At 45.0% G+C, this 142941-nt stretch overlaps 2 protein-coding genes and 1 long non-coding RNA gene across 12 annotated transcripts; 2 read left to right on the top strand and 1 right to left on the bottom strand.

Moving 5' to 3' along the window:
* Nucleotides 1–83063: 83063 nt before the first annotated feature.
* On the bottom strand, nucleotides 83064–87736 carry LOC135420167 (uncharacterized). Its single transcript, XR_010433405.1, has 2 exons — nucleotides 83559–87736; nucleotides 83064–83249 (listed from the first exon to the last, which is right to left on the bottom strand). It is a non-coding gene; the product is annotated as an uncharacterized LOC135420167 (long non-coding RNA).
* A 172-nt stretch (nucleotides 87737–87908) lies between these two features.
* KBTBD8 (kelch repeat and BTB domain containing 8) lies at nucleotides 87909–97419 on the top strand. Its single transcript, XM_064667246.1, has 4 exons — nucleotides 87909–88014; nucleotides 90044–90254; nucleotides 90865–91979; nucleotides 93744–97419. Exons 1-4 carry the CDS (start codon nucleotides 87999–88001, stop codon nucleotides 94205–94207), a joined length of 1806 nt encoding a protein of 601 aa, XP_064523316.1. The 5' UTR covers nucleotides 87909–87998; the 3' UTR covers nucleotides 94208–97419.
* A 5762-nt stretch (nucleotides 97420–103181) lies between these two features.
* Nucleotides 103182–141718, top strand: LOC135420165 (monocarboxylate transporter 2-like). 10 transcript variants are annotated; one of them, XM_064667240.1, is made up of 7 exons: nucleotides 103182–103327; nucleotides 105502–105576; nucleotides 106313–106466; nucleotides 106701–106958; nucleotides 130657–130800; nucleotides 136084–136938; nucleotides 139700–141718. In XM_064667240.1, exons 4-7 carry the CDS (start codon nucleotides 106742–106744, stop codon nucleotides 139990–139992), a joined length of 1509 nt encoding a protein of 502 aa, XP_064523310.1. In that variant the 5' UTR covers nucleotides 103182–103327; nucleotides 105502–105576; nucleotides 106313–106466; nucleotides 106701–106741; the 3' UTR covers nucleotides 139993–141718. The 10 variants fall into 10 exon arrangements, with proteins under 10 accessions (XP_064523310.1, XP_064523309.1, XP_064523308.1 ...); XM_064667239.1 differs by having other exon boundaries at nucleotides 106285–106466; XM_064667238.1 differs by having other exon boundaries at nucleotides 106254–106466.
* Nucleotides 141719–142941: the final 1223 nt, after the last annotated feature.

The following is a 142941-nucleotide window of genomic DNA, read 5'->3' as shown; positions in this document are numbered from 1 at the left end:
GACCAGGCCCAGCTGTGCTGACTCAGAGGTGGAGCTGTGTGCTCGTAGCCCTGGCGCAGGACCTGAGGGTACCTGAGGGATACCCGAGCTCACTGGCTCCCTGCTAGCACAGGCATCAGCTCTGTGCTCTGCTCTGTGGGTGGCAGGTACGACTGAACAACCTGCCAAGCAGCAGCACCTCCTCTGACCAACCCAATGTGGCAGCAAACCCAAATTCGTGCTGGGCTCCAGGGAAAGTGTCTTGTCTTAACACAACCTGGACAATATTTTGTTGAGGTTGCTGGGCTTGTTCCTCATATCATCTGTGACCCTGCTGAGTTGTCTAGTGATTAAATGAGGGATGATTTACCTCATGTGTTTCTATTTATTTTCTTGCCTTCTCACATTGTTTCTCCTGGCCCTTCTTTGCCCCCCGTGGTCCTCCCTCATTCTCTGTCCCTCTTTCTCATGCACCCTTCCCCATGTGGAGTGGAAAAGAAGGAAAGAGATGCCTCCTTTTTAGGAACAGGTTTGACACCTTTTTGTTCACCTTAAAAAACCAAGAATATTGGAGGGAAAATATTCTTTTTGCAATTCTCTAAGTCTATAGGAAAAAATAAAAGGAAAAATAAGACCATAATCTGGAGAGTGAGTATCATGTCATCTGCCTGCACAGTCTCATGACTCTCCGAACACACATGTTCAAACAATGCCAGTGGAAAATACCAAGTTGGACAACAGGAGAAGAGACATTGTCTCCACTTTCCACCTTTCCTCTTGTCCCAGCAGAGCCACACCTGTGCAGGTGGGAGGGTGAATTCACAGACCTGAGTTGTCCTTGTGTAACATCTCTTTTCCCACAGGGGATTATGTACTGAGATGTGACTGTGATCTGCTTGGCAACAACAGGAGTTAATATTGGCAGGGTATAATTTTTTTTTTTGGAGCATCCTTGAAGCTCACCCCAAATTCCTGGGCCAGCCAACCCCATCTGTTAACAGAGAGGGATTATTTGTCCTTCTTTACTGTGAGTTTATCTTGGTGGAGGAAGATTTGCACAGAGGAAGAAGGACACTCTGTACAATACCATGGGGAATATTCTTGGGCAACTTATTGGCTGGTATGGAGCAGCAAGTGATAGAACATGTCTTGCAGTTACTTATCTCACTTTTGGGGGAGGTTGAGGCCTCCTGTGTTCTCATGTGATCTTATTTATCACTGATATTAAGTTCTTTTCAATCAAAGATACTTTGCCTGAAGTTTTGTGAAGACTCTTCCAAGTCGTTGAGCAACAATTTGTTCTCGGAATAAACCAATTTGCAGCTGGGGCCTGAAATGCTTTGAAGAAGATGAGTTTATACTTGCAGGCATTCTGCTTTGTGCTTATCTTGATTTGGCCTTGCAGGTCTTAGTCCAGATTTATAGCTGAGTGCAGTCTTCAGCTTTAGGATGGAGAGGGGAAGCACTGTGCTTCCCAACAACATGTGAATGGGTGAGCTCTTCTCCAAAATCCTTCTCCTGTGAATAAAATAGAGCTCCTGGACTTATGTAATGCATAGGACAGTGCATGCTCATTTATGGCCTTTCCATACTGCAGGATATCGGTGGAAGCTGCTATGAATTATTAATCTTTGTGCTTCAGTTCTGCAAAATGAGAAAGTCTGAGGTTACAACCTCTGTTGGACAAGGTTGGAAACTTTGGACAAGAAACCCGTAGAAGTTCTGTGAGGTTTTTATTCATTTTAGTTCATCTATCACAGAAGCCCTGCTATACTTATATTTATGTTGTTTGTCTTTCAGGCCAACTATATAGACTTCCTTTTTTTTAGTCTGTATGCTGCAGGTTGGGATTTGCTTTTCCTGGCTGTCTCCCCTTCAGCTCCCTTATTAATACCCTTGCTTTAGCTTTTTTGCTCTGGAATTCCCTTGAGTTGAGTCCATTTTTTGAACTTTAAAACTAAGAACTGGGAGATCTCTGCTCGTTTGCTTGAAGCTCAAATCAAATACAGCAACCCTTCTCCACAAGTTCATCATTGTTACAGAAATACTGTAAATCATTCTTGTGAGTTTTGAGTTTGCTAATGAAGAAAGCAAGACAATGTACGCTGCTAAATGAGTGTACTCATGTTAAAAGGCTCTTGATGGGAATCTGGGGCAGTGAAGTCACATAGCCCTAGTCTGGGTGCGGTCAAAATTGTGAACAGACATCGGGTTTAGATAAAACAGAGTTCCAGCATTAGTGTGCTTTTACTGAAAGTTAGTAGCATGGATGTTGACCTTATGTTTGGCAAAAGTAGACTACCCAAAACAGGGATGCAAGGCAGATGGGGAATGCGATTTAATTAAAAAAGAAAATATTATGATATTCTGAGAACAAAGTGGTAAAATCTTCTGGCTGTGCAGGAATTTCTTTTGAGAAATGGAAGGCACTGAAAGGCTGGGCCGGGAGAGGAGGGGATCTGAAATGTCCTTCTGCAGTAGGGAGGAAGAAGGACAATCCCGGGGTATCTGGCTGACAGCAGGGTTATCACTTTCCCTCTGGAGCAGGGATGGCTGGAGAGCTTCCAAGCACATTTTTCCATAGGAGGGTGCCAGCTTTGCTGGAGCCCGGGTGCTTCTCAGAAGAGGGTTTGATCCCAGAGCGATAGCGGCGGTGGCTCCCTGCCCGCCGGGGCTGGCGGCTGCTGGCACCCCCGGCCCCCCTGTGCTGCCCACCTGAGCCTGCCCCAGGGCTCCCCCTGAGCCCTCGGGTGCTGTGCCAGGAGCCCTGCACCGAGTAAACCTTCAAGGCACCAGGTGATGCAATGGGGAGGTGGGAGCCGAGCTCAGTAAACAAGAAAGGCCTTCACCCATCTGCGTTCCCATAAGACTGGATTTCCCTCCATCCCTCAGGGATGTTTAGTGAAGACTCAGAGCCTGGGATTGTTGCCTCCCAGATCCTCTGCTCTTGGTGAGGAGTGAAGCCCTTTGAAGTGCTGCTGCAGGAAGGCAGGTTTTCGGGACCAGGGAAGCCCCATGGGAGGGAGGACAGCTGTGGAGTCCTCTCCCGGTGGGAACGACGTGACCCCGGATTCCTGCAGGGTGGGATAGGGCAACAGAAACCTCAGCCTGTTCCCCTGAGGTCTTGCAACCACGCTCTGCTCGCTGCCATACGTCCGCTCCTGCAGGCCTTCACCCTGTCCAGGGATGAGCCTGCAGCTGCTCCCCGGCCCCACACGAGCAGGGGGGCCATGGAACGGGTCTGTGTGGGGCAGCTGCAGCCCACGCCAGGCAAATAAACAAACAGGGGCTTTCCTGAGGGAGAGATTGCAGCTGCGGGGTCTCTCTCCGCTGTGGATCCTCGCTACCCACGATTGATGCCTCTCTGGGGACTCGAGCGGCTTGCTGAGTGGGCAGGAGTTCTGGAAACCAGGCAATTTAAGGGCTTTTGTGTGGATTTAAGAGCCTCCAGATAGACACCTGCTTCTGAAAATATACGCCAAGGGCACCAGTGGGTGAAGGACGTGGGAAAGTATCTGTGAGGTTGAGTAGGTTTGAGGCTGCTGGGGCAGGGTGGGGTCCCTGAGTCACAGGGAGCCAAGGAGGGGACAGTCCTGGATGCAGGCACAAGGGTGACCTCCTTGCTCAGCAGAGAGGTTCTCTGGTGGGTGATGGAGAGACCCACCTTTCCATGGGGCTGCTCAGGTAGAGCCACCAGCCCTGCTCATATCATCAGCCTCCAGGTAGCAGGGTGGCTTTGTCATAGGCTCAGCCTTTCAGGGAAAGATCCCCTAACCTCTGGAGACCTGGTAATCACCATCCACCTCCTGAATGACCTCTGAGAGCTGCAGAGAAGGCAGTACAGCCTACAGCCCTGATCCTCCAATCCATCATCCAGTCCTCTCCCTGTGCAAAACCTGCAAGCTGCCTGCCTACCCTGGCTCTGGGGGTCTGTGGGGACCACGGGAAGCAGGTCTGGCTGCAGCTTCCAGGCCTTCATTTGTAAATAAGCACCTAGCTGCTATGGTAATGCTTATTTAATTTAGGCTAAGTATTTCTACAGCTGTTCTGGGGGAATCATGCTGCTTTGTGCTGCATGTTAATTCTTGGCTGCTCACAGCTGCAGAAGTATTGGCCAGGCAGAATCCTCAGGACAGGTTCTGCTGCCTGGTACAGCACAGCCATGTGGGCTGTCCCTGCTTTGGGCTTCATGGAAATTCTGGCTGCTCACACAAAACAGCGACCAGCCCTGATCTGTGCTAGCAAACAGGTCCTAAGTTATAGGTGACCTAAGGCATTTTATAAGAAAAAGGATGCTGATCCACTTCTCACATATAGCTGTCTTTTCCTGCCCTCTGCTCAGTCACACCATATCAGAAAGCACACTGGGTGTTCCTGCCTTGATTATACAGCATTAAATCTCCCCTTGCTTCTTATCTGGGCTTTGAGTGACTAGGGTGGGTCACAGTGCAAAAGCCAAGGGGACAGACACTGAGCACAAGGCAGAAGCACCTCTGAGCCCAGGGGTTACAGGCTGTTGGTGGAGGCAGGTGGGTAGCAGGGAACTGCTGGGAGTAGTCCTTGCCTTGGAGCAACCATCACAGCTACTCCAAAGATGGGTGTGGCAGCCCTGCACAGTCCACCTTGTGCTCTCCATCTCTCCAGTTCCTCTTCCTTAGATGTTCGGGGACAATCCACAAAGACCCCATAGATTCCCTTGCCCCTTTCTGCAGTGCACTAGTCATATTAGTCCCTGCACAGCTGAAACCTCTCCTAGCCTTGGGATCGATAAGACTCCAAGGCTGAAATGCTGCCAAACCATCCTGCTGCAGCAGGTGGGCCCTGCTGGCGGGGAGGAGCTGCAACGAGTGCTCACAGCTCCCAGCGCTGGCTCCTCTGGTGCTGCGAGCAGCTGGGAAGCTGCTGCTGTTGGCCAAGTGTGATAAAAGTCTCCCTCCAGCCTCCCCTGGGTTGGGGTGAATTGGAAAGCCCAGCTTAGCTTGAACTGGGGATGCAGGCGCTCTCTGCAAAAAGCAGGTTTTAGGGTGTGATGGGCTGAAGTCAATTTTTTGTTGAGGATTTCAGGGCAGGCTTTGGGGGGCAGCAAGGTGTGTGGTGGTGCATCCCCCCCATCCCACCCCACCTCATCCCACCCCACCTCATCTTCCCCCCCCCCCCCCCCCCACAGGCCACACTATTTTTTGAGTGACTTCAAAACACTCATCTCACAATGGGGTGATCTGCAGCAGGCAGCCTGGCCATGGGCTCAAGCTTGCCATGGACCCAGTGTCATGGCAGGGGGCAAAAAACTTTGTGCCAGGTGAGACGACACTGGGTCCAAGTGAGCTATGGGCTCCAGGTCATGCTGGGTCCAACAATGCTGCGGATCCAGCAGGTCCATGGCATGGTTGGACACACCATCATCTGGGGTCCATGGCGTGCTTGGACCCAGCATCATCTTGGGGGATGTATAGTTTGGTCCTCAAGCTTTGTACCCCCTGAGATGATGCTGGGTCTGTGTCATGCTAAAATAAGCCCCACTCTGACAGGAGCCTTTGCGTGAGCTGCCATGCAATGTGTTTATACCCCACGTTTGTCTCTGACTTTTAAACACAGCAGCGAGGAGTAAACGCAGCAAGCCCGACCCAGGCTTTGTTATGACATTTTGTTGCAGGCAGGAGGCAAGCTTCGGCTCCAATAACAAACACCCAGTGTTATGACACTTTTACCTTTCCAACTATTTATGTAAGCACAAATATTTTATTTTAAGGTTTGAGACACACCGTTAACATAAAGCAGTCTCATTCCTTTCAATACAGCCTGGTTTTCACTCTGGGAGCTGTTGTTTAATGAAAAGGTTAATTGTGTTTTATGGGGCTGTATCGCCTGCCTACCAGTTTCTGGCTTGGAAGGAGGTGAGGTGCGGCTCCTGGTGCTCTTGCCAAGTCATGGGCCATGAATACAGGCAGTTCCTAGGAAGAAAACAAAAAGCACGACAAGAAGTGGCTCAGAAACCAAGGGGTTTTGTGGCACAAATCCATTCAGATGCTACAGAATTAATTTCATGCGAAATGATTTCCAATGAGGCTACCCCATGATAACACCCAGTGCAGTGGAAGATGAGAAGGGAGTTTCATGGAATATGGACTGTTTTCCACTGAGCAGTAAACACGCTCAGCCTTTCCCTTCCATAGCTGCACCATGTTAAAGAAATCCTACGAGTATTTTCCCCTCCTGAGATTGAATTAATTAACTTGAAATTTCTTAACAGCCCATAATGAGTGGGGAGAGCAGGAGGAACTGAAAGTTTAATCTTGACTTGTCAGCAAATTCCTCCTCCAGCAGCCGAAGGAGCAACAGCCATGCACTTGCATAATGCCCTGGTGTGGCCGCCGGACTGTTTTGATTAAATGGATTCTGGGGGTTTAGGAAAACTACAAATTTTATAGCTCTGGTGTTCTCTGAAAAAGTGATGTAAAACATCATAAAGCTGCCAAACCACCACTGCGGTGCAGGGATCCATGCTGGCCCCCTCTGCAGCAGGGACTGTCAGCCCCAGAAAATGCTGTTAGGAAAATAATTGAGATGGAATTGGTGGAAGGGCGTGGGGGGTGGTTTGTGCCTTGCAAACTTTTGTTCCCTCTTTCTGAACATTTAATGCCTTTCGATCCGTGCCACTTAGAAGCCACATCTGAATTTGGCCTGGTGTTTGGATTAGACACAGTGATCCAAGTGTTTCTCTGCAGCAGCATCACTCACAACATCAGTAATGCCATCATACCTGAACTTCCCTTCTTCCATTTCAAGAGGTTTAACACCAGTCCTGTACTGTGGTACTTATTCTTTCTGCCTTCAGACTGCATTGAAGATGGATCCAGGGGAAAGCTACTATCTAAGCAGTGTGGTGTCAGGGCAAATCTTTGAAAGAAGGTTCTATTGACCCAAAATCTCATGTGGGGGGTCATCCTCTGCTCCATATTCAAACTGTGCTGCCTCCTGGTTGCCCCAAGCAGTTGTACCCAGCCCCAGATGCCCCTGAGGGGTGGACTTCTGCCTAGATCAGGGTGGCAGATGCATGCTATGATCCTCAGGTCACTCTGTGTCTCCTCACACCTAATTCAGTTGGCAGACCTTGCTTTGTTTGTTTGCTCAGGAGTGGGAAGATGAGCTGGTGCCCTGCAGTAGCAACAGGCTGGAATATATAATCATGATAGTGTCTGGCTGTAGGTTTTTGTCATCTCCCCTGGTTGCAAAACCTCACAGGGTTTGGGCTGCATGGAGGTGCTGGGAATGGTGTTCCTTCCACCATGAGGGGTGGTCCGTCTCCGAGCTTTTAGGGAATGCTCCCTCTTTTGGCAACTTCTGATATATTTTCCTGTGGATTGCAGAGATGAAATGCAGTTCAGTGTTCCTTAGGGATGTGAAAAACTTAATTCCTTGTTCTTTTATTTTATTCCTTCTCCTTTTCATTGGATTGAAGCATTGGGGCAAATTATTTAGTGGTAGCAGGTCATCTGGCATGGACCAGGGGTATGTTTTCTTCAGCTGGAAGCACAGCCATGGTCCCAAGCATGCCCTTGGACCCAGCATCATTTCAGGTCCATGGCACACTTGGACCCAGCCCTGAGATGGTGCTGGGTCCAAGCATGTTGCAGATCCAGCATCATCTCAGGTGGGGACAGGATTTGTGTGAAGCGAAAATTGTGCTCTGAATGAACCTGGTGGAAAAAATTTAGAATCAAAATACTGTTAAATTCCTCTAATGTATAAATGTAAGTTCTCTAAATTTGAAGGTTTAATTGATATTTTTTCTTCAAATAATGGACTAATATTGAGTAATTTAAGCCATTTTACAGCAAAGGCAATCGAGTAATTGCTAATGGCTTTCAGCTGAATGTATTTAAAGTCAGGTCACAAATCTGAGCTGATTTAAAGACCAAGGGTCATTATTTTCTCTTGAAAAATAATTAGATAACAATGGTAATTAGTAGGTGGGATTCAAAGGAAAGTTGGGATCTCAGTATAAGGCTTGGAAGAGCAAGAAGATAAGAACTGACTTGATGAAGAAAAATTGTGACCAACTATCCTGTGAAGTGATCAAGGGGAGCAAAAAAGGAAAACAGAAATCTTGATATTAGAAGCTTGAATTATGTTAATGTGCTTTAGACAAGGACAATGGAAGGATTTTTTTTTAGCCTGGTATCACAATATGGAGATCAGGCTGGTGCAAGGTTTTCTGGCTTCACCTTCCATCCATTCACAGTTTGGAAAATGATGTGGGTGTGAGATGGTGGGTGCTTTGGCTGGAAGATCCTGTGGGGACATTGTGACACGCAGAGCAGTGCAGACTGGCAGGGAAGCACTAGGGCTGGTGACAAGGGTGACGGTTGAAAATAACTCCAAGCTCAGGAGAAATACATGCCCCCGAATATTTGTGTGGGTGTTATCAGAGCAAATAAACCTCATGCTTTTTGAAAGAACAATTTATTGATACTTCAGACAAGCTGGGACTCCTGCCCCAAGTTGCTGTAGGGGCAAGTCATTGTTGTATGTGTTTGTTTTCCTACTGCTGGCTCAGGAATTTGTTGGCTTTGGGAGCTGGCAGGTGTCTGTCCTCACGTTGCTGCACGACCGCACGTGTGTCACTGAAGCAGCATTAAACTGTGTCACTGAGCACTGCCACGTCTGCTGCCTGTCCTTGCCCCTGCCATGGGGCTCATCCTGCTGCTGGGGAAGGCATTAAAGCTTTGCAGCAGGTAGATCCATGCACATAATCTCTAAAACTGCTCTACATAATAATTCCAAGATGCAACATGTGTCCAGTCTGGGGCCTGAGGGATAATTCAGGATATTCATACCCGTCTCAGTTGCAGTTGTCTCCTAAAGCCAATGAGGGCTTCAGTTTCAGTGACATCTCAAAATAATGACCTCAATGTCCCAGTGATGAGGCTGCATGAAGCTGTGCCTTTTGCTGTCCTCAGGACCGGTCTAGCTCTGGTAGTTCCGGAGTCATGGAAGAAGGAATAGAGGAATTCCTTGTCAGCTTTCTTCAAATTATAGAAAGTGGATTCTTCTGCCTCCTCCTTTTTTGTTTCTTTTTAAGGTAACTTATTCTGGCTCTTCAGAAGAGAACTTATTTCTTGCCTCAGTGTTTGCTCAGCTTCTCTGAACCCTTCCTTGCCTTGTGTCCTCCAGGATGAACTGTCCTGTAGTGGAGTGCCACACCCCTGCTTGTGTTCCTATCACTCTCCATGATGGAATTTCACTGCAGTGTGTTGTTCACCATTCAACTGAGCTCTCCCCTGTCCTCTCTGCTCTCACACTGTCAGTTGCTCTCTGCCCCGTGCCGGGATGTGAGCACCTTCCAGCGTGTACAGCTGCCTCTGTCAGCACTGAACCTTGATTGCTATTGCTCTGTTTGCTTAAGGTGATAGTCCTGCCTCTGGAGTATGGCTGTTTGGGAGATTTTACACATCCCAGCCTGCCTTCTGCTGTAGTTTATCTCTTTTCTTCTGCCAGCCACCACGTGTGGCATGTGGAGGTATGATCTGTTAACACAAACCCGCACTGAGCTTTGTCAGCATCACCCAGGAGGTGCTGTGGGTAGTTTTGCTGTGGCTCCCAGGCCCATGGTTTCTTTCTGGCAGTTCAGTAGTGCTCACTAAGCATCCTTGCAGCCCTTCATTGCAGTTCTCGTGGGCTTTCTTCAAGCTTTATGGCTCCTGGCAGTAGATCCTTCCTCACTGGATCCCATCTGTTCAGCATCCCCAGCTGAGGCAACCTTCCTTAAGGTCTTGTTCCTTGCCGATTCCCTTTTGGATGCTCCTGTTCTCCATCAGACTTTGGCAGTCTTCATCCTGATGTCATTGGAGCAGCTCATCATCTAAGTCATGGCTACTCTTCATTTTCTTTCCCTTGCTCTGTCACTTGCTCCCCAGGATTCTCAAGGCATGAGATAAGGAGAAACTAAAGAGCAAACAAAGCTGCCAGTGGACTTTTAACATCCCTTTGTCTGGGGAAAGGCCCTGGGTCTTGCTCTTTGCTGTTTTCTTTGCTGTCACCCAACATTCCACCGCACTCTAACATGGGAACAGTTCAGCAGCATAAATAGCAAACAGGTTCATGTGCCTAAGCACTTCCAGATGCCTGAGCAGGTAATGCTTTGAAATGTCTTTTAAATGAGTGCTGAGTTTTGACCTGCAGGATAAATGCTGGCTGGCATGACACAAATAATACCAATCTTGAAAATTATCCCAAATTATCCCCACCAGTCGTAATGGTGGTAACAGCTCAGAGACCTGCCCCTCTGAGGGGTGATTTCCTGCCAGGATACTGTAGAGCCCTGCAATGACTGTCACCGACTTGTACCTTAAATAACCATGTCTTTGCTAATTGTCCCTGCTTCCTCAGGAGGTCTAAACACAAAACTAATTTTTAATTTATTATCTGTTCATACACCCACGCTCAGCCATGTCCAGTTTCTGTCCTCTCACGCTGGTCCTAAGGAGCCGAGTGCTGCATGTTCAGTATTGTTCACGCAGAGCCTTTTCCTTTGGTTCACTTTCCTCATGCAGGGATTTTGCAGCTGGTCTCTGCAGGATCCTTTTCCCCTTCTTCTCCCTCTCATTACACCACCCCCTTTTGAGGAGGATGGTGCTTCTCTTACTGCAAGAGCAGCACTATCAAAGGACTAATATATCCAGATGCTTACGTATCTCCATTATGACTGTAGGCTCCTGCTGTCCCAACAGCTTAGATGGCCCCAGTACATTTAGGAAAATAATTAGGACAGGTTGTGTTTTGTGTCCTTTTAGGAAGAAAAGTCTGTAACTGCTCACACTTGAATATAGGCTGTAAATCAGAGCAGATCAAACTGATACTGGTGTGAAAATATTCCTTTTGCCTATGAAATGGGGGAGAGGAGGTGGAGGTAAAAACCTGAATCCCACTCCTGAATCCTTCTGGAGGACTTTTCATGCTTAGAAATCTTGGCATCAAACCCCCTGACTTCTTCAAATCCAATGAGCTCATGAGAGATGATTTCTATAGAAATTCTCATTATCTACAGGCTCAAAATATTCCCCTCTGTGTTTATTTTTTTTTTCTGAGAATGAGTATTTCATGTTCCACAGGAGAGAAATTAATAGGCAAAGATCCTGAGGTCTGTGTGTGTGGGATAAACCAGTGAGCTGGACCATACTCTGCAGTATTGCACAGCACAATCAAATTGTATTTCTAGTAACTGTTTACAAATGCTTGTTCCTTGGAAACTCTGCTATATGTGGGCAAGGAATTAAACTACTGGTTGAAAATTATTATAGGGGGATCGTTTTACTTTGTGCTGAGTGATAACAAACATCCAACAGAATTTTAGAGCCCTTCCTTTCTCTGGCTGTTAACATTGAAAATGTAATACTAAAATAAAATATTAAATGAATTATTCTCCCTTTACTGCATTTTGTCTGCTCCCACTTTCTCCTCCAATAGCTGTAGGAGACCTTTCCTAATCTTTCCAATTAACTCGGTATTTCCTGCAAGGCTGACACTGAAGAGGGTAAGAAAGGAGTGTAAAGCGAGGAAAGACATCTGTCAACTATTGGAAATACTTTCCGTGTTAGAAACTGAAGGGAGCCCACACTGAAGCCAGATGATCCGAGGAGAAGAACAATTGCAGCGTTGGCTTGAAAAGAATGTGGGTGATTTGTTATAGCTGTCCTCGCAGTAGGCACCTGGTTGTCATGTTCATATGAGAATACCTTGGAGATATGCTAAACACATATCCTGTTCCCATCAGGAGTGCTGAAGGGCCAGAACAGGCAAGGTTTGACTTGCATTTTCTGAAAGACATAAATTATCATTTGTTCCTAAATCTCCATCTTTTCAAATCCTCCTCATTCCTCTCTGCTGTCCCCTGACTAATTCAAAGCAAGCTGTGAAGAGTTTGTGTGTTGGGTAGGCAGCTTAAAGTGTGTTTTACCAACTATGGAGACTCCTGACTGGCCCTTTTTGGGGGTGAGGCTGTGCAGAAGGGTTGTAGTGGTCTGGTTTTGACTATGAGTTCTGTATAATAGGTCAGTAGAGACCCATTTTGGTAATGCCGCAGTAAAAATATGAAACATTTTCTGGGGAGGAGAGACCCAGCATTTCAGCTGATCTGACACATAAACTTTTGGATTGTTGTTTGCTTGCTTTGCTTTTTGATTTATTCTGAAGTCTGAAAATGGCTCCAGTGTAGCCTGAAAATGAGCTGGAAAAACAGTTCAGCTTTGTGAGCCAGGACACGTTCTAACAGGAGAAAAGGACTGCAGACTTCCAGGGCTCTCTCACTTCTCTTCTCCTTGCCCAACCCAAAGTAAATTAATTCTAGATGAACAGAGAAGAACCAGCTTCATCCTTGTAAAAGAAAAAGCGATTTCATTGTGATAGTTTCTACACCACTTGGTGTCCTCCTCCCTTCCCTCGCCTGATCAAAGCTCAGCTTGTCAGCAGTCCCTCCCCATCCCCATCTGCAAAAAGAGACCTATGAAATAGTCAACTCAAGATGTGGCCACAGTAGTTTGACATTATACTCTTGTATTCTCCTGCACTTCATCTCCCTCATTGTGCCAGGCTCCAGAAAACCAGAAGAAAGTTCTGTGAACAGCTGGGTTAGTTTTAAGGGCAGAGAATATCTCAAGATCAACAACTGGAAGTTTACATTTCATGAATCATGGAATTTACCAGTCACCCTGGCAGTGGGCCCAATAACTCTTTTTCCAAAATGGCCTGCCAGTGGAGACGTCAAGGGATGGAGACTGCGTTAGCAGCTCCTTTGTTATCTTTGTGCTTAGTCATGATGACTGAATTTGAGGATGTTCATTTCTAAAACAAGTTCACACCAGTCCTTCCTCCCTGAATGTAAGCAGTGGATGTTACTGTGGAACGAGAAAAGGAGAACTCTGGAGGTCAGTGCTGCAGGTTTAGGTCCAACAGAGCAGCTTGTGTTCTGGATCTCATAGAAAAAGAACCGCCTTGCCTGAGGGTGCCCAGCAGCACCTCAAAGGCATCTGGCTTGAGAGTATGAACAGATCTGGAGTTATCCCTGAAAGCACCACCACATCTCTGTACGTGTGTCCTCCCCTGCTGGCTTTAACACAGAGGGACCTATTCCAAATAGAAACCCTCTATGATAACTGTTCAACATGTTCTCCTTCCAAGGGTCAAGCTTGTCATCTTCTGGGCATTTTCCTTCTTGAGTTGTGTCTCTCTGTCTGGCACTTAATAGGGATGGACCCAGCCAACGGCAGGAACTGATGTAGGGCTTATGTCAACGCACTGTGGGTGACATTGAGTAGGAAACCTGCTCCAGCCCATGCCTGGGTAAGTCTCTATGTCCATCACGAGCAATAGGCCCATCCAACAGCATCATTCATCTTACAAGTGTTTCACCTCTTCCTGTGAATGTTGTCTTTCTTCAGCCTGTTGACCACAGTTGGTTGTGCTGACCTGTACTGTTTGGTGAGACTTCCTGGCCATCACCACTTCCAGCCCCTGCCTCCATCCTTGGGATTTAAACTCCTCCCTCCCTGCCTCGCACGTCTCCCGAGTCTGGCCTCATGACATATGTTCTATTTGCAGAAAATGTTTGTCAAGACCAGGTGGTTGAAAGTAAAAATGCCAACAGATCTGCCTTTTGTAACCGTGCAAGCAGCTTGTTGAAATTAGTCACAGGCTGAGCTGCAGTACATCTGTGCTGTCAGCCATCCAGAGAGCCATCGACACCGCCCGCCCCGACGGGAGCTCTGCTCCAGCGCCGATCCGCGGGGCTGCGCGAGCGCACGCTGAACTCATTCCCAGAGCCTTTTCCCCACTCCTCCAGTTCGCAAACCTTTGCCCAAATTTAGCCACGAGCCTCCTTCTAAATGCATAAACACTCGTGTGTCCTGAGTTTCAGACACCCATAGACAGAGCAACCCGAAACAAAACCTGGGAAATCTCGACAATGGCATTTGCTTTAGAAGAATTTGTACTTGGCTGTTCGGAGAACTTTATTTGTTTTTCACTTAATTGAGCAAGGACTGTGACTTCCAAGGCCTTCTGGGGTGTGAGGTACCTTCCTGTTATTGGAGGATTTATTAAATTTGTACCCACCTCCCATGTTCTGCTTGAAAATCTGAAAAGCAAAATTTCTCTCTGTCTCTTTGCTATTGTACAGCTGGAAAGCACCAAATCAGCTGGTAATTAATAGCTATTCCCAGTGTTGAGCAAGAGTCATCTGTTCCCACTTTCTGTGTGGCACCCAGCACCAAGAACCTTTGGGAACAGCACCACAGTGATCTCAGCACGTGGTGCTGAGATGGCAGCGCCGTGCCTCAAACCCTCCTCTTCCCCACCGGGGGCTGCCTTTGATGCACGTCCAGAAATACGGCTTGAATTGGCTTCTTCGGATCCATCCTGCTTAACTGCTCTGTCAACATGCCCCACTGTACAAATGCATGAGCAGTTTGCATGTCTGTCCTGGAGCCAAGGCTCTCATATTTCTGCGTGTCCTACCTCTGATGACTCTTCCCGACGTGCTTTAGCCGATGCCTGTGCTCATCCTGTCCCACATCCCTGCTCCCACCTCTGGGCACGTGGCCCCAGCCTGCTCAGCTTGAGAATTGCTGCTCCTTCCCCTGAACACAGAAACATGAGAGGTTTATTCTCCCACCCTTATAACAGGGATTCTCATGAGTTTGACCGAGTTTTCTTGCACCAGCAACAGACCTCGCAGTCCATGCTGGCTGGGGAAGGGGAGAACGTGTCTCTGGCTTTGCCTGTTTCTGAGCACATTTGGTGCTGACTTCTAAGCATTTTGCACACAATTCCCTGCCTGTGTGAAAGCCCGACATTGTGCTGGGAGGCCACGAACACAGGACCTTTGTGCTCAGGGTATTATGCTTTTCCCGCGCACATGCTCTCTGCTCACACACGCCGTCTGGCCAGCCCTCGGAGCTGGGTCTCTTGCATACCACGCTTTCCTATGGAATTTGGATTCAAATGTGAAAATTCTCCGCCACACAATAAAAGTGGCATTTCCATGCCCTTTAGCACATCAGTCTTTTCTTGTGAATAGAGTCCTGAGTTCTTTGGCTTTTGCCGTATGGAACAATTGATCCCTTCAGTTCACTTGCCAACAGTAATCGGTTTCTTCTAGCCATAAATTTTAGCCATTCTTTTTTTATTTTTTCCCTTTTTTGGGGGGCATGGAGGGGAATAAAGTAATAAAAAGAGACAGCCATAAAGTAGGCAGCTGTTGCTAGTCAGATCTTAGTCTGGGAAAGAAGCAGAGCAAATATTACCTGCTACTGTTTGCTGATGTTTAGCCATCAGGACAGCTTGCTCTATGATGGGTCCCACTGCCAAGGTTCTCGCTTCCTCTGTAATGATTGGCCATATAGGGTCTTGCTGTATTTAGACTACAGGAGTAACCAGTTTGAAGCACCCTGGGGACTTTAGTAATTGTAGGAGGAAGTCAGGTAATAGAATCTAAGTGGGCAAAGCAGCAGTGAGGCAATTTTTTTTAGGATGGAAATTTTGGATTCATCACTTACCTATCTGGTGTCATTATTTGTTTGCCTGTTCTCTGCCTTGCATCAACAGGCTGCTTGCACATTTTACCAAGGCTTTCCTTTTCTGTTCCTTGCAGTATCTGCTCAGGGCTCCTTGCTCTGGTTTTCAGAGTGAGCAGCTGTTTTCATGCTGGGTGGCACTGGAGAGGCTCTCCAGAGCACCACGGCATCCTAATGCCAACCCCTGCAAAATCCCCCTCTCCTCTCCTGTCCTGGGGACCACATGTGTGTTTTGCTTTCCTTCTGTCTGCAGCTGAGGCAAAAAGGGATGGGAAATGCCAAGGAAAACAGTTCCCCCCTCTCCTCCAACATGAGTGCCACAGAGCTTGCTTTATAGGTTAAACCTAGAGTGTGCCTTGAGAATGGGTTTATTTGAAATACTTTTGTCCTGGAGGCAGATTTTTTATCCATATGGCCTAGTACAGTAAGAGTTGTTTCACACTTCTCTGGTGGTTTACAGTAAACTGGGAGCACCTGCCTCTGCTGTGCTTGGGAAGGGCTGAGTAGCTTTGAAATTGCTGATAAAACTATTCTGAGGGAACTTGATCTTACTCAGTTTCCTTCCTGTGCCTGCTCTCTGCTCCATGCTGCTGGTATCAGAGGAGGAGGGTGGGGGCCTCTGTCGTGAGCAGCTTAGTAGAGGAAACACATCACATTTAGGGTCCAATCCCTTGGAATTACAAAAGAAAACCTCCCGCAGCTCTGGGAGGGAGGAATATCCTACTTGAGACCAACCTGCGCCTCCACAGCTGCTGCTGCTGCTCCAGTGACAACCAGGAGGCAATAAATGGATATATGATGGGGCCTGGGCGCGCTGGGTGACTTGCAGAGAACCAGAAAACCCTCCAGCAGAAAGAGCTGCTCCTTCCACTGCAGTTGAGGATCTGCAGACATTTGCTTTCTCCCCAGCAGGACTCTGATTCCTACGAAGTTCTTCCAAAACTGATGTCATCGGAGCAGAGACCTGCCAGATTTTCTGACCTCTTTGACGTGCTCCCAATATGCACATTCCCTGGGGACTCTGTGAGATGACGTGTGCCATGGCTGAAGGCCGTGGGGCTGCTGGCCCTCGAGCAGGGTGCTTGGTTCACAGGCTGCCCTGGGAGAGCCAGCCCTAAAATCCACACTCCAGCTCCCCCCTTTAGCCTGGCTAAATCCCTCCCACTGAAACCACTTTATTTCTCAAATAACCCTCTACAACTACATTTTGATTCTGTAGAGAGCTTAGGTTCCTTCCCCACCATCTCCACTGAGTATTGGAAAAAAATATATGTATTTTAAACCCCCTAGATTTGGCAGAATCAGCTCTTTCCAGTGCTGTCCCTGCCCGCCGGGTTTGTACATCCTGTGCCAACATCCAACTGCAGTACAGCCACAATATCACCTTGTTTCCATCTGTTCAGTATGAGGCATTTTTTTTAAATCTTGGATAAACCAGGACCACCAAGGAAGTCTGTACTTGTGAATATGTCATTAGATGCTTTCTCTTGAGGAGGTATCCATTTCAGTGCCCTGTGTAACCATGGGTCTTATCTTCCACTTTAAGTACTGCACTGGTGTTTGTATCAATGTTGGATGTCCCCCTGGCATCACCAGCCACGCTTAAGAAAGGTAGATGGTTCTTGAATACAAGCAGCTGGCTCAGCCAGCATGAGGGGTGAGTCTGAAAAGCATTACCTGAGGCCAAACACATTTCTGAGGCACTGGGGTTGCAAAAAAACATTGGTTTTTTGTATGGACATTTCATTCACAAAAGCAGAATTTGAGACCCTGTTTCACAATCCTGTTCCAGATCTTGACAGGTTGGAGCCTCCTTGACTGAGCAATTGCTTTCCACCTTCAGCTGCACAAAGTTTGGAGCATGGCCTTGAATCAAGATGAGCTTTTTTTGTCCATACCAGGCATTTGCCTGTGTGTGAGGCTTCTGACCATGTTTGTGCAGTGTCTGTTTTGGGAAGAGACCTGCTCAGATGGATCACCAAAATGCTGCTGACACCCTGAGAAGATTAACAAACTCAGGGAAAGGCCAGAAATAATATATACTACTCACATTCTTGTCATGACCAGTTAAAAAAAATAAATACACACAACTGTCAGTCCACCACAACTGAACACAGTTGTATTATCTGCTCCACTTTCTGATTTATTTGTTGGAGTACAGCAATGCACTTATGTTCTGTACAGCTCAGAGTTGCTCTTTCATGGGCAGCAGAAATGCTTACGCATTCCAGTAGTTAAATGATGCAATATCCAGGTGGATATTTAATGGCCCATGACAAATCTGGAATGACACAGCAGACACCATAAATATCTTCACTCGAACAGATAGAACAAAACCTTTCTTATGAAAGCTGTTCCAAATATTTTCCACGTGCTGGCCGTATTTTTAAAATACCTTTTAAGAACAGCCCAGGGAATCGTCCCTGTCCTCCCTGCAGCCTGGTCCTTTCTGAGCTTTTCAGGATGTGGAGCCCATGGTACTGCAAGAAATGGAAGAAATCTCTTTCCCATCAAACAGATACTTCTTGGCATTTCTTTAACACTCATGAAAAAACTTGCAGAAGTTCATTCAGGTGAATGTGCCCAATTTGTTCAGTGAAACTCCTCAAGCTTATGAGCATTTATGGGTTTTTTTGCATAATCCTAGAGGTTTCTTAAGCATGTGCTTCTGCCTATGGGTAGGTGCTGTCTTGGTTAGGGCAAAGTGTTGCAGGATGTCAAGGCTGGCAGTCACTCCTGGTGCTGCCGTGGGCACTCTTGTGTCACCAAAGTCCATCAGCAAGGAAATGTTGTCCTGCAGGTGCAAGACAGACACGAACAGTGCCCACACTGGTGTGCCTGAGCATCTTCTCTGAGCCTTGTCACCATAAGGATACGTATGAGATGCTGAAAGGGGGCTGGTGAATCTTTGAAGTGAAGGACACAGTTTTAAAATTAGGTTTTGAAAGGTCTGGAGCTCTTGTGAACTGAGGCTGAACTTGCTGAATCTTTTCTACTAAAACTTTTTAAAAACCCTCACGCTTCATTTTGCCATCCTTCACATTTGAGTGTATTCTAGACCAGACTTAAAAAGCAATTTCAAAAAGAGAAAAGTTTTTTTTTAGAAATAAGCCTGCGTAACCCTAAAGTGATGCAGACTGTTTTATTTTGAATGAGGAAAACCCATGTTATGTGTTGAAGACTTTATCTGAAATTTTTCAAAGGGTAAGGAGGAGACGTGTGTGCTTTCCTGAAACATTCCTTTAGGTTTAAGATTAATAGGTATTTTTATGTTATTTTTATTTAGTCACTCATTGACTTAAAAACTCTTGATTTTCTTGGCTCCCTCACTAAAACAGCATCGTGGCATCCTCAGTTTGACACTTGGCTTATGGAGATGTTATCTCCAAGTGTGTGTACCCCCCTCCCCCAGCACTGGCACAGACAGACAATGGTTGGGTTGTTGTCAAGCACATCTGAAAATTTGGGTCTTAAAGAGGAAAAAAAAAGAGGGTGAAAGGCAGAGGAGGGTGAGGGTTTGGAGTGGTCAGATCCTGCTGGCCACAGCTGCCAGGGTAGAGCTGTAATGGTTCCAGGGACCCTGCTAAAGGGATGGAGACTGGTCAGTCCCTGGAATACACCTTGAGCACTGAGCTCCAGAGAAACAGGAAGGTTTTAGGAAAGTTTTGGCATTGCTTTACATAGGATTTGATCCCTTGTGGAGTGCGTGGCAGGGCCCATATGGAACTATTCCCAAACAGGCTATAAAGATCCAGAAGAATGTATCTATTGCTACTGTCCTTGTTTATGGGCGCTTTTTTTTGTATGCTTCTTTCCAAAACATTTAGAAAGCAGTAGGATTTCATTACTGATACATGTGTGCCTCAGAGGCAGCTACTGAGCCCAGTGAAAACATCGTTGTCTCTTGGAGAGTGAGATAAAAAGGTATTAACTAACCCCTTAGGTTTAACATGCTGGTACAAGGTACCTTGGAGCCATTTTTCAAGACAGGCAAGCCTAAAGTGCAGCACTCTCAGCTTAAGGGGCTATACACAAATACAGCCCGTGCACACCTCCCCTCCTAGAAATGCTCTTTATTCGTTTAAATACATCCTTTATTCATAAACACTGAGGAACTTGTCAATTTGTCACGGTCTCTATATGCCCTTCTCCTCCCTGCAGTTAAATCCTTGTTATAGGGTAACAAAACTGATCTTTATCTGTTCTTAACCACTTACCCTTTCTGCTATTTTGCAGTTGCTTTTACTGATACTCGTGTTTATTTCTGTTTAATCTCCAGTGTCAAAGCACTAGAAATCTCTCTTGGCCTTAAGTTATGGGACACTTGTCTCTACCACAAATTAATAAATGATGTAATCACAGCTGCATCTTGCACTAGCTGGAGAATACCTCCACAGTGCTCTCCAGACATGACCACGTTGCATTTGCCCTGCAAAAACCCGTGTGCTCAGGCCAAGCATCGAAGAGAGATGCACATGTGGACATGTGCAATTGCTCCATCCAGCCAGGGTCTAGTGACTGCTCCAAGGAGGACATGCCCTGGGTTCCCAGTGGGGTGCTGGGTCTGTCCCAGGAGCGGGTCTGTCCAATGGCAGATCTCCATTTGGAGCGATGGGGAAAATGTCCTGGCCACTGCTCAGCCTCCCCAGCATCGATGTTTTCCTTCTCATGGCTTTGAACTTGCAAACTCCTCTCTCCTCCAGCAAACTTTAATGTTTCACTCTATTGTATGGAAATGTTTGTGTTGCTCTGTGAAACGCTGAGGATTCTTTTTATTTTTGTAAACGTAGACAAAACAACCCTGTTTTCCATGAGCTCATTCTACGAAACACGAGACATATTTCAAGTGTTTTCTCCCCAAGATCTAGACTGAAGCAGATGCTCACTTGGAAAATTTAAGCCTGGATAGTTGAATTTTGGCAACAGCAACTGAAAAAAGTATCTTGTCAGTGAAAGCATCTGACAGCCGTAACCATTGAAAAGTGTTACATAAAATAAACGCAGGGAAATCATCTAGTTTGCAGGGCAGGGTGTGCAGATGAATGAATGGGGAAGGATATCTTCAGGCATGTGGTTTTCTCCTTGCTTTTGGACTGTGTACAATCTCCCCCTGGCCAGTGGGGCTGGGGACCACTGGGACGGCCCAGCTGCAACCAAGCCATGCTCTTGTTATTCAGGGAAGCATTAGCAGAGATCACAGTGACTCACAGCCCCGGCCTTGGCTTGGCCAGCATCCTGTGTGCTCCATCTCTGCTGTGGTGAGCAGCCACTCGCTCCTCCTCATCCTCCTTAAAAACGTCATTTCCCGCAAAACCATCCAAGCGAGCAGATGTGGGGTTGTCCCTGTGCAGGGTCTGCAGCAAGGGCAGGCTGGGCACTGGCAGAGGGTGACCCCAGCCAGGGGAGCCCCTCTGGAGTGAGGTTTGATACCAACCTGCCCTCTTTAAGCACAACTAGGAGAGATGCTCAGACGTCCCTGACCCCTCTGGACCAGCACAAAGGCATAAAGGAGAGTGGCTTGACCTAATTTAAGAGATTTTTTTTGCATTCCCGAAATTCACTGATGACTTCCTTTGCTCATCTTTCTGTTTTCCTTCTCTCCCTTTTCCCCATCACTAACAGCATGGCCTCTTCCTGGGGCATGTCTGCCTGGCTGGGAAGACATGAATTTCCATTACTAATGTCCATCGTGTGTTTGTCAAGTCCAGTACACAATTTCCCTTTGTATTCCCAAAGTGTTAAATTGCATTTATTATACAGGACACTAAGGGAAAATTGGCTAAGCAGTTGATGGATAATTGTGTTTCTTATATTTTCCCATTTTTTCTCCTGTAGAAAAGACTTGTTTGGTGAAAAGACCTCTGCATTTTTATCCAGTTTTCCCCCCACTGTGATGGAGCTGTGCTCTCATTACTCATTCAGTTTTTATCTTTTATGGCAATGAATTTAGGGGGTTTTTGGCCATGAACTCATTTGTTCTCTCTTTGCCCTGATTAGCTCACATTTGCTTTTCCTTCTCTTGCTTCAAGAACATCTTTTCCTACAAAAAACTTCATGCGTTTATCTTTGAGGCATTTATTTGTAAACCACCACCAGGCCTTTGAACTTAATCCAAAGGAAAAATCCCCAATATCTCCAGGAGCTGTTTGCAGTCTGAACACAAAATGGGATCCTGTGTGTGGCGGGTGTCTGTATGTAGGTTAGAACTGTTCTCCTGGATCAGACCAAAGCTTAGCCCTTCCTCGTGTTTGGGAACATGGAGCAGATGCTGAGAGAAAAAAGCCTAAGGACAAGGCAAGAATGTCCTGATACCACCCTTGGCATTGTTTTGATTGATGGCTGTCGATGGCTTGGGGACTTCCCACGCTGGAGGTTGTGTTGCCTGTTGGTATTTAATGTCCGTGTCTCTAATCCCAGTTAAACACTGTGTTTAGTAACATTTGTCTGTGTGGTGGCTCACAAAGCCTTCTGTAAGTGGCTTTTTTATTTTCGTTAGCAAAATACTTTTGGGTTCCATAAAACGTTTTCCTTAAAAAAACAAACAGAATAAATCCTGGTAATCTATCATATTTAGCACTGTAAAAATCACAGCCATTCCCAAGCCAACCCCATTGTCTTGGGCTCTGCTCAGACTCTCTGACAGCTTCCCTGTGCAATGGGAACTTCCTGGGGTGCAGGGAATTTTGGGGAAACCATGCATGTCTCAAGACTGTGAATTCTCCATGCAGGAGTGAGTCTACGTGTGCAAAAAATCCCCAGGGTGGAGTGACTTCAACAGCACTTGGCTGGAGTTTTTCCAAGAAAACTGATTTTTCCAGAAGCTCTTCATATGCCCCGAATTGAAAGTGCTGCCATTATTTGCAACATTTCGGGTGTTCCTTGGGTGACCATGCTGCTCATCGTGCTGTCCAGGGACTGATTTGCTCAAGGGCTTGTCTGTATCACCAAACACAGACATCACCAAACAGACCATCATTGCACCCTGATGCTCACAACTTCTCTTTGTGCTGTAGAGAGGGGGATGGTGTCTGGCCCTCTGCACCTCCTGGTGTCTCCTGCATGGAGATATTCTTAGAGGGAAACAAAACCCATTTCTGGTGCATGCACACCCCAGGTTTCTCTTTCTAGCACCTCTTCACCCTAAGAATTTTTTTCCAGACTGGGATTCATTCTCCCTTGATGTATCAGCTTGTATTCCTCTCCCAAGCAAAATCATGGAACCATTTAGGTTTGAAAAGACCTCTAAGATCTTTGAGTTCAACCACTAACCTAATGCTGCCTTCTGGTTTTGAATCTTTCCCCTGTATTTTCTTTCTCCCTTAAAGCAGTTTCATTTCCAGGGTGATTTTTCTGGAGTGGCTCATCTGCTGTTTTCATTTCTCTACTAATAACATTGAGTAAACCTGACCTTTGGCACAGACAAAATCTCTGTGCACCTCTTCTAAGTTTCCCCGTGGTTATGCACACTTGGCACCACATTTCCCACGATTGCAGGTCTCCCTATCAGTGACTGGCTGGGATTGTCCCATTTCTGGAAGCCTGGCCCTAGCCTCAAAGGCTGTCCATGGATGTCTGGGAATCAGGGTACGAGTGGGAGGCAACTCTACTCATCTGTCTGAGCCTGATGGGATTTGAAACTGCTCTGATGTCCTCTGCATCCGTCTGTCCATCCACAGCTGGGAGGTGGGCTCTGCCAGGGGCTCAAATGAAGCGCAGAGCCAGAAAAACTCTGCTCTGAGCACTTGGGCAAGAGCCTGTCTTAGGAATTTGCCTGGGTGCCTTGGCAGTGGTGGTTGTTTTCCAACCCAAAGCAAGCCATCAGGGCAACAGATGATGTTTACTTCATGTGACATAATACTCAAGTCAAATATTATTTAGTAGCGCTTTCTTTCATGTCCTGACAACTCTTAAAGTGCCTCTGTATGACAAAAAGCTGTCGAACAACTTTTTGCAGTTTTGCCTTGTTTTGTGTGCAGAGTGAATATTTGTCTTTTCTTTGGCCAAGTCAGACTGATCCCAGCAGAGCTACATCAGGTCAGACTGAAGCCATTTGCCTTCAGTTTTAGTAGCACAAGTTTATCATGTCCCTCAAAGGAGATTGGAAAAAACTCCAGTGGGTTTTGGACTGGATTTAAGGTCAGCTAGAGCACGTGGTGAAGCAGGAGAGATTAATGAAGTGTCAGCAGTGGATGACAGGGAAAAAAAATCTCAAATTATGACCCAAAGAAAAGCGTCAGTGCTTTCCAGCTTTCAGGTCCTGCTCAGGGTCCTGCTCCCACCAACATCCTTCACTGGGCACCGCTGCCCTCATGCCTGGTCAGGACTATGCAGATACCTGGTGCAGATGAGCACTACTGACCCCTTGTACCTGGGAAGGGTCACTGACTCCTTTGGTGTGTCCAGTGTTGAGCCAGCTGATGACCAGTGAGGGTTCTGGAGTCTGCCTGGGCCTCTCCTCTCTTCACTTCATCCTTGAGCAGAGGGGAGTCTGCCTGGTGGGTTGCTGCCAGCTATTTTATTTCTGTGAAATAGTATGATAAAGGTTCTGTGTGTGAGCCCCAGCAGGCTCCAAGCCAGAGCTGTGGCAATTATAACCCAGTAGCATCCTTGGGACCAACCCCAAACTGTGTCCTCACATCCATGTCAGAGAAGATTGAGGTGGTGGTGGGCAGACACAGCACCACCTCCTTACAGCACTGCCTGGTTTATTAACCTCTGGAAAGCCAAACTTTCACAAGGAATTGACACATTTTGAGGACATGACCTGGCATCTTGCAATATCAGAAATTGACTGAATTTATAGAGCCTTTCCTGCTAAAGCTTTGTGGATCCAATAACCCAAATGCCCTGGCAGTGTGGTAGTCATGATGTAATGGATGTACTATTTAATTTTTATAGTGTGCTTAGACATATTTTACTGACATGTTCACTGCAGCAAGCAAACACTGTCTGTCTTGATGAAGGTGTTTCTTTGGAGATGGTATTTCAGGTGACTGAAACTACCAGAGGGAAGTGTGTCTGTACTTCACCCACAACAGTGTTCCCCTTTCAGTCAACAAGACTCCCATGAACAAGGTAGAAATATACAAAGATTTTGTTAAAATTTTTGCTCATCAGTGAAAATATTACTAATATCATGCCTTCTAGCAGCACCCAGGGGATTTGGCTGAGCTCAGCTTCTCTGCCCTGTGCCAGGTGCCCTCCAAATCAATGTGAGAAAGGCAGTGCCCCACTTGCTGTTTGGTTTTTAGCAGAGGAGTCAGTGGATCTGAAATTATTTGGAGAGATTGGTGTTTGCCCTATATTTTGGGTCTGCAGGGGTAGAGCACATCAAGGATGACTGGAGGGCACATTTTGGATTGAGTGTTGTGTTTAGGATGTTTACAGGCTGTGCTGAGCGCTGGAAAGCAAAATTGTGTTGGTCCTAATTTAGCAGTGAAGGGTTGATAATAATGGCCAGTCTTCGCAAGCGAAGATTTGGGAAGGGTCATAAACCCTTCGAGCCTGCGCAGTGGATTTTTTAGGTGAGACACAGCGTGCGCTGAACTGAGCCCACCCTTTAATCCTGAGGTTCATCTGCCGGGGCCGAGCAAAGCTTGGACAGTGGCAGTGAGGTCCCCAGGACGTAGCTGGATTGCCATACAAGGCTGACGAGCTCCAGCTGCCCGGGGGGCCGGGAATTGAACCCGGGTCGCAGCGGTGCGAGTCCTGCACTCTAACCACTAGACCACCAGAGGCCCCAACTGAAGGGTTGATAACTCCTGTGTGAAGAGCAAGCTTTTGCCCTTCCCCACAACTGGCTGCAATGCTGCTGGGAGAAGTCCAAAGTGCTGGTGATGGCTGAATGCCACAAAAATGTCATGAATACTCATAGAGATTTTTACATGAATTTGTCTGAGTTGTGATCACACCCTTTGTATCCACTTTTCACTGATACTCAGTCCATCAGGTTTTACTGGCAGCCACATGCAAGTATTGAAGCCAGGATGTCATTGTCATGAGTATTTGTAGAAATTGGACTTTACATTCCCATGCAGGAAAAAGAAAAGGGAGAAAAAAACCAAACAAACAAAATAATCAGGAAATATTCAGGACATTGTTTAATAACAGCTGGCAGGGAAATTGGGTTCTTGGAGTTGAACTTGACTTTGTGACGGGCTTGGATGCTGGAGTGCCAAGTACAAAAAGAGCAATAGCCATCAAGACCAAGTAATACTTAGTTCAGTCTTTGCAAAGCAGCATCTCTGTGCTGGTTAGAGTGGGTTGCTCTGTGTTTTAATTGCACACATAAAACTTTCCTCTGGATGCCCAAAGAACAACCCTCTGTGCAAATTCTCAGAATTAAACACATCCAGGAGGGTTACATGTGTGCAAGCATTAAATCAGTTTTAAAGTTGCAGAGAACTCTCTGTGTGCTCTGGAGTCCCATCAAGTCCTCTCTGTTTTCTTCGGTGGTGACTGTGTGTGGTAGTCCAGGAAAATAAACTCCAGTCCATTAAAGTACCCTTTGCTAAAAGTATTGGGCTGATAGAACTTACTTTATCACAATAAAGTCGCACTTACAGCGGATACAGATCTGAAGTCACTAATGCTGATGTGTTTGGAAGCAAGATGTTTGGTCTGGTTTGTACGTTTTATTGTTTTAAGATGACTGATGTTGCAAAGGTCTTTATCATGCTGTCAGCAATAAATGGGGGAAGGACACACCACATCCAGAACCATGGAGCTGGTAGCTCATCCCGTGTCTCCTGACTTGCAGCTGTGCTCCTCCTCTGCCTGGCCACCCTGCCTTCTCCAAAATGCTGGACTGTCGTCAAACGTGCAGCCACGTCTCAGCTCAGCTCAGCGAGCCAAAAGCCCTCAGGAAGGAGAGGGGTGTCTATCAGCAACTCTGGTGGGCTCTGCTTTGAGAGCTTCAAACCTCGTGGGATTTTCAAACAGAGTATTTTCAAGCCCAGACAGTATCCCAGGCTCCACTCGGGGCTTCTGCAGATGCGTTGTAGCCGAATTGACTCAGCATTCAGATTGGAGACAGACGGCAGGGTTTAATCCAGAAAAGATGGAGACAGTTGTTAAAAAAGGACTGTTTATAAAGCTCCCCACTGCTCTAATGTCAGGAGGGGCATTTTAAGAAGAGGATGGTTGGGTATCTCTCGCTGCTCCTCCCTCCCACCATTCACAAAGGGTGCAGATCACACACAGCAGGACCCGGTGCCTGGTGTGCCTGTTCCCTGGAGCCCGGTTTGCAGGGCCGGCCCCGCTCCCCTGGCACACAGACCCCAATGTCCAATCGGCAGCAAGGGGCATCTCTCACTTTACTTGCTCCCTGCCTGCTTTTATAGGGTAGCATTTTTCTGCCACTTTGGCAGCAAGACAAGCTTTGTCTGAACAGGCAGGAGGCAGTCTTTTTTGGCAGCTCCCCGTCTCCTTCCTTGTTTCCCCTGGTGCTTTGGCTCTTTCTCCCCTCTCTGTTTATTCCCTCAGGAGCCCAGACACCAGCAGAGCTGTTGAGACTCCGGCAAGGGTGCAGCAGTCACAAACATGCAATTACATTTCACTCAGCAGAGAGAGAAACAGAGCAGATCCTGCGTGCAGGGAGCTGCCCTGGGGACGGGGACATTGGTGCAGATGCAGAGTCAGACCCATGCTGACACTGTTTGACCCACATCTCAGGTCGCTTTAGATGCTACCAGCAAGGGAGAGCACCATGTCAGCCACTCTCAAAGCCAGCCAGGACAGGCCAGGCTGGTGGGATGAAGTTCAGTGACAAACTGCAGTCATCTTCCCCTTGGAAAACTGCATGGGAGCAAGTCTGCTCTGCAAGGGAGCATTTGTAAAGTGCCTTAATCCCCTTGTTGCCTCTCAGTGCCTTTCAGGAATTCAGATTTTAGGTGCTCAAAGGAGAACATGGGGTCTGGATACTCACAGACTTGGCTAATTCAAGCAAGAGCTTTGAATCCTCTCCCAGAATAAATGGAAACTGAAGTGTAGTGGTGTATGCCTCTTCCCTGTCCTAGCAGGAGATGAGGATGTTTGCTTCTCCACTACTCACCTGCAGCTCTTGAGACAGCTCTTTGGCTGACACAAGATGCCCCAGGAGCAAGAGCTGTTTGTTGGCTTATTCCAGCCCAAGAGCTGCCTGTCCCACCTTCTTCTGGAGCTTTTGATATATTTACTTTTCTCCTTAACTGTGAAGGGAGATGCTCCTGGGCTGAACCCTGGCTTTGGAAACCTTCTCCTACAAGCCTGGGATGAACAATGACAACTAAAACGGTTCCATTTTCCAAAAGGAGCTTTTTTGGCTTTGAAAGAGATTTTGTGATCTTTTTTGTGATGGCAGGAGACTGGATTCAGAGGTCTTTTCCAGTTTTCTGTCCTTAAATCCAAAGTTTGTAACTTAAGCATTAGTTTTACCTAGGGAGCCTGGTGTCCTGTGTTAAAAAGGAGCCCAAAGTTAGTACTGACCAAGTCTTCTTACTTAGCATCACCTGTTGGGGGAATGGGGCCAATGTGACTGTCTGATTATCCCTGTCAAGAGCTCCTGTCAGTGGTGTTGACGTGATAAGGCCGCAGCAGAGGGCTGTGAGGCTCTTGGTGACCTCCCCAGCAGGACAGATCTGAAACTAAAGCCTCCCTGCCAGGTGTGCAGGAGCCAACACCCAGCCCTGGTGACTCTGCCATCCATGGATTCCTCACAGGGATGACATTGAACCTTGCCTTTATCCGCTGCATCTGTTGGGTTGCCTGGCACAGGGAGGACCTCTGTGCTCCTCCACAGGGAGCATTTGCTAGGGGGCTGACTCGACTTGGATGTCCAACCCCACATCTGGCAGGATGAGTGATGGCAGGGAGGGCCCAGCTCCCCTTCCATGTGCCCTTCCCGAGTGAGGCAGAGAATGCACAGAGAGACTTTCAGCACAGCCCAGCTCCCCGTGGGATGGCCAGCAGGGAGTTTGTCCTCCCCACAAACCACCTACGAGTGTTTCCTACACGAGTCTGGGCTGGAGCCTCGGCGCTTTGAAGGGCAGGACCACACAGAAAGTCCAGCCACCCCACGAGGGACGCTGCTAATTGTCTGTGTCTGCCCGGGTGTCTGGCTACTGCTTGGCAGGAGCCACCCCTGCACACTGAGCAAGGTGGGCTCAAACACACAGCCCAGGCATCTGCAGGACCCGGCAAGGGCAAGCGGGCTGTGCACGGCGACTCGTGCTGTAAATTCCTCTATAAATAGCTCAGGAATTACCTTTCCATTTCTCTCAGGAAGATGTGCTTAACTAAACAGAGAGCAGCACCGAGGGGTTGCTTTGTTTGTTGACACAGTTGGTCTCCATGCAGTCCGAGGGCTCTGCCAGGTTGGAAACCCCAGCAATATTTTGGTGACATGGAGTTACTAAGCTACTGTCAGACCTTGCTGGGAAAGCGAGCAGAACACCTCCCTGGGAGCAGCACACTTTGCTTAACTTGCTGCTCAGCATTTCTAGCCCCTTTTTACATTTTATGGCAACGTTGTACAAGGTTATTAGCTTCAGAGGCTGCTGGAATCGGGGTGCTCTTCCTTTTCCACCTGGAGGTGCTGAGCGGATAACATTCCTCCCGGGCAGAATGTGGGACTGGGAGCTGGAGGAGCCTTTTCTTTAGGAAACCCATCCCCAGCCCAATCCAGCTCCCCAGCCCAGCTGTGGTCATCCCACTGGGGGGGCTTTGCATGAGGCAGGAGAGCTGGGCTTGGCTGAGGGATGTTTTGTTTGTTCTCCTCTCTGTGCTTTGACTTGGAGCCTTGGCAATGCCTGTGAAAATGCCTTGGGGTTAGAAAAGTCTGAAAATGTGTTTGTTTCAAATATTTGGCTGGGCTTTTTTTAGGCAAGGTTCCCAGCACAGGTGTGAACTTTTTTGAGTGCTGGTTGTAATGCAAACAGTGAAGGAAGAGATCCCAGATGCTGCCTGGATTTCATAACATTCTGGCTCACTTTGGGTTTTTTTGGACTTGTGGCCCTTGGCAATATTTGTTTTAGTCCTTATTTATACATTTATTACTTAAAAAACACCCTCTGTTCCCTCTCCCCCCCCCCCCCCTCCCCCGTCTCAAGCCACATTTGGATGAAAATGGGGAGGTAGCAGAAGCGATGGTCCCTTGGTGGCTTCATCCCCACTTGGGAACACTCCCTCCCCTGGGGTTCCTTCACCCTGGAGCTATTTGTCTGGGTCTGGCCCTTGCAGGGCTACTCATACAAAAGAGAAACATTTTTTTTCAGCTCTGCTAAAAAGGTGATAATTCACTGAGCTCCCAGGTTGGCATTTTGCCCGAAGGAGCAGTGGAGGTGGAGGGGAGGTGTATTTCTCTTTTAAAGACAGGGCAAAAGTGTGCCTTGTTTGTTTTACTTTTTTTTCCTCCCCGCAAGTTTGATGGAACAATTGAAGGACTTGTTGAAATACGACTTTAAAAGTCAGACAAGCTTTTTCTTGACATTCAAGGGGTCCATGGTGTTCCTGTCAAAACATGGCTCAAGTGAAGGGACATGGCACTCCAAGATAAATTCCTGTTTCTCTAGAGAATAGAAATGTTAAAAAAAAAAACCCAACACGAGTTCTGGCAGCAGAGCAAATGGGTATAAACAAGCAGAAAATGAGAAGGTTTGTAATCCTTAAAGGATCAAGTCTGCTGGGGTTGCTGCAGGTGAGAAGACCAAAGAAGTGGAGGATTTCAAGCTTGTGATGCTTTTGGAAAGTGCCTTTGTGGAATACAGACAGATGATAAAAGGATATTTAAGGTGCTCAAGGGAGCAGGAGCTCTTGCATGTTGTATCTCATTTATTAATGAGAGTATTTCCATAATTAAACAAATAGTCTGGTGAGAGCAGCCGTGAGTCCCAGGTTTTTCCCAACCATAATTAGTGCTGCCATCTCATTTGCTTTGTTGCTCCTTCAGTTCACAATGGCAGAAGAACCTGAGCAGACACTGTGGCCCAGGGAAATTGGAGCCCTCCTTTCCCCTGCAACTCCACTTATCCAGGCACCATTTCAGCCAAGCCAAGATCTTGAAGCAGCTCCACTGCCTGGAGGAAGATTTTGCTGGTTCAGTGGGAATGATCCTCCACCTTAGGGCTGGAATTAGGTCTGGGCTCTTTCCTGGCGTGGGGCCTGGTTTCATGAGGTTGTAATTTTTGCCACAGAAATTAATGAGATTAAAGAAAACCAGCAAAGCCAACCAAGCCACCTCAAAGCTACCATTTTTAAATGTGAGAGGATATAATTAAAAATTCCATATTATCTCAAAATGTCAATATGTATTTCTCCCTATCTTTGCACAGATGAGGTCTAAGACAAGAGCCCGTGGGCAGAACCATCCCTTTAAAAGAGTTGCATGAAAAGGTAATTTTCTTGACAAAATTTTGATCCTCATTTTGTCCTGATTCATTTAGTTCAATCTGAAGTACTTGAAGAAATCCCAAACCCTCAAAACTTGCAGAACATCCCCACGCCCACTAAGCCCCACATCTCTAGCTGTTGGCTTTGTCTGCTTCTCTTGCTTTTCAAAGGAGATCTGTTTTTCTAAGATACTGCCCAAAGACACTGGTAGATATTTTGATTTGATAGGAAAATTTCCTCAAATTTTAATAAAGTGACAGTGAACACCTGGGGATGCTGCAATCCTTGGTGTATGATGGGCTCTGGTGCAATGGGAAAAGAGGACTAAATTAGCAACAGCACCAGACTCAACCCCGAAGCCCTCCCACCCCAAAAACTCCTGACTGCACTGGGACTTGTGGGATATAAAGGATCTTGCACCACAGGGGCGGGGAGAGGGACCTGCTAATCTACTGGAAAGGAGATTTCCTGGAAAATCTCTAATGCAATCAACGGGCCAATACAATGCAAGGCAGGGACTGGAATGGGAACAACACCCTTCCCTGGAATGGTCAGGAGGAGAAATGCAATGTAGCACTGCTGTGTCCTCTCCCTTCAGCCTCACCCCGGCACAGCACGGCCTGTCTGCTGAGAAGAGGGTACGTGGCCTTCAGGTTCAACATGCTAAAGGCTCTCCTCAGTCCTCAAAGGCAGATCATGCTTTACTCTCTGCAGTGGTGTGCAGGGTCTGTCTGTGCCTTCCAGTGCCTTGCTTTGATCCAGCCTCAAAGCTCCTGGGAATATCAGCCCGTTTTACAGATTTAAGAAACTGAGGCAGCATCATAAAAAATGGCTGAGGAGGGGAAAGCCAGCCCCCAGCTTGCACCCCCACAGCTCTCTGCCTTCCGCTGCTCTTCGGGGATCACCATAGGACTCTTTCCCTCCTAAAAGTTTTTTGAGCTCTTATTAAATGCTCTTTTGAAAAAGAACCAATTATAGCTCTTAGCATCGTTTCCTTTCTCAAGCGTGACCCAGAAGTTGTAAGTACTTGCATTTGCTATCTGTACTTCATTTCAACTTCAATAATAATTCCTGCTTTTAATTTGATGCTGATTGATCGTGAAGCTGCGTGTAAGCCATATGGCACCATGTGCACAGTTTTACACCATTCCCATTTTCCAGCAGTCATGTCAAATGATTTATGTAGCTCCAGACACGCCTAAGGGACAAAGAGTGGCATTTGTTTTGATTATCTTATTAATGCTTTATTCAATCAAAAGAAATCACAGCGAATGCGTAGCAGACCAAATGTGTACAAACACAACTGCCCAAACTCACGTGAGGGCCAGCAGGCAGGCAGGGAGGAGGGGCACTTGGTAGGGCTTTACATGTCTACTTTCCAAAAAAATAAATGTTATCTTTGTCAACAAGGCCTGAGAAACTCTTACTGAAGGCAAAAGACAGTTTGCTTTGGCTTGCCCTTCCCTGGGTTATTCTGAAAGTCGTGGGAGCAGCTGGTGAGAGCGATGGGTTGGGCGGGTTGGTGCCCCGTGGGTTGGGGTCCACCTTGGAGTCACAGGAGGAGTGTGGGGATGGGGTAGGTGAGGAGAAATCCCCAATTTCTGCCTCACCAGCCTTCAGCCAGCTGAAGCTCAGAGCCTTCCTGACCCAGAGGCTGTGGCATTGTGTCAGACAGAGGTGCCAGGTGCCGCTTGGGCTCCGTCTGTGAGCAGGGGTGTGTGTAACACCCCCCAGGTGCAGAGTTACCCCGGGAGCTGCAATTCCTGCTCGGAGCAGAGCAGTGCTGCCAGCTACCCATCACCTCAGATGGAATTGCAATGCCTGGCTTTGCAATGCTTTATCCAAAGCAGGCTGAAATCTTGACACGGGGAGGATGCGTTTTGGCCAACTGCGCTCAAAATCAGGAATTCAAGTTTCCTCAAAATCTGACAAAGCAGGGAGTCATCTCCTGCTGAACAGATGGAAATGGCTATTCCCATAGCTATGGGCTGGGGGTGCAACCTGGCACCTCTGAAATAAAGCTTGTCCTTTTCCCCCTCTCTGACAGAAGCCACAAGTGTTTAATATACATGGCCCAGATCATTCCTGTTCAAAACACAAAATAAAATGCCAAAGAGGCAACAAATAATGACAAATACCAATATTCATTATAATCTTATTCTTGGCAGTGTCTGGAGCCTTTTATCATAGCCAGGCATCTCAGAAAAGCAATTCATATTTAAAAGATTAATTTCTTGAAGGTAAAATGCACATTCAAAATGAAAATCAGGATAAGGAGAGAAATCTGGGCTGGATGCCTCGCTCAGACTGGGGTCAAGGCATATGAATATGGTTTCAGTCTGAGGTTTGCGAAGATATTTTAGGGATATAGTGCTCAGTTCCTGTTTATTTCAAAAGCTGTTGATCAATCACATCCTGCATGTGGCATTTTCCTTTTTTAAGAAATACTGCTTGATTTAGATAACTAAACAAAGATAATTTTCTTTCAGAAAGAGCTCCAGGTAGGTAAAAAGGAGAATATATTTCATTCTAATAACCGAAGCACAAGTTGTTTACTTCATTGAATATTCAGTTTAAAATCTCCTAAACTTTAAAGGAACCCGTCATCAGTTTAATACTTTTCCCAGTGAAACCCCATACCTTCTTGCCAAGGGTAATGATTAATTCAATAGTGAATTGTCACTTGCTGGCATAAAGAGGGAGCAAAAAATTATGTGAGACTGTCACTAGTAAAAGGGCTCCAATCTGCTACAAACATTAGAAGTGTCTCCTGCCACAACGGGGAATTAATAGTTAAAAACTGTTTTGGCCTGAGGAATGATTTTCTCAATGACACTGAATTTCTACCCAGTAGCAAACATAAAATGGCATATATATAAATTAAATATTCCATGTTATTGCGTGCACTGTTTCCCTGTAAAGCCTCAGAGTTAAAAGACAATGTGAAAACAAAACGCCAGGTTGTCCAGAAAAGCCTTTGCAGCTGCCCTGTGCCCAGGGCAACTTCCAGCTGTGCGGCACTGGGAAAGGTTTGACCTGCAGGAGCAATCACTTATAGACTTTCTAAGAGGCTTTTAAAATCAGGAAAACTCCAGAAAGAGCAAGGCCTTCTGAGTGGAATGAGCAGGATGCCCAGCCAGGGCGATGACACCTGTGAGCACTGAATCGAGCGTGTGGGTGTCAGCTAACGAGGGTTTATCTGCAACAAGCACTTGTATTAAAGCACGTGTATGTGCTCCTGTCAGCAGCCCTTCTCCTGGCTGGTTGTCTGTCACCAGGTCCAGGTTTTGCTGAAGGCAGCATTTCCCTGTGCTTCATGCACAGGTAATTATTTGCAGTGCCAGGAGTGACTTCCCTCCCTCACAGCATCTTGGACAGGAGACTCTCCCTCCCTGCCCCCTGCTATTTTCCTTTAAGACAAAGCAAAAGCCCAAGCAGGGAATTCAGAGAATGTTTTTTCTTCCAACTAAGGAAGTCTCAGGGGCTTCTTCTAAAACACTGGTGAGTGCCTGGGCCTGGCTGCAATGTGCAGCATTTTGCATTGGCTCAGCCCTGTCACTGGAAAATGTGCCCCAGCCTCTTGGGCAACAGCTGGGGAGCAGCTGGGGGCTGGGATGGGCCAGCACTGGATCCCCTCCATGTTGGGTGAGACTCAGAGCCAGAGGAGAAACCAAAGGAGGGTTTCTACAGAGGTGTATTGTTTGTTTGTTTGTTTTTTTAGTGCAAATAGATGGTAAACTTCCTGCTTGTCCCTTTTCCTGCAAGGATGCTCATGGGCAGAGTTGTTGCTTCTACACCCTGTGTCCCTGAACAAAAAGGGTTTGGGCAGAAATGTGGCCACATAGCTGGTGTTGCAATGAGACAAGGCATCACTTTGCCAGGTGTGATGGCTTGGAATGGGGCAGAGGAAGGTCTTGGCAGAGGCTGCTGGGCTGATGCTCTGCCCCATCTCCGTGGTCACTGGAGACAAGCCTGGTATTTTTTGCCTGCCTTTTCCACTGACACACTGCTCTGAGCTGGGTGTTAGTTTGATTTCCACGTACAGTGCTCAGGAATGGGTGTGTGTGGTGTCTCCTGACTGTCACCACATCCCTGGGTTTCTCCCTGGGTGGCCCCGACGCTCCTGCTGTGGCTTCATTCCTGGGGCAGCCTGAGCCACCCTGGGAGAGACACAGAGAGTATTAGCTAAAACAGTCCAGGGCTGGTTTGGAACCTCTGACCTGTCTGCATTATTTCTGGAAAAATAAATTTATCCTCTTTCTGCAAGAAAATTCAGCTTTTCTATATGAAATGTGGATGGATTTTATGAGTACCAAAGCTGAAATCCCCCAGCATAAAGACAGTGAATTCTTGGTGTAAAACTGCAGCAATTTCTTTGACTTAAGCCACAGGAAAAACAGCAGAATTTAGCTTCTTTATAGTTTTCTTTCCATATTAGAGAACACAGAAATAGATTTTAATTATTTTTAAAGAGAAATGCAGAAGATCAGAATTGATTGAAGTATTTGCTTTCTGGTAGGAGCAAGGAGTCTTTTGAGGTTTCTTAGGCAAGCTTCAAAAACACCTAAAAGTTGCATGATCGAAGCTTTGTTTTCAATTATTCATTTGTTTTCAATATCTGAAGGTCATACAACAGGCTGGGATGGGGAATGCAGCTGTCATTAAAAATTTACTTACTTTTCGTACTCCAATTAAACTTACAGATAATAGCAGATAAAAACAACCATGCTTTTGCTTTCCTGATGAGGGCACTGATTTATTGATACTGGACTTGTCTTCAGTGTACTTACACCAGGGATGAGTTTGTCTGCAAAGGTTTGCTTCCATTTTAGGAAGAAAAAAATTGACAGCTGTGAAAACAGCAGGATGTGATACTGTCCTTGATGAGGATTTTTCTTGGCAGCATGGCACACACATCTTGCAAGACCATGACATGCCCCATTCCCTCTGAACACACGGTCAGCTAATGCTGGTGTGTTAAATTAGGGATTGAGTCCTCTCCACTCCCTCTGCACTGAAAAAAGGAGCAGAGCTGGGTCTCTGATGGGGATAAAGGAGCTGCCTTCAGAGTCCAACCATTGGACCTCTCCTGCATTTCACAGGACCTGTGAATTTTCCCACATTAAAAGAAAGATCTTTCCTGAGAAACCAGCTCCCATTCAGTTTGCTGAACCTGGAGGTTGGTGTTTCAACAGTTCCTTGGGCTATCAGTAAGACAAAGTTATTGAAAAAGTGCCTTTGGAAATCCAGCCACATAACTTTGGCATTAGAACAATGGCTCCTTGTACAGGAGGAAGAGGAGATGCTGCAGGGAATCGATACATCCTGTGCGTATCTCCACCATACTGAGTTATGGCCAAGAGTACCTGGGACAACTGCAGAAGTAATTTGGATATGCAGCAATAATGCAACCTTGTTATATGTGATCTAAATAAGAAATGGGACCCAGGCTCATACCTCAGCTTCTCCTGCCTGATCCAGGGCAAGACTTACAGTCCATGTGCTCAGCTACAGCCACCTCGTATATTCTTTGACAGAAAATTGGGAAGCTGCACCAAAGCAAACTCTCTAGCAATGACTCATCCCTAATCACTGGTGATTAAACCTGAATTATATTCAATATATTTGCAAAGGTCTGTGGACATAATAAAACTGTCTCTAACGTAGACAAATAGAAAGAAACCCGAACACAAAAAAGCCCCAAACTACTAAAGATTGCATTTGGAAGCTATTGTAAAAGAATAAGATGTCATGGTTTATGAAAAAAGATCAAGAGGAGAGAGCAGTGCATAGAAATGAAATAAGGAATTCATTCTTACACTGATGTCTCAAGGGTCAGGATTTCCCAGAAAAACCCAGCAATTTTAAATGGAAATGGATCAGACCAAAGATCATGGCTGGGCTTCCCAAATGAAGATTTGGGAATCAGACCAAAGATAGCTGCAGTCTTATGCCTAAGGCTCTCTTCTTCTATGTGATTCTCCATCTCTTCTTGTGGTATTATTTATTTTGTCTCTCTCAAAATGATATCTAAGTTTATCAGTAATATTAGGGACTGATCTTAAGCATTGGATCAAAGGGATCATTTTACTCTGAGATTTCTTGTTAGTGAGCTTAGACTTCTGTACAGCAGTTACCCCCCACCTACAGCCTCTGCTCTGAGAGGGAATTCACCACCCATGGAGGGTAAAAGTTCAGAAACACTAGATAATTTGGTAAGTGTTCACTAAAAAAATGGGTGTCTATTTTGGTTAAGGATGCAAGAACTGATGCAAAATCTGCTTAGGAATGGTCACAGGACAGGCAAATTACAGTAGGAATTATGCAGATAACAAGGTTCCATGAATTCAGGGGAGTTGGATCATTCTTACTGGACTAAACTTTCATCCCCTTTTTAAATGCTGCTCCAATGGGCTCTTTAGAATCTTTGAATCTAATGAGACATCAAAGAAGTTATGGTCATGGTGCTTCCAGAAAGACTGATGGTACAGGCTTGCTGTCATCACACTGTCATCTTGTCCAAAGTGGCTGAATTACAGCAAATTAAAGCTCTGGTTTGACTGAGGAAAGGCTTGTTTGTGCACTTCTAAGGACAAACTCCTGCTGTAATCCTGTAAAATGACTAAGATGGATGAGGAGGGCTTAGGTTTGAACTCATCTTTAGATCCTTCTCAAGTCTGTAAGTCTGACTGATATGACTACATGCAGTGAGTGAGAACGTTGGGTCTAAGTTATGAAAACAGCTGCAGCAGAAGGTGGCTCTTAAATCTTCTCTGGATGTCTGCACGTACGTGTGTGTGTAGCAGTCAGCTCCATCCTGCTGCTCAGCATCCAGTGGGTGTTCTTCTAGGCAAAGCTTAGGGAACTATTTTCCTCAAATTTGAGTGCAATTTGATGAGTAGTTTCAGCCAAGGTCTGGTATAAGGTAAATTTTGTAAGGATTTAAAGTGCCTGCTGGTAAGTTTTTAATCCATAAGTGGTTTGTTACTTGCTATTTTTCAGCAGTGGGGGAAACACTGAGTGGAGCAATGGGCCATTTTGACTTTTCCTTTGAATATATTTAATATATGGCAATAGTCATCCTGAATTTTAGAATTTAAGGAACACCAGGGTGAGTGCTGTTGTAGCCATGGTGAAAACTTTCAACTGTCAAGAATAAGGGCTTAAGAAACATGAGTGCTGAACAAAGAAGAGATCCAAACCACACCTGAGGTGAAGTCTGGGACAATGTGATTTTGGGATTTCTCCTTACCAGGACAATTGAATGTCCTCATGGAGTTGAACAATGTCTGGGGAAGACTGCTGGGACTGCCTTTTCATTTTCATGGGATGATTTCTGTACTCTGCCTGTTCTCTGCATATCACTGCCTTGCAAGCTCACAAGGTCCCTGCACCCCACCAAACTAAGGGTCCCTTGTCAGGGAGCTGCAGCTGACAGAAAACTAGTGCAGCATCCTGAGCATATTTGCCTGGGAAGGAGAGGAAGTGCTCAACTGGGTTATTAATGCTGACATAAGCAAGAGAGGTTTAAGGATTCTCCCCAAGCAGTTAGAATTTTTCTATGGGTTTTCTGAAATTTAAATAACTTCTGGAATGTATTATTTCTTTTCTTTCTGCTAATAAGAACTGAAATACAGGGAATATTTTGTTATCCGCAGAATGTTTAATTTTCCATACAGACAGGATGTTAAGAACAGCATTTTTCTTGGATATTCCCAGAAGCAGCCTGAGATCTTAGATGCTTACTTGTTTAGACGAAAAGAGGAGCAGTTTGGGTTTTCTTCCACTAAATTGTAGTGAGGTGAAAAGTTAAAAACTGCCTTTAAGGAAAGAACAATTAAAAAAGATGGCAGCCTAGAAGCTAATAAGTGCTAGAAGCTAATTGAACAGGCACAATTACATTTAAAACCCCCTTTATCTTACTGCAATGTTAACATTAGTGTAATTTTTTCCCTTTCTGGGAGGCAATGTCACACTGAGCTGATATGGGTGTGATTAGATAAATGTTACTCTTACATGTAGACCGCCTCAGTGGGTTGTGTGTGTACATTTTTAATGACTGAGTTCTCCTTCCTACTAGAAAATATCCTTTTACACTTTAGCCAATGTAAAAGGACACAGACAAAGTATCCTGTGCTGGGAAATACAGTTAAAAGTATTCAGAAAGTTGGAATTGATCAGAATAAGCAGATCTAAATGGATTGTGTGGCTGGTGCAAGGGGAAACCCTTTTCCATAGAAAAATGGAAAAAGGTTCTGCTGGAAGAAAATTCAGACACGTGTCCATCTGTAAACTTCCCAGAATTTCTGGGTTGTATCAGATTTCAGGTTTTTGGCCTCAATATTTCAAGTATGTATGACTTTGCTCAGAGAAGAAACCTTCCTGAGTGCAGCAGCAGCAGATCTCCTGCAGAGGGGATCCTTTCCTGGGAATCATATATGGGAGCAGTATCCAAACCCAGAGGAACCAAATCCACTTGTACACAGGTCCAGGATAGCACTAGGAGGTGAACGTTATTAAACCAAGTGGCAAAACTTCTTCCAGTTCTTCCCCCACATATTCCCTGCCTGTGCAGTCAAAATAACTCTGTTCTCATGTGAAAGAGAACAGGAATCTGGGAAGCTGATACTGACTTTCAAAGTTTTTTTTGCTGCTATTGTGGTTGTCTAGTTACTGTTTCAACAGGAAGGTGTTTAATCAACGCAAGGCAAAAGGCACAGAAATGAGCTGGTGGTTTCCAGAAGGAGAAAATGCTGGGCTGATTAGAGTGTTTCTTTCTCAGGATGGAGTAGACAATACAAAGCGTGTGATAACACGCTCAAGATATGCCTCAGATCCCCACCAGCAGCCCTGTGAATGAATGGCACATTTCCTATCACAGCTTTCGCAGTCCAGGGCTGATAAGAAATGTCTAGTGCAGCAGAGCGTGTTTGTGCGAGATCCTTGAATACACCTTTGGAAAACCTCAGGCTTCTCTCAGGCAACAAAAATGTGAGAAGTTCATGGAGAGGGAGAAATTCCCTCTGGATTTTTAGCTCGTAAACTCTCTTGGTCTACTTAATTTTATTTTTAATGTTAGATGGTTGTATTCTCCACGCAGTGGCAGGAGGACAGGAAGAAAGAAGATATTTCCCTTAAGTTTTGACCCAGGGTAGTGAAATGTTTGGTCTCCAAATGGGTACAATGTCTTTTTTGTGCTTTAAAATTTGATTGACACTGGCAAAAGGGACATATTATGCACATAGCACATGTAGCACTTCATATCCTGCTTGATGTGTGAGCAGAAGTCGTTAATCTCATGCATTTCCTATGCTCAGCACTGTGTGCCAAGATGTTCAGAAATAGCCAAGGCATTTGGGATGCCTTAGCTATTGAGTGTCCAGCTAAAGAAACTTCTAAAGGTCTTGGTTTTCTGAAAGCTTTGAATATCTGTCCTCTGAAATTGGGCTTGTAAAATGTCTGTTGGCAAGTGACTGGACTCAGTCTTTGGAGGTCTTTGTGGAGGAGACATTCTCACAGCTTCAGGTTGGGTTTCGTGAAGCACCACTGGCATCCTAAGACGCTCTTCCTAAGTCATGCTGCATGAAAGCAGAGGGGTTGGACTCCCAGCTGTTAGTTTTCCTTGGACTTGTACTTGGCTGGCATGAGAAAGAGGAAGACTTTCCCCTTGGGATAATGTTTGTGGTTGTTAAATGTAAAACAAGGGAAAAAAGAAGTACCTTCCTGCGGTATCTCAGCCTCATATTCAGTGGATTGGCAACAGGTATGCCAAAGCTGTGATTTGTGGTCTGCATGCTATGAGGTTTAGAGACAGAGGAGTGATGCCTCTGCTGTGGAGTATATTTGCAAACATCAAGTTTAAATAGAAATGTCAAATTCAGCTTGGTCTAACCAGTGTCCTCCAACACCAGCTCTTAACCTATTCTATCCTATCCTATCCTATCCTACCCTATCCTATCCTGTCCTGTCCTGTCCTGTCGTGTCCTGTCCTATCCTATCCTACCCTATCCTATCCTATCCTATCCTATCCTATCTTATCCTCTTCCTGTTCTCATCTCTAGAGCCTCTTACAGCAGCTTCTGTAAGTGCTGTTGGACACATTTCACAGATAAACTCTAAGGTCAAAACACCAGAGAATAAATAATAGGTGGAACAGAACCGGTGTGAACCAGCTTGTCTCAGTGGTACAAAGCTGAACAATACCTGGGTAAACACAGCAAAAGTGTCTATTGACAAAGCAGCCCCTCAACAACCCAGTGACCACTGAAATGCTGGGGCCTGCCAAGGTCCAGCAGTGGCAAAGAACAGGATGAACCACATGTGTTTGAGAGTGGAGACGTGGAGAGAGAGATAAATTACATCCCGGATGTTGCAATGTCCTACAGCCAACACCTCTGTTATCTGCAGGGTTGTGTATATAGCATACAGTTACACACACTTAATCTGGGGGGTAAATATGTCAAGGGAGAGCCAGTTTTCATCTTTCTGCTTCTAATGCTTCTTTCGTTCTTTTAAAAATAGAATAATGCAAAATAATAACAATAAAATCTGCTCTTCAGGATGTTTGCAGCCAGTTTGGCAGGTTCAAAACATAATCCTTCACACTTTTTGGCTTCACATAAATCACTTTTTGTGCATAGAAAAAAGGCAGCCTAGAGTCTTTTTCATCTTTGAGGAACCAACCTCCTGCAATACCTCCCAGCTACGTAAATGCTGTGGCCATCATTGCTCAGCTGGGCAGGTGGCTAATGTGTTTTCTTCTGTCTCAGGGACTGCAGGAATAGGGTTTGTTCATTCTGCATGATTTCAAGTAGCCAAACTATTAATCCTTTGCAAACTCCCTGTGCAGGCAGAGCGAGGATGCTTGTTTGTGCAGACAAGCACTGCCAGGTTTGCTTGCAGAGGTTCACAGCTCGCCTTCGCGAGCTCATGTAACATGGAGGCCTTGAATTTTTCCTTTCCATATTCTGTTTCCAGACTTTCCACTGTCCTCCTCCCCCTGAAAGCTGCCTCACAGGTAGGGTTACTCAGGAAAGTGAGGGGTGCTCGTTACTGCCCGTCCTCGCGGGGCTCACGGGCTGGTGACACTGGTGACACACGGCTGGCAGCAACTGCTCCTGTGAATATTGAATGTGCAACACGAGCCGGGTCCTGAGCCCTGCTGGAGAGCCTGGAGTCCTCTCCTTCTGACAGCAATAGGTGGGGGGAACAGTCTGACACGCTAGAAAGTCCCTGGAGGTATTTAAAAGACATGTAGATGTGCTGCTTGGGGACACAATTCAGCCATGGGCTTGGCAGTGCTGGGGTAACAGTCTGACTCCATGATCCTAAGAGTCTTCTCCAACCTTAATGATGATGATAATGAAAGATGAAGAGGAATTACAGGCATTTCTCGGGGAATAATACCTGCTGGGCTGGTTTGTTTTAGTCTCCATCCCTGTCTTCAATGGCATAAAGCAAGAGGCTTCTGTATTCAGAACAGCAGATTTTTGGTCCTGGGAGGATGCGTGGCATGATGATGACAGTAGTGGTTCTGAATGAGGTTCTTGGTAGGGAGAAGTAGGAAAAGGGAAGAAGGCTCTGTCTGAGTCCAGCTGGGGTTTCTGAAAGATGATTTCGTGACCTTCCCTGTGCCAAAATCAGCCGAAAGGACAAGACATGTTTATGCTTTATGCAGACCATATGCCACCAATTTTTTTTCTCTGAAACAGCCAGAATCCTTCACTAGTTAGATGGAAGTGTGTGGATAATGCATTTTACCAAAACCAATGCTTCACGTCTAGAGCAAAGCACAGATACCTTTGAAAGCAGCTCCTCTGAAGATTTATTGTAACTTACTCTTACTCCCTGCTTGATTTTTGGCTCAGGCCTGCACTGACTAGCAATTGATTCTGCTTTTAAACACAGTATCAAATATTTTGAAAAAACCCTTAATCCTCCACCAAAATGAAAAAAATCTCTTCCTTTTAAAAAATGAGATATTTATTCTCCTGCTCTTGTGTGAATACGCGTCTGCTTCATTCCAAGTCCTCGCTTCTGGCCAGCTGCAGTTCACTTTCTCTGCTGAGATAGAGTGGAAGAGAGGCTCTTCAGTGAGGCATTTTTAAACAGTTGCTTGCAAGCCCACTGCTAAAGGCTCGTGTTCCTCCTGCTGCTGAGTGTGTCCTGTGGAGCCCTGTGTCCTCTTTCACGGCTCAGCCGTGGCTCTGTGGCTGCTAATCTCATCTTCTCGCCCGCCTGGGGGGTAAACCATTTGACCTGTGACCTTCAGCTGATCCGAAACCTCCATCAATCCTTCTGCAAAGTTTTACTGGAATCAGGGCTTCCAAATGACCCTTTGCATAGTTCCTAAAAGGAAAAAAAAACCCCAACAACCCACTCAAAAAAAAAAAAAAAAAAAAAAAATCAACCCAGCCCTGCGCTGTTTTCTGTTGTTTTAGCAGAAACCAAACATAAGTCATAAAAACACAGGCAAGAAAAATAGAGCACGCTGGCTGCCAGAAAAACAAATCGTAACAGAACATAGAGGGGCCTCTCACAGGGAGGAGGCAGGGAAGAAACACCTGTGATTTCCATTGAAAATCCCCTGATATCTGCATTCCCCCTGTTCTGCTCCAGTAAAAGTTCTATCTCTGACCCCAGGGCAAGGTCTCAGTGCAGAGAGGTCCCTCCTGCTTGGGCCGGTGAATCACAGCACACAGCTGAGGAGCACAGAGAGTGCCTGCCAATTGTCCTCATGTCATTGCTATGGTTATCTCAAAGTGCTCTGCAGATGTTTGCCTGCTTAAAAAACAAAAGGAAAGAAAAAAAAAAGAAGCACAGAGAGAGGAAGATAAAAACAAAGTTTTAAATTTTCCCTCCCAACTGTTACACCAAAACACTAAAAAGCTTGGATGGAGGCAGAGCTGTAGTTGCTGATTTGGTTTTGGACTGTGATGGTCCCAAGAGGCTCTGGTGGAGAGAATGGCCGGATGGTCCTGCTGTGCCTGCAGGGACATGCTGAGCATGTCCAGTGACAAGTGGGCAGGGAGGGTGCCCAGGACTTGTGCACAGCTCTTAGAGAGGCTGCCCTTGGCTTTGGCACTTCCTAGAGGAAAATTCCCAGGAGCTGTGTTCAGCCCTGCAACATCCCCACCACGCTATTTCATAGATTTTTTGCATATATTTTTCCTAAAACTCCCTTGTTCCTGGGTGAACTTTGGGCATTGAAATCAGTTAGGCACAGGCAACTGAAATAGGAACTTCTGCACCACATCCCAGGCGCAAATCCTCCTGAAAGCTCTCATAAATCAGGCTTCAGGGTTAGGAAGTGTAACTGTACCAGAACAGCTCCTCACTGGATAAATAGCCAACACAGCTGCACCACTTCCAGGACCCCTCTTAGGACTGTTGTGCAGTGCAGACAAGCCCATGGGGTAATCACACCCTTGAGCTTTAGGACACAGCTCAAGCATCCAGTTTTCAGCCCTAAGTCACCTACCCCACCTGTGGACAGTGTTTGCAAACACCATCTCTTAGTTGCCTGGTAATGTCCATATTCCTGACATTCCTTCCCCAAATGCTCCTTAACCAACACTCACAGGGACAGTGGGACTTGGAGAAGAGATCTAAGACTCAAAATGGACCTGAACACAGTGTTTAAATATTTCTTGTCGTTGTTTAACAAGTTTTTCAGACTTGGTGTTTACAGGAGTCTGGAAGATAACTGATAGGAGAGATCAGTGCTGTGGGTGTAATTTGGATGAACAGGAGGACATCAAACAGGTCCTTAAGGAGCTGCTTTACACTGCAACTGCTGCAGCACTTGCACAGGTATGTCCAAATGCTGTGCAGGGATGTTATAGGGGTGTCCAGCTCTCCTGGAATCAACAAGAGAATTTTTCCATCCACTTTCATGAGCCCAGAATCCTGTTAGAAATGAGTGTGCATGTCCTCAGCAGCAGCACCAGCCAGCTGGGCTTGGGTGTGTTACCACATGACATGATCCACTGTATGGTGAAGAGGCTGTCCCTAAACCACAGAGAAAGAGAAACAGCCTGGGGAGAAAGCTCCCTCTGTTATTTCATGGGTGGTAGGTTCAAGCGCACAGTGTTTTCAAGAACATTTTGTGAGGCTGGGGTGGCTAAATGTAGTTTCAAAATAATGCAATTTCCTTTGCAAAATGGGGTGAAGAATCCTTATTAGGAAAGCAGAGCCCAACTCAGAGTTGAATAGAAAATAGTCTAGCTATAAAAAGCATCATTGCCTCTCTGAAACATAAGCCCAGGAACATAAAGGGCTCAATTCAGCAATACATGCAAGGCTTCGCTGACCTGGGGTCTCCAAATTGTTTGCCTTGCTGTAGGACAGGAAGAGAGTCATGGCTTGAAACAATTTGACAAGCCCTTTCTTTGGAACTGCCTGACTTACCTTCCAAAGGGCAAAAGAGGGAGCTCACGCTAAAGAAGACGACGAACTGTGCAACAGATCACAGAATCAAAGAATTGTTCAGGTTGGAAAAGACCTCTGAGTTTATCGAGTCCAATTGTTAACCCAGCACTGTCACAATCCCCACTAAACCACATCCCTGAGTGCCACATCTACACATCTTTTAAATCCACCTGAGGATAGTGACTCCACCACTGCCTTGGGCAGCCTGTGCCAATGCTTACAACCCTTTCAGTGAAGATTTTCCTAACGTCCCATCTAAACCTCCCCTGGTGCAACTTGGGGCCATTTCCTCTTGTCCTATTGCAGATAAGACTTTCTTCTCAGGACAAGGAAGATCCCAAGAGCTCTGGCATGTGAAATTTCTCTGGTGTCATCAGAGCTACTGAGCATTTCCACAGCAGAGTGGGGTGTTCAATTGAAACAAATCACTTTTAACACAAAAGGCTGTGTAAAAAAATGCCAGCTGTATGAGAAGTTCTTGATTTGGGCTAGTCTTTGAAGCTTATCAACTCATTGAAGGTGCTCACTAGTATTTTTACTTCCTCCTTTCCTCCTCTTATCCTTCTCCCCCTACGTGAAAAACACCAACAAACACAAACAACCCAGATGATGGAAAGCATTGGGCTTCAGGCAAGAGGAGAAATCAGGAAACACTGAAAGCACTTTAGTAAACATTGGCTAAAACTCTGAGGAAGTGGGTTTCTTCACATCTTGCAGTGGAGGATACACTGACACAGTCTATTACATGATTCCCCATTTCTTGCACACACCATATCTTTCTCCCATTTCCACTGGAGCTATGGATTTGCAAACAGGTACCGGGCATGCACCTGATGTTTGAATGCCCCATGGGGCCACGCTCCCTCCTGGGCATCACTCAGCCTCAGCTGTGACACAGGGATGTGCTGAGGGACCTTTCCTAGGTGACACTACAGCCAGGGCACCTCTCCCATTTCCAAATCTCTTTCCAATTTCATTTTGGGGGTTTGCTCAGTGCTACAGGGTTTGATATCTTCACAAGCAAGACAGGCCAGATTAAAAATGAGCCCGTACAGATTTAAAAAGAGGGAAAAAAGTTGAATCAACACCAGAAGATGCATGTCCTGGTAATAATTTTTGGAGAGTGATGTTTATAAGAGAGCTGTCTCTGAGGTCAGTGCAATACTCATGCTGCCTCTGAGCCAGCCAACGTGGCCTGTCTCTGCAGCTTGCAGAGGTTTGGTGTGGCCAGAGCTCCCCAGCTTGTGCTTCTGCCTTCAGGATAATGTTACCTGTAGCTGGTCATTTCGGTTTGGTTCTCCATCTGAGGAGATCACTGTCCAAAGAAGGATAAAGGGTTCCTTTCTTCTGGGTAACATCTGAAATCACAGCCTGGGCTTTGGTAACAGGATACTGGTGGCTTCAGTTCTTCAGATAAGGGGGAATGCTTCTTGTCCTCGTTGTTGTTAATCCTGGGAGTGGAGATCAGTTGCAGTGCAGGTGTCTGATTTTCATTAAAATTGCAAATTGGACTGAATGCTTGATCAGATAACAAAGACATCATTGAAACCATGTGTCTTCCTTCAGCAGCAGAACAGGGGACAAGACAAAGAATTTCCCAGTGTGTGTCCACTTGTGCATAGTTACTGCAGAGAGCGAGTCTTAATACTTTGGTCATGGGTGAATAAATAGCTTCTAAGAAATGCCAACCCTATCAAACTTGCTGCAGCTTTGGAGCAGCTTTAGAATTGAATAGAAGAACTACAGTATTAGCCCTTTGGGGAAAACACAGGCTGTTCTCAAAGGAAATCAATTAACTGTAGCATCTCTTTGGTCCCAGTTCGGCAGATTTTCCCTTTTTATCAAAGCACTTAAGTGTTTTCTTAGCTTTAAGCAAGAGCTTAAGTGCTTTGATGAACAAAGATGGACTTTCACACATGCTGCTGTCCTCTCCAGAACCAAGAGCATGTGTTTTTTACTATGGGAAAGAGAACAAGTCAGATAGAGAGGTTCAACCACTTGTTCTCCTTGGAAATCACATGCAATAAACTCATCCGGAGCAGGAAAGAGTGGGGGCTGATGGCTTATGCATGACGTTTGGAAAGAAAGTTCTTCATGCAATGTCCTCTTGGCAGCTAAACAAAGTGATTTTGAAGTAAACAAATACACAAACATTGTGTTTCCTAAAACAACATCTTCTGACAGATGTCACTGTGTTTATGTGTCATAATTATGTCTTGTTTTAGATCATTGTCCTCTCTTCTTCCTCTCTGTGGCAAATATCCATGAACTTCCCTTAGTGATGATGAAGGGAGCAGCTAAACAAGGGTTCATCCAACCCAAACTGTTAGCTAGCAGGTGTCTAGGGTAATCCTCTAAACACTCCAGGAACCACAATCAAGGAGAAAGGTACTGAGCTGTGCCTACACATAGGGGAGCATTTATGTTTAAACCCTGTGAGATAGGGAGTTTTCAGCTGTGACCCATTTGTCTGGTGTCTGCAGAGCTTCTGAAGAGGTGATATTTAAAATGGAGCATGTTAAATGTGTACTTGGCATTAGAGGAACCCTGGATGATCTTCTCTTAACCATCAGTAGGGTTAGATGCAGCCACAACAGAGCTTACCCATTTAGGGGTGAAAGAAATTCTATTAATGGTGCAGTGGAGCAATGATATCCCGTGTTAAAAATGTCTTATTGAAGGCTCTTCATCAAGTCTGCTCTGCTCCATGGTAATGTTGCAGGAGGAATTCCTCAGGGAGTTTAGACAAGTCACAGCTCAGTAGGGAAAATAATTTCTGACTTTTACAACAAGACAGTAACAAGAAGTTCATCGTGCTTTGCACGCACAGTGAGAAACTCAGCTCTGAAAGTATAACTTGTCCTGGTGTCTTTGAGCAAACCCTTCTCAGCCATGGCTGTCTCCAGCTCAAGTCCCACCTCATTTTTGAGGCAGTTTGCTTTGCTCTAGTGAAGGACACAGTGTGGACAGTGCTCTGGCCACGGGAACAAAGTGGTGCAGGGGCAGCTGTTTGTGATGTGCCCGGTCAGCTGTGCCTGGGGACACTCTGGGTGCAAATTCAGAAAAACTGTGCCACTCTGAGAAAGACCTGAACTTCTTACCCCCAAACACTGGGAAAAGCCCATGAAAGGCTGTGAAATATTTTGTTTCCCGAGGAGTGGGCACTATTTAAATTTGACAGAAATACGCAAGGAATTTGTTTGGGACTAGGACACACAATACAGACACACAAACGGATTTCTCTGACAGATTCCCATACAATAAGCACTCAGCATTTACTGTTCACTTTCATCCCTTGGCAAATGGGGGGTAATCTGAAAATATTTTCATTCCTCTCAGAGCATCACTTGGGATATCTGTAGAATCACTCAGCGTCACGATTCCAAGAAATCTGCCAGGATTATGTTCTGAAGTTTGCTTTGGATAAAAAAGGACTCAAAAAGGTCATAGATTATCCCAGGACATATCAAAACATGCATTAAAAATTTCCATGTTCTTGAACTCATGGTAAAAGTCAGGCACATTGGGTCAGTTCTCTTCAAGTTTAAACTCAAGGGACTTTATCTCTGCTTGCCAGTGTATCAGTGCCTTGAGAGAGGAGGTGGAAACTGCTCGCTGGACTCTGCTCCTGCCCCACCAGAGGGGAAGTGAGTGCTGGAATAGGCAGGGGGAGATTTTGGGCTATAAAGCATGAGAAACTGATGGCCCAAAATAGGACTGTGTAGAGTAACAGCATCAATTAGTGCAGAGGAGCAGCTCTCTGGGCATCATTGCTAACCTTCCCTTACGGCAGTGGAAATCTGGCAGGAAATTGCTCCGTGCGTGGCAGTCAGATGTGCCGCGAGCCCCAGCCCGGGGCAGCAGGTGGTTTCCAAGGACAGCAGCCATCCAGGAGCTGAGCTTTGGGAAGCAGCTGCTATTGTCACCATGGGGAAAATGCAGTTTGCTCCAGCCCTGCTTTGCTATCGCCTAAAGGGATGAGCACTGCAGCGGAGTCGACAGCACCAGCCTCGCCTTTGGCTTTGACTTAACAGGATTTCCATCCTCTTCACTATGCAGCATGACACCGAAGGACACTGCTGGTTTCCTTGCTGCCACCTCCTATTACATCAGCAACAACCTCTTGTCACCAATAAGGTGAACGTGGCACACCAGGCATGAAAACGCTCCTGTTGTACCTCCCAAGCTGGTGTCGGGGTGCAGCACAGATGTCGCAGCAGCACGTTGTGTTGTGTGCTGATCACTCATCTAATTGCATCAGTAAACCCTGCCCACCTCTCTGTGTGAGTCATAAGCCCTGCCCACCCCTCTCCGTTTCAGACGTGTTGTCAGAGGATCGTTTCTAATCACACAAGTATGGTGTTGAGGAGCAGATGAAATCATCACTGGGCAGGAGGTTACAAGCAACAGTGACAAGATCAGCTGAAGCCCCTCGGCCAAAACGATCTACTGAAGAGAAGCGGGCCAGAACAGCAACATTGTGACCCCGAGATTGTTTTGGTTTTTATCAGTTTAAATAATCTTATCTGGCAACTCTGCTCTAAACAAAAGCTGAGGTTTCGTGGCCATCCTCAATGCTTTTGCCTGTGCTACAGTGGCAAGTTGTGTTTCAGAGGATCAGTGATGGAAAACAGATGTTTAAATGTGTACAACAAGAAGCAAAAAAATAAATACTGCTAGCACAGAGTCTGATACGAGCAGGAGCCTATCTCTGAATTGACATAGTGAGACCCATGTTCATGAAACACAGGATTAGATAAACTGCTATTTTTTAATTGTTATGCAAAGATGCTTTTGTGGCTGTAAAATCTCAGTCCTCCTAACGTGTCTGCATCAGAACTTTATTTTAGCACAGCCTGCTCCTAGTTCATACAGGGATAAACTTCTGCCCAAGTAGTGTTGCAGGAAAGGGCTATGCTGCCAGAAAGACAATGCAAGATTAATTACTGGCCCAGCACATTGCTGCCAGGCTATGAAAAATGCTTTTAAGTATTCTTTTAATTAAGAAGAGATACTTCCACTAAGTAATGAGGAGACCTACTTTGAAATAGGAGAGATTCCAATATTTCAAAATTAATTTTCATTCCAAATTGGATTTCTAAAACACATTTATTCAGAAAGTTTTTTTAGTAGTGTCAAAATATTATGCCAGTCAAAATATGTATCTCCTACAAAATTTAAGCCTTCAATGAACATTTATAAATTATTACTAAGAAAAATAATACAAGTGAATAATTTTTCTTTTCCTTAAACCTCACAAACAGGCTCCTGAAGTGTATTACTTCAGATGTGCTTCATTTTTGCATAGAAAACTATTTTTAAAATTTTTTTACACCAACTGTAGCAATACCTATGAGTTTCAGTTTTATTTTTCTTCATCAAAGGCATATGTGACATAACTAATGAAAATAAGTTATTTACCAGAATTGTTTTAATAGAGTGCATTTTAACATGCAAACGGTTAAAAGAAATATTGTAATTACTCTATTTGAAATGATAAAGATCATCTTGTTCTTTTTCAGTGTGTCTCCCTGCTATTCTTGGATGAAGAATAAACAGTCTCAAAGTAAATGTTGCATTGAAATCCATTGAGAAAAAATTAAAACCTTTATATTATTTACTGGGAAAAATGATGATTCTGCGAGCTGACATTAAGGGACAGATTTTCAACATTATTCACCCATTGAAAATAGCTCCTATTGTTCCCAAGTTCAAAAGCCTCTCTGGTTATTGCAACTTTGTCCCAAATATGTAGCTGAACGGTTGGGCTCAGACTCCCAAAACGCAGTTGCAAAAACATGTGATTTCCCATGCAGTTCCCAGCCGGCACATGCAGGGATGCTGCTCACACCCTCCAGCGATGCCACAGACACTGGGTTTGTACTTGCATTTAACAGGACCGTGGGTTTGGCTGCAGCAGGAGCCCAGAGAGCTTATATGGACACCCTTCTCTTCACCCAAAGCTGGACCTTGGCATTTTATCATGTTTCCCGTGAGTTTATCAAAAGAAACGTGGCTGTTTTGTCAGATCATCCAGTGGTAGGTGTGAGTGTTGCTTTGGGCTTACCAGGAGACTAAAGGTCTCCTCTGAGTTGAGGGATGTTCTGTACCTTGGGCACCGGGTCTTCCTGCAAGATCTTGTTGGAGATGTCCTTCTCCCCAGACCTCATCTCCTTGCTCCGCATTGGCGCAGGTCAGGCGACAGGATTTCGTCACGGGGAAGCTGCTCTGGGATTGCAGCCTTTATTGAGGCAGCACAAGCTGTGATCAGCCAAGAGCCCGTGTCCCCAAATAGGAGCAAACCCTTCATGGGGCTGGAGGAGCCCCCGACCCGCCTGGAAGGACGCGCGGGAGGCGGCGAGTGTTGCAGCCGCGGCCAGAGATCCTCAGACCCCGGCAAAACTTCACACGATTCCTCTGTGAAACCGAAGCAAGATAAACAAGACTCGGGATGAATTTAAACATAACACTGGTTATATTATTTGGGAACAAAACAGTTGCATAACCCCGCAGAAAACAGCCCAGCTGTTCACACCGGACGGAGTTCCAAGAGCTGCGTCCTCCTCCCTGCCAGAGGTGCGCGCCTGCAGCTGGGCTTCCTTCCCTCCTCCTGACACTCGCTCCCTGTCCTGGGGGTCCCGGGCAAACCCGCCAGCCCCCTCCCCTCTGGGTTTCAGAAGTCACCGACAAATAGGTGGCTCTCCTTGCTGCAGAGCCCTGCGCTGCCTCCCGCCTCGCCCTGGCCCGCGATGAATGCGCTCAGTGTGACAATCCGATTTGCTGTGAGATTAGGGGAGTGTAATCTCATTAACAATGCCAAGATCCGCTGGGCCGCTCTGCCGCCCGCTGCATATCCCTCACAGCACACAGGGCTTTGATTAACAGCTCCTGGAAAGGTAATGATCCTGCCAGCACCGCGGGGAGAGGCACCTGGACAGAGCCTGAGGAGCCGGGCATCGGTGCAACCCCACGGGGAATCAGATCTACCTGTGTGTGGCTGATTTAGAACTAGATTTGGTCCGGTTCCCTAGACCAAATGTCTCTGAAAGCTGTAGAGGTCTCTGAAGGACCCGTCACTGGTTAATCCCCATCCCGAGGGATGATTATGGTCTGAAAGGACCCCAGTTTTAATTCACCAGAGCTGCTCTGTGATGAGACAGCTTGCTTGGTAAGGATGGGTGACTGGGGACTGTCCCAGTCCTGGACAGACACAAACTTCTCTTACTTACTTATCTCAAAGGGGACTTTCTTCCATTAATGTCCAAGTCTGTGTGCAGAACACTTTCCAAAATATTCCATAGTGTATAATAATATAATACATTGTATGTAATATATGTATAACATAATATGTTCCTGTTATTTCCTTTGCCTTTTATTTTTATGTGCTAAAATTAAAATCAGATGGCAGATAGCTCTGATTTGCATATGCAAGAGGAAAGTTAACATGCTAATGATCACCTGCAAACAGTGCAGGCACTGATTCTCACAGGAAAATGCTTGAGAAGGAAAGCCATGAGCCAAAATATGTGGCAGATATTGTAGGCAAACGCCCCTCTCAGTGACAATATCTTGCAGGTATTCTGGGAGTTCAATTTTATTCACATTCCTTGCCTGGGCATTAGATGGAAATCCTTCTTTGGTTAAAGACTGGTCCCAGTGTCCCAGTGCAGCAGGTGCTGAGCTGGGCTGGGCTGGGCTGTGCATTGTGCTGAGTGCTCGTGCAGCACTGTGTGTCCTGCTCTGCACTGCCATGCCCATACTTGCATGAGTCCCACTCATCAGGAACAAGCCTTGCTCAGCCATTCCAGGACAGGTCATGGATGCCCCCATAAAGACAAGAACAAAAGCAAATGGGACAGTTTCCGTGCCCTCATGCCCTGCCTTATTTCTTGGAAAAGTTACTCAAATACTTCCCTGAAATGCCAAATATTTTGGGAGCTAAAGATAGTTCAGGCAGAAAGGCAGACATCTAACTGCCACTGAGCAAATAAATACAAGTTATGAAGAATTCTTTGTAAAAATAAAACCCTGGAGGAATGGAGTTTGTAGCTGAAAACAGGGCAGGAGGCTGGGATGATGGCAGGCACCACTGATAACCACTGATCCGAGATGGGGCTGGGGAGTGTCCACCCTTTCTGTTAACACCACTGGATCATGCTGCAGGTGAAGGAAATTGCAATTCTGTCGTATGTTGCAATGTACCTGGTCTTGGTGTAACTTGTGAGTAATACTGGTGGTTTCCACTGAGCAGTGTGCAGGGTCTGTGCTCTGCAGTCACACCTGAATGGGGTGAACTGGAGTTTTGCCTTCAATTCCGTCCCAGTCAGGCATTTTTGGCTGCACATGGAGCTCAAGTTTCTTTCACAGTCAAGACAAGCTGTGGGACACACTTTCCCAGGACATCCTCATGTCCCTTTTTAGTCAGGTTGTTCCTAAAGCCTTGCCAGCCCTTTGGACCACCACTGTTGTCAAACATGCTTGCACTGTTCTTTTCCCAACAGAATCAGCCTTGAGGCACTGCCTTCCAGCATTGAAATTCCTGGGCTTTAAGGGAGAAAGCAGAGGGGAGAGAATAAACTCTACCCAAGGAAGGTATTTCTTGAGTATCTCCTTGCTTGCTTTCCCAGACTCTAGATTTCAGTGACTGCAAGAACTAGGAACAGGGACTGATGTTCTTACTTTGAGCTTTATTGCTGTTAAGTGAGTATGTAACAGAATCAGCTGGAATTTCAGGGGGAAAAATAGTTTGCAGAAATTGCTATTCTTTTAATCACACAAGCTTGTGTGTGTGTGTGCACACCATTACCTTTATCTGCTTCTAATGAAGATGACACTGGATTGCCCTAATGTCACCTCTTTGTGGTGGGACATTGGCACTAAGCAGAAGCTGCTACTGGAAATGCTTTTATTGGATTTTATGTGTTTATTAAAACTGTCAATATAGTGGTTTTCAAAAGATGCAAAAGCAGAAAATGCAGAGGAGTTACTGAAGCATTACCTGAATCACTTTCAGCATCCTCACTTCCCAGGAAAAGGTTTGGTCTTGCTGGTGTTTGAATGAAGGCTATAGTTGGGTACATAAATGCAATATCAGATAAAGAGATCAGAAGTGAACTGAAAGGCACTGAAGGCTGGGGAGTGGTTTTGCACAGTCAGCACCCTCTTGTCTGGTGTTTCAATTGTGAGGTAGTTTGGTCTTGTGGGTTGAAGCCTCATTTGTTCACGAGATCACTGCTTGGTTCCCAGCCACGAGGCTGATTTCCTTGGCTCAAGGGAGTCAAAAGCATTGGCTGTTGCTTGCAGGGATATATTCATGGTAGTGTCAAGCTAAAAGCCTGTTTGCACCAACAGTGCAGTCCCGATGTGCTCCCCTGGGACAGGCTGCCCCCAGCACACACAGCCTCTGTCCCAGGGAATAAGGAAGGGCTCCTTTTCACAAAGAACTGATGAAATGATGTAAAAGACTGGAAAGACCAGACAAGAAAAAATGCTCAACTACTTAACACTGCTGATAGCTGTCGTTGTTTTTATTTCCTGGGGCTGAACCAGGGCTATTTTGCAGAGAGTGGGAGTAAATCCCACACTGAAATACCACAATGAATATTATCTATTAGTAATGCCTCGATAGAAACACTAGATATAACCACAGTGATCAAGAGGAATATGCCAGAGATGATTTCACTGTTCCAGCAGCTAATGAACTTGTTAGAGGAAGACACTATTATTAGCTCCTGCAGGCCCTTGCAGCCTGCCTGTTCAATAAACTCCTGCTCATGGGGGTTATCTCCAGCATGGTTTATTGCAGAACATGGGGACCACATGGTTTCCATCCCATGACACCATCCTGCAAAGCCCAGGCTGGCAGCCTGGGGCATGTCAGTTATGACATGAGCTGTGCTCCAGGGTCCCCAGACACCTTCATGCACCTGCTTCCTCTCCTTGGGCTTCATCTTTCTGCATCTTTCTCCCATAGATGTTCAGCTACTCCCATGGGAAGATGCTGAGAGAAATCTACTGTGGTGGTTTAATTCCTGGGGCAGCCCTGAGCTGCTGTTTAACAGGGCTGTGGCCCCAGCTGTTAATCCAGCCTTGCAGACCCCAAAGCTTCCTTCCTTTTTACTGGGGTGAGTAGTAAGTGAATCCTGTGGCTGTACTGGAGTCACGTTGGTGATTTGCAGGTTTGGAAAGTCCATATGGGCCAGCACAGAATAATACAATAATTAGGGTTGGAGAAGAACTCTAAGATAATTGAGTCTAACCATTAACCTAACTCTACCAAACCCACCACTAAACCACGTCCCTGAGCACGACACCTACATGCTTTGTGGACACTTCCAGGGATGGTGATTTCACCACTTCCCTGGGCAGCCTGTTCCAATGCCCGACCACCCTTTCAGTGAAGAAAACTTGAGGCTGTTTCCTCTTGTCCTTTGCTTGTTAGTTGAGAGAAAAAACCAATCCATGCTTGTCTACAACCTTCTTTCAGGTAGTTGTAGAACAATGCCATATGAGGGACAAGCTCAGCTGACAGGCGCCGCTGTCGACAGACTTTTTGCATTCTTTGACTACTTTTGATTTCAGGGGGATGTACATAATGGCTTGACTTGAAAGCCCTTGGAGGTGAGATTGTTCGCCTTCTTGTCTGGACAAGGTAGGTACCTTTTCCTTAATGCAGCCAGTGTTGCTGGGCAGGGCAGCCAGGGAAACAAGATCAAAGTTCGGCCGATGCCTTTCAAAGCCACGGTCGTATCTTCTGATTGGGCTCTTAACTAAAAGCTGCACAGCCACCCTTTGAAAGTGCCCAGACCCCGGAGTAAAGGCTGCATTATGCATGGGAAACACCGAGAGCAAATGCTTTTATCACCCAGAGCAATCAGGGCTGGCCATTAGTGCAGCGTTAAGAGGACAAAAATTGATGCATTTGAGAGAGGTTATGAGGTGTAATGAGTTTTTGACTCCGAGGGGCAGGACTTGAGTGGGAACATAGCCAGGCACCTCCATGGGCAGCAGAGCTGAAATGGGACCGCCAAAGATGGATGAACTCACAACCCATCCAGTGCAGCTCAATTATCCCCAGGACCATCAGGGCATGTACATCCTAAGGCTGCTGCTGCCTTGTTCCTGCAAGTAGCTTTGAAAGTAAATCTGTAGTGCTCACACCAGCCTGGCAGAATCTTGCTTTGTGCCTTAATACAGAGTCAGAGTACCCCTGTGTGTAACAGAGGATGCTTCCAGCCTTCTCAGGTCAAATAGTTTGTGTGAAAACGTTTGGCAGCAAAGGGAGCTGCAGCAGCTCTCAAGGTTATGGGAATCAGGAGAGGGGCTGAGATATTGGGGTAAAATTGTGGACCTCTGGAGGCTCTTCTTGGCCCTGCTGCAGACTTTCTGCATGACATTAGCTCTATTTTTTTTTTTTTTTTTTGCTGAAGAAATTATTTTCATTTGCTGAAGATGGGGCCCTTCATCTTTTCTGATCTGGGTTCTCTCTTGGTAGATGGAAAATGCTTCCTTTTCTCCAAGGGGCTCTCAGGATGCATGTCTGTTCTCACCACTGAGGTGCTCTCAGACTGAGGTGATGAGAAACCTATAAAAACAAATCCAGCTCTCTCAGAACTGAAGAAAATGAAATGGGAAACAAATGTTCGTCCCATATTAGAATAAGCACAGAGGGATTGCTCACTCTGTTGAAAAAAAAAAAAAAAGAAGAAGAGTAATTCTGCACATTTTGGTCTCCATTTGGTGTTGAACTGCACAGCTGTGAGTACTCCAGAGTGAAATGACAACCCATCCCCGAGGTCGCTCTTAGGAATACTGCGCCTTCGGAAAGACGACAGTTTTAAACAATTTGTTCCTAATTGAAAGAGGTCACATGAGACTGACTTTACAAAGTTTACATAACAAAGAGTAATTCTGTTAAGTAAAATGATTAATTCCTGTCATTGCACATCAAACGCTGCAGTTACAAAACAGTATTGTCTATGCTCGAACTGCATTGAAAGCCATTTTCTCTCCAGTTTCCCTTCCCATAGCGCAACCTTTGGACAAAGCCTTAACTCTTTGGTGTTATTCAGTGGAGGAATTTGTGAATGGGAAGCGAGTAGGCTGCCATGGATGTGTGAGATGTTACGGTGGTGTGGTGGCAAGCAAAAGACAACAGCCCTTTAGAGTGGACCCAGCTTACCCAGGGACCCAGAGCGATGAGAAATTCTTGCCAGCACAATGCATTGGTTGTCGCCCTTCCTTGGCACAATGAGGCATTGAGGGAGGCTCACAACCCCAAAATGGCAGACTTTTCCTTTGAAATGCTTGCATGGTGTGTTGCACAGACGTGTCAAGGACCCAGCAAACGGCTGAGTAATTTGGTGCTTGGATAGGTTGAGGGGACATGGGTATCCTTGCATCCATCACACTTCAGCTTACAACTCCATAGGATAGCATGGATGTTGGCTGTTCTAGGAGACTGAAAAACCTGGAAAATCTGTGTGTGTGATATAAGCAGATCTGATAGAAGAAGAGGTTTTGGCTTTGGAGAAGCTCCTTGTTACTGCTGTAGGGTCAGATCTGGCTTTAGAGGGGAGGCTGTGTATCCATGTTTCTGCAGGGAGACCAGATGTGCTACTCTCTGCATGGAGACGAAGGTCAAACATCCTCAGGACAAACATGTGCCTGTGGGTGCTAGATGACACCTTCCTGTATCAGTAGTCAAGGAGATAGTCTTTGTCCCTGCAGACTGGAAAAAGGTTGGGATGCACTGGGGTGCAAAGCTCTGCCAGAGAAGTGCACTTGAGGCTTGGGCTGGCATTAAAACCCACTGCTGGGTTTTAATGTAATGTCTCCCACACACCATGAAATTTAGTGGCACTCCTTTTCTTGCCTGTTTGTCCCTCTGCTCACCTTTTTAGCCCTAAGTCTCTTTCTTGCTTGGTAAGAGCAACAGAGAAAGGTGGTGCTGGGACTGGTAAAGGAAAAGAGGACACAAATTTGTGGTTAATTAGGCTGTAGTTCTGCAGATTCTGAAATTCTTTGTTTGTTCAAATAATTTGGGATTGGCTTGTGCGTAAATTTATCATTCCACATCCTGTAGAAGTGTCTTTCCTGTAAGAAGTTATTCTTGCTCACTTATTCAACATAGAGCGCTTATTAGCTCCCTTCATGTTTTTTCTCATTATAGTCCCTTTCCTTCCCTTTCCCCAACCTCCCCTTGGGTCTCTTCTTCCTTGCCTGCATTTCAATTCAAAGCCCTGTTGGAGTTTTCCATTCTCTTTTGGGGCTGAGTCACTGACTTTTGTCAGCCTCCCACCATGGATGGCAAGGGGGCGGGGGAAGAGAAAGAAGAAACAGACAGAAATTGCTTCAACACCAGCCAAAAGCTGCATAAAAAGGCCCAAATGTTATGGCATCTGAAATAAAATCAAGCGGGAGTGAGGCCTGCCAAATCTCCCTTGAAATGCTGGAAATCTGGAAGTGTTCAGTTCAGTGCAGCTAAGGAGAGCTTTCTAGTCCAACTGTCAGAGGAGGGGTCGGGGCACATATCCTGATTTGCATGTGGGATGTCCGTGTTCTTGGTCCTTTCTGGGCATGGCCAAGCTCTGCATCCCTTCCTTGCTGTGAGGGCATTTGCTCCACAGAGAGATGATGCCATGACTCGTGACACAGTTTGGTGGCTTGACTGCAGAGCTTGGTGTGGCAGAGCTTGAGTTAATCTCTGGATGAGCAGAGGGTGGAGCAGTGCAAGGGGTGGCTGAACACCCAACTCACCCCCAGCCCTGGTCCTGCCCTGGCACTGGGCTGGAGCCAAGGGAAGAAAGGGCTGGGGCTGCTGCTACATCCTAGTGTTGCCTTCAGCCTTGATGATGTACAGACTGAGCTTTGGTCTCTGACTTTCACAGAGTGCTCCCAACCAGTGCCCAGGCTGCGAGGGCACATAAGGCAAATGTATCCCCTGTACAAAACATCCAGGACCTCTTTTCTCCCCACGTTTTCATGGCAACCGGTCTTGTTTCCAACCAGTGAGAAATCTGCCAAGTCTAATTAATCTGTCTGGGATGATGACAAGTTTCCCCATGTTGAAATCAGACTCCTTTTTCTAGCAGGAAGCCTTGGGCTCAGCATGGCACCCAGAGTCCCAGAGCCCTTCTGCTGGCTGTGGGCAGCTCTGAACCTCACTGAGCACCTCAATTGTGGGTGCAAGAAGGGCTCAGAGTTTAAATCCCCAACCTGCAGATCATCCAAAACTCTGCAGCCACGCCATGGAAATAATGGAGCAAAAATTCTTCTGTGTCCACAGTGAGAAGTCCCACCTCTCCCAGGTCTTTGCCTGGAGAGGGAAGAGTTGAGAGTTGCTCCACTATGACATTTGAGCTAGATTTTGTCCCTGCCTTCAATTGTCTTCTGGGAAAGCCTCTTTTCCCCTACTCACTATATGAATATTAATCTTCTCCCCATCAAACCTCGTAAATTAAACACAAACCCCTCTGCACCCACCACCTTGCAATGGCTTTTCAATGCCCCATGACAGACCTCTCACCGTTTGCTCTTGTGGCACTGGGCTCTGAAACCTTCTATGGTAGGTGAAGGTTCATTTCGATATAAGTCCACTAAAATCTACTTCTGCCATAAAAGGCTATCACTGGCAAGTCCCAGGCATTTTCTACACCTCTTGCTATAAATCTAAGCAGTTTTAACTGTATTTACTTATTTATTTGTGCCACCAGCTAATCTATTCTGTTGGGAAAGCAGATTTTGTATTGTTTGTCATTTCACAGACATTTTTCCATCTCTTTCATGTGCTAAATCACAAGCTCTCTAATGTTGCAATTCATTTTTCTCCATAAAAGTGTTTAATAATGATAGATTAGATTGGCCTTTCTGACAGATTAGATAGGTTTTTAGGTTTGGCCTTTGATGAAATTACAAGGGAGAGCACGAGGCAAGTAGTAAAAAATGTCCCCGTAGTGAAAGGTTTGACTTCTTATCTTCATAGATTAGCACCCTGCCTCTGCAAACAGCTTCCAGAAAGCTTAATGAGTCTGTGGGGACTGGCTGTTATCGGGAATAGTTGCTCTCTGGGGACTTGAAGGGCAAGGAGCAGCCACTTTGATTTAATGAGTAAAAATATACTGTGCTGCCCACTGCAAGGGCCATTAACCAAAGGAGGCCGTGGGCTTTCTCACTGCTGCACATACGTTGTCTCCTCCCCCTCTGTCTCCATGCACACCATTTTAACACATTTTGAGGAATCCCAGGACAGCCAGTGTAACTGGGATGGGTAAAGGCTGGTGGTTTAACTGCTCAGTTCTGTCCACGGCTGGGTCCAGCCAGCCAGGAAAGGGACTACAAGACCTGGAGTCTGAGATAGGACATGAATGGGCAAACCATGATTTCCATCTAATAAAAAACATCCTCTGTCCATCATGGTCTCTCTCTGCCTGCCTCCAGAAGCTGGGTGGAGATTTCAGGAGCTGCTCCACAGCTGTCACTGGTATGGAAGGAGACTGGGCTCCAGAAGGATACCAAGTAGATGAGAAAGATGGAAATCAAAGCCCTTAAATGTCCTTCTCAATCACAAAAGTGTTGGAAGGTCCTTAGAGAAAAAGTTTTGCAGTGAGCCTGTGATGCACAAAATATGGTCTGAGAATGATGCTGGACAAGTGTTTCCAGGAGGAGCAGGGATTTATGGATTGAGCTTGTAGAAGCTGTGGGTGAGGCACCATCCAGAGCAGTGTGTATGATTTTGGTCACCCACCTTCAGAGACTTGTAGCTTAAGAGGGTGCATGGGAAGGCTGCACGATGGGGAGGCAATGGGGAGAATGTCAGAAAAGTAGCTAAACCAGCTTGTTTAGTCTGGCAAAGATGAAGGGTGAGAGGGTGGTCTCTATAAATACATATTTGCAAAGCAAACCCCATGTTTATTTATATTTTAATTAGATCATCTTAAAAATGGGAAACCTATTTTTGTTGTTTTGGTTTTTTTTGTAAAAAAAATAGAGTAGTTTTCACAATCGTTTCCACATCTCATTATCCTGAAATTGCTCCATTTTACAGAATTTTTCTAGTGTTCCCATTCACTTTTGTCTTCTTTTCCAGAGAGTCAAGTTCACAGGCAGCAGGAGGTTGTGGAAGGACCATGGGGGTGGGTCCTGCCAAGGAGAACCTATACCTACAAGAACTTTGTGGCAGGTATACAGTCTCCAGGTACAGCCTGCATACCATGTGTTTCATGGTTGTGTTTGTTCCTTGATAGGTGTATGTCCCAGCGAACTCCTCTCCCTGAGGCCAAAATCCCTAAGGCACACCTTTGCATGTGGACTTTTCTGATTCCCAAATCTGTCCATGGCTTCCTCCTGCAGCAGGGAATATCTCATGGCTGTTCCACCACAGGCTATTGCTTTTATTTTTAATTAACACAGAATGTTCTCTTTTTGACGAATCAAAGCCCAGGAGACATCCTGGGCCTTTACATTGTGATTTTAAGGAACAGCCCTGTCCTGGAGGGGCTGCAGGACTCATCTCATCCAGCTGTGTGCTGTGGTGCCCTGTGGAAGTACTACAGCCCCAGGGACTTTCAGTACCACTGAGCTGGGCACAGGGCTGCAAATCCATGGGGAAGCTTGACAGGGGAGCACCGGGATGTCGACAGGATTCTCTCAAAGTACAGTAGGTGACTTTGTTGAGTGTGGATGCCACCTCCCTATCTCAGGAATGCCAGTGTCTCTTTTTTTTTTTTTTTTTTAGCAAAAGAAAGAAAAGATCAGCACAAAGCATTTGCAGATTTCTGAAGCTGCTCTAACCCTGGAGCTCCCACCCATGGAATGCCCCTGGGGTATCAGGGCAGTGACACTTCCCTCTGTGGGAAAAGGAAACATGCCCTGCTGCAGCACAGCCAGTGTGCCTCCCCAGAGAAGGCACATTTGTCCATTTCTTTATTTTGGAGGTGGCTGCTGTGCTGCATCCCTCATCCTGATTCCAGCAAAACAACTAGCTGAGGGATTGCTGGTTGTTGAAAAAAGTAGCTTAACAGCATCACCAAGTCCCTCTCCTCTGGAACAAGTTGGCCTCCAGGCTGCAGGCTCAGTTTCACACTGGCAGCACCCCCCGTGCTCTGAGAGCACTTGGAGAAACCCAGTTCTGACGAGGGATCTGTGCCTCTCCCCTCTGCTCCTGGATTAATTAGAAAAGGCTTCAAACTTCCCAAACACAATGATGTCCCCACAATCTTTTTCAAATAAGCAATTTATTTTAGAAATAACACCTCAGCCTCGGGGACCTGTTATCTATGCAAGTGGTTTTTATTAACTGCAGAGCAAGAATCCTTTGGGGCGAAAACACGAGCTTTTGGAAGACTGTGATACACTACTAATTTGTTCTTATTTATTTATTTCACAAAAGGCATGAAAACCGAAAGGCATCCCAAGGATTATTTTAATCTCCTTGCCATTCTCTGGGTATTGTTTGTATTCTGGGGAGATCACTTCAAATTTCAGCACTGTCTTCTCATACAAAGGATATGTTATTAACATGCATATTCTTTGGCAGCAGTTCCACGTGCTTTTTGAACCAGGAAGGCATTTTTTATCTTGCTTTCATTTGAAAGGTGGAAAAGCTGTTTTTCCATTAGGGCAGATCATCAAGGGAAATAGTTCAGGCTGGAAGAAATCAGTCACGGGAGTGTCAATTCAGCTGCACAGGGCCCCAGAGGAAAGCTTGGAAGAGTTTGGCTCTGTCTGGACTTCATCTAACACTGCAGACTGTCCAGGCCTGATGGCTTTTTGGTGTGGAGGTGACATCCAGGGAGCCTGTGAACATCTGTGGTGCAAGGTGAGTCTGGTGTCACTGGCCTTGGCACGGGGAATGAGGGACTAAAGCACCAGCTATGCTGCTGAGGACTTTTAACTTGTGACGTGCTGGCTGAAATGAGATGCTTTTGACAAAAGAAGGGGTTCAGTTCCCCTGTAGCCTGGGCTGACATGAGCTCCCTGTAACCCAGGCCAGCCTCGTGGAGGCTGACTCTGCTTGAAGGCTTTACCCTGTGCACTTTGGGTTAATCTGAATTAGCTGCTTTCTCTAGACAGCAGCCCATGGGCTTTTCTGCTGCAGCAGGAGGATGAGCGAGGGTGGAGGAGCTGTTTTCTCCAGCGTGGCTGGACCCAGAAGGGAATTTCTGTCCACAGGAGGGGTTTGGAGCAGAGATGCAGCAGTGAGATCCCCCAGCACAGCTGCACACAGCTCCTGCAGGCACCCCAGGAAGGGGCTCTGTGAGGGCTCTGCCTGCCCTGCACGCCTGGATACCCCCCAGCATGACTTTATCTTTTGGCCTAAACACACGTGCAGCTGTTTCACTGCCTGCTTTGAGCCCGGAACAAACATGCCTGATAACGTCTCACTTTGGCTTTCCCAAATGTTTGTTGGGAGGGATCTGGTACATCACCTTGTGCTGCCAACCTCATCTGCAGCCAAGAAAATTAACGGCCCCAGCTGGCTCCATGTCTTTCCCCACAGGAAGGGCACAGGTGAGAAGGGAAGGTGCCAACGAACAGCCAGAATTGGGTGTCCTGGGAGAAGGCTGGAGATGTGTCCCCTTTTCTCACATGTGCAGGCAGTGCCCTCTAGTGCTGCTGCCTTTTGGACAAAGAAGGAACATTAAATAATCAGAAAAACTGTGAGAGGAAAACCCTGGATCGAGCTGGTGGCACAGACAGACATAAATCCCTAAGTTCTGCCAGCACCCCAGGCATGGGGTGGCTGTGGTTGCCCTTCTCCCTGGAGGAGCTGCATTGGTGCTGGCCATGGTTGCCAGTGGTGGGGGGAAACTGGGACCACCATGAAGATGGCACAGAAGAAAGCCCATTCTACACTTGGATTTCGCCCTGGGGTCACAGGAAGAACTGGAATGAGCAGATGACAAGGGGTGGTTTTGCAAGGATGTCCTCTCCTGGTGGTGCCTCCTGTCCTCAGTGTGGTGGTGAGGATCCCTGCAAACTGGTGGCATATTCCTGCTGGGAAGCTCTCATACAATCTGTCACACTCTGCTGCCACAATAGCACTGTGTTTCAACCAACAGGTGACATTTGACACAGTCAAGCTCCTGATGAAACATCTACCATTGGCATAAATAGGGAGAAAAGTTAAATCTGTTTTGAGTTAGGAAAACAGCAATGTTAATTTAGATTAGAGACTTCTTTTGTATCCTTCTTCCTTTTCTTTTTTCCTCTAAGAAATGTTTTTTATTGTCTTGCAAGTGCTAAACATTTTATTGCTTCATTTTCATTTCTTGATTGCACTTTGTTTGTTGTTGGCTCCTGGCTCTAATCAGCTCTGCTTTCTGGAAGGGAAAACCGCTTTTTCTTTTTCTGGATGCATGTATGTTTAATGAAAAAAAAAAAAAGAAGCCAAAAAACCCATCCTACCTCTAGTTTGAAGGAAATTTTCATTGGTACCTTTGAGAGCAGGTGAAAACCTTTTCTATTAAACACAATGAGAAAGACAATTTGCTCCATATGATTCCACACAGCTTCTTCCTTCTTATTTCTGGCAGCATTCTCAGTGGATGCCTTTTATCTTCATATCATCTTGGCTGACACTAGCCACAGTCCATGTACTGCTCTCAACATACCTCAGCACAATCTTGTTGCTGAAAATGCCACCCATTTCTCAGGCAGGGAGGTGTCATTTATTACTTCTACCCCATTGGTGCCTGGGGACTGAGCTGAAAGCAGGTTTCTTCTGTGTTAGTTGATGTAAATACACACAACTAAAAATTGCTCATTACTTCTTAGAGCTGGAGAGAAGTGGGAATGGACATATCCTTGGCACAGTTCCTTAGGGCAGAACGGGGGCCAGGGGAGGTGCTGGGGAAAAATTGCCTCTTCTCTGCCTGTCTCAGCTACACCTTGAAGGCCACAGCTCCAGCTCATGGCCCTTCCACCCACACCCACACAGTTCGTGCAGCAACCTCAGTGCCAGCTGTGAGGTGTCACAGGTGGGGCTGGAACCCAGAGGTGTGTTCTGAGAAGTGCCTTAATTCTTCTGGTTAATTCAAACTCAATAGACATGTCTTTTGTCTCCTCCAAGTCTGGTGTGGGAAGAACAAGAATCAGGGCTGTCTCTCCCTGGGACACAGTGAAAATCTGGACACAAGTGCTTTGTGGATTCCTGCAAACTGATCCTGATCCTGATCCCCACTGTAGATGGTGCCTCATTAACAGAAGAGTTTTAAAAGAGATACATACCCATGCCAGCATCTTTCTTGCACAGCCAGAAAGTAACTGTCCTTCCTTTTAGTGAGTTGAAGTTCTTAGTTAAGACTCATTTTTCCTTAAATGATATTTCACTGCTACAGTAAATGATCAATTTCTGTTCCCTGTAACCAAGGTCAGGTGTGAGAGAATAATAGTCTCTCCTACCCCAGCCTTGCACACCATGTGAAAATGATTTATTGCATTTCTAAAAGAGGATGCTTGACATTTTGAAAATGCAATGTAGTCCAACAGTAATTAAGCAAAAAGCAGGCTGCTGAACAATTGATTGCCACTGTCAGCAAAGCCTGATTAACTCAGATGCTTGAAGAACTGTTTCTGCCACCTATGAATTAAAGGTTAGTAATTAAATTTATGGGCCATAGCCACTGTCTCTGGATGGCACTTCACTTATAAGCATCCCAATGAAGAATAATCAGATGGGAAAAAAGTGCAGGTTGTGAACTGAAAGGCTTTTTATTGAGAGACAGTGAAACGTTGCTGAGGACTGACATAGGTGACATCAGCCATCAGGTGATGGCCAGCAAAGAAAGGTGTCCTGACAGGGTGATGGAGCCATGTTCCAGCTGAGAAGCGGGAGCTTGGCTGGAACAGGAATTTTACTTTGAATGGAAGAGCATTAACAACATCTCTCCCTGTTGGAGCCTTTGGGGTGGGTTCCTGATCCACCAGACTGATCCACGGTGCTGAACTTGAGGCAGAAATCACTGGTTGAGTTCTCCCAGTGATGGGAGAGGCCAGAGGGTGATCACAGGAGCCCTTCTGTAACACAAGCTGGTTATAATCACAGCTGCTAACAGGGAGTTTATTTTTGGACCCACCTGGTCAATGTGCAAACCAGATGATGGACAGCAGCTGCCATGAGAAATTGCTGGGCTGTCAGGACAAGGGTCACCTCCACGTTCCCAAGGCCCCACATTTCAGGTCCTCCCTTGTGCAGGCTGAGCAACGTGAAAGGCTTGTTGGAATTTTCCATCCTTTAAAAGGACTCATATTTAGGGCTTAGATGTTGGGGCTTTTCAGGCTCTGCTTTGGGCTGGGACTGTCTCATCTGGGACACACTGAGCCCAGGGTAGCCAAAAGGCAGGGTTGTACCCAGTCACTGGGTTTTATTGGTATGTGACAAGCATTTCTATGAAACAGTACTTTGGGGTTTGAGAAGCCATCGTTTTTGTACTGATTCATGAAAACTGTACCTTCATCATGAAGGTTTATGGAGTGTTTGTTGAGAATAAGGAGGTTTTGGGAGATGCCTGAAGTTCTGTTCCTGAGCAGAAGTTAACAGATGTTATTTGATTGCTTTGACAGTCTTAGGCATTGTTTTTGCAGCTCTTTTCCCACCACTGGGCTGTCATTCTTCATGAAAGCAACTTGAATTTAATTGCAAGGCTACGTCAGACTCCTGCAGAAGCACTTTGTAGTCTCATTTTCACATTATGATAAACTGGAAAGAAAAAAAAAGTCAATGCATAATGATTTCTGCAATCTGCCATCCTCTTGGGCGAAACTCTTCCACAACAAAAAACCCACTTCTATGAAGACCCAACTCTGCTCATTACACATTTAAGATTTCAGCAGCCTTTTCCCCTCGTCCTGCCAATCTTGGCAGACACTTTTAAAATCCTGCTCTTCACTGACAGCAATTCACTCCTAATTTCAGCAGCTGGAAGAGCACAGCATGACCAAGCTCATGCTGCACCTTTACTATGACCTTGTTTGGGTGATTTGCAGATGTGGTCTGGTCTGGTTGTGGTCCATCTTGTGGCACCTCCAGGACCACTCTGCCTGGTGGCACTGCTGGTGGAGCTCCATGATGGCACACACAGCTCTTATCTCACACCACAAGAACACGAAAGTGTCATGGTGGGGCAGACAGGGGTGGCCAGGGACACGTGGCCAGGGCAGCAGCATTCACTCACACAGTCTGAGTGAGATAAATAGGCAGCAACTCATATTTCCATGGGTTTGTACACATTCACACAGCCGTGCTGAAAGGAGAAGAAAGAGTTATTTATGATGTGTTCTGAAATATAAATTATATCAAAGTCAAAGCTCAGGGTAATTGCTGCTGAAGTAGATCCAAAGGTTGGCATTATGATTAAATAGCACTGCTGCCTTTAAGGGGAAATCTAGTTACAGACAAACAACATGGAGGTCAGCATCAAAATATAATTCAATTCTTAGCTATGAATTAATGAATGTGCTTTAGATTAATTTAAATCCACAAAGAGACTTTGTGTTGCAGAAATATTCATTAGGAAGTTTACCAGATTATTCCTCTGGCAGGGGTTCAGCTTTCTGCGCTCTCCAGGTGAACCCACTTCTCACAAAGCACGAGGAACATGCTGGATTTCCTCACCAAATGCATCTGGTTTGGTTCTCTGAATGCTTTCCCTCCACTGCAGATGACCTGTGCAATGCCTGTCACTGCTCACCACGCTCTGAACAGGACATTTGCAGTGTACACCAGCAGGATGAGAGACTGAGGGTTGTTTGAGCTCAGCTTGATTTGGTAGCAGTGAGATAATATTGAAATGGAACCAAAAAACCCTGCTGGAACCAGGTGATAGCTTTCCACCTTTTGCTCTGGGATTGTGGCCTCTCTGCAGAACACAGGTGTGAGTGGGTCTTAAGTGTGTCCTTGAATGTTTTGTGGAATAATGAAGCTCTTCCCAACCAGTGCTTATGGGGGCGTGCGCTGGAAATTTTTTATTTTTGAGGTTATTTGGAACCTTTTCCATGTGATAATAGTCTCTGGCCACCTTCCTAAATGTGCAAGGAAAAGAGCTGATGCAGCCAAGGACCATCCAGGGGAGGAAAGTAAACTGCCTTCAGTGGTCACAAGTGGGGACGAAGTGGGGACAAGTCACACCAGTAGGTTCACAGCCCTGCCAAGGGGTGCTGAGCCCCAGTCCATCCTCCAGGAATGGTGCCAGAGTGGGAAGGGCCCCTGGACTCACCAGCACTTCCCTGGAGGGACCTGGGGCCGTGGGGACTGTGCTGGCAGGACATGAAAGCAGCTCCAACCCTGCCTTGGCTTTGCTGTCCCAGTCGTGGTGGAGGAGGGAGGGATGGCCAGGCCAGAGGGCCACCCGCTTCCTTCCACCTCCTGTGAACTTAATTTGCCTCTTCCCAGTGCTGGAGGGATTTATGATGTGCCTTCAAGGGGGTGGAAGGCTGTGCTTGAAATAAGATGGACAGACCCCTCTGTCCTCACTCAGGACTCTGTCCTCACTTCTATGGCTTTGGATTGTAAATCAAACCACAAAGAGTACTTAGGGCATGGGAGAAGAGCAGACAGCACCTCCTTAGAGTGGAATATTTTGATAGGTTTTGGTTTTCTGGGCTTGTTTTTTTTTTTTTGAAGCAGAACACCTTTTTCTTCTTCTATGGCTTTATATGGCTTGTTTCAGAGAGCTGCCCTAGCCTTGGGTAGCCTCACCCTTCTCAGACTTCTGCTCCAGGTGGTTTTGCTTTCCTGCAACAGTGAGATCTTTTATCACAGAGGCCAACAAGTAATAACTCATAAGCTGTTTCTGGCTCACAGTCAGGAGCCTGGGTGGAAATGCTTTTATTATGGACAAGTTGTAGCCATTAAACTTGGACTTTGCCTTCCAAGCACCGAGGTAATTTCTCACCCCTAAGTTTCACTCACTGCAAATGGTGGGGAATCAGCTGCAGCACTTCAGGATGCTCAGGATGTGCCTTCCTGCACCCTTGTGCATGCTCAGGCCTCAGGGAGTGAATGGAAACTCTTCCATATGCATAAAAGGTGATTTCCAGTGACCATCAATTCAGTCCTGGGGTTTCCGGAAGGCTCTCTCTTTGTGGAATATGTTTTTTTTTTTTTTTCCCAAGGCACCATCCCAGAGATTCCTGTGGAGAGGCCACAGGATGAAAACCCTTTTCCTGGGGTAAAGAAGCAGGTGGACTGGGGTAAGTATTTCTTTCCTGTGTAGCAGCTCTGATAGCTGGAGCTGGAGAGAAAGATTCATTGCTGGCATGAAATGGTACAGCTCAAATGAACTCGGATAATATCTGCTTGAAATGAGATGCTCCAGTTTCCAAGCAGCAGGAAAAACAGCTCAAGTTGCTCAGCTGAAGTCTTTCTTTTTCAGCACTAAGAAAGCAGCAGAAAGAGGGTGATGAAAGCAAGTCTGCTTGTGCTGCTCTTGGGGACCACAGCCCTGATCCTCCCCTCTGAGATTTAAATAATTTTAATTCAGTCACAAGGTCCAGCCTCCCTCTTTCTGGGTGCTGGGAATTATTTGTCTGCGAGCTTTACCAGAAGATTTCCTCTCCCAGCCTAAATACCAAGATAGCATTTGAGTTGTGCACCTGTTCCCAGCAGAAGCATTTCACTGCACTTCCGAAACACTAATTTAATATCCTGGCAGTCCCCGGGACAAGTGTGTGTGTTCCTGTTATCAGCAGGTATCTGCTATCTATTACCTAAATGTGTTAGAGGGTTAGCATGTTATTTGTAACCCTGTCCTTTAAAGGGCCCTATGATGGAAAGAAGGACTAGTGTGCTGATGACTAAATTAGATGCTTGACTCAAAGTGAAGTTTATTATAAGACTTCCATAATTTTGAAGGATTTTGGACTAGATCTATACTAAGCAATAGGAGAAATCTTTAATTAAAGCTCAAACTGCAGTGAGAGGAAACACCAAGTGTGGACATTTGAAATAAGCAGCACACAATAATAGGTTCAGGAAATAGATTGTTTGGGCTTATGGAGAGTCTTCAAAATCCATTAAATTAGTTGAACAGGAATAAAACTAGTGACTCCCAAGGAACAGATTCAGCAGAGAAAACCTGGCCACTTAGCTGTTTCTGTACAATTCCAACCCATTCCCTTCCCACTCTCCAGAGGACAATCTCTTGGCACAAAGGCCACTGCAACCACTACCTGTATGGTTGGATGCTGAGGCTCTTACAAGTCACTTAACTGGGAGGTAGAGAGGGAAGCAGAGAGACTGTCCCATGGAAAACATGTCAGTTTGAGATGTCTCACCTGCAAACAAAGCATTCCCAAAATGTTGAGTGCTTTTCTTTCCCCGGGCGCTTGGTACCTGGAGACCTTGGATGAGATTTTCACCTCCCCTGCTGGCAGCCCTGTCAGGACTTACACTTACTTTCTGTGTGTTTCCAGGAGAAATTTTTATCTTGGAGGATAACTAGTCGAGTGGATGGGAAAGGCTGGAGGAGCTGCTGGTGCAGGGGGCACATCTGAAGGGCCTGTTGGGCTCTCAGCAGCTGCCAGCTCCTCACCAGAGCAGCCCATGCTGATGCCTTGGTGCCTCCCCCAAAGGGCCTCTTGCACCAACTCTGGCACCAGCCCCTGGTATCAGGTGGCAATCCCTCCCATTTCGGGAGCCTGAAGCTGCCAAATGCTCTTGTTCATCAGATGCAATAGTTTCCTTGGCAGACTGTGGGCTCTGTGTGTGTGTTCACTGACCTCTCCTGGCCAGACCCAGGATGCTCGGCCGGGCTGCACCAGGCGTCTCGCAGCCGGCTGCGAACCAGCTGCCCCTGAACGCCTTTCCTGGGAAAACATTCCCGCTGGGCAAGTAGTGACAGGGCGCAACTTACAGTTAAAATGCAAAAAAAAAAACCAAAAAAAAAACCAAAACAAAACAGGCAGAACCAGCCCTTTGGGACATGCAGATCTTCAGTGGTATCTTTAATTAACAAACTAAATGCATCTGTGATTGTGAGGAGACCACAGCAGGCAAGTGGTTGTTACTGCAGTAATAAATCGCAGTATAGGGACAAGGGAGACCTGGAAATCAAAATCAAAAAATCCATCCCAATCCCACAGCCCTTAATGGTAAAAAGTAGGAGTGAAACCGAAGGCTGTAAAATGATGTCTGTGAGGAAATAGGGGAACCTTGGAAATGTTAAAGAAATAAATGTATGGAAGAGAGGAGACAATCCAAGAGGTTATCACATGTGTCGGTAAGGGCATCATTCCCTGAAGGAATCTGGTAAATCTCTTAGCTGCACAGTCTGGGACCTTCTGTAAAAACCTGTCTGAAAATGATTGCTATTGTGCAATTGTAGTAAGAGTTCAAATAAGAAGCAGCAGTAGTTTTGCTGACAAGATAAGCCCAAAAATCTCCACATTCTTATGGATTTCAACAAATTCCTCTTATTTATGTAACTACCTCAAAATAACTCATTCAACTGATATTTCTCAGCTGAGTGTTGCATCACCTGCACCTCACAGCAGAGTTGAGCTGTAAGCTGAGAGCTCACATTTGCTTTCAGGAAGGGGCAACACTCACCCCTCTTCACCTCCCTGGCAGATCAGTACTCTGAATCTGAACAGAACCACATCTCCCTTCTCAGTCTGCTTTCTTCTTCTTTCTCCCCCCCCTCCCCCTGCTGGAAAACACATAGGATTAGCTAAACCTATAGCTTAAATATTATAATTAATTGGTGCTTTTTGATTTTTATATGCCTTCTGCTGCTATGCTAGAAGTGAGTTTTCTTTGTGTAAGAAAGCCTTTGTTTGCCTGAAATAGGTTTTTCCCACCCCTGCATAAATACCACTTTGAAAAATTGCATCACAAAACCCTCAGCATTGGGATTTTAGAAAAAGAGCCTGAATGGCTCCAAACTTCAATATCTCTGCAGCGGGGAGAGCGTGGCTTTCATCTGACAGGCTGTTTAAGGATGGTTTGACCTCTCTCTTCCTTTACATGCTGGGAGTTAACTTCTCCTGTAAGTGTCCAGCATAAATTATTTTCATGCAAATTTCCTTGTCAAAACTACAAACAGACATTTGATCAAAGGTCAGCTCTCCTTTGTGTTCCTGTTTGATATAGAAATTTCTATTTCATCTTTGACTGTCATGGTCAGTTAAGGGAACTGTAGCCTGATGGGAAATTACTGATGCATTTCATGTCCTCTCTCCAACAAGGCTTTTTTCCCCCCTTACATATCTTATGGGTGTTTTAATTTGAATATGTTTTCATTTTTTAATGGAATAGTTAAATTAGCTTTGAAAATGTAGTGGTATGACACTGAAAATTGTCTGCTTTTTAAACTGAAGCTCAATTTACTGCCGTTTGATACCCTGGGAGCTGATCAAATAATTACTATTCCCTTACTGCTGGCTTTATTTCATGCTTAACTTGTGGATCTTTTTTTTATGGGGCAGTGCCTGAAGAACAGGAATTGCAGCAAAAGGAAGGTTTGGGAAAATTTTGTATGTACTTCTTTGGGTTTCCTTTGCTCTGCTGTATCCAAGAGAGCACGGAGAACCTGGAGCCCACTCTGACCTCTGTGAGCACAGCAGAAGGGTGAGCGCTGCTGGTCCCATCCTGCCCCAGCACTGGGGACTTGGGGCCCTGAGTGAGAGATGCTGGAGGGAACTGGCCACACTGAGATTGGGGGTGATGTAGAAAGTAGCTAGGGAATAAATTCAAAGCTCCATTTCTATCAACACTGACTCTCCCAAGAGATCCTTTCTTCTTTTTTTGAAGCAGTTTCATGGTTTAACTACTCTACTCCAGGTTGTCCAGGCTGTTTGCCTTTCCAATCCCCCCCAAGCTCATCTGCCTCTTAACTAACAGTCCCTCCTGCCCCATTAGCTTTGCACCTCAGTCCTGTGATGAGATTTAACATCAGGGCACCTTTGGGAGGCAGGGGAATTTCATTTGAGAGTTATGATTCTAGTGTTAAGTCTCCAGAAATGTAAAAGAACGACTCCCAGGAGCCTTTGAGGTGCTGATCTGTGATTTGCTTAAAACAGCAAAGTAGGCTTTTGCCAAAGCAGGTAATTGAGCACAGCTCTTCCTGGGGCCAACACCTCAATCCCCATTTGTCATCCTCCTCCAACTTTTTGGAGCCCTTCACAGTGTGTAAAGACAAGCCCATGTCTAAGTCCTTGTGATCTTAAACCACTGCTGCTGTGTCCCTTCATTTATCCCTGTGCAAGTGCACAGATGTGTCTGTGGCTACAGAGCTGACAAAACCTTGGTGAGATTTGAGGACCAAAACCCAGGTTATGATGAATGTTCAGCTGTCCAAACCTAGAGCCACTTTGATAAGTTCTAAAACCCGGCCCCCTTGGTTTTTGCTGACATGCACCATGATTGCTACTTTAAAAAAAGCACTGGAGCCACAACCCTGTCTAATGAGGTGGGTGGCATAATTGGGTGTCACTGTATCTCTGGGAAATGTGAGGATGCATTTTAACCTTAAGAGAATGTTGCCTTCATACGTAAAACTACTTAAGGGCAAGGCTTGGAAGACCTAATCACGACAGAGCCTCCTCCTCCCCATGCAGCTCCAGTTTGAGCTTCCAAAGACCTGAACTTCCTGCTCTGCCCTGAGCTTTGCAAGCCTCCCTCTTCCACAAGTGTTTCCTGGTGGCTCTGCTGGAGTAGGATGCCCACAGCTGCTGACCATAACTCACACTGCTAGGTTGTACCCGTTCTCAGCAGAAAGCCTTTCAAGCAATTTCTCTTCTCCTTTCTTGTGTCTCCTTCTGTTACCTTTAAGCACACAAACTGGTCCCTTTGAGATGGAGGTGGACACGAGGCAGCTCTGATGTGCAGAATCCTCCTTTGCCAGGGAAGACTTTGTCCTTCCTCAATGTTTGGGACCACGTTACATTTCATTTATCCAGAAAATTCCACCTGCAAAGCCCCAGCTCTCCCCATCGGTGACAGTGACACCAGATGGCAGCAGTGGCCTTCGGATCCCGCTCTGAGTGAAGATGCAGGTGAGTGTTTCTCTGCATCCCGGCTATTTCCCTCTGTGCTCTCCTTTGCTGGGGCTCGATCAGCTTCCACATAGGCCGTCAAAATAAAATTGCATCGAGCATCTCTATGCTGTAGTTGTTTAATGTGTCAAAATGACACTCCGACTCCAACTTAAAAAGTCAAAAAAGAGGATTCCTATTTTCAGTTGTGCTTTAATCAATCATTTTGTCATGACTTTGCTGCTGCACTGACAAGTAAAAGCAAAGACTATGATTTTTGAAGGTCATGGTGATTTTAGGGTGCCTGGTTAAAAGTGATTATTAGCTCTGACCATCGCCTTTCTGAGGGGCTCCCAGTTGGTCACTCTGGATCTGTGGCATCCTGCATCTTTGGCTCTTGGCCTCAGGAGGCCCTCCATGGGGTTGGCATTGAAACTGTGGCAGAGGCCAAAAGCTGGGTTAGGAGGCCACAGGCTGTGGGTTTTTGGGATGCACTCACCTAACAAACCTCCTTTGCAGCTGTGGAATGCAGGGCCCTGAGTGTGTTTTCTTTATGATGATTCCCAAATATTTATTGATTTCTAAGTTGGTTTTTTTTTGTTTTGTTTTGTTTTGTTTTGTTTTTGTCTGGAAGGTATCAATTTACCTGTTAGCCACTAACTGCAAACAGAAAGAGAACATACCCAGCTTGGGTGATGGGTTGTTCTGTGTGCTGGGGCAGAGAGTGCCAGCAAAGAGAAAGAGCAGAGCTAAATCCCACTGGCAAGAAGACCCTTTTCTGATGGACGAAAATAGGAAAAGCCTGGTGAGTGCTCCAGCAGTCCTGTCTAGCTGGACAGGCTGCCTGGACATGCTCATTCCTTAGATTTCAGAATGGTACCAAGTCTCAGTTAAAGTGGCACTAATTAATTCATACTGCCACACTTTAAAACAGTGAGAGTGTAAGCAGCCTGGAAGTGAGAGTCATTTGGTTCAACAGAGGAGATGGTCTTTTTTTAGGTTAAATAAGAGAAATACAGAAAAAACAGTTCAGAAATCCTTCTGGTTTTTTTCTCCTAGATACTAATAACTGCATTTTAACTTCTTTGCTACTCACACCGACCTGGCTTGCAAACAGAAATAAACTATTACAGCTTAATTTATGCAGGGCAGTGACTCTGCAAGTAGCAGGACAGGAGACCTGGGTTCAGCTTTCTCTCTATCTGTGCCCCAGGAGCTTGGAAAAATTCAAATTAAAAAAAAACCAAAACACCTCTGGAGTCAGGAAAATCTCAGAAATGCCACTAGTTGTGGATCACAGGGTTAGTCACTTCGTCTGCCTCCACCAGCCCTGAGCAAACCACTGGACTGGTCTCACCAGGCAGAGAGGGCTGGACCCTGCTCTTGAGTTACCAGCACTTACAACCAGCTGTATGAGCTGAAAACAACTGGTGGCACATGAGCAAAATTGTGGTGCTCACAACTAAAAGAGGAGCTTTGGAGAGCAGCAGTGTCGTGGCTTTGCAACTTGGGATGCTGAGAAGGTGCTGCAGCATATTGCCTTGTAATAACATGAAGCAAAAGCTCAGCAGAAAGTCTGTGAACCAGATAAGATTGATTAAACAATTTCTAACCAACGGGGTTGCACATAAAAATTTTATTAAAACCTCAAGTGCTAAATTTATTTCCTGGGTCTGTCACCACTATTTTTTTTTCAGTAGTGATAATTACTACATTAGAAATTAAATGAACCTCATATACTACATCTTTCAGACCTCCTAGGAGAGTTGTGAAAGTGATTTAGGGAAGTGGATTTGCTATTGTGCCTAATCAACTTACAGTAATTGTCACCTATAATTTTAACTTGACTGCTATGTGTTTAACTGGAAACTTTACCTTTGTTTTTTGTAACTGAGCTTCTCTGTGACTGTTTTTCTGCTTTCCATCCACTCCCAAAACCCACTGACAGAAGACAAATCATTGCATACAGCTGTGCAGTTAACAGCATTGCTGTTTGCTACCACCTTGGCTGCTTCTTCAAGCTGATGTGTTGCAGCATCAAGTGATTTTCCTTGAGAAACCAGCACTGAGTCGTCTCCCTTGAGATTCTAATCACAGCTGTGATATTAGATATTAGTGGCAATAAAAGGGCTTTCTGGCCCAAGGTGCTCCTTAGCAGGGTGGCAAGTATGGTTCTGTCTGGCTCCTGGTTCTGTAGGTGAGAGATACTTTCAGGGCTTGTCCCTGTTTTGTGCTTCAGAGATGTTGGGTCTTGTGCAGTCCCCTTAGAAAAGCTCATTAATGATTTCCTTATCCTGAGTGCCCCCATCTGACCACAACTTGTTTCCTCATTGAGCTCTGTGGGACAGCAAACCAGGCCACAGGGTTTACAGAACAGCAGCAGGGGACCTGCAGGTGAGTCACAAAGTAAGAGACAGTGGAGCCAAAGGTATCCCAATGCTTCTCAGCAGGACCCAAAGCTGCCTAGGTTGGAAGCTGGGTCAAAAGTAGGCTTTTGGAGGCTGCTAATGCCTCCTCCCAAACACGAGTAGTGAGTTTAATGCACAGGTTCCCTTCTGAGGTCTGGGCAGTTGCTCTGGTCACTCAGCTCTTAAATAGGACTGACTGTTCCTCCTTTGCTTCTCCTGCTAAAGAAATGTATCTATGTACATATATATATATATGTGTGACTTCAGTCTGCAGGAGGGCAAGGTTTCTTGTGGATTTAGGGAAGATGGTAATAATTATCAACATGGACACCCTAAACCAGAATATTGATTTTTAAGCTTCCTGAATGCTTGCACAGTATCAGATGGAAGAATGGGACTGCTTCTGACCATACTCATTCAACACTGTGCAATATTTGCCCCTCCTGGAGTCCCATATTATATAAATCCTGCTCAATTTCCATTGGGATCAGGCCCTCCATTTTTAGAGAGTCTTTTATAGAGCCTTAAAGATCCAGAAAGGCTATATTATGTTGATGCAATTAAAAGAGGTTATTTGAAACTAGTTTATCACTGTAAGACTCATAGAAATTATTGTGCTTGTGTGGCTTTGAGCTGCCGTTCTGGAGCAATGTGTGTGGAATAGCAGTAACCTTGTCCCTGAATAATTCATGTTGTTTGTCAGTCACTTCTTAAGCCTTTCTGCTTAACCACAGAAGATTAGCATTTTTGTTGCTTTTTTTTTTAATCTAAGGTTTGGGGCAAGGGAGAAGGGAGAGTGTTGGTTTTTTTAACTTACTTTAAACACTTCCCCAGGCTTTCAATAGGCAATGCAGCTATTCAAATTGGGGTATTTTGATCTTAGAAGCACTTTAGGCCTGCTACATTATACAACTTTCTAGTAAATCATGAATAAGTTGAAAAGCTATAGAGCTTTTTTTTCTAATTTCTCAAGAGTGCTTTTACTACCTAATTTGTTTTCATCCTATGTTATTTACTGTCTAACTCTAATCAATGTTTCTGGTATTGTTCCAGTCTGCAAGTGTGGGAAGGTTTGCCAGGTAATGTGTGGCAGCAGAGGGAGGCTGAAAGATCCTGGCCTTGCAATGAATATTGCTGGTTGGAAATTGGACTGCATTCATTACGCACTGGAGTTCTCCTGAGCTTTGTCTCTGAGTAAGGATGTTCCACTGGTGTAAAACAGCAAAGCTCTGTCAGGTTCTGAAATGATGCTGAGCTGCACGGCTGCAGTTCAGAAATACTCAGTCTCAAAATCAACAGGATGGAGGTAAAATCCAAAGGTTTGGCTCAGAGCAAAGTGAAGGGGGAATGCCAGCCTTGGCAAATGCAGGGTTAGTGTGTGTTTTCTTTGCTTCCATCTTGGAGTTACACAGAGGAGTGTTCGGTTGTTTTCTGTTTTTGTTTTTTTGTTTGTTTAAATTAAAACTGAAAATTTGAACTATTGGTCCCATTAAACATCCACCCTGTACACCTCATGGAAAGAGCCCAACAGAGGTAAGCCAAGGGGTTTGCCATACCCCTGGCTGTTGGGATGACAACAGGAAGTATTCCACGGAGACCAACCTGGCCCCTTGGCTGGGAGCTCCTCCTAATGGAGAAGTCACTAAACCAGTGACACAGCCCCTTTGACTGTCTGTGGATCTCTGTGTCTGAGCAAACTAAAATCACTGGCATGCAAGAGCAGCCAAGTCCTGCTGGCAAGAGCAAGTCACTGACTGGGAGAGTGTTTGGGCTGTCGTGCTGACAGATTTAACAGAGAAATGCTGCTGTGTGTAGAGAGCTCTACGGACGTATTTGGTGAAGGAGAGGTTGGAGTGAGATCCCTGCTACAGGAAACAAATGCCCTGTCTCTGCAAGGCATCTCTGCTCTCCACTGTTCTGTGTGTTCCCTTTATTTTCCATGTTCGTTTTTCACTCTGAATCTTCCTGGAACACCAAGTGAGGTCTGGCAGGGATGGAGTGGCAGATATCAGCACATGGCCACAGCTGTGAGTGTGGAGTGCTGTGGTGTGACATTCACACCTTGTGCTGGCACTTAGAGTTGGCTCATCTTCTTTCTGCCATTGCTCCTTCTTTTGTTTTCCTCTCTATGCTGTAACATTTAAGAAACAAAACTGGGACGCTCTTGAAAAACCGAATGGCTTTTGGAAGAGACTTCTGTGTTAAACCCCACACTTCGCAATGCAAACTTTCCAATCAAGCTAATTTGCCAAAATGCTGACACTGAATTTCTCTTCCTCCCCTCATTGATACTGTTCAAGCCTCTTCTCCTGGAGCTGCATCTCGCTCTGCTGTGCACAGTTGCCAAGAGCCTGTCCACAGCTCCCACCCCGAGTGCAGCTGGAGTGACAGCCCCAGCTTTCACACTCCCTAGTCGCTGGGGAGCTTCTCTGTTCCCGCTCCACTATTAGGTTTCAAACCTCCCCGCTGAGTAGCTGTCCTCAAGTCACATCAGGTGAGCTTAGCTATGCATTGAATGCAGGGAGTGGAACTAATCCCACATTTCAGCTGTGGAGGAGAACAATGAGACAGGGAGCTGAGCCTGGTCCCTGGCTCAAAGGTAAGGGGTTTAATATATTAGTTGAAACAGATGCTTTGCACTTTAGCATGTGTTGTATCTAATTTCAGGTCTGTCTCTGTTTAGCTGAATGACAGGCCTATATATTGTATGGAAAGTATGTGCAATACATAGTGTATTACATAAATGTCAAAATCATCTATATTATGTTTAATGTATGTATGCTTTGGTTCATTGCTCCTGACAGGAAAGCTGTAATGCCAGGATCAATAGTCTCCATATAAATTCAGAAGATAGAGAAAACTACTACCATGAGTTGACAGAAGCCATCCTCACAAATACTACATGCTTTTGCTTTCCCAACTGTTGATATTTCAGTCACTGAAAGAATTAAGTTCTGCCCCCACTTTAATCTCCACTACTCTGTGGAGAAGCGTTTGGCTCATAGTGAATTTTCTCCCAGAATTCCCTTTGCCTCAAGGGGACATTTATATTGACTATGATAGAATTGCGTTTAAATGTTTTTAATGATAAAAAGATGAATCTTTATTCGAATCTGAATTTATAAAATCCTTATTTATAAAGATTTGAATCTTTTAGCTGAAATGAGTGGCTATGCTAGCAGCTAAAAATGGTACTTAATTGTCTTACAAGGTCCCCAAAGCATACTTGCCATTTTCTTTGGCAAATAGAGGAAAATTTTAATTTCCCCTAATTTGAAACGGAAATAAGAGGTGAATAAGAGGTGCCCTGAGATCTTGCCTGTACAGCGCATGCTAGAAATGAGAACGGGCTCTGCAAGAAGGAAGTGGCAATAAAATGCCTTTCCCTTTTAGCATTTACTGCTACAATTAGTAAAAAGAATAGATCTCAGAGTTCTTCATGCCTATGACAGGCAAGCATGAGAAATCTGAAAAATGAATGAACGTCCAACCTCATTTTCCCTTCCCTTTAATTCCTGGGCTTCTTGTGTTCCTGACAAGCTTTCCCTTCCCGTTTGTTTGGGGCTGCAGGAGTGCAGGGCCATCTCCCAGCAGGTGGAGGAGCACTTCCCAAGCCAGGTGTGGGGAGAGGCTGTTGTGTCTGAAGGTGGCATAAGGAGCTGATGGGCACGAAGGGCCCAGTCAGACACACAGTTTGTGCACTTGCTCTCTGACTGATCAGCAAGTTTTGTTTTGGAGGCACAACAAGGCTTTTAAAAAAGTGCAGATGTAGTAGTGGTGGATCCTCCAGGGTGAGTGCTTTTCTGATCCCTAGTGTGACTGTCTTGGATTTCCTATGGGAATTGTATGTCCTGTGGTTGCCTGGCATGTGACTAGGACAAAGCCTTTTGGTTTATGGTGAGTTTCATGCAAAGGGTGGGGGAAAAAAAAGGGACTCAGGCCCTGAGATCTTTTTACTGTGCATGTACTGAGTGCCTTGTCCTGGGATGAGGCAGGGAAAGGCTCCAGTGCTGTGTACTGCTGGGCGTATGCCATGCAAAGAACACTTAATGGAATATCACTTATCCATAAAAAAAAATCCAAAAGGCAGAGAAGAATCCTGATTTTCAACTCCAATGTGGCCTTCAGTAGTTGCTCTCAAATTTGTGTAATAGACCAAAAGAATTAAGTTTAAAATACGAATGGATGCTATGGCAGGATAATACAGGTACCTATATATGAACCTCTACTTTTATATATATATCAAACAAGCCTAGGGATGTCCTGTAGTCAAGGTAGTGGTATTTGGTGTAATTTTTAAATGGTCAGAATTGAAATCTTGGAAAACCTTCACCTTGCCACTCAATAGCAAAAAGTGAATGCCCTGCTAGCTCCAAGTATCATATGAACCATTTTATCTCAATTATTTTTGCTTGGAAAGCTGTTCTTTATTCCAGTAGGTTAAAGAGCAGGCATGTTGTCTCAGCACAGTTAAATCCCACAGCTTATTACCATGAATACATAAGCTCAGAGGATATAAAAGTGTTCTATCCAAGAGGATATGAAAGTGGTCTGCCCAGAGAGAGTTCAAGGCCTTCTTGTATGTGGAACACAGTTCCAGGCTTTAAAGCTGTGCTGTGTGTCAGGATTTTCAAAAAGGCAGTTCTCAAAATGGCCTTTTAAACTGGCAATTATTTCCCATATATCATCAGGACAGGCTTGTAGAGGAGAAATGAAGATACTGAAAAGAATTCAGTTTGGAAGGGTTCCTCTGCTTCAGAGGTGCAGTGTGGGAACAGTCCAGCCAGCCACAGTGTGACAGGCCCAGGGACCCAAGATCAGTTTAGTCACTGAAGCTTTAGGAGCCCAAACTGGGTGACAGGTCTGTATTACAGCTGTACCATTGCAGCTCTGCTGTTATTAGTCTCTCCTTGGGCCAGACTGAAGCTGTGTGACTGCAGTTACAAAGTCTTACCTGGTAAAAGAATTAGTGAGCAAAACCTGTGTGACAATACTTGTGGGAGGGTGGGGGTCAAATGGGGGAAAACCCTGTTGTCCACCTTCCTGCTTTAGATTCCAGAATGAATCATCTTCCTCTGTTTATTCTAACACAGTATTTGCATATAATTTCTAGGAACCCAGCCACTGTCTGACTTCCAGTCATCTTATTTATTCTGTTGCAGAAAGAAATTTTAGAGGAAATAACCTCTCATTCTTTTTAATATATAACCATTTAATACACTTTTACAGTCAATATCACACTAAGCCATTCTTCCTGGACCTCAGCTCAGTGTTCCTTCATTCAATAATAAAACTATTGACCACAAGGAGAAAAGGATCTAAAAACACAAAAAGAAAATAGAAATTGCCAGTACACAGAAATATGTAAACCAAAGTTTTCATAAGCAGTCAAATATTTCAAACAGAATCCATAGAAAATAAATTATGTAGTTGGATTTGGATGGGTCAAGTAAATAAGGGGAGGTATTGAGATATCTGTATCATACCTGTTATTTAAAAAAATAATACCACGTATTAAACTTATTTCCTTATGAAAGCTGAAATATTGGGCTTTCCTCTATCCAAAAGAATCAAACACATGGGGACTTATAAAAATATACACACTATCCATTTCCCTTTTAGGGATGTTGAGATTATTTCATCTTGTTAGTTTTCTGTATTCACTGGACAAGTTTGTAACACCACATTGCCTCACCTTGTTGACAGATAGTATTGGCTCAAAAACAGCCACTAAAAATTAGATGTCTGAGACATTTTATGTTTGTTTTAAGCAATGGGCCTTCTGAGTTATCTTAGCAACTTTAGTGTATGAAGCTTCTAGTGTTCCTCAGGCTGAAAGTATGAAAGGGAGCAATACATTCCTTCCTGTTTGAGCTCTGGGGATTGCCTGTTTCATATTCCAGTTCTTTAAAATGCAAAAAAAACCCCAAAAAAAGTTACTGAAGAGAGAAAGAACTGAAAGACACAGCAGCTCTGAGGGATGCCTTCAGAATGGCCCAGGGACACATGATGGTGTTGAGTGATTCAAGTTTGCTGTATGCTCCCTAAAAAGAAACAAATGAGGTTGCAACTTTGCTGTCTCCTAAAACTAAAGAGGAAAACTACTTTGCTCTTAACCTTCTTGGCTTGTTCCAGGCAGAAATGGCAGTCTATTTTTTGCTCTCCCCTTTCTCTAGCCATCTGTGCTCTTTGGGAAGGGCCTGCACCTTTCCCAGAGCTGAATCACATTCTGACCACACTGGGATCAGTTTGCAACTACATCAGTGCCTTAAAGTCCCAGCTCTTAATTGTTGGAGCTGGTCAGGCCACCAGTGATATATTTCTGTGGAGGCCAGTATGGGTTTGTCCATGTGAAATGCAGAGTTTTAATAACACACACACATGTAGGTAGAAGTAAATATGGATGGAGGAAAGAAAGGGCAGCAAGAAGTCCTTGTTCTTCTCTGATGTTACCTCTTCCATCATTGCAAAGGTCTGTTTGATCCAGGCCCTCTGGAAGTAGACAGGAAGTAGCCAGAAGAATCTGGAGATGAGATGGAACCACTTGTTCAAATACTGGAGACAAGGACAGAAAAATGCCTCTTCCCACTCTGGATGGGGCATAATTTCTCCTTCCTGTGTGGTTTATTTTACAGTGACCAAGAAGCCTGAAGGATATGGGTCATGTTTACTGGTAAGAGGGATTCTGTGGACTCTGGGTCTTATATGCAGTGTTTGTTCCAAAGAGCTGGGAAGCTGGTAATTTCTTAAATGGAGCTTTTAAACCCCACTTTTAGGAATAATAAATAAAACATGCACAGATGTGCATGAAATACTAACAGAAATAGGTTACCTGCAAAGAAGCTGGAGCTATTTCAGTCTTGGTGGATGCTCAGCAGTGCCACATTTTCTGCTGGCAGCCTGGGCTCTGGTGCACACCTCTAACACAGCCACGAGAAGCTTGAGGGTTCTGGTGTGTTAAGGAAGAATCATCACAAAAATACCACTAGAGACTTGACAAGTCAGGACAGAGCTCACACTCTGCTGTAACTGAAACAAAGGGCTGTTTCCTTTGAGATGGCTATTGGGTTATACCTGCTGAAAAATAAGGTTTCCACCGGGACCAAACTCAGCCGCCTTTTCCTACTCCCTGTGTCGGGCAGAGCAGTGAGATCTGGCAGAGTGCAGATTTCTCACCTCTACACAGGTTCCCCAGCCTTCTCTGTCAGCCTCCCAGCAATCACACACTGCTCTTGCCAAACTTTATTTTGACAGTGGATGAATGGGCATTTTGTTCTCAAGTGGCTGCTCCAGGATGCATCACTGTCACGTCACCCAAACGACTCCAGTACCCCTGATTTTCAGTAGCTGCTGGGACTCGCTGACAACATCAGAGCCCGTCATTCCAAGATTAAGGAGGGATTAGCTGTGCGATTTCAGCCCTAAGAGGAAGGTTAAATGCTTTGGGAGGAGGAAGTGGGTGTGTGTGTGCGCACACGTGCCTTCCAAAACAACAGATGGCTCCAATAAAGTTGCTCCTGCTGCTCGGAAGTGGCACTTCTTGACATTAACAGAGCCGTATCTCATCGGGGTTCTTGTTTCTACCAGCCTGGCTCAGCAAGGCCAAATCCACTGTCTGGTATGGGGTAATCAGGAAAGGCACTCCCATATCTGCCCCATTAATTGCCCCCTGCCACTCTTCCCTCTCTTCTGATGTAATGCCCACTGTGCTCAGTGTGGCGGGATCGATCGGCTTTGAAGGGCAACTTTCCCTAATGATCCGCAATTCCCCTACTTAAACCACAGCCAGAACTGTCTTTTTACGGATTCTGCAAGAAATGTGTGGATTTCTTGGAACCGCTAAACAAAAACCTCTCTGCTTCAATCAATGGATCGATGTATTAAATTATTGTGCAACTAAATTAATGTGCCCCTTGGTGACAGAACTGCAGAAAATGAGCAGTGTTTTATGCATTAAAGACCAACTGGTAAAAGATTGTTTTTCAAGGTTAGATTGTTCCACAGTGAATACCAAGATTTTTCCAATTAAAATATGAGGGGTTTTGGGAGTGAAGCTGCATCAGCTCTATTACTTCTCACAGAGTCACAGCACAAATTAACAGGTACATGTAACTCAAGAATAGTAAATAGTAATTGAGACATACTTGAGAGATAGCAAGTAATGTTACTTTTTTTAGTAGTCTTGTATTTAAATTTTATAGTTAAACAATTTTACTGGAAATTATTGTGAGGTTATCTGGTGGGGTTTTTTTGTTCTTTTGTTTGTTTGTTTTTGTTTTTGTGGTTTTTGTTTGGTTGGTTTTTTTGTTTGGGCTTTGGTTTGGTTTTTTTTTTTTTTTGGTAAACTCAGGAGTCATGAAAAATTCCACCTTTCTAATGTTTCCATGAAAAACTCTAAAGTCTTGTCAAGCTTCTGCAGCCCTTAGTTTCCTCCGTTTGGGCTGCATGGTGTGTGTGTGAGTAGGCTGGCCCTTCCTTTCTCTGCTATCTTTCAAGTTCTCAAATATCTGAAAAAGTTTGTATTTTGTCCTGAAACTTTTTCCTTTCACTCTTTTCTTTCTTGGGCTCATGACAAAGACATTCTTTATTCTGAAGGCAGGAATCCCAGAACATGCAGTGCCAGTTCTGAGTTCATAAGGGGGGCAATGTTTCTAGTCACTTATGAAAGACAGACATGGACTCTGTGTTTCTTATCAGTCGATATTACTTAACTTTTATTTTGAACCTTTGGACTATCAAGCGGGAAAATTTCTCTACCAAGTGTTTTCAGCTATAAGTTTTCAAGCTTTATCTTCAGGAATGATAAATTAGGTGTGAAATTAAAGCATAAGTGCAAGCATCCCAGTCCCTCAATAACAAGGATTTCAAATTCTTGCAAAATCTGAAAACGGTACCAACAGTTTCAGTGCTTTGCTGACCAGAAGAATTAAAAAAAAAAAAGTACCAAAAATTATTAAAATACATACAAAAAAATATTACAAGATAAAGGAATTTACATGAATAAATCTATTCACAGCTCCCTGTTGTCTTCTGGCAAGCCCAAATCCATGAAATCAAATTACTTGATCAACAGCATGCAGTAAATTAGTAGCAGCACCAAGCCAAAAGCCCAATTTTCTTACTTCTACACTAAATATGGGCCTTTGTTGCTTCCCTGAGTAAACAATGTCAGGAGAGAGAAGGATGCATCAGGGGGAAAGGGAGAGGGAACTCTTCAAGCATCTTGTAATTTCTGAAAAACAGAAATATTTGTGTGTAATGCAATTGCCATTTGTCATATGAAACTTTAACGTGGGGTGTGACTTCCACGGATTTCAGAGCAACTTGCACAGACAACACGTCTCACTCTGCCCTTCAGAAATCCAGTGAATAATATGCAGAGCTGGGGGGGAAATCCAGATCCCTGGACTTCCATGGGAATGCTTCTCAGTTCTACACCCTCTGAGTGCTTGGGAGTTCTAATGGAGGTTTCCATAGAGGGGAGGGGGTGATGGTGTTATTACACTTGAGAAAGGCTTCAGTCCAAGTGAAAATCCTGCTACTGAAGCCTCTTAAAGCACATCTAAACCTATTTGTATGGCAATTTATTTGCTCCACCAGAAAACATACAAAGATAAGCTATTTCGAGAAAAGCTTGTGCTCCAAAGGGCTTGTTCAGTGTGGGATCTGTATTAAAAAACATTCTACATTTGACTTCTGCATTTTGAACACTCATCCAGCCCAGCCCACGCGCCCACACCGAAGGAAATGAACTGTATCAGGCAATGTCATTTGCTAAAAGGCAAGAGTGGAGGAATTCTCCAGCCCTTCGTTTTATATTTCTAGGGACAATTTCACAGGCCGTGCCGCTGCCGAATGGGGAAATTGGAAAACTGCAGAATCGATTTGCAGACGTGAAGTTCTATTTTCTTTTACACCTCCTTCATCAGGGCCTCCATCACCCTTGAGTTGCACAGCATTATCATGGACAGCAGCCTGGACACTGCTGATAATTGCTGAGGGAGGGGAAGGCTGTGCCTTGCAAGTGAAAGCAAACCCAGTCAGATGGCACTGCCTTTAAATTCGTCTGCTTTACAGCACTGTTCAAGTATGGAGGCTACTATTTCTGAGGGCTAAAGGGGAGTTTATTTTAAAAATATTATTTAAATTAGTTTTGTTTGCGTTTATTTAACTTCCCAGCTAAAAGCTGTGAAATTGCGTTAAATCTGTTCTGAGTAAACCCACAGAAATGTACAGGACTTCGCAATGCTTCCTTTATTTAATTCTTTTGTTGATTTCGCACAGAAAAAAAAACCCCAAACCTCTTCCACGGCAAATGTCTGATAATGTCTCAGTCCCCAAGAAGGAGAGCAGTGGCTAATTGCTGCAGAAAACTGCAAAAGCTGGTGACTATCATCCCCTTGACCCCCGGGATGGAGAGAGAAATGTGCTTTTGATATTAAAGGTCATGGGCTACAAAACGCTCGCTTGTGTGCTGGAGTTGTTCAGCTGCTCTCTGTGGGATGGGTACGGCTGCGTGACCACCCACAGCGTGTTGGGGGAACAAACCCTGGGGAAATAAAGAATATTCCTGGCATGACGAGCTTTCAGACTAAGCAGCTGATTATTGGTTTTCATTAAAGGTCAATTCAGCCTCACACAGCTCTGGTTCTCACATCCAGTCGCTGCCTTGCCCCTCACTGCATCCTTGCAGCATTAGGACGTTTGCAGGTATTTTCCTTTTCCCCTTTTCTGTGTGTTTTCATCAGTGATGGTGGTGGCAGCTCTGCCCAACCTGCTAGGCAGCCATCTCTGAGTGACACCTTCACTCCTCTTTGCAAGGGTTTGCCCCAGGAGCTGCAACTCAGCGTGGACAGAAGAATTGCAGGAATTGGAGGATAATTTATTTACGTGGAGAGGCTATTTCAGCCGGTCAGCAGGGAACAGGCTCCAACATTCCGGAACAAGGCGCTGGAGGTGCCCCCACACCCCTGCCCCAGGGCCCAAAATGGCGGCTCGCCCGGAGGCGCCGCCTCGTTGCTACGCGACGGGCAGAGCCCGCCCCCTAGGGAACTACAACTCCCAGGCATCCCGCCTGGGAGGGACTACAGCTCCCGGCATGCTCCGCGCGCCGCGGGCGGCGGGCCCGCACTACATTTCCCGGCAGGTGGCGGGGGCGGCGGCCAATCGGCGCGGCCGATGCTGCGGGGTGCGCGCGGTGCCGGCGGGGAAGCGGCGCGGTGACATTTCCTGCCGGGCCGCCCCCGGAGCCGCTGCCCGAGCGGGGCCCAGGATGGCAGCGCTGGGAGGTCCGTGCGGGGCGGCGGGGGGGGCCCGGGGAGGGGTGTCGGGGCCTGTGTGGTGAGGGGTATGTGGGGGCGGCGGTGAGGGGGTTTGGGCCTGTGCTGGAGGGGGAGCACCGTGTGAGGGTGTGCGGGATGGGGGGGCTGTGAGGGGTCCCGGGGTGAGGGGTGTAGGGACGGAGGAGAATGCTGTGAGAGGAAAGGGTGTGTGTGAGGGGCTGTGCTGTATGAGGGGGGCGGGGAGGGGTCCTGTGAGAGACCCCCCCCCCCGCGGTATGAGGCGAGTTCAGCTGGGGTTGGTGAAAGGCTTCTGTGAAAATGGGTGTGTGGGGAGAGGAGGAGCGACTCATAAATTAATGTAGAGAGTGTTTTGAGGTGATGTTCGTGAGGGGCAGAGTTAAAATTTTGAGGTGCGAGCGAGAGGAGTGTTAATAGAGGAAAAAAGGCGCTTGGGGTGGGAGGGAGAAAATGAAGTTGATCAAAGCGACTGGGGAGGTTTTATGGGGTGAAAGCTGTAACGTGTCAAGGATTAAATAGAAAAACTGGAATACGAGGATGAGTGTTCTCAGCACTGGAAGCTGCCCTGATAACGAGCTCGTTGCCTGAGTGACTAGCGCGGTCAGAGATGAACAATTTTGCATCTTTTTCGCTGTTAGAAAGTAACTGAAACTCTTGTGCAACAGTAAATGCATCAAAGTTTTCTTGTAGCTTTGCTAGGTAGGACGCTTTGGAACTGACCTAGCAAAGTGTTATTTACTTGCAACTAGTGATTAACATTGTTTTTTAACAAGTAAAAATTCTCCCCCTCTCTAATGATTAGTTAGTTTCAAATGTTGAAAACATTGAAATTATCAGTAAGGATAAGGAAATTATCCTGTTGTAGATTTTACCTTTAACTATTTACCAGTTTGTTTGAAAAAAAAAAAAGAAATAAACAAATGTTTTGAAGACTTTTTCTGACGATACTTTGAAGAGACACTGATGATGTTTGGCCTCAGTGCTGCTGTGGGAAATGGGTGCCCAGCAGCAGATCCCTCCTGGTTTATTGTGGCTGTGCTGGAAGCTGTGTCTGAATTCTGCATAAGAGAAATTGCAGCTGCTGTGTATCACCGCGAGCTAGAGTTTAAATCTCCCATTCGTCATCGCTGGTCTCTCTCCTCATTGCCCCTTTGTGTTTCCCAAATTTCGTTGGAAGCTCCCTCTGTTGCAAGTCAGCAGCTTTACCTGATTTGCAGCTCTTGCCACCTAATGTTTTTCTTTTGGGCTATCCTTTGTTGTTGTTGTTGTTGCGTAAAAATTTTGTCGCTATTACGAAACGGATTTTTGTGCTTGAGCTATTGCTCAATTTTCACTTTGGGATTTACTTCATTAGGCTTATCACATGTTGTTTAGCAGCATATGCTCCGCTAAATACGTTTCCACAGTGATACGTGAACCCCTTCATACCTGGGCAATTTTAAATGATAATTGTATTTTATTTATAGAGAAAATCATGCAACTGTAGATACAAATTTATGTGAGTTTAAGTTTGTTGCCCAATATACTTATTGTAGGGCTGTTTCTTCATGAGGCAGGAGGCAGTTCCTGTTTCGGTGTGAAGTTAAATATTTACATACAGACTTGTGTAATGGTGGGGCAGGTTGTGGACTTATTTTATTCCTCTGCATTCCTTGTTTTTTTCATTTTATAAGTCAATAAGCATTGTGATTCTTGACTTGATTTCCCTAATCCCCAGTGAAGTGTCATAAATATGAAATATTTGTATTATTTTCCTTAACATTAATGAATATAATTTTATGGGTTAATGGCAACTGACATCTACATTGTGAAAAGAAAAAAAAAATATATATTTACCCCTGAAAATGTTAGACTTGCTGTTGATGGATGTTGACACTGAGGAACTATGGAACAAATTTGTGCTGATTCTTGGTCATGCATGGGGTTATTTGGCATGTGGTAATTTTTTTGAAGGTTGTTTTTTTTAGTTGTTGTTGTTGGTTGTTTTTTGTTAAACAGTTTTGATTTTGCTTTATAGAACCAAGTCAGTTTTCACAAACACTGAACGGAATTCCTCCCTCAAACCCAGTCAGCAGTGGAATGGACCCCTTCCATGCCTGTAGTATCCTGCAACAGCTGAAGACCATGTATGATGAAGGACAGCTGACAGATATTGTGGTGGAAGTGGATCATGGGAAAACATTCTCTTGTCACAGGAATGTTCTTGCTGCAATCAGTCCTTATTTCAGGTATGACAGTCCATTGCTCTAGCGGTAATCAAAACAGAATTAGAGCTTATTTTTGTTAAATGAAAATTAAAAAACCCTGCACCTATACTAATATTCTGTGTAATTATAGATCCTAGCAAGTAAACACTATTGTTCTCTTAAGGTCAATGAATTATCAGTGTCTGTGTGTCAAGGAAAGTCTCATTGGAGAAAATGTCACACAACTGTAAAACAAACAAAACTGCCTCCAATTGTTTTCTTTTAAAGTTACATATTTTAACATTCTGGAGTATGCACATGAAACAACTTGTTGAAAGTTGAGTGCTAAGTCTCAGGATGGTATGTCAAGAGCTTTGCTTGTAAACTCAGTGAATTTTAACATGGGGTTAGTGAGATAATTAGGCAAGAAGTTCCAGCTCACTGCTTTTGTTTCAGCCAGTCTAGAACTGTCAGACAGTTCAGACAGTCTTAAACTGTCCTGTGTGGGTACCTAAATGTGACACCTGTAATAAATGTATTTGGGCTGATGTGAAGACAAGTGCACTGGGATCAGCTGTACAGTGCAATTTAATTTCATGCCAGTAGTTAGGAGGTAATTGCAGATAAACTGCTGAATGTGTTTCCTCTGCAGATCGATGTTCACGAGCGGCCTTACCGAGAGCACCCAGAAGGAAGTTCGGATAGTTGGTGTGGAAGCAGAGTCAATGCATTTAGTGTTGAACTATGCATATACCTCCAGAGTAGTGCTGACAGAGGCCAACGTCCAAGCTTTGTTCACTGCAGCCAGTATCTTCCAGATCCCTTCCATACAAGACCAGTGTGCTAAATACATGATTAGTCACCTGGACCCACAGAACTCCATCGGGGTGTTTATCTTCGCTGATCACTACGGTCATCAGGAACTCAAGGACAGGTCACAAGACTACATTCGTAAAAAGTTTCTGAGTGTCACCAAAGAGCAGGAGTTTCTTCAGTTGAGGAAAGACCAACTGATAAGTATCCTCAACAGCGATGATTTAAATGTAGACAAAGAAGAACACGTTTATGACAGCATTATAAGGTGGTTTGAGCATGAACAAAATAAGAGAGAAGTGCACCTTCCAGAAATATTTGCCAAATGCATCCGTATGCCTCTGTTGGAAGAGACATTTTTAGAGAAAATCCCTCCCATGTTTGCACAGGCGATGGCCAAAAGCTGTGTACAAAAGGGACAACCCAGTGCCAATGGCTACACACAACGGCTTGGAATGACCGCTTCTGAAATGATCATATGCTTTGATGCTGCCCACAAACACTCAGGAAAGAAGCAAACAGTGCCTTGTTTCGATTCGGTCACAGGGAGAGTGTTTAAACTATGCAAGCCACCAAATGACTTGAGGGAGGTCGGAATTCTCGTGTCTCCTGATAACGATATTTATATTGCGGGTGGTTACAGACCGAGCAGCAGCGAGGTCTCCATCGACCACAGAGCGGAGAGTGATTTCTGGATGTACGATCACTCTGGCAACAGGTGGCTTCCAAAAGCTCCTTTGCTGCGAGCCAGGATAGGCTGCAAGCTGGTTCACTGCTGTGGAAAGCTGTATGCCATTGGGGGCAGAGTCTATGAAGGAGATGGCAGGAACTCCCTCAAGTCTGTGGAGTGCTACGACAGCCGGGAGAACTGCTGGACAGCTGTCTGTCCCATGCCGGTGGCAATGGAGTTTCACAGTGCTGTGGAATATAAGGATAACATCTATGTTTTACAGGGTAAGGTGGTTTGGCTGACTGTGGCATTTTGTTGGAAGTGGGGAGTTTTCAATCTCTGTGCTCTCTTAAGCACCTTGGAAAAACCCCTGGGGCACTGGGGTGGGGGAAAACTAGGGAGAGCAGTGGGCAAGAAAGAGGGAGGTTGCTGCTTGAATTCTCATGCCCTGGAAACGTGTCAGTAAGTTGTGTTGAGTTATTGCACAAATGGCAGTTTTGGTGTTCTAAGTCAACAGTATAAAACGTTTCTGTGAAAATTCTGTATTAAATCTTTACCTGGGTGAAATGTGCTAGTGTTGAAGAAAAGATACTGTCCCATGAAAAAGCATTTTACATTTTATTGGGCTAAAGCTGTGGGAGTTCCTGGTGTCTGTGTTTTTGGTGACTTGTAAAAGTCAATTAACCACTGTAGGTCTTTGTTTCCTGCCCTGCTTTCTGAAATCATTCTAGTAACTAGAAAGAGATAAATTGTCATTCTTAATTAGCTCTGTTTCTTTGGTCAGTAATTACAGTACTATCTTTACATCCTTCCTTCTGGTAAGTGATCAGACTTATTGGTGTATTAGATATTGATTCTTAAATGAATAAAAAAGATCATTATGGCAATGAATCAAATAATTTATTCTTCCCTTTATTTTACTTATGGAGAACTTACATAAAATATATATTTGAGTGTGTGCATGAGCTGTACACAGCCTACTCTGAAAAGTGCTGAGACTGGTCTGTGGGGCTGTGGTAAGAGGCCCAGGAAGTGGAAAGAAAGAAAGGAAGAGGAGGAGGTGTCTCAGTTACCACCTCTGTAAACACCTGTAGAAGCTGGGTTCTTGCATCCATACCAGCTCCCTCTTTGGGTCACTTCCCATACTAAGCTGAACCACAGGAAAGAAACAGGATAGGGAATACTTGTTATTTACCTTGTAAGGTCCTTGTTATTTACCAGAGAAAGTCAACCTGATTTCTTGACTTTACATTCCTGGGCTTTCATGTGATTTACAGAGAGTTTTTTTCCATTGTTTCTTTATCAGGTTTGACTCTTGTTGGTTGTGGCTTTAAATGATTCTGTTTCACAAGTTCTCTCAATGTCTCTCTCTCTTGGGTCGAAGAGACAGTAGGTGGTTAAAAAGGAATGCTGAGCTTCCATTATGCTGCCCTGAGCAGTGAACAGCAGAGGTGTTTTATGATCTCATCACAAAGCTAACAATGAATCAGTACTTTCATGCAGGGATTCACCTGGCCTCCTTTTAAGCAAATCAACCTAAATGTGTAACTTGACCACCTCATATGAGTAGCTTCAAGATCTGTGTGAAGTACAAAGCACAGTTATTTGCTCAGGTTTGGCAGCTTTAAGCACTGAATTCTGAGACTCCCCAGTCTGTAGGTGACACGTTGTAAAGATGTTAAAGAGTGAAACAAATGTACTTCAGACATTTCAAGACTGCAATCTTGAAAGGTTTTGTCCCGAATTAATAAGCGTGGTTTAGAAGGAATAAAGGGTAGCTAGGAAATATGTAAAACATTGTGGTTTTGATGAACTTCAAATTCCCTTTTCTACTGCTGGAAGAGAAACTCAAAGTAGTTTTTATTCATGATGTTAATATTGTTGTAATGCACTTGAAGGAAAGCAGGTGATGGTACTGGGAGTGAGTGTTTGTTATGGGAAGAGCATTTCTGTCTGTGGAAGAAAGCACCTGAAAGCTTGATGGCCACAGAACTGCTGGTCTGGAAACGAAGCATAAGTTATGTTTTATTTTTCCTCTCTCTTTTCAGGGGAATTTTTTCTCTGCTACGATCCTCAGAAGGATTACTGGGGATTTCTGACCCCAATGACTGTGCCTAGACTCCAAGGCTTGGCGACGGTGTACAACGACTCCATCTACTACATAGCTGGGACCTGTGGGAACCACCAGCGCATGTTCACCGTGGAGGCCTACGACATCGAGCAGAACAAGTGGACTCGAAAAAAAGACTTCCCATGTGACCAGTCCATTAATCCATACATAAAACTCGTACTCCTCAAAAACAAACTCCATCTGTTTGTCAGAGCTACTCAAGTCACTGTTGAAGAACACGTTTTCAGAACCAGCAGGAAGAATTCTCTCTACCAGTACGATGAGGTTACTGACCAGTGGCAGAAAGTATACGAGACTCCAGACAAGCTCTGGGATCTAGGCCGGCATTTTGAATGTGTTGTTGCTAAATTGTATCCGCAGTGTCTTCAGAAAGTTATTTAAATTTCTTCTTTTTTTTTTTTTTTTTTCAGTAACAGGCCTTAGTGATTTCAGTGGTAATTTGATGCTAGAGAAAACATGTCTTAAAAGAAAACAAAGAAATTCTGTCAGTATTTATTGTAAGCTGAAACAGACAGTTTTTTGTCTGTGGGGATGGGTGCTCTTTAAAGGTTGCAGTCTGGGGAGGGAATTGCTGGTTCAGTTTCATATTTACTGATATCTTCCTGGGAAATGAGAAGGAGGTTACAAAGTGCAATTATCAGCATTTTTTTTCTGGTAAACACTTAATCATGTCATACTAGAGGGGTGTTTTGGTGGTAAAAGCAAATTAAGTGGAAGAGCCAGGATAACTATGCACTACAGTGAAAGAAAATCTAGCATTAATAGTTAAGGATGTCCAAGATGTGTTGAAGTGACTTTTCTTTTTTTTCTCTTTTTTTTTTTAATACGGGTAAAATTTGAGGCAATATCACTAAGTTTTGTTGCTTTTTTTTTTTTTTACTTTAGATTGAAAGTACATAGGAATGGTAGATCCTGATTCATAATGATCTGTTCTTTTTGTACTGTTTTTGAAGTCCTCTGAGATGTTCGTGATTTGTTTGTGCACTACAGTTTGGGAGAAAAGCTCAGTCAGAATTGGATTGTGGAGTACTTTAGCCCCGGATGGAGGCCTGTTCATATTGTTGTACCACTTGTTGTCTGTGGACTTTTGTTAAAATTGAGCTTAGTGATAGTGGGGGAAAAAAATCCCACACCTGTTTTTTGCCACGTAGATGTAGTGCTGTAAAAACATTTTTTTTTTTTTAACACTGATTAAAACCTTTTTTTCATCCCATAAAGGGCTTTAACCCAAAAGTTGATGGTGCTAGTACATTTTTAATACTTGTTTGTCTGAAATGGGCCAGCCTTCTGCTACTGTTTAAGACAGCCTGTTATTTTTCATGGAGTGTGTGTCTGTCTTCGGGCCCTGTCCTGTCATCAGATTGTCTTTTCTAACATAACATTTTTACTGCAGTGGTATTCTTGCACAGAATGGTGACAGGATATGGCCTTAATAATATTGGTTCTCTTTTATTTTTTCTTTTTGTGTGGAGTGTTCATTCTGTCTCCACTAAAGTACAGTGCTGTGTGCAGAGTTGGCATGTGCTCCAGTGATTTGGAAAAGTGTGGCTTAACTTCACAAGTTGTTTTTCTTTTCTCTCCGCAGTCAAGCCCTCAGATATCTTCTCTTCCATTCTGATCTATAATGTGAAAAGTTGCACTACTGAGCTGTCATCATTATCCAGTGTATTAAAGCAAAATTGACAATAAATGTCCATGGCTTAAATACTCTTAGAGAAAATACAGAATAAGGATCCAATGTGTTACAACACTTTCTGTTATTTTTTAGCTTATTTTTAAGAAGTAAATAAGTTCAAAGTTCAGCCTCCCCTTCAGTAGTGAAAACTGGATTTAAAAGGGAAAAGATGAATTCTAAAACTTGTATCAGCTGTAATTTGCCAGGTTTAATTTGTTAATTTTTGCAGAGCTGTAAGTTATCTTACTCTTTCCTATTTTATCCAGCTGACCTAAGTAAACCAGTTAACTCACATGGCACTGGCCATCACTGGCTGAAAGTGCTTACCACTATCTGACTTAACAGCTGACATTTCAGTCAGCCAAATATTTAGCTCATTGTTTATCCCCCTGGCATGGCTGAGGATTTGGATAATGTTTGTTTACTATGTGGTCTTACTGTTCCCAAACGGAATCTTTCTAATACACGAAAATACTCTCCTGGTTCTATTTCTTAATTCTTGCACAAAATGTCTAAAAAGAAAAAACAAACAAACAAACAAAAAACTGTGAAATGGAAAGGAAAACAAAAATGCCTCTTTGCATTACATACCTCATCTTCCGGAGATTCACCAAACGCTTCTCTCCAGTGCGAGCACCTGTGGTTCTTTTTGTCCTGAATTTGGCAATTCTCGCTAAGACTGCATTTTCCAACAGTGTTGAGGTGTATTGTTCCTTTGTTTAGTTCTCTTCTGGATAGTTTTATATATATGCATAGCCAAGAATAAGAGGCTTTTTGAAGAGTACAACTAATTTAATTTTTAAAATGGTCCTTAGTCCTTGGCTAGCTCTCTTTGCGCTGTTGTAGGCCTCTAGCTGCAAGCTTTCTGAAGCACCCTCCCTAACAGTGTTGCATTTGTGTGTAAAACCATTTTTTTTGCAAAGTGTTATGGAGCTTTTTCCTTGTTTCTTTGTTTTTGTTTTTGGTTTGTTTTTTTTTTTTTTAAGCTTGGTTGAATATTTACAAGATTTCTTGCTGCTTTTTGACAATCTTCTATATTTATTTAGTAGAACAAATTTCAATATATTACTTGAAACTATGAAATAGGATTGAGTTAGCAGTTGACTGGTCATGTGATGTATAGAAGTACAATATGCTGTGGTTAATTCTGCAGTAGGTTTGTTAATTTTGTTTATCTGCACTAAAGTACGAAGATCTCCATTCTGTTTAACCATTCAAACTGAGGGTGTGATCCAAGTCTGTCATGTGTTTGAAAGCTAAATCCTGGAACTTGCCGTGGGAGTAGAATATACTAAGTCTTTTGCATGAGGAGTTTGTTGAGACAGTAATGTAGCTGTGACATTTTGCCAATTCTTAAATGCTTCTACGTTTTGCTGAAAGTCAGATTCCTGGTAAAGTTTTGCTTTAGAGTCAGGCTTAAGTAAACTTGCACAGCACAAACAAAAAAAAAAAAAATAATTGCACCAAAGGTACTGGTAATATTTGAACAGTAATCTGTACATTTTGCCCATTTGGTATTTTTTCTGCATTCGTTTATTTCCCTTTATGAAATGAATTTCTAGCGATGTAAGGACTTAGGTGAGTGTAAATCTCTTTTCCAGAATTATTAGTTAACTTTAGAAGGAAACATTTTGTAACTTCCACTTGATTCCATCAGTAAACTCTAGAATAACTAAAAGCAGTTTTGGTGCACCTGACATGCAGTGTATGTTCTACAAGAGATCGAAGAGCTCCCTGTTCGCGAGGCTGTTGAGAAGTGGCATCCAACATTCAGTGCTCAGGTATGTTAGTAAGAAGTACTGTAGTCCTATGAGGGCAAATGTGTGGATTTTTAAACATTTTGCCATAATTGCACAATTTTGCATTTTTACTTAATGTCATGTTATGTTTCTTAAAATAAACCTATTGTTGAAATACAGTGGAGTTCAACTGGTTTTGTGATAAATCTCTTGTGTGCATTTTAGTAGAGTAAATTTCTGAAAATTAACCCAATGATGTATCTTTTTGATGTTTGTTCAGTTCTTCTGTTTCTGCACTTGTGTCTCAATTGTGTGTGTCACTTTTTTTTTTTGTTTTCAAGGTGGAAGGTTCTACTTTTTTGTCTCATTCCTTGTGCCTGTTCAGGTCTAACTTTTTACTTGTTTGCACACAGGCAACATGTTCTTTCTCTTTACTTTCCTTCCCTTCCCTTCTTTCCTGCCTGTAGCTGGAGCTGACATCCTAGCAGGAATGTCAAGTAGGGCTTTTCATCCTAATAATACTGTGTATTGGAAAACCCTGAAATGCTTTATACTGAATTTCCCAGCATCTTTGCTGCAGAGCTGAGCACAAGAGGCCTCCTCTCCCCTGGCTGTTTAAGCAAAACTCTTCAGCTTTATTTGTGGTTTCTGCTGCAGTGATTTTGCTCAGCAGAGCTGCTTGTGCATGATACTGGTTGTTTGTAAACCTTTGTTCCCTTCCAGAGGGAGGGACCCAATGACCAGTGGAGTTGCCAAGTCATGGCAGCCTGGGAAAACAACATGGGGTTCTCTTGTTTGGGAAGGTGCTGCTCTTGTCAGGCTCTCCAGGCACCACCTGTGTGCAGTCACAGGGCTTTGATCTCACCGGGATTGCAGAGATGTGGTGGGATAGCTGGTGTAACTGGAATGTTGGCATGAAGGGCTGCACACTGGGAAAGACAGACCAGGCAGGTGTGGTGGTGGAGTTGCCTCTATGTGAGGCAACACTTGGAATGTGTTGAGCTCTGTCTTGGGGTGGATGACAAGTTAGTCCAGGGCTTATGGGCTCGGATGAAAGGGCAGACTAATAAGGGTGACATTGCTGTGGGTGTTTGCTCCCAGCCACGTGAGCAGGAGGAGGAACTGGAGGAGGCTTTACAGAGCTTGAAGCAACCTCAAAGTCACAGGCCTTGGTTCTTGTGGGGGACTCCAACTACCTGGATATCAGCTGGAGAAGCTACAGAGCAAAGCACAAACAGTCCAGCAGGTCCGTGGAAAGCGTTGGTGACAACTTTGTTACAGGGAGTTGAGGATCCCTCAAGGAATGGTGTGCTGCTCAACCTCATGCTAACACACAGGGAAGGGCTTGTGGGAGATGTGGTGGTTGGGGGCAGCCTTGGCTGCAGTGACCATGAGATTGTGGAGTTCAGTATTGGGAGAGGAGGAAGCAGGGCAGCAAGATGGTAACCATTTTGGGAGAGCCAACTTTAGCCTCTTCAGGGATCTTCGTATAGCAATCCCATGGGAACAAGCCCTTCAGGGAAGAGTGGCCAAAGAGAGCTGGTTGATATTCAAGAATCACTTCCCCCAGGATCAAGAATGATGCATCCCAGTGAGCAAGAAATTGGGAAAAAGAGGCAAGAGATCTGTGTGAATGAACGAGGAACTCTGATATTACTCAAACATGAGCAGGAAATACACAGGAGATGGAAGCAGGATCAGAACAAAAGAGGGACAGGAGTGGTTCAACCAGGTTCTTCGATTCTTTAATTTCCCTTCTCTTCTTGTGGCAAAGAAAAGATACATGAATTGTCCCCCAGTGTCCCAAATTCCCTTGGGGTCTTGTGAAATCCTCTCAGTGCTTGGCATGTGTTAAAATGCCAATGATATAGTAGAGTGAGTGGGATCACTTTGGAAGGTTAAGTTAACTTGGTCAGGAACGAGGAGGGCAAACAGGGAGCTGGGGAGCCACAGATCTGCAAATGATTTTAGATTTTCCTTCTTTGGACACTAAAGTAAATTCCAATGTAGTTTTTTTGAAGAGAGAAGTAGGTGGGCATCTGAGAGATTATTTCTGTTCATGGGTTGATGGTAGAATTATTTGCTGGGCATGTTTTTCCTTTCAGACATCCTTTTGGAAGCAAGGTATGTCATTTTGGAAGCATTTGGTGAAGGACAGGAACACCCCCCAGCCCCCCAAACAAAGAAGCATTACTTAAATGAACTAATCCACTAGGTTTGTAGCCCAAAGCTGTGAACTAGACTCGTGTGTGCTGCATGCAGGGGAGTATCTCACTTGGGAACTTGGCACTTGTGTGCTGTCAATAGGTGGGGAAATAACCACCCAGCTGTTCCTTTCTCCTTATCTCTTTACAACATGTTCTCCCCTCTGGGCCTCTCAAAGAGGGAAGAGTCAGACCAACAAAGCTGGAACCTCTCCCATTTCTTGATATCTTATTAAAGTCCCCTGTGCCTTACTCTTGATTTTTGTATTCCTGTGTTGACAGAAATAATGATGCAAATATCCACTGTGAGAGGCAGGCATTTACTGATTTTAGCAAAGTTTATGTGATCAGGTTATGGTTTAACAAGTTATTTCAGGAGCAGCAAAACCAGCTGATTTCTAATGTATCTCTTCAAGTGGATTTTGAGTTGTAACAAAGGTGTTTGTCAGCTTTCCCTTTCAGAAGGTGGTGGGATCCCTTTCTTATTTAGCCAACTAATAGGACACAAATCCTTTACAGACTCTTTACATATTTGAAAGCTTTGGCCCTACACAAAATACGTTTTAAGGCAGGCACTATCTCAGAAGTTGAGGTGTGTGTGGGAGCAGATAGTGGGAGTGATTGAGCACATGTACAAAACCCTGCATATTGTGTTTCCTCGTGGAAAAAAATGATAAAATCTCCGCTTGGAGAACATTTGTCTGGGTTTGACTGTTTTTGAAGGACCAGGTAGCTTTCTGGGCATCACAAGCTTCGAGTAAAGAAGGCATAGATCTGCCTGAAGAGGAACAAAAGGGAAATAAATAAGAGCATGATGTCCTACACTTTGTAGTACCTGGGTGATGGTAAGGCCTTCCCAGTGTGGAAGGACCATTGCTCCATGTAATTCCGCAGAAGTGGGGCCTGGTTTCTCCCACGCCTTCCCACTCTTTCTGGCTGTGGGCCAGGACATAACCTGGCCCCAAAGCCACACTGGGTTAACAGGGCAGGAGGCTGTGCCCAAATGACCTCAAGCTGCTGCCTTGTAACAGGTCAGCTCCACACTTTAAAGATGGTATGTGCTTATTTAGAACTTTTAAGTGTCACTGAGTGCAAGCGATGATAACATATCTGTAAAACATCAACTAAAATAGTACCAAATAAATCTACTTTAAGCAATGCTCTCTGTGTTCCCATATCTCCTTAGATCTGCATGTGACCCCTGCTCTGCAGCTTTTACTGCCCCAGAAAGCTGCCCAGTACAAATGTAAGAAGTGTGAATTTTATGCTCAGTTTGTGCCAAAATTTGGTTCTCTTGTTTTTTAATGATACATATCTAGTTTTTGATTATCCATAAACTGAGCTCTAAATTTCATTAATGATTTTGAAGTCAAGATGGCGTGTGATACATCAGCTGCAGAAAAAGATTTGTAGATAAATTTTGAAGCACTTTAAACCCTTCCAGTTTGATTCAGTTCGTGTTCCTTCAGGAACAGATTTCTTCATGTATTCTGAAAAGTTTGGGGCAGGAATATTTGGTGAACACCAAATTAATCTTCTTCCAGTAAATGAAGTGTTTAAACTGTACTTGATCTGCAAATTTGCATTTTGTTTTTCTTAAATAAAAGAGGTACCCCATTTTATATCAAAACTAATATAAGAAATATTAAGACGAAAGAGCCCTTGGCTTAGACATTCAAGCTTCAATTTTTCATAGGCCAGTGAAATGGTAGAGGTGTCCAAGGTTTTCCAAAGTGATTTTGAAGAGCAATCTCAATGGTGTGAATGGCTATTGTGTCTGAAGTGCATTGGCCACTGCCCAGTAACTACCAGCAGAAAACCTTTATAAATTAGGCAATTTCTATTAACATGGAGATGGAAAGAGGGTCAACATAATCTAACAAAGGAATATTCATGTTTTGACTTGGTAAAGCATCAATCTGAAATGGCTCAGAGCCAAGGGAACTGTGAATTATCCTCAACCAAAAGAGAAAGTACATTTTTGAAATTACGGAAGTTACTAGTGGGGTCCCTAGGAGTTTTACCTTTTGCAATGCCATAAAGTTTTTACAATAACATTATTCCTCAAGGTGTAGCATTGGAAGAAACGACTCCTGTGAACTCCAGGTCTGGAGTGATTGCAGCATCCTCAACAGGCAGATCCTGGTGCCCTCTCATGGGATGGAGCACAGAGGATCCACATGCACCTCCAACAATCTGTAATGAATTCCCATAGCACCTATAACTGCCTTTAAAGATTTTTTTTCCTTTTAGAAGACAGAAAAAGCACCAGATATATTTGTTACATTTCTGGTCGTAAAACATTTTCAGGAAGAACGACTGGTAGAAGCCATGACCAGTGAGGCAGGGAGAGCTGGACCATAAGATCAATCAGCCCAAGGTGTGTGCAATTGGAAGTCTCTCCTGACAGTGAATTAATGGTGGGTGCCTGGGGAGACAAGTATGGAGCTACCTGTCAATACTCCCCAGGCTCCAGCAATTTGCCATCTGCAATGCCAGAGGTGGCATCTCTGTGTTTAATAGCACTCAATGGATTTCTCCCCAGAATTTATCTTCCTGTCTTTTGACCACTGGAAATTTTTTATCGTGCTGTTACAACTGGCTGGTAGAAAATTCTTTAAAGTGAGGAGGGGGGTGTGTGTGTTGTGTGTCCTGTGTTCGTGAGAACATCTGAGCTGGCTGTGGGAGCACCACTGGCAGGCTCTTTTGTTAATGCAAACTGGGAGCCAGTGTGTGGTTTTGAGCACTCATTGTGTCCTTGCAAGGAAGCTATTTCTTTTTGGGCAATATGAAATAGTGAAGATGACTCCATGTGGCCACAAGGCAGGAAATATTCGCTACAGTAGATGCTGACTCACAAAGTTAGTTCAGATGGATGATTTTTCTCTCTGTCTCTGTTTACGTTTCTACAGAGTTTTCTACTCAGACTGGATGAAAACATTGCCCTGGACCACCTACAACCAGTTTTTTTCCTGTTTTTCCTGTACTTAAATAGTGTGTTGCAGTGTCTGGATTAAAAACATGGCAGGGGAATGTTTTAAATCCCCCAAATGGGGATTTGCAACGTAAGTCTTGTGGAAACATTCCTACAGAAACTGGGTTACATTAACCTTTCCAAAGCACAAACTGGTGTTGTGGACGTTGCTCAGTCACTATCCAAGTCAACTGCTTGGTTACTGGCAAAAAACTCAGGAATGTTCTGTATCCTATTCTGTCCACTCCAGAGCGACATTTACCCCTTGATAGATGTTGCTGTGGCTTGTGAATCCCTGCATTTGTTTTTGGGTGGTCTGAATCAATCTGATGCAGGATTTTAGGTGACCCAGGAGTCACAGAGGAGAACTTCAGGCAGAGGGTTAAAATTGCCATAGCAGGCTGGGCAAAGACAGGGGATCTCCATATGCAAATTCCCCCGGAGGAGAGTGGGAGCAGAGTCTGTAAAAACACATTGTAAAGAGAGAATAAGTTAATATGTACAAGGAAAAGGGATATCTGACAAATAATTTATTAACCTCCACAGAGACCCGAGAGGCCAATGTTCCAAGCACTACAAATGGAAATGGATTTGTTGCTCCTGGGTGAAGTGCAATCCTGTTCATGAAAAGTTAGTTAATGTGGGATACAGTAGCCTTTGGATGTAACATGAGGGGTTGGGTGACGGACGATGTTCCGATTGCTGGAAGGTTTTACATCTGAGAGTAGAGCCTCTGATCTCAACCTTTGATCTCAATTGCATTTGGAGTGGGGCACAACGTCAGCAGATGGCTTTAAAAGCTGAGCAGGTCACTGCTGAGGGAGCCAGCAACCGGCATTCCCAAGGGAAGGGAGCCCGAGTGGTGCCCGCCTCTGCCGAAGAGGGAACAGTCCCACTGGACAGTGGTTAGTGAGTGTGTGTGTCTGGTGTGTGGTGGCTTCCTTGGGTTGAGGGAAACTTGGCATCAGGGAGTCCCTGGATCGACAGGCGAAGCTGCATTAGACTTGGGTTTGATTTGTCCTGGTGCTCTCTCACTCAACAAAAAAACGGCTCCGACCTGATAAAACAATTGTTGTAGAAAATAATTGTATAGTCCAAGAATAGTTCCCAGTTGATCTGGCTTGCAGAATGCAGACTGTGATTGCATATGTTGGTTCCAAAAGACAGCAGCTCGATAAATTAGGGAAAGAAGATGGTAATATCAGCTGGATTGAAACATAAGGGCCTTGATTGTGCAAGAGACCAGGAATTCCTTTATTTTGAAGTTGTTGTTAGTAGCCTCAGACAGTTTCCTGAAAAGGAGGGAAGAATAGTGGAGAGGGAAGATCCAGATGTGACCAGTGAATAACTAAGTCTAAATAAAGTGATGGGAATAAAGCAGGAAACCTATAGGGAATGGTAAGTGGAGAAATGGGAAGTCCAGACTTGTATAATTTCACAAAAAGGAAATAGGAATAAAGTGAGAGAGTCAACAAATAAATTTGTGCCAGATCATGGCTGTACAAAGACAACTCTCATTTTAAAATTACAAAGCAGTGGCTAAGAGGGTGGTAACAAAGGGGTAGCACCCCATGAGGGAATGTTCCTGTGCCCTCCTTAGTGCCAATGTCCCCATAAACCATGAGAAATGAGGGGAGACTGGGACTGTATCACTGCCTGCTCATTGCTTAGGTTATTAAACTCTGTTAAAACAATCCCAAAGTTTGATTTCCCCAAGTCAGCCTCTGTAAGCCTTATTTTACAGTTGGGGAAGCAAGTCAGCTGATGTGATTTTTATATTTTGTTGTACACTACATTTTCATTTAACTTCAGTTTGTCTCTTTGGTTTTCTGTGTTGTGTAAGAGTTTGCCTTGATATAGAAAATGTGGACAATGGGCTGATACCTTAATCTGATTTTATGATGATATCTTCTCAATATATGTCTCATTGTACATAAAAGCAAATTAAATGAATTAATATATTCATCATGCAAGATTTTTAAAGGTGGTGTAAAATTAGTCATAATTTTACAAGCAGAATGAACTGGTAGTAATTAAAAAATAACCTTCCTTGTTAGTCCCAGAAAATATATTTAAAGTTCAGGCTCAACCTGTTTTAAAGGACTGCCAAAAAAGATCTAAATTTGAGGGGCCTGAGAATTTTGTGTATCCTAAATTTTGGTAGATTGTGAATACCAAATACAAAGTTAAATAAGAAAACATATCCTCACTATACCCACCCCTCAATCAGTTTTATTTTGCCTAATTTCAGAACCACAAGTATATGTCAATATTTTTGGGAGCTTGGTATTCTCCCCAATATTTGGATGGTCTAAATTGAGTAGAATAACCATAAACAAAAGAAACAGTGCAATGAAATGCAACTTGATGGGTAATAAAGTCTCTTAAACATCAACAGGGAGTCATTCCAGCATTACCACTGTTGCTTTTTAACTTGGGTTTTCTTTTAAAATCCCACCCTACAGTACAGAAGTATAGCTAATGTAATTCCAAAAGACAATTATTTCTTTTAATGGAAAAGCTTAGGTGAGGGTGGATAGTAGGACTCTACATCAGAATAACTTGTTTATATATTGTGGATACCTGTAGAGGAAAAAGAATGTTTCATGAATCTCTATCAGATCACTTTATTACCTAATATAAGAGCAAGAGAAATTTTGCAAGTACAATCTTCCTTGATCCTGAAATTACAACATAGCATCCCTCATAGTGTAAAGGGGTATTTTCATTATTATGCATTATTTTGTTGTTGTGAAAAGCTTCTTAGCTGGTCATCTCGATATAGCGATGAAATCTCAGGACAACCAACAACTTGCCATCCTGGATGTTATTAGAGTTCTTAAATACTGGATTTATTGAATATTAGCATTTTGGACTAACGTTTCCTCCAGCTGCAGCTGGGAGAGCTTGAAGCCTGTAGTGTAAGGGCTCCATATTGGTGTTACCACTAAACAGCTGTAAAAGTAGATGAAAACATTAATTCAGGAGTTTATCTGCAGACACTCATCACCAGCTTAAAATACCCCCCCTTTTTTTTTTTCCTGTATGGTTAAAGTAGTTTCCTTGTTTCCTCCTACTTACAGGTTGAATCTGAATGACATCTCTCAAAAGGCAATGGACTCTCAAATAGATGCAAATTACACTGTGCTTTTCCTAAGGTGTTTTTTCTTTTTTTTTTCCCCCCCTCCAAGATAACCAAAGTTTCCTCTCTCCCTAGCTAGCTGACTGCTGCTACTAAGGTTAAGCAAAATGTTCTCAGCTGATATCTGTGCCTGTTCCTTCCCATTAGCTCTGATAATGCCCTTTCCTACCAGCTTCTCTTATTTCTGAGTTTCAGTATATAAGGGCACTAATCAACCTTTTATCCAACTTCCCTGCCACCTTTTGCTGTGGGACCTACTCCTCTCCTCTCTGGTTTAAGACTTTGACCTTGATAGAAGGCTTGTGGATTAACTCCTGAGAGACATGTAGGTTTTTCTTCTTTCCTTTTTACCCTCATTTTACATTAATGGCAAAAAAAAAAATGGGAAGAATGCAAATGAGTGAATGCCCTCTGATCTGTGTTGCTCCTGAGCATAATCTGCTATCCTGGCAGGCACCAGGCATGAGTGGAATTGCTGCCCCCAAGTAGGAAGAAACTTCAACCCCTTTGCAAGCAGCTGCTCAGTTTGGTTGTTGGTTTGGGGGAAGCAAAGAGCCAGGAGAGCCTTGTGCTCCTGCAGAACAGGGGGTGCTGGACACACTGGGGCCATTCACCTGCTGCTCATGTCATGAGAACTATTCTTTTAAGCGGGGATATCTTGAAACCACAAGGATTTCCACCTACATTTGAAAGATACACAGTGAAGCATTTACCCTAAAAACAGTACAGCTGGAGCATCTGGTTCTCTCCAGAGGGACTGTGACAGGAGTTACCTCCAGAAGCCATTCCCAAGGTGGGACACCGAGCCACCAGCTGGATGGGGGACAGAACAGAAAGTGGAGACTTTGACTGAGATTTTGACTGAGGTCCATCCCTGAGCCTGGAGGCCATGGGAGTATTTTGAGGGTATGTATTTAAAATCCAGGTGGAAGGGCTGGACAGGGTTATTGGAGAGGGAAGGGTGATCTTGGCTGTGTTAGAATTGAACAGCAGAACCATTAATAGGCAGCAAAAAGTCCAAAGCTTTGAGAATGGGGGATCCTCTGTATCTCTAAATTATTTAATTATGCTTTAAAATGTTGCCTGATTACATGATAATGTAATATATGCTGTATAACACACATATCCTCTGCTCTGCAGGACAGTGGAAAGTGGGTTTTGCTCTGAAATCTGCTCTGACCATGTCTCCTCCAGTCCTTTCGGACCTGGGCTATGTCCCCCCTGATGGTGGATGGGGCTGGGCAGTGGTGTTTGGAGCCTCCATCTCCATTGGGTTTGCGTTTACCTTTCCTAAAGCTTTCACAATCTACTTCAGAGAGCTCCAGGCTGCTTTCAGCATCTCCTACAGCCAGATTGCCTGGACAACATCCATCATGTGTGCTACCACCTATGGAGGAGGTAAGTGAAGCGAGACTGTATTTTCCTTTGGGAAGGAGGAGGTCTGATCTCTACGCCAAAAGGGGAGAATATATTTCTTTGAGAAAGTTCTTGCTGTCTCTAAGTTTGGCCTTCTGTTTTCTGATGATGTGCATTGGCAAAACTGAGAAAGCCAGTAGTGCTCAGTATTTTATTGACAATATATATGATGTCATCAATTATTATTTCATCAGAAATCTTGCTATATGTGGGTGGAGGCTTGGCCATGGTGGAATTATTTGACTCTTGGACTGTCTGAGTGCTGTCTTTTGTTCCCTTCCTATTCTTGCCTTTCTATTTGAAACAAAAATATGTTACTTGCACTCATGATTGTAGAGAAGTTGCTGGAAACTTGAAATCTAAGCTTTGCTGATGAACAAACATGGGATGTGTGCATGTATATATTGATATAGTATTTAAATATGTTTTTCCCTAATTCTATTGCTAAAATTTTGCTGCAGATAATTAAGGGATGATGTTTTAGACTTTTCTGTGCAGAATCTTTCTGAAAGAACAACTATGTCCACTGTTTACTTGAAGTAAAAATGTTCTCTGGTTTTTTTCTTATACCTTGGCTGCAAAAGTTGCTGTTGTGGGAAAGGTATCTCTTGTCCTCATAATGAAATCATCAAGTGGATATTCTCAGAGGGATGTTTCCCTCAGCCACTGGTGCCAGGTGTCAGTCTGTCACTTTGATCTGAGTAGCTGGTGTGTATCTTGCTATTAATGGTTAGTAGAGGACCATCTTGCTTTTAGGTTACTAATGCCTGTGAGGCTCAGCTGCTGATGGTTATTCCTGGGCTGTGAGGAGATTTCTGGTGGTTCTTAGCTTGTTTAGCAAGGGGGAAAGGTGAATGGATTAACACTTAAGAACACAAGAATAGCCACACGACTTGCATCTACCCAAACATGTATTCTTCCTCAAACAAGGTCACTGACACACACTTTTGGAAAGACTACTACAAAAGAAGTTGTAGGATCCTCCTGGTACTGTGCTGCCTTCAGGACAGGGTGGTTTGGAGGCTTCTTGGGTCACACATTGCAGACATTGGGTACACCCTGTGTATGGAAGTGTCATGCACTCATGTACTTTAGGAACCGGTTTTACATGGCAATAAAAAAAAAGAGCTGTCTTGTCATCTGATATGGGATGGATTAAGGTGAAAGGCGATGTACGTGACCTGAGAGGTGTGAGGGATGAGCTGCTTCCCTGCTTGCAGAAAGACCCTTTTCAGGTCTGGCTGGAGTTGATGAGCTGGGCAGTGAAGCGGCTTCATTGATCTCTTTGGGCTATGGTCTGCTGCTGCAGATGGACAGAAGGGTTCACTTCCAAGGGGATTAAATCAGCAGCTCTACTGAACACTGATTCCCCCTTGAAACAATGGATGTTCATCCTCTGGCTGCTGTTTGGCTCTGGTGGTTTCATGTCAGGAGCTGAGAAGGGCTGACAGAGTGAGAGACAGAAGAGAGACTTATTTAGAGGACTCATTTCCTCAGGGTTGCTGTTTAGGGCAGTCTGAAAGTTGGATGTCTGAAGCTGAGCACCACACTTTGGACATGTCTCAGAGTGGTTGAGATTTCTGGCTTTTCATTCTCCACATTCCCTGAGCTGGTGCCCTTGACACCAAACAAAGATACAGGGGAGAGTACAGCAAAGGAACTGCTGTTGGTGGTTTCGATGGGGGAAGAAGCCATTACAGTATAAAACTTATGGGTTTCGGCCCTGATCTTCCCATCCTTAAATACAGACTTTTATGAAATCTTACAGCTGCAGAGCTGTCATTGTAATCTACAGCTGTGTGTGCAAGTGCCTGACTTTCCCAGATGGCACATGTAACAACAGGAGGGTGTCAGCACAAGCAGAGAATTGTGAGATGTTATGAAGCAAGGTGACGTTTCCTTTTCAGCACTGCATTTAGCTTCACACAGACTTTGGTAGGGGGGTCCTGTCCCTTTCAGAAATACCTGTGTTCATTGCTGCCAAGAGCATCTTTCCTCTCTGGGGGGTCTGCCTGTGCTGTGGTAGCTGTTACTCTTCACCTCCCTCAGTTTTTAAATCACTGCAGCAACTGGGTTTTAAAAAAGCCAAACAACCTATGAAAGAAATAGATCTTGGAAAAGCATAAGTCCTTGGAAGAATCCCTGTGTAATGATTATAGACTCTTCTAGAATTAAGGAATATCAATTATGTCCTCTGTTCTTGAGGATGATTCATAATTCTAAACATTTCCCTGTCATGTTCTCATCTTTCACTTGTTGCTTCCAGTAAATGGTGTTGACATCTCCATAGATCTGAAAGCAGCAGCATGCCAGTAGTAATAGAAGAGGGAATGGCAATAATAACAGATTTAGGAGTTTGATCTCAGGGAATAAATATCTTTGAGTGAATAAGTAATTGAATACTCAGTTTGATCTTCCTTTCAGCTACAGCAGCATAAGTCTACAGCAATTGTGTAGCATCCAGTGAAGCTGCATGCTGTGTTTGAGGGGGGAGGAAAGCACCAGCAAAGCCTACCCTGAATGACTGAGGGATTGCAGGGGATCCCTTCAAACCCCAGCTTTCATTTTACAATATTCAGAAATGCTACAGCTGACTGTCTACAAAGTAGCTGTTTGGGACAACATATGCTTCTTTGCACTGGAGTAATTAGCAAAAATAAAAAAGCTTCACCAAACATTGAATATTATTTCTGGGTAAAGCTTGGGCTGCACTGAAGTCAGCAGGCACCTTGCCATCACCTTTAGTGGAGCCAGGGTTTCATCTTTCAGCTGCACAGTTTGATCTGCTGAACTACAGCACTAGAAGCCTGGCAAATTTCAGCCCCAAGCATGGCATTTGGGAAAAGGGGCTTTCCCAAAGATCTGCAGGAATGTGAAGTGATGGAGTACCTAGTAAACAAGAAAATAGGTGCATCTTTAAAGCCTGTCTTATGAGGAGTCATTTGTGTGGTACTTTGAGGGCTCTTAGGAAGGCCAGTCCGTAAACCCAGGATTACAGCAAGCTTTGGGCAAATACTACACTTCGACCAAAAAGTCTCCTCTTTTTATCTTGTGGGGTAACATGGATGCACAATGTCAAAAGTTCAACAAGTTCCTAAAGAACTATCTCTGCAAGACCTTGAAAGTTAATACTAAAGCATCATGCTTGATCTGCTGGACAATGGTCAGCCAGGAGGGCAAAGCAACACAGAAAATTCAGGCTCAGGAGCCTGGCTGAGTTAACCTACAGCAATATTGTGCATTGCATCACCCTATGTTAAGGGCACAGTGATGTTACACACAGCTCTCTGCACCACGTGATGCAGGCACTCAACTCTTCCCGGGTTTGAGTCTGCCTCTTATTTCCATATCCCAGCATTTAACTGAATTTGAAGGCTAATGAGGAGCTTGCCAGGTTTCTTCCACCCCACTAAGAGGATCTGGTTGTGTGCAGAGCAGCTGCAGGCTTGATCCTGTCATCCTGCTCCCCACCCGCTCTCTCAGTGCCCAGGAGCCTCGCTGGTGACGAGAACTGCGTGGTGAGGAGCCAGCAGAGATTGGCTTCTGCTCGATGCATCCTTGGCCTTGAAGCACATGAAAGGTGTCCTACATATATGCAGCAAACAGCAGCACCTGCTCCCAGAATGCTGCAGTCCTACAGGAAAGACTTCCTGGGGAAACTCATGTCAAATGCAGAAGCCTTCGTGGAGTTACCGTCACTTGTCACAATTTTATTTGATGGAGAAAAAAAAAATCAAAATAAAGCTTCAGCTACCTCTCTGTGATATTTTTCTGTAGCTTTAGTTGGCTACCCATCCAATACCTTAAAACTTGGGTGAGGTGGGGTTAATTTTTTGGGAAAATACCTGCATTATATTATGACTCAGAGTACTGTGATCTGCAAACAGCAGTGTCCCAGAGACTACTTGCAAACTGGTGTGACATCCCCCTGTCCACCAGCCACTGACCTTTGCTTCAGGCACAGTCAACATGGTGCAGATCCAGGTTTTTGCTGCTCTGGAGTGGGAATCATTCTTCATGGTGGCCCTGCATCATCTCTCCTCTCTCAAACATCATGAGGGTTTAATGAGATCTAAAGCTCTCCACCTTGGTGAAGCATTATTCAGGCAGCCCTGAGGCAGCTGATCCTCTTCCTGCCCTGTTGAGAACTATTTGAGAGTTTACTTGGAGATGGGCTGGAGGCAGCACTGGTCCTCTGGACCCAGATGTGGCACAGCTGCTGAGGGCCATGCCTTGTGGAGGGGCTGGATGTGTCACAATTCATTGGATTAGTTTTGACAATCTGAGCTGCAGATTTTTGCTAATCTCCTTCCTTTTTACTGAAGTGAGTGAAGAAACTCCCACAAGAACATTTCCATCAGGAGTCACAGGCAGGCAAAGTAGGTAAGACAGGCTGGAATAAGGTGGGATATCGCACTGGTTTTACTTGGACAAAACTAAAGTGCCTTTATTCACCATTTGTTTACCTTGAGCAAAAGGGTATGAACTCACTATCCTGTGGTGAAACCTCAGAGCAAGGACAACAAGGCTGGAGTCTGCGAGTGGAGAGCCACAGGGTGGGAAGGCAGAGGTTTCCCTCTGCAAATGGTGTCACCAGAGAAGGGTCCCCTTTACTCTCAGTACAAACGACAGAGTGACTCTCTCTGCTCTGGCTAATGTGTAATTACACCTTCAACACAACCTTCTGCCCCAGCTGCTTGTTTGCCCGACCTTGTGTGCACAATCTGAAATGGCACCAGGCTCTGCATTCAGCAGTGTTTGAGGAAAAAACACAGTATTTGTCCTAATTTTCAGCCATTTAGGACTTGGCATAGTCAGACTTCTGCCATAAAAGTTAATAGCTAAATTCTGGATGCATCTTTAAGCACTTTCAACCATGTTGTTTTTCCCTTTTTATGCAGTCATTTTCCAAATATAACACAGGAAGATCCTTCCGGGATTAAAATGTAAATGAGACAAAGATGCAATAGCAAAGGAATAATTTGTTTTAATTCCCCAGTGAAAACATTCCAGTTATTAGATTTAGATTAATTGTCACCATCTTTTTACCAGCAAAAATGCTTTGGTTTGGGCTGCTGATTAAACTCCTGCAACAGGGGAGAAACAGAAGAAGTGATGTTGCTGCTTGGTTTATTCTGTTGTCTCCAGGAAACCAGCTCATCCCGCAGTGATGCTTCATGCACCTGGCTGGTTTGATGGCACAGACACAGGGCTGGGGCTGTCTAAGAGGTTTGCTGGCTCTGAAGAGACTTATTTCATGTCATATGAATCCCTTTGCCTGTCTGGTCTCTGTGCTATTAATACTGGGGTTTAGCAAAAAGCAAGTTTGACATTTCATAACTTTCTATTTTGACCTCTCCTTGACCCTCTTGTAAAACATTACTCAGTGAAAAGCAAAGCCATGAGGCTCTCCCAGTGTCCTGGGTGGTTTCAAGCAGTGCCAGCTCCATTGCCTGGCTCCATGCATTGTCACTAGGTGCAGGGTGTGAGGGGCTGGTGGCTCTGCCTGCAGCAGAACATCTCACAGAGCAGCAGAGAGGCTGCATGGAAATTAAAGGTCCCTTCCAAATAGCCATTGAGATGTCAAGGGATGTGGATTGGCCATGCTTGACCCACGTGTCCCATGTGGAGCATGTGTGGGTGCTGCCTGCATCCTTCCTGCTGCTCAGTTCCTCTGGGAGCCACCAGCCAGAGTTAGGTGCCCTTTAATTAAAACCTCAAGCATAAAATTATTAGTGGTAAAAACACTGTTGGAGTTATAGAGTTGGAGCTCCTGCCTTTGTCTGCCATTAAATGTTTTGCATTAAAGGCTTTGAATGAAATTATTTCCAAATACTAAAGTGGTCCACTGAGAATAAATAGGAAAGATTTCCATTCTCGAGGAAGCCCAGGGTTTCTCCACTCTCCCCCCCCCCCCCTTTTTTTTTGTTTTTCAAGAAAAGAAAAACACTCAAGTTGTCATCACTAGTCACTTTTTTGGAGGCAACTTATATGCTTCACTATGAGGTTGGTGAGGCAATGGCACAGGTTGCCCAGAAAAGCTGTGGGTGCCTAATCCCTGGAAGTGTTCAAGAAGAACAAGTTGGATGGGGCTTTGAGTAACCTGGTCTAGCAGGTGTCCCTGTCTGTGGCAGGGGGTTGATCCCTTCCAACCCAAACCATCCTAAGATTCTGTGATTTTAAATATTGTTCATGAAACTTCGGGCTGTAAGTAAGTGAAGGATGTTAGTTCATTTGATTTAAAAATCATGACATGGGAACTGCCACGAAAAGCTTTGCAAAGATTGGAAAATGAGCTCTTTTGGGAGAGAGGAAGAGTTTCAGATTCTGCCTTGCTCCTGGCCCCTTTTCCCGGTTTGCCCCTCTTCTTTCAGCAGCTCTGGAGTGGAGCGCTGGGAATACAATAGCAGTCACTTATTTACATGGAGCACTGTGATAGGGAAATGAGTCATTTGAAAAGGTACTTTACAATTTTAATCAATTTTGTTGCCGCTTGCCAGCAAATTAAAAAACCTGCCCTCCAGGAAGCGACTGCTGTCAGTGCATGAGGGAGCAGAGCCCGGCCCTGGGGGGCAGTGTGTGCTCCCGAAATGGAGGGGGAGCACTGGCACAGGCAGCTACTGTGAGATGAGCCCAAGTCCCCCTAAATAGCAAGGAAGTCTTTTTTGACCTAGTGAGCCCAGGATTTCTACTGTCAGTCCACTACCCTTTGCCCTCAGGCTGTTGTGCTTCGCTTGTGAGCTTCTTTTCAGAGCAGACACGTGAGTGCAAAAACTAATTGCATTTAGACATCTTTAGAAATCATTTGTTTGCCCCCAGTATCTCCTGCTGCAAATGATTTCCTGCTCCAGTTTTGAGTTTGCCACCAGTTTGTGTAAATGTTTACCCAAGGCTGTCCTGTGGGGGACATTCCTGAGCATGACATCCAATTTAATTTTTCTGCAAAAGGAAATTCTCAACTTCCAGCTGGGAGATAGAGCTTCCATGGCTGGAGCTGTACCTGCTTCTTCATCCCTTTGCTCCTGGGGGTTTCCTTCTGCCCTCCCATCTTCCATGCTGCTGCTAAGGGTGTGCCAAGTTCAATCTCAGGTGGGCATTGGAGGGGGAAGCCCGTTGCCCCCTGTGACATCCCCATGTGGGTGGTGTTCAGCTCAAAAAGAAGAGGAGAAAAGAAAATTGTGAACAGCAGCAGCGTCTGAAGGCAGATTTTAAAACCAGCTGATTTCCACACACCTAACTAGTGTGCCTTGGTTTTTTGAGTTTTGGGTTGTCTTTTTTTTTTTTTTGGAAACAGAGTGAATGCAGCTTTGTAGGATATTAGGGAAGAGTTGATCTAAGCCTGGACACACAGAGAAACCAAAAGGGAATGAAAACTCCTCTTGGGGAAAGAGGGAAGAAAGGGCCATAGTTGCAATGCAGATGGTATAGTTATTTGCAGGTAAAATGTCTTTTGCCAAAATGATTTGTAAGATCTGCCCCATTGTACTCCAATCATGGCTACATGGAGATGGAAGAAGGTCTCCTCATGGGAAGAGGCAAGGTGCTGACACTCATCTGCCATCTCCATCTGAATTTCCACAAAATTGGGCCCAGGAATGCACATGCCTGCATTCCTTCAAGACCCAAGGGGATGCTAGTTAAGCCAGAGGGAGGCAAGATTGAGTAAGATAAACACCTTGTGGTGAAACTGCAACTTTCCAGCCAGAGCAAACACTGCTTAATATTTTTCCAAACAGAGTTAAACATGAAAAGTAGAATATACAGTGAATTGGTGAACATAAATAGAGGGTAGAAGTCTGCAGTGATCGTAGAATCACAGAATTCAGAATTGGGTTGGAAGGGACCTTAAAGATCATCACATTCAACTCCTGGTTGTGGACTGAGATATCTTCCACTAGCCCAGGTTGCTCCAAGCCCTGTCCAACCTGGCCTTGGACACTTCCAGGGATGGGACATCCACAGCTTCTCTGGGTAACCTGTGCCAGGGCCTCACCACTCTCACAGTGAAGAATTTCCTCCCAACATCTAACCTAAGTCTCTCCTCTTTCAGTTTGAAACCATTCCCTCTTGTCCTATCCCCACCTGCCAGTGTAAAAAGTCACTATGTTTTTTTTTTTTATTATGATGATGTGGTCTGGGGGCAGAAGAGCAGCCTGCAACTTGGTACCGAGCAGAAAAGAAGAGGGATGCTGATGGAAACACGGGAGGGAGGCGAGAAAAAGAACAATTTGCATTAAGTAACTGAGGGTGGTTTAATTAACGCCGACGGAGTGGATGGTGCTGCTGCGAGCAAGGGGGGCGAGGAAAACACGGGGGAAGTGGGGAAGCGGGAAGGGATGTAGCTCCCGGGGGAGGTTTGGTGCGTGTCCCGTCCGCCGGGGCGGGCGGGTCCCGCGCGGGGCGGTGCGGGTGCTCCCCCGCCCCATCCTGTCCGTCCCGTTCCATCCCATCCCATCTCATCCCATACCGCGGGGTCGGTGCCGGCGCCGCGCTCCGCAGGTGGGTCCGTGTGCGGGGATGCGGGATCCCACATCGCAGGCGTGTCCCGGGGGGCTAGGTAGGAACGAAGGGGGAGGTGCACCGGGTTGAAGCCGCTGTTCCTGGTTTTACCTAATTCCACGTGGCATTTCTGCACCGTCCCACTCTCCCCAGCACCGCTGCCCGCGGGACGGGGACACGGGGCCGGTGGGCTTGGCGTTAAATGGCCACGCGAACGGCTCGGGGGGGCGCGACACGGGACGGGACTCACTAATGTGTTGGGGCCGCGGTGTCACTGCAGGGGGGGGCAGGGGGAGCAGCACCCTGGGACTGGGATAACAGCATTCCGGGGCTGGGGGAGCAGCACCCTGGGACCGGGATAACAGCATTCCGGGGCTGGGGGAGCAGCATCCCTGTACTGGGACTCCAGGGGAGCAGCACCCTGAGACTGGGATAACAACATTCCGGGGCTGGGGGAGCAGCATCCTTGGACTGGGGTTCCAGGCAGCAGCGCTCCGGAACAGGGATATGCAGGAGCAGCGTCCTGGGACGAGAGGCCCAATGAAGCGACATTCCCAGGGCCGGGATCTGGAGGAGGAGCACCCCTGGACTGGGGCAGCAGCATCCCGGGACTAGGGGTCAGGGACTCCGCATCCTGACCCGGCAACTCTGCACTTTGTATTCCAGAGCTGCCCGAGGACCGTGGGCGCCGGTCGCCCCCCAGCCATGCAGCCCCCAGGGCGAGCTCCCGTCCCTCCGGACGGCGGCTGGGGCTGGGCCGTGGTGTTCGGGGCATTCGTTTCGATCGGCTTCGCCTACGCCTTCCCCAAGGGCTTGGCCATCTTCTTCAAAGAAATCCAGGATTTCTTTGGCACGTCCTATAGCGAGGTGGCGTGGATCTCCTCGATCATGCTGGCCACGACGTACGGTGCAGGTGAGTGATCCTGCACCAGCCCCCATGGTGTGGTGTGAAAGCAGAAATAAGCCAGAAATCTCCACTTTGGGACAGTGTAGATGAGGAGCAGCAGCAGTGCCCATCTGCACGGGCACCACCCAAAGGTTTACTTTCTGATCCTGTTTCCAAACGTTAGCTCAGGCAAACAAGTCATACGTGAAGCATAAGGGGTGAAGGGGCAATATTTTTGGTTGAATTAGTGTTGATTGGGACACAGGTCTGGCGCCTTTTGAATTTGCCGCTGGGCTCAGTGGATGCAGGACTCTTTTAACCCCTCTGTGTGCTTTTTTGGCCTGTAGGGGACTCCAAATGTCTTTGAAAATATGTTTTGTGGCCAGTTTGGTGCTGATATCCCCTTTATTTCCAGTTGGGGTTGCAGCACCTTTGCTGCTTTTCAAAATAGGATGTATTTCACTGATGTGGGCATAGTGTTATGCAAAAGCCTTTCTGTAGGGGTACAATACCCTCTGTGCACCAGAGGCTGAGCCACAGCATGGTGTGTTCCCTTGCTGCACCCCCTTTCCTAGGACACTGCCAGCCACAGGCTGCACATCAGGGGCTTTCTCTGACACCGTGAACAAAACAAGGGCTTCGTCCTGTCACACAGCAGCTCCGTTCCCCCCAAAGGCAATACCAGACTATTCCTTGTATCCAAGTGGCAAAGGGATGGGCAACACTAGCATCTTCTGCCTTGCTTTGATACAAGTCAGTAACTTTGCAGTCAAGAGACTATGAAGTACCAGCATGGCCAGACCCAGCGTGTTGCTGAGGTCACCTACCCAGAAATCAGAAGATTAAGTGTGAAAACTTTCCATGGGCATCAGGGACAAAGCCCTGGGAATAGGCTGGTGTGAAGCAGCTGGTTCTGGGTTTCAACCAGAGCTGAGCGTGGATATAGAGCAATAAATGAAGTAGCTGCTTGTTTATTGTGGCAGCTTGTAATCACAGCAATGAAATCGCCAGAGTTAGTCTTTCTTATCAGTTGTAAAGCACTGCATATAATGTTGCTCTTTTTTATGGATTTTAGTATCACTTTCATGACTCAATGAAAAAGTTGGGCTGCTCTTGATTAAATCTGCAGTGGGAGGTGGACAGGAACCATGCTCTGTGATTGCAGGAAACTTCATCAATGTTTGTCCTGGCTATTAGAGCAATTCTGAAAATATTCTCTATTTTTGCAAAGGATTTTGTTTCCTTAATAGTGCGCTGTAGTAGTTTTTGAACAGCACAGTTGCTAGGGAAGGTAAAGATGTGTTGTACAGAGCCTGTTGTAATGCATTCTGTTGCAACCCACTGCAAAGGCTTGGTCCCATGGAGAACAGCTCTGCAAGAGCTGAGTTCCTATTTGAGAATGCACAAATGGAGCACTTAAGGCAAAACGTGATTTAGAAGGAGAAATCCCCTGCTTGAGCCACTGCTGTTGTCCCATTGCCTGTCCCACTACACTGCAATAAATGTGCCTGTGGGCTGGGGGCTCCTGGCTGCCCCTGTGGGTTGTTGGCAGCTCTGCTTTGTCTTCCAATACAAAAATGTCGTATACTTCCATACCTCCCTCACTGTGGAAGAGATGCTTCAGTGCCTGACTATGACCGAGTGAGGAACATGCTCTGCAGATTAACCCTGCACCTAGCAGGGCCTGAAATTGCTCACAGGGAAATAGAGGGGGGGCTGGAGCTCCTCAGGGTGCAGGTCATGGCCAACGAGCTGGTGCTGGAGGAGGTGAAATGCTGCCCTGCTTGCCTCTGCCTCCTCCCATCTCCTCACTTTCCAGCCCACCTCCTTCTCTGTCTCTCCAAGCCAGTGCTGAGTGCTCTGTACCTGGAATGTTGTAGTGGACTTTTATCCCAATGAACTGAGTATTTCCTGCCTTTTTGCAAGGATCTTTAACTTTACCCTCCCTAATATAACACAGTAATATGGGGGATGGTACAGCTGGACACCACTAGATTTAATTGCAGGCAATTGTACCTTTGTACCTTCCCACTTGCTGAGTTATGTCCATTTACCAGTCCTCCCCTCCTCTGCTCTGCTCTGGAATATGACTGATGCTTGTTTGATCCTCACTCTCTCTGCAGGGTGAGATACCAAGTCACTCAATGGCTGCAGACAGGGCCATGGTGGGAATTTGTGGAACATGGAGCAATAAAATGCACGTGCCCAAGAGTGTATTTAACACGACTGATTTGATTGACCAGGCATTTAATGCCAGAGTGGTTTTAACTTATGAATGACTCCAGTGATTTGGAAATTCTCGTTCAAGGATGGTTCCTGTGAGCTGCCCAACTCTTGCTCTGCTACACTGCCTGTTAGAGCTGCGTGGCAAAGTTTGATTTACTTTGCTGAAAGACGATAAAATAGTTGAACACTGGATTTTTGCTAATCTTTCTGAAAAGAAAAAATTCTATAAATGCCGAACTTTTAACATAGTCCTGAATAATTAATAATGTTACTAAATATTGCCATGGCTTGTCCATTCCTTTCCTTTCCCAAATCAGTGGTGGGGCAGAACTGTCACAGAGCAGAGGTGCAGGGGGTGCAGTCTGCAGCTGTGTGGGAACTGTGTGGGGGCACTGAGCATCTCCTACATGAGGCAAAAAGTCATATCCTGAGGGGCTGGAAGGACCAGTGGTGCCTTTGCTGGGGTCAGGTGTGGGCATCACAGCTGCTGAAGGAAACCCCAAAACTTGCCTCACACCCCTTCCCCCTGCTCCAGCTGCAATAAATGGCAGTGATTTGGAAGGTGGCCACATGGATCAAAAGCTCTCCTCAAGATTGCACAGGTACTGCTGTTTGCTCAGCTGTCCTCAGAGAAAGGCCACGGTGTTTCTGTTCCTTTCTCAGTGCTGGCCTTGCCTCTGGACTGTGCCATGGCCCTCAGAACCAGGACTCAGGGCAGTGAGGTTGGCACCTGGGCACAGGAATGTCCCCTGTGAGGGCTGACACTCCATGGAGTCTCATCTCCCTCTGTTCCTGGAAGCTGGGGGCAGCTGACGTGTCCTGGTGCCTTGGCAGGGCACACAGGGGCTGATGCTTCCACTGACCACAGCTTTTGTTTGCAAACATCCCCAGGAAACAGTTTCTGTTTTCCTTGTTGTGCTCCTTGGTGTAGGGACTTGCTTTTGGGACGTGCAGCTTACAGTGTGACAGAGCTTATGTTTGCATTTCATAAATAATGCAAATGAAGCTTATTTTCTGAAAATACGTGAACTAACTCAAATCTTCACTGGAGAAGCTTTGTTGACTTTGACAGCATGGATGCAGATTTACAGTGCCACCTGAGGCTTTAGCTTGTAGCACTAGAGCAGTTCCAGTTTTTCAGACTAAAACTGAAAATCAGCAGCCGAGACTGTTTCTGCTCTTCACTTTCTGCTTAATTCCCCCAGGAAGCTGTTTTATACCAGCCGAGGCTCTGGCAATATATATTACAGAAGTTAATGTGTCTTATCCCCCAGTTTCTTAATCTGAACTAGGTTGCAGAAAACAATTCTGTCACTATAATACAAGTAGTAAAACAGATTACTGTGCAGTAAAGTGGATAGCCTGGACTTTATGATGGGGTACTTGTAGTGCTTGTCAGTGCTCATGTTCAGCAATTCCATGTTTCCAGTCGTGGAGGGCAGACTGGGAGGTTTGTGAGTAAGGAGCATGAGAGAACATTGCTTTTCTCTGACTAAATCCCACAGGCTGAAGCCCTGCCAATCTGATAAAGAAGGATTTCTGTTCTACAGTCTTTCCACCATTTTTTGTTGTTGTCGTGGGTGAGGAGCTCATCCCTTACCCCAAATGAGAAAGGTGTTACAGAGCAGAGTCTTTGATGGATGAAAAGAAAAGGAACCAGGGTCTGATCAATGATTTTAGAGGACTTTTCCAGCCTTAACCATTCTCTGATTCCACCAGGGACCAGGAGACATGGCATCATCCTTCCCTAAAGGTGCTTCAGCTGCACCTCAGCACCCAGGCAACAGGCTCTGGGGGTGACGAGGACGCACCAACATTGTCAAAATGTGGAGCTCCACAGGGCATCCATCATGCTGCCAGATGCCCTGGGCAGGGTTTCCCTTTGCAAATTGCCTCCTTGGACTTTGCTATGCCAGCAAAATACCAAGGTTCCCAAGGTGTTGCCTCAAGTACATTTTGTTCAGGAAACAACCTCATTGCAAAGCCAAAAGTCTTTGGCCTTTGCACCTCCTGATTTGGGCCCTGTGCCTGTGTCACGTTCACAACACCTAACTGAGCTTCCCTTCTCCCGTTTTTAAGGGTGATACATTTAAAGCTAAGCCACAGATGTGTCCCTGGGGATAACTGTTACCCATGGAAAGCAGGAGGCAGCTGAGCTCCCAGAAAAGAAAATACAAGCAACATTAATTTGCTAATAATTCAGTAGCAGCAATGTTTTTGTAGCTGTTACCTTCTCCTTTAAGGCTATAAGAGAGGTATGGATCATGGGAAGAAGTAATGTCTTTTATTATGGCCGACTTATGTTAGAGCTTGAACAATGAGCCAGCTCTCTGGCACATGTGCCAGAATAGAGAGAATAATTTAATGCCTAGAGCAGTATCTACATTTTCAGTGGGTTTTTCTTTTTTTCCTTTTTTTTTTTTAATGGTGATGTTGTGGCCAACTGCTTCCTTCATTTTTATAATGGAATAAGAGGAGTCATCTGACTAGATCCTGACACAGAGTCATTTCAGCAGCTTGGTTTGAATAACTGGGGCTAAAGCAGGGAACACGAGACCTTCTTTTTAGTAATTTTGAAGAACTTCAGTCTGTTGCAATTGCTGTGCAGGTTTGTGCACAGCTTGTAGGTGTAAATGTGTGCTGCTTCTGTTGCCCTTTAATACATAAAAAGCTCGGTTACATCAGCATTGTTTTTATTCAGTATGCACTGAAGTGGAATTTTGGTCTCAGCCTTGCTGTGCGCTGCTGTAACACTCCTCCCAAAATCTCCAGGGTGCTGCTCTAACACATCCAAATTTCTATTAAAATTAAGGAATCACCTTCTGTCTATTTTTCAAAGACAGCAGCAGAGAGCCACATTTTGCAAACACAAGAAAAACGAGAGTTTTTTCTAAAGGAAAAGCCTCAACCTGAAGTGTTTATTACTCTTGTTGTTTGTTATTTATTGTTTTGTAATTTGATGAAATATCTGAAGATTTAATTCTGAAAATGCTCCACAACTGAATCTTTTCTCCAAAGAAACTTTCTCCCAGAGCTTGTAGCTGCTTAATAGAGCATCTCCTAAAGCAGCAAGGAAAGATGGGGAAGCTGAGAGTCCACCATTGACCTTGAACATTTAATCCAAAATTTTATAGCTGTATTTTATTACATTGCTATCATGATAAATTGCAGTGACAGGTTTAGAAAGCACCTTACAACATGCAGTGGCATAGAGCTATATTAATAATAAGTTTGATTCTGCAGTTTTTAACTTTATCAAAACTGCCAATGTTCTCTTCTGCTCTGGTCCAGACTCCATCAAAACCTTCTCTGCCTCCAGGAGACCCCCCCCAAGGCTCTCCACCCATCCCAAGAGCTTTCAAATAGCTGTGAGGTACCACAGCACTACAAGGCGAAACTGAGGCATGGGAGGGAAGTGGTTTTTTTCAAGGGCAAGCAGCAAGTGGCTAACAGAGTCCAGGTTATGCCTTGAGGGGTGCAAGCTCTCTGCAAGCCAGTTTTGGCTCTGGGATGGCCTGATGGACCACAAGCACTGGGATGGCTGGAGGCTTTGCCTGCTGAAAGCCTGGTGACAGGGGTGACTGGTAAAATTGTGTGCTGTGCATTGCCCAGCATGTTGTATAATGTTGGTTTAGCAGAGAAATAAAGGGGTCAGGACCCAAACAGGGTTTGCATTCAGAGTTGCTCACAAACACAGTGTGGATTTGCAGCTGGCTGCTCACTGGCCTTTCCAGGGGATCCAGCACCTGTATCCTCTGGGTCCTGGGCTGTGTCTGGCCACCCCAGGGGATGCCTCACTGACCCAAGGGTGTCTGAAATGACATGAGCTTCTCCTCATCAGCCCTGAGTGCTGAGCAGGGGTTATGAGAGAGGAGAGGGACAGGGAGAGGAGGACAGGTTGTTTGTAGTATTGTAGCTTGTGTCAGCTCTCTACTGCTCTGCTTGCAGCACTGGTTCAACAAAAATTCTCAAGTAGGGTTTTTGCTAGGATTTCCCTAGGCATGTGCTTTTCCACCTGGATATTTGTGGAGGCTGAAACAAAAGGAGTATCTCTGTTTATCACATCCTGCCATCCTGGCCCAATTTCAGGTGCTCCCTGGAGCTGCCCAGTGCTGGACTTCACCCTTTTCTTATCCTCCCCACCTCTTGGAGTCCCACTCAATCAGCCTCCCCATGCCATTGAAACAAGACATCTTCCCATGCTGGGGCAATCCCCGGGGTAGCAGCACCATTACAGTTGTGGATTTTGATATGAATGCTGGATGAGGAATGATTTGATTTCTGTAATGGATGGTGCTGCAGATTCATATACTTCTCCTGACTCTCAGAGAGCACTCAAGCTCTGCAAGGTCACCATGTATGGGCTTATATTTTTTATTTTTTTAAATAGCTCTGCTCTACTTAAGAGTGATAATAGCACTATAGGCTCAGGTGAAATATTTCTGTGTTCGTGGGCTTGGTCACAAAGCTTTATCATTTTGCCCTTCATTGGAGCTAGCAAGGTCACCAGGCAGCAGTAATAGAGATGTGATAGACTTAATAAAAACCAAGATTAATAAGAACTAGGAAGAAGAAAGCAAAGAGTTTTGGTTGTGGGGGTTGTTAGTGGTGCACAGGCAGGTGTTAAGACCAGGAATAAGTTATAACCACTGCCCCAAGTTGAAGGCTTCTTTCCCCAGTCAGTACAGGATGTGTTTTGGGTGGGCAAGAGCTCTGATGCCAACCTATCCCACAGCACTGCAGCTCTTCTGCCCCTGGATGGGCTCTCCAGCATAACTGGCCTCTTGGTCAAGTCATGCAGGTCTTTCCAGGGATGGGTAAAGCCCTTTGGAGAGCTTGACCAGGCAGGGACCAGCTTGCTTGCAGAACAATGTGTTAAGAGAGGTAACGAACAGGCTGTTGACCTCCAGGAAGGAACTCATGCAGCTGGGCTTTGAATGATGGAAGAGATAAAAGTCAGGGGTCCAGCCAAAGCAAAAAGTTAGGTAAAGAAATCACGGGAAAGCAGTTCAAAAACCGTGATGTTGTGACCTTCTGAGGGTGAGTGCCTGTTATCTGCTGTGTGGGTGAGAACCAGACCAGCAGCTGGAGCAGCCCCCGAGCGCAGGAAGGTGGCACGTCCTGGGCACCTGAGACGCCATCCCCTTGCAGGAGCAGCTATTTAACTGCCTAAATACGAAGTGACACGAGGGACCTTGGCTGCAGCCCCAGTTTTGGAGCTGTTGGCCTGTGGCTCCTCCGTGCGCCGCAGGAGCAGCGCGTGTCAGCCGGGTTATCTGGGAATTGAAATGCCTGAGTGCTGATCAGAAAAGATTGCTGGATAAGGAGGAGAACATTTTGTCTTTCTGAAGCTTGGGACTCGTCTATTTTGTTTTTCTTCTTTTTTATTTATTTATTTATTTATTTAAAAAAGTTGGAAGCTGCTCTGGTAAATGCAAGTATTTCTGATGAGAGGTCAGGGTCATTAGCTGGAGGCATCACGGTGGTTTAGGTGTGGACAGGTCTTTGGAAGCTGCCCTGTGGGGTCTGGTAGAGTGGTATTTGATGCTGTGGTTGTGGGCCTTTGCTCACTGGCACTTGTCCTCCAGCGCTGGCATGCGTGGCCATCCAGTCTTCAGAGCCAGTTGTTTGTGGGCTCCTCAGCCAATGCAGGTGCAAACAAAACCATCTGGACCAAGCAGCTGAGATTAATAATATACTTCATTATTAGCAGATACCACCAGTTCTTCTCCAGTGATCCGGAGCAGGCACATGCTGGGCTCAGCTACCGTGGATCAGCTGGTGAGCAGCAGTTCTCCAAGTTCTGGTGGCACAAATACTTAGGAGTATGAGCTATCCAAGTCTCTTCTGGCGTGGCAATGAGTGAAAGGCTGCAGGTTTTAACCCTCTCATCCCTTTTCCCCTGCCTTTGGACCTGTGCCCCGTGTTTTCTCAGGCCACCTCCCTTTCAGGCTGTGCATGGGTACCAGCAACTGATGGCTGATCCTCCCTGTCTCCAGAGGCTGGTGGGGTCTGGCAGGACGTTAATAACGTGGGGACACTTGCTTTCATTTTCAGGGTAATGAGGAGGTTGCTCTGTTACCGTGGGCTGGTCCCCTGGTGGATAAATTACGAAGCCAAAGGCAGCGTCGCTATTCCACGGAGGGAGTGAGATTATTACTGAGGAAATTGCAGGCCTGCTCCTGTTGTTTTACTATTGGTGTAAAAATAGACTTTAGTTTATTAGCATAAATGATTCCCCCCCTTTCCTCCCAGCTGAGTACACTCCGCTCCTTTCATGCATCCCCAGTGACTCCCCACAGTCAGCACTAGTCATGTTGTGCTGAGTTCCTGTTTGTGTGTTCACAGAAGTTTGGAAAAATATTAACTACCTGGGCAGTTTTTTTGGTGCTGACCAATGTCTCTGTGCAGGAACAGCTGTTTAGAGCCACTTCTCACTGTGAAAAACTAGGAAAAGCTGAGCTGCATGTTGCAGCCCCAGCGATGGGGGCACTGGTGGTCCCAAATCTCCCAACACTGCAGTTCCACGCACTTGATGATTTTAAAGTGTTGCTATTTTATCATCTGCGTGGTCACCAAATGCTCTTACCAGCAGACCTAGAACATTTGCAATGGCTCTGTGCCACTTTACACTGTCAGAAGGTCAGTCTTGTGAAACCTGGAAAAAACCCCTGTTGCTGGAGGCCTCTGGGTGACAGAGTCAGTTTTTCAGGGTCTCAGCTCTTAGTTACTTCTCTGAGAGCCCTGCACAAAAATATTTCAGCAGAAATTCATCCAAGACAAGTTCCACCGAAAATGAGGAACACTGTGTCTGTTAGTGTGAGGTTAAGTTAAAAAAACCCACCAAACTTTACAAATAAGGGATACATATATATATATGTAGAGGTATGGGAGAGAAGAATGTTTTAGTCCCTGTTAGAAATACATCAGTGTTTTGTACCGAGACTGGAAGTTTTGTGGCTCATAAAAAATTCATAAGCCTTGTTGAGGAAAACAGAAAGGCAATTCAGGTGTCTTTTTTTTTGAGCACTGTCATACTTGCAAGAATTTAAGCCAGTCTGGATTGATGTTTCTTGTTAAATGCCAACTCTGCATTATCATCTTCTCTGGATCATAGTTCAGCGACTCAAAAAGAATGAATGACAAGATGGCCTGGCTTTGTGGAGGAGAAGAGAGGAGAATTCAGGGTATTTTGCATTTTCTTTTTGGGTTTACAATCTCCTCTTCAGGGTCCTTTTCACTTCTGCAAACACAAAACTCAAGGTGAAAAGTAATTGGACAAGCTAACAAATGAGTTGGGGCTTGCTGCATTCCCCACTGGCGAGTTGCTGTGTTTCTCTTGCCACCAAGAGCAGCCTCTTTGACATGGCCTTTCATGTACCAGCTAACAAAGAATGGAAATCTGCCACAGATATGAGAAAAGAGAGGCTTTAAACAGGACAGGCACTAAACCAGCATGATTTATAGGGGCTGAGGATAGTGCTTTACATTTCATCAGTCTTCCAGGGGCTCCATGATCCCAGCTGCATCTTTTGGAGATATTTGGTGCAAACTGTTGCTCACCAGACCACAGAGTTTTACTGCAGGCAGAAGCAGAACCCTCATTGTGTGCACCCTGCTCTCCAAGGGCTTGGGGTGTAAGTGAGGCATTTCTGAGTGGGCATTCCTTGCTCCTACCCAGGGGTGATGGAGACACTGATGGAGACACTGAGCCAGGGGAGCTGCAGAGACACAGGCACAGCTCCGAGCAAAGCCTGCAGCAGGATGAGGCTCAGCTTTCCCCGTGTCCTCCTCTGCCTTGTGTCATCCCCCTGCACTGGATGATACATGATGGTCGTGGCTGGAAGTTTGTCAGAAGGGAGGAAGCCACTTGCTGGATCTGGGAAGGGGCTGCTGTGTTTCCTAAGGCTGAGTGTGTGGGAATGACATCCCTTCCTGCACTAAAACACCGGTGATACTATCCCAGCACCCTTGTCATTGGAATGTATCAGGGTGCCAGGGGTTGATTAAATGTTACTTCTAATTTCCTCATTAGTATTTTCAGTGCTGTCACGGTGGTGGGTTGTGGGCACAGCCCTGGTGGGGTGACACCGGCCCTGGCTGCTCTGCTCCCTGAGAAGCCATGCACTGGGATGTGCTCAGCATCTGGGATATCTTTTGCTCCTTGCTCTGACATTTCAGGGACTTGCAAAGTGTTTGTGTGGTTCCTTCTGCAAGGTCGAGCCAGGCAAATGGCAGCTTTCTGAGAACTTTGCCAGCTGTTTCTCTTACCCTTCTCTCACCTGCTGCTGTAAATTAAGAAGCAAAAATCACCCAGACTCCTGTTAGCTTCTCCTGCTGAAGGCTTGCAGGAAGGAAGAATTATTTCCTTTGGATGCCAGGACAGGGAGCCTGTGGCTCCTGCACATTTGACCAGGCAGGTATTATCAAGTAAATGTGCCTTGGGATTCAAGCTGCACACATTGTTACCATAAATGGTTCTCTGTGGTAATATACATCATCTTTATTCTTTCCATGCCAGCTGAGTAACTGGTAAATGACAGGTCCTGCTTTTCAATTCCACCGTGTTGCCAGGGGCTGTCACACTTTTAATTTTTGCAATAGCTGCTAGCAAAGCAGTAATTGTGTTTCCCACTTCCCACAGCTGCAGTGCTGGCTTTGTGTTCCCTCGTCTTAATTCCTCCGCTGTTTGATGTTTCCTGAAGTTCCCCACGACACTGCTGTTAAAGTTATCTAATGTTTGATGGCTGATCAACCCCCCCCCCCAAGAAATACACTGCGAGTGTCACGGGGCAGGAGGGGTGCACTCAGATCTGCTGGGTGTGATGCTGATCACTGAAGACACCTGGGCAGGGTGAAGGGCAACGTGTTTGTGCTCTGTGCCCCTGCCCAGACTGGCAGGATTTGGGAGCTGAAGTGTGCAATATGTGACACATTGCGTGCACTGGTTTCTGCTGAGAGATGGGACAGCTTTTGAAGGGCTGCTCCGTTAAATCTGTGGGTGTTTCTGTAGGTCCAGAATGACTTAAGTGGAAGTAATTTTGGGGATGTGATTTTGCACTTGCTTCAGTGAGTTTGAAAGGTCTGCTCAGGACTATTAAAGACCCTCCGGCCTTTGAGCAGCAGCTCGGGGAAGTTTGGCTTCCCAACTGTTTGAGGCTTTGGGTTGGATTTTTTGGTGTCTTGTAAAGGGTAGGTCTAGGTGATGCTTTTACTGCAGGTTGAGTGCTCATCATGGCCTTCGCTGTGGATTCTCCAGTGGCTGGAAATGTTTAATCCAGGTGTTCTGCTCCTGTTTTCTTCTCTAACTGGCTGCACTCAGTACCTCAGAGGTCTCCAACCCTCAGTGCTCTGTGGGTGAGGCTACTCAGGGAGATAAATGCTGTCACTCACAGGCATGTGCTGTACACTGTGTTCTTCACCAAAGCAGGCTCACAGTGCCTGGACTTAGAGTTTCAAGGTGTGAAAGAGAAAGGCTTATGTGCTTCTGAAGTTTGCCTGAGTTCCCTGTGAGTCCAGCCCAGCCCAGGCAGGTGACACCTTTGAAGAGCACACCAGACTGGCAAACAAGTGGGACTGATTATCCCCCTGTAAAACTGATAGTGCTGGTTACAGCAGATGAAGGCTGTTTGCTGAAGGTCATGCAGACCCACTGTAAAGCATTGCTGAGAGAACACACATAACAAGAACAGGGAGCAATTGCAGTCTTGTGGCTTAATAAATGATCACTGGGAAGCTGGGATGAGGCTAGGGGCACTGCACTCATGGAAGGTCCCCAGGGACGCAGGAAGGGTTCTCTCATTTGTACAGACAGTGTTTTGGACATGAACTTTTATTTTCCCCTGCTCCAGCGTCTACCCTGGGCTGTCCCCATATCTGGGCAGCAGAGCAGAATGTGTCCTACCCTCAGCCCTTTCCAGTTCATAACCTGCTGTCATGCTCCAAACCATCCTTACTGATGGGTGAACCTGGTACCAGAGCTTATGGACTGAAGTGAGAGGGACATAGATCCATATTTCCCTTTCCCAAGCTGGATGCTGCAAGAGTGGATGTACATGAGCAGGCTGTTTCATTTCTTGTAGCAGGGGCTTCTCTCCCTGGTTGCTGCCCTGGGCTGGAACAGGAGAGGGAACTTAGAAGGAATCCTGTGGGCTTTAAATGCTCTGCTCTGTGGTACAACATCCTATAGTTCTAGGGCTGATGTGAAAGCCCTCTTCCAATGTGAGAAAGTAATTGAAACCACATTTTCTTAGCTGAGTAATTAGATTGATTCTGGAGAAATGTGGACATGTGGAAAATTGAAAAATGGAAGAGTTACATGCCCTTGGGCTGCAGATGAATGTGTTGGTGCCTTTCTGAGGAACACTGGCTCGATCTATTGAATTACAGGACATGCTGAGACCAGCTCAAGCATGATGCAAGTCCACGCCCTGACCAGGGGAAACTCAGACAGAAAGGGGGCCCTTTCTCACTGTGCTGATCTGAAATATGCATCTCCTTCCCCAAAACTTCTCATTGGATTTTGTAGTGCTCTGTGCAGCAGAAGGGTGTGTGTATGTGAATCCAGTTACAGGATTAGGGGACAAAAACTCTCCACATAATTATACACAGAGAAATTTTAATTGAGTGGTGCAATTGATGGGACCAGCTCACAGATCACAGTTACAGGGATGCTGTTGAGACTGTGCTTGTGTGTATTTCGTCAGACATCTAGTGGAAAGTATTTCTGTGGGCTTCATTCCCCAGATTAAATCAGTCATACCTACTGTTTTCTATTTGTGCACATTTTAACAGCTGAGAACTTGTTTGTGTGTTGTCAGCCATGCTGAGGGACTATTTGGGTTTCTGGGTCTCGTTCCTGTGCTCAGCTGTGCTGTGGTTTGCAGGGTTTGGAAAGAGCTCTGGCCCTATTTCTGGCTGAGATTATTTAAGCAAAGGTAAATATTCTTCCACATGGCTCTATGGAAAGGTAGGTCCCCACAGGCAAACTCCTAAGAGATGCTTGTATGTTTAAAATACCTGTTTCCAGTACTCTGTGTGTGGATGGTGTGGGCTGTTCATAGTGGCAGGAAGGAAGGCAAACAGGTACATTGGGCTCTGAAATACCATTGCTGTGTGATGAGTAGAACCATGTAAGATGAGATACTAAAAGCTGCCTGTGTTCCCCTTCCTCATTTCCAACATTATTTTTGAAGCATTTTGATTCAAGGTTTTTGAGTAATACAGAATCTTTTCCTCACATCTCATGGCTTGGACTTCTGGACTGCTCTTTCCTGCTTGGTTTGCTTTCTCTGGTTCTGATGCCTCAGCCTGATCTAACTTCAGAGTTAGCTTTGCTTTGAGCAGGAGGTTGGTCCTGAGTCCATCAAAGTCTCTCATATATATATTATTTTGTGATTCTGATTTTTAGTGGTCCTCCATGTTTCACTTCCTCAGATTTCAATGCTTCCTTTCAGTGTGCACAGTCTTTGCTAAACCATTTCCCTCTTTCATAATTTTACACTTTCCTGAACCTCCTTTTTGCATAAACGCAAGGCCAAACTGATTCTTTTGAGCTCTAGCTAATCCATCATCCTAAACTGTTTCTACCTACATGGACTACTATTAAGATTTAATTAAAACTGTTCTGCTGAAGCTTTGGTCCTGGTCAGCAGTATCGGAATTGCATTAAATGGGGGCATTAAAAATGCAACAGCATTCATGATATCAGCCTTGTAATATGAACCACTGCTTTGTGTGTGTGGTTTACTATCACCGTAAATCAGGAAGCTCCTATGTTGAGATCATGTGTTCACCTGATTTGTTTTTGCTGTTTGCCTTCTCTGATGACATCTGAAAGTCCCGGGGGCAGGAGCTGTCACCGAGCACACAGCCTTGGCATCAGGCATGCTGCCATCTCCGTGTGGATCATCTTTCTCTGGTTTTCCATTTTCTTCCTGAAGTCACCCTAAAAGCTGTCAGCAGCACCTCAGGAGCACTGATAATGCAGAGTTTTACCTGCTTTGTGACAAATATACCCTTCTGTCAGAAGATACCAACCTCAAGGACCCTTTTCCACTCTTTCCCCAGGTCCCATTAGCAGTATTTTAGTGAACCGCTATGGCAGCCGCCCCGTGGTCATGGTTGGGGGCCTTTTGTGTGGTGTTGGGATGATCTCAGCTGCCTTCTGCACCAGCATCCTGCAGCTCTACATCTGTGTGGGCTTCATTACAGGTAAGAACAGAGCACCTCCTTCCCCTCCACGGTTGAGGTTCACATCTGATGGCTTGGGACATCCACACTTGGGCAATGTGAGGATCAACACAAACACAATGGGGAAGTGGTGACATGAAAAGCTGGTGGGACAAGGGCCCTCCTTATTAACTGCTCCAGATGAACTTCAGCAAAGAGCATGTCCCTGCTCAGCGCTGTGTTCCCGGCTGAACATCGCGTGTGGGATCTCAGCAGGGCTGTGCTCTTGGCAGCTGCGTGCTCTGGGCTGGGGGGGACAGTGGAGATGGCCATCAGTGCCCTCAGCAACCACTGAAGCAAATTCAGGTTGACTGTGCTCTGCCCTGGGCAAGGCAAGTCTTTCTGGATGCAAGTGTGGCTATAAGAGACCACCAGTGTTCCCATATTACTGTGTGTTATCTTCCCTCTGTGAGATACATAAAATGAGATTTCAGGAGTTTGCTTTAGTTCACTTGCCCTTTGCCAGCTTGGGAGGTGAGGAGGTCCTTTATCTGAAAATAATAACCTGGGAGTTGATTGAAAATAAGCAATATTCTCCCTATTGTGAACAAACACCAACTGTATTTCCTTATTGAAGTTGCAATTTGAATTGTCTGTATTCTATGTACATATTGGAAACAGGGGAAGGCATAGGCTCAGTCCAGCACTTTAAAGCCTGCAGGTGCCAGGTTATGGCTTTAAAAGGTAGATGCATTAGAGTTCTCTACCTGAGTGAGTATAGATGCTTAAATATAAACATTTTTGTTTATTATTTTGGATAAGGTACAGACAATGTTTCTTCCGGGGCAGCTAGGACATCTACTTGAAAACATGACACAGTGAGTTCAAAATTGGCTTTTGAGGTTGCAAGGTGTATGTTTTAATGAATGTTCCCTATCTCTCCACAGATGCATTGTGTTGCTGCTTTCTGAATGTGAAAAGTGTGAGCTCAACATTTAAAATCAATAAAACCAGCCACTAGCAAAGTAAATTGGGACAGAAAGATTGTCATCCTGCTTTTCTACACCAATATTGCTTTAGTAAATCTGTAGAGTAGTGAATAAATCCCCATATAGGATTCTTTCTCTTAAACCTTGCTCTTTCTATGGAGTGTCACTGTAATTAGATGAAACTGTGTTATTACTGGATGAATAAATCTTGCAGATTCCTTGAAAGAGATTCCAGAAACAAAGCAATGGGAAATAAAAATAACCAACATCTCCCACTATTTATTGATGCATGAGCTTGCATCCTTCCCTGCTGAACAAGTGTTCTATAGGAAGTGCATGTGGTGACAGGACAAGGGGGAATGACATCAAGCTGACAGAGGGTAGGTTTAGATTAGGTATTAGGAAGAAATTCTTGCCTCTGAGGGTGGTGAGGCCCTGGCACAGGTTGCTCAGAGAACCTGTGGCTGTCCCATCCCTGGAAGTGTTCAAGGCCACGTTGGATGGAACTCTGAGCATCCTGGGAGATATCCCTGCCCACGGCAGGGGGTGGAACTGGAAAATATTTAAGGTTCCTTCCAACCCAAACCATTCTATGATTCTGAGTTGACTGACACTGGATTAGCACACAGAAACCATAAAACCTTTGCTAAAAATATATGCATTTTGGTAAGCAGAAGGGCTTAGGCAAGAAACAGGGCTGTAGGAAGACACCAGCTTCTATGTTCAAAGGTCCTTGTCTAAAAACATGGCAGGACGTGTTTTGCGCCTAACCCAAATGGATTGATAAAGACCTTGATTTTTCTTGGTCCCTGAATATGTTTGTAAATCTGGTCTGCTGCCCACCTCAGAAAGCTGATAGTCTGCTCTGTGCTCAGTGTACATGTGTAACCCTCCCACCAGCCTCAAGGTACGGGGCAAACCACCCCCACGTCTCCTTGTCTTTAATGCTGTGTTGTTTCCTCAGAGCAAAGCCCATTTTTTGTTGTGTACCTCTTTTCCTCCTGCTTGCTGAACGAGGGCAGCTGTATGGATGAGTTCTTGGCTAATAACCCATCATTTCCAGGCACGGTGTGTGTGCTGGAGAAGGAATATTAATTTGAGAGAGAAGGGAAGATGCTTGTACGCCTGCTAACATGCTTGATGCCTCTAATTACGCTTGAAGTGCTTTTGCTGGTCAGGCCTTACATGGAAGCATTCAAGGGCAATTAGGGAGCTGCCTGCTCATCATGAAGCTGTGACAGCATTACTGGATGAGGAGAGAGACTTTTGTGAAGGGGATTTGCAGTAACTGCAAAGCAACCTGTAAACATCACCCTCTTTTTAGCCTCCTTCCGGCTAGCCTGGAAAGGAAACAGAGAGATGTGAAAGTCTGTGTTCATGTAATTCGCAGGGATGGAGATACAAACGAGGTAGCTTGTGCTGGGAGGTCTCTGCTACAGCCCCGTGCCTGTGGCATGTTAATGGAAATCTCTTCAGAGGAGCAGAGCAGGAAGTATCTGCTTGTGGTGGAGAGATTAGACACGGCAATCTCAGCTGCTTTCATGACTATGTCTGTGCCATTTGCATGCAGAGCAGGAACCAGGCTCTGCTGTCGGAGGCAGCTCTGTCCTTGATGGCACCGAGCTCTGGGCTGCACGAGGCTCTTTGCACACGCTGCAAACCCCGCAGTCTCTTCCCATTTGTTTCCCTACAGCGCTTAGAAAAAGAAATGGGGTTTGCAAGCTGTCAGCCTGGACAGCTGCCAGCCTGGATGCATTAAATAGGTGTTTTCAGCGTGCAGCCTCTTCTTAAGTCTGAGGTAGAAGAAGCAAATTTCAAAGCTAAATGCAAGGCTGTAACAACTGGTCAGAGTTTAACTCAACCTGTACCAATTAGACTGCCGGGAAATAAAATGGGATCTTGGATGAAGCCTGTTGGCTGATGAGAGTACAGTCTTTGCCACAGCTGAAAACATTGAGCATTGAAATACCTGGTCAGATCTCCCCTTGCTGATAAAGTAAGGACATGATCAATAGCTACACAGCTGACTCCTGTAGCAGCACTTACTTCCTTCTAATATGAGGGGTATGTATTTAATCCAGGGAAGGACACTGTATCTGGCACAGGCTTGCTTCTGCCCATGCAATTCCACTGACAGGCCTCTCTGTCATATCCCTGGGGAGAAAATGTGGTTATTGAGTAACAATTTCAGCTATGGAAAAGCTGCTGTAGTTTCTGAAAACTACAATAAAATGGATGTAAATATTTCCAACTGAAGTAAGCCAAAAGCTTAAAGTAAATTGAAATTCCAGTTATTAAATTTGGAACTCTCCAAATTTAATTAATGGGAAGAGCATGAGGTAATATTTAATTGGATTTGTCTGACTGGCAAATTAATGTTCACATAATAAAAAATTTTAGTTGATTATTGTTTAAGTGGGTAGCTGGCATCCAGTCTGGATTTCCTTCTCTGGAAGACATGTGGTAGGTCCCTACCAAAAATGATTCTGTGGAAATGATGGTTCAATTTCCGCCCTTAATGACCAGCCTGAGAAATGGGGAGTTAAGGCAAATTCTCATCCACTGTACTGCATTTTCTCAGGTGAAAGAAGATGCATTCCTATATCTGAGCACCATCAAGGGTGTTCTCTAACAGAGGTGGTGTTTACCCTCTGTGGTTCTCAGGTCAGCCTGAATTTGGCCCCGTATGTGCCATGAGCAGCTTGTACTTCCCAAAGACGTGCCCTACCAAATATATGGACTATCTAGCAAAGTTCCTGCTGAGAATGTGTTTCATATCAAGATTAATTTTAATATCTTGCCATTTGGATTTATTTTTAATGTTGTAAACTTCAAAGTAATTAAAAAAAAAAGAATCTTAGACTTGGCAAAAATCATGATTTTGTAAACCCATTCGAACTAAAGCTATCCAACATCAGCTGAATTCTGCTGCATCAGTTGGATTCTACTCTATCAGTGCCTAATGATAGTGTTCCTTAATTAATTTTGAGGACCTTGACCTTTCTAAATTCTCTTCTGTAAAGCAATATGCCTAATTATGTACTGCACAGTTAAACAAACTAATTATATAGACTAATGAACAAGAAAAAATCCTCATGACCCTATTTTCAGGATTCATGTTCTCTGATATAATCACTCCAAGGATTATATTTCTGCTTTGGTCTAATGTGGCTCATTGTTTCCTGGATGATAGAGTGGAAAATATGATTTTTAAATGTAATTTTGATGGAGATTATGAAGAATTAAATTTTTAAGAAAATACTGCACATCATAGACATTTTTGGAAATATTATTGGTGTTTGATTATTGATTATTGATGTTGGACATCAGGAAGCATTTTTTCAGTGAAAGGGTGATTAAGCATTGGAAGGGGCTGCCCAGGGAGGTGGTGGATTCACCATCCTTGGGAGTGTTCAGTAAAAAACTAGACATGGCACTTAGTGCTCTAATCTAGTTGATAAGGTGATGATTGGTCAAAGGTTGGATACAATGGTCTTGAACTTTTTTTCCAACCTGAATGATTCCATGTTTCTCTTATTCTGTATGGTAGTGCTCTCAAACAGTACCACAGAAAATAAAGACTGTCCCAGCATTTGGTATCTCTGCCTGTGCAAGAGAAGCTCTCTAACTGAATTAGCAATGCAGATTTATAATAGCATTTATATACCTAAGTGCAATAAAAATAAATTTTAATTAAAAGAAACACTCTAGGGTCCTGTGTAATTAGCATCCTCAGTAGCTCTTTTGCTGTGTACTTTCAGACCTCTTAATCTCTTGCATTACACCTGCATTGCTCACACCACCAAATTAGTCATGGCTGAGAGGGGTGATGTTATTTTCTGTGCAGGGCTCTCTGCCTGGCAGCAGTGTTGGGTGCCCGTGGCCCATGGAAGGGAGGGCCAGTCCCAGAAGGATGTGCTTTGGTGGCTGGCACTGTCCAAGCCAGAAAAACCTTCCTCAAACTGCAGTTGTCATTTTTTAAAAATAAATCCATGCTCTCCCCCAGCAAGGCCACTGTGTCCAGACAGAACCCATCAGCATTCATTGAAGGAACAGTTTCAGTTTTTCCTGAAGCAAACTCTTTGTCCTAGTTTTGCCACCCAAGAGATTCGCAGTTCAAAAGCAGGGGGACAGTCTGACTGAGAGGGTCTTTCTGGGGTCTGGTTACCCAAATTTGACAGCCAGAAGCTCAGGGACACCTTGAGCAAAGTTTGCATGTAGATTATCATGTTGAAGAGCCACCAGTGGTCCCACTGTCCATGAATTTCCTTAAACAATGATCTGAGGTGAAATGGGTCTAAAATTTTCTTTTTTTTTAATCTTAACTGTTTTCCAGGATTTGGCCTTGCTCTAAACCTCCAGCCATCAGTGATAATCATAGGGAAATACTTTCTGAAGAGGAGACCCATCGCAAATGGCCTTGCTATGGCAGGGAGCCCTGTGATGCTTTGCACCCTGGCACCTCTCAACCAATTCCTTTTTGAAAATTTTGGCTGGAGGGGCAGCTTTTTAATTCTTGGGGCAATTTTATTAAACTGCTGTGTGGCAGGAGCTCTCTTCAGACCCATCGGGGCAGCCACGGCATCTGCCAAAACCCAGGATGCTCTGACAGGAAAGATCACTGAAGATGCCATGGAAATGGGTAGTCCCAAAAATGTCCCCATGGAGAATAAAACAGAAGAAGGAGGAAAGGACTGTTGTGAAAAAATCAATCAGTACCTCGATTTTTCCCTCTTTAAACACAGAGGGTTCTTGATTTACCTGATCGGAAACGTGCTCATGTTCCTGGGTTTCTTTGCCCCCATTGTTTTTCTGGCACCCTATGCAAAGCACACTGGCATTGATGAATATTCAGCTGCTTTCCTCCTCTCAATCCTTGCCATCGTGGATATGGTTGCTCGACCCACCACTGGCATCATTGCAAACAGCAAATGGGTGAGGCCGCGCATTCAATACTTCTTCAGCTTTGCCATTGCTTTCAACGGTGCTTGTCACCTCCTGTGCCCTCTGGCTTCCAGCTACACGGGGCTCGTTGTCTACTCCAGCTTTTTCGGCCTGGCCTTTGGCATGGTCTGTGCCATGCTCTTTGAAACACTGATGGACCTGGTGGGAGCTGCCCGGTTCACAAGCGCCGTCGGCCTGGTCACGATCGCGGAGTGCTGCACCATCCTGCTGGGACCACCTATTGGAGGTGAGTGCACTTTCCTCCTCTGCTTCCACTGGCTTGTGGCTTATATTTAGCCTCTTGCAAGCACAGTTTGTAGGAAATTATTCTAAATGTGTTTTCTCTGCTTCCCAACCACTAGTAACTGGACAGGGAAGGAGGTCCTTGGTATCTCCTCCAGCATTTCCTCCTTCCTCCTTTCTGTGTAGTCCTCCAACTGAAGTCAGTTTTGGAGAGTGATCTTTTAATCCCTGATCCCTTCAAACACTTGAACTGAACTTGCAGAGCAGGACTTCCTACCACACCAGGAATGCTGCACTTCAGATAGTTCCTCCTGGAGATTGCTCCTGTTGCAAAAGGATGGAGTCCACCACAATTTAAAACACACTGGTTATACGAAAGCCTTTCATTGAGTCAAACTTAAGCCTTTCTCTTTGTCTCTAAGGCTCTGAGCACTTCACTTACAAAATTGAGTTATCTTAGTGTAGCTGATAGATTTAAGGCTGTTCCAAAAATAATTAAAAAAAGTTTATTTTGGATGGTTTGAAATATCAAAAGAAAGAGACCCTCAGAGGTCCATGTGGACATTATTGAACCTTCAAGAGGACTTACAGTCATAAAAAGGTAAGTGGGAGCAGTGATCTCCTGTGATTTAATATCCTTAATATTCCCTCTATAACATCTGCTCTTTCCACAAAAAACACACCATATCTGAAAGACACCATATTTGAATCTGGCATTTGGCTCAGGTACTATCAAATTTGAGTTGAACATGAATTAAATGACTTTATAGGTGACATTCTCTCAGTGTATAGATACTGTCCTACCTATTTGCCCTGTCCTGTAGTTTGCATTTCACCCGCTGCAATGTTGAATAACTGGTTTGGAAACTGGTCACCTTTAAGCATGCAAAAATGTTTAATTAGGTTGTGTGTGCTGTCTTTATTTAGATGTATAAGGTGCATAGAAAGCAGGCAGTTTAAACCCATTTCCTGGATTCAACACTGAAATCTGGCTAATACTCCATATGACACATCTTGCAGAGCCATTTAATTCTTCATATTACCATGTAGCTCATACAGTGTGACAGAAGCAGCTGTATCCTCTTGCTGTCTTAGAGATTCATTATTTAATTAATGACAAACAAAAGAAAATACAATTTTAAAATGACTATTTTCTGAATTATATCATTTTTCTGTGTGGAAGATTAAGTTAATGACCAGAGACTCCTAATGAGGCTAAAACAGTTCTAGGTAATAATCAGTAATATTAGTTTTGTAGGGTTTTTCCCACCATTTTAATAAGCAGCAAATTTATTGGTTCTTTGGCATTTTAATAACCTACTACAGGGTTCTGCTTTAATGAACTAAGTAAATTGTTCCCAGTGTGTTTTATGACTTTATCTTATTCTCAAAGGAAAAGAGGCAAGACTATCCTACTGTTGAATTTTCCAATACTCTACTCATTAAAACTCTCATTGAAACGTATTTAGGAGACCTCCAGGTCATCCTGATGAGCAGAAAAGGAAAAATTGTTGCAATTAACACTTGGTTGATGTTTCACCAGTAATATGAATTGTGCAGTTACAACACAGTGCATTGAAAATGGTGTACCAAGGCAGCCAGGGATGATCCAGGAAAAACCATTGACCAAAACCAGTGAAAAATTATTATTTTTTGTGATCAAGAAATCTATTTGGTGACCATAAAATTCCTTGTTAGTGTAATGCAGCGGGATAAATAATCATCAGCTTTTCAACATTAGGGGTCAATCAGGAAGTAATTAAAGGTCCCTCTTTTTAAGGAGGAGAACATATTCCAAAAAGTTAGAGAGCTAATGGATGATGGGCAGTTTCAAGCAGGACTATCTGTACTATCAAGGCCAGGTTAGGAGTGGGTCTTTAATTAGGATTTGGGATGTTAAGAATGGTCCGTGTTGCACCAGTAAATGGGAATTAATGCTCAGGATCGTAATCCCAATAAGATTTGCATTACATTTTGACATAATGGAGAACAGTGACATTTCAATTAAGCCATCTCCCTTCAATTACTCTGCAGCTCCGTAGCAGAGGCATTAACCTTTGAGAGGAACCTGTCACATTTGTCTTGGCATTGAAATTATCTGACATTGACAGCATCATCTTTGCTTTCCCTGGAACTAATGTTTCCCAGTTCCACTCTGTGCCCTTTCATCTTTAGATCATGAGTATAAATGCAGAAAGGGCAGCTGTGACCAAAAGCTGAGTCCCCTCTAATGCTGGTGAACAACCTGTGGTGGAATAAATCTGAGGGTCTTTGTCAGGAGTCTGAGATGAGATCCAGTGGGCAGGTGCCTTCTCAGGAAGGTCTTCTCAAAAGCTGCCAGTTTTATTGGCAGCCTGAGAACTGCCAAGTCAAATGGACATCCTTGTAGCTGATCATTGGAGTCAGTGGAAAGGCTGCCTGCAGGCTCTGAGGTCAGAGGAATAGTTTCTCCATGATAAAAATAGGTGTGCTGGAAAAGTCCAGGCTTTACAGTGTAGGTTCTGTCCTCTTCTACTTAACTATGCAAATTATGGGTAGCATTGCCTGTACAAATGTCAACTACCCACAGCTGTATAGTGGAACATGTTTGAAGCATTTGCAGGTTCAGGATGTCTGTGGAAGAGATCAGAAGTCCAGAAAATGTCTTATCCTATTCTAAAGCCACAGGGGTGTTCCTTTATATTTAGGGTCTAAAACCACAATAATCTCGCCTTCATCTCTAAGTTTCTTTTTCTTTTTTCCTTTTTTTGATATATATTTTACAGGAACTCTTATTGATACCTTTGGGGACTATAAATATATGTTCATTAAATGTGGAGCTGTGATGGTCCTGGCAGGAACCTTCCTGTTCATCATGAATTATTATAATTACTGTATGCTTGCCAAGGAGGAAAAGGAAAAAAAGACAAAAGAAGAGGATCCTAAATCTGTAAGGACAGAAAATGAAGGCAGAAATAACTGGAACAAAGACACCACACAGGTTGGATCTGAGCTGGAACCCTTAAGAGAGGAACAAGAAGGAGTAAAGAAGGAAATAAATGGCACAAATGAAGTTTAAACCTGTTCTCATAGGCTGAACAAGAAATGACTTCTGGGTTTCTTAAGTGAGCACCTGCTGTGAAATCACAATAGGTTTTTAAATTTTGCTCTATCCACGTGCATTGTCTTCATTTGTTGTTGTAGGAGAAAACTAGAACAGAATCAAGTCTTGATTCTCATAAAGTGCTGGGGCACTGTGCAGTATCCATTTGCATACCAAAGGTCCTGCAATATTATTTTCCTTTAGCTCAGAGGGGCTGAGTTGGGGTATAGCTGACACCCTGTTGTTATTCCCTGTACTACAGCTGCACTCAGGGAAAAGACCAGAAAGGTGATGTTATGTAGGAGGCCAGGACAAGGCCAACATACTACAGGAGTCCTTCTTCAAGTGCTTTGTCTGTGTGGGGCAGAAATTTAGTTTTAAAGGGCTTAAACTTTGATCTGCTTTCAAACAGTGCAAATTGAAATTTACCCTGGGAGGCTACAAAGTCCTTATTATCCAATTTCTGAGTGCCTTACCATTTTTAGCATGCTTTTTCTTTACAACACCCTGGTGAGGCAATAAGTGCTGCTACTATTAATTAATTGTACAAATGAAAGACTGGAGCACAGAGGAGCTATGGGCATCATTGCATCAGTGAATAAAGCTTAGACATGCCAGAGCTGAAATGGGGATCCACTGCCCTGAGCTGGATGCCTAAAAGCCCTGCTGAGCACAGGTATCCTGTGCTAGAAAATAGGGAATACCATGGATAGTTGTGCATTAAACCACAGCCTTCTCTGCAATGCAGTCTGCTCACTGTGTGCCTCATGCTACTCAGGATTAGTGATTTTAAACACTGTCTCAGAGCTGCAACCTTGTGCCATTTTTTAACCTGGTTAAGTTGCATCCATCCTGGAGGGAATACAAACACAGCTGCCTCCCCCTTGTTTTGGCTGGGATAGGCACCTCCCTGGTGCTTGCACTGCAATACCTGCTGGCCTCATGCCATCCTGTGGAATTAAATAAATTTCCCCAGGTCAGTGATGCAGAGGTGGAGCTGAGGCCACGCAGGAGACTGTCATCCTGTGGTGATAATTTTGAGGTGGGAAGATCAGGACTCTGACTGATGTGTTTTATATTAAGCAGCTGTTGCCCAGGAGCCATGGGTGCTGAGCATGGCATCATGCTGTTGAGTGCATCAGACTTTTGTGGATTTAACTCCAAGTGACTAGATAAAAAATAGGACTTTTCAAGTAGGTCACTCAAATCTGAAGTCAACACCAGTCCAAAGGCTAGCTCTCCTTTTAATTTACTTCGATGGTGCCCATATGTGATCAGATAGTATTTTTTTCATGACTTTGTCACTGAAAAGCTCTATTTAATTATCACTTGTGTACACACTGTGAAGAAACCCATGCAAAAATACTTTCATAAATACACTGTACTCTTGAAATACATCCTCTTGTACAAAACCTTTTCTGTGAAATCTTTTATTTTGCTGAAGAATAGTGGTCTTTGGCCATTGTCTTCAGTAGGACTTAAATTTTATCCTTATGTTATATCTTGTATTTTCTCTGAAAAAAACCCAAAGTCTATATGATATATTCAGGCCTTTGGTGCTGTGTTTTTAATACCCTTTATTTCTGTCAAATCTACCTGCCATATTTCAGTAAAAAAGGCATTGAAAGAGGTGAACATTTTCCAATATGCCTTCTGGAAGCTTTCATATACTTAATAAAACTATTTTTAAAAATGAAACGGATTTACATTTGCCCACGTGTGTAATGCTGCCTTTAGATTCAGTAAGGAGTTTATCCTCAGAGGATTTCTAGTCCTGGCTCCCTGTACATGGTCGTACAACGCTTGGTCATAGCCTCTTACTCCAGGACCAGCACTGGGAGCTCCTTGCCACAGGGTTCCTTTGACAGCCTCAGTGATCTGGGCCAGCCTGACTCTCACCTCCAGTTGTAGGGGCCCATGAGTCTGAAAAGAGTGGAGAATGACCTGGCAAGAAGATTTTCATACCTTTCCACCAGGTCATATCAATTAATCCTAGGAACAATGACCCAGATTCCCAGCTGTCCTTACAGTGGGAGCTGGTGTGAGGCTCCTTGCCTAGCAAAAACCCAAAGCAAGCTTTTGAGGTTATAAAACTTTGTTAATGCAGATAAAATTTTTAATAAAAGGCGTTCTGTTCAGCTAGGTATGAAAATCCTCTGGAAAAAGAGACGCTGTTGTTAAACTGTCCCTGAGGGCAAAAACCGCTACATTGGATAAGTGGATCTTTAAGGCTTCAGAATTCTTCTAACATGAAGCAGCTACTTCATTTAACCTACTCACCCTCCTGTCGTAAAAGCATATACTCTGTTTAAGATTAGGGCACTACTTTTGTCATGTAGAGAGCCCTAAAAATTTTAAGACAATTTTGGTGATTACAGCTGGTTTTCGGTGGTGGGTGGCCTGACTCTTCCCTGTTCCCTTCCTCCTGCTCCCACTCCACACTCAAGGCTCTGATCATGACATCTCACTAGTGACTGCAGCAAAGCAATGCCAAGTAACTGTACTTAAAAGTCTGTGAGCAGCCCTAGAAATGCTCTGCTGACTCAAATCCTGTGAATTTAGCATCTTGCAGGCTCAAGCTGTAATCCATTCTTGGAAAACTCTCAAACTTTCCTAAGAACATTTTCAATTATTAAAAATGACTGGTGCAATATGAAATATCCATTACAAAAAGCTCTTGTGACAGAGTAGAAACTGCCTGTGCATCTAATTTAGCGATTTGTGTGGCAAATTGAACACAATATTCATATTTACTTAAGCCTGGAAAGCACCTGTGTAGGCAAGTCAAGAAGTGCAAGTGTTGTACCATAAATATATGTACTAGGCACATGGGGGATATTTGGGATGTCAGACATGCGAGGATGATTGCAAACACTTTCTTTGGAGTACAATTATGAGACTTTTTTTTTTTCTCCTATTTCATTA

Source organism: Pseudopipra pipra, chromosome 11 (assembly GCF_036250125.1).
Source record: "Pseudopipra pipra isolate bDixPip1 chromosome 11, bDixPip1.hap1, whole genome shotgun sequence".
Taxonomy (NCBI): domain Eukaryota; kingdom Metazoa; phylum Chordata; class Aves; order Passeriformes; family Pipridae; genus Pseudopipra; species Pseudopipra pipra.
This window is presented reverse-complemented; position numbering and strand designations above follow the sequence as displayed.

What these genes read in the sequence shown, in the direction of transcription:
- LOC135420165 (XM_064667240.1), top strand. Translation starts at nt 106,742, where the DNA reads ATGTCTCCTCCAGTCCTTTCGGACCTGGGCTATGTCCCCCCTGATGGT. An exon ending in TGCTACCACCTATGGAGGAG is followed by an intron (nt 106,959 to 130,656) that starts GTAAGTGAAGCG and finishes CTCTTTCCCCAG; the next exon opens with GTCCCATTAGCAGTATTTTA. An exon ending in GCTGGGACCACCTATTGGAG is followed by an intron (nt 136,939 to 139,699) that starts GTGAGTGCACTT and finishes TATATTTTACAG; the next exon opens with GAACTCTTATTGATACCTTT.
- KBTBD8 (XM_064667246.1), top strand. An exon ending in GCAATCAGTCCTTATTTCAG is followed by an intron (nt 90,255 to 90,864) that starts GTATGACAGTCC and finishes TTTCCTCTGCAG; the next exon opens with ATCGATGTTCACGAGCGGCC. An exon ending in TAACATCTATGTTTTACAGG is followed by an intron (nt 91,980 to 93,743) that starts GTAAGGTGGTTT and finishes CTCTCTTTTCAG; the next exon opens with GGGAATTTTTTCTCTGCTAC.